At 36.3% G+C, this 114,934-nt stretch overlaps 1 protein-coding gene and 1 pseudogene across 7 annotated transcripts; both read left to right on the top strand.

The window, feature by feature from the left end:
- The first annotated feature begins 6,118 nt into the window (after positions 1 to 6,118).
- On the top strand, positions 6,119 to 67,883 carry CCDC172 (coiled-coil domain containing 172). Of its 7 annotated transcripts, none has more exons than XM_054436452.1 (9): positions 6,119 to 6,208; positions 6,662 to 6,805; positions 7,018 to 7,103; positions 28,600 to 28,716; positions 29,859 to 30,024; positions 45,273 to 45,374; positions 45,729 to 45,831; positions 66,281 to 66,368; positions 67,183 to 67,876. In XM_054436452.1, the coding sequence occupies exons 2-9, from the start codon at positions 6,727 to 6,729 to the stop codon at positions 67,216 to 67,218; spliced, it is 777 nt and encodes a 258-aa protein (XP_054292427.1). In that variant the 5' UTR covers positions 6,119 to 6,208; positions 6,662 to 6,726; the 3' UTR covers positions 67,219 to 67,876. The 7 variants fall into 7 exon arrangements, with proteins under 7 accessions (XP_054292427.1, XP_054292432.1, XP_054292430.1 ...); XM_054436454.1 differs by having other exon boundaries at positions 6,174 to 6,208; positions 28,636 to 28,716; positions 67,183 to 67,882; XM_054436453.2 differs by lacking the exon at positions 6,119 to 6,208 and adding an exon at positions 6,245 to 6,467 and having other exon boundaries at positions 67,183 to 67,883.
- Positions 67,884 to 97,423: 29,540 nt separating this feature from the next.
- Positions 97,424 to 97,643, top strand: LOC129006601 (small nuclear ribonucleoprotein G-like; annotated as a pseudogene).
- The last annotated feature ends 17,291 nt before the right edge of the window (positions 97,644 to 114,934 follow it).

The following is a 114,934-nucleotide window of genomic DNA, read 5'->3' on the forward strand; positions in this document are numbered from 1 at the left end:
GTAAGAAAACAAACTGTCTTAAAATTATCTTTTAATTATTCTTATATAATAATCTCAAACCACTTCATTGTCATGTAAACTACAACTTGATAACAACTAGATTTTAAGCCCCTTGTCTTATTCATCTTTGTAATGCCAAATTCTTACTTGCTGTACATATAGTATACACCCAATAAATATTTATTGAATAAATAAATGAATTATACACGGTAGAGAATTTTGTTTTCCAAGTTTTGTTTTATTTTTGTTTTCTGGGGCTGACAATCTACTCTCTTGGCTAGAGTACCTGAGATAGCTTTCCTGGCCCCCGTGCTGGGCTCTGGGCTCTGACAATGTAAAAATCCAAGTTCACCAGGTACACTGCAGATTTTTCTTCCAAATATTTTGATGTTTAATGATTCCTAAAGTGAATGGAATTTCTTCATGCAATGTACTTCATGACCAAAAAAAAAATTGCGTTTCTTAATCAGTGATTAAGAATTGACCATTTACCTTCATTTGTGTGTAGAAGCATAATATTGAAGATAAAATGGATGCTTTTAAGCATTTATATCTATATATATCATTTTATCATACATGTTTGTATGTATCTATGTATGTATACGTATATGTGTATGCATGCATGTGTGCTTCTCAATATCTCTATCTGTCTGTCTGTCTAGTAATATTATCATCTCTCTAATCTCCTTAATGGGGAAGGGTCCCTGCAGAGGATGAATTGCTCCAGGCCAGCCCTTTACCCTGGTTATTATACCATTTCTTCAAACTCTTATAGGAAAATTCACTATAGAAAACAGACTAAAGAGTAGTTACTTTAATTGAAGTGGTTCAAAGCCACTGGTGAACAAAAAATATCTTTCACTGGAACAGAAAAAATATAGGTGGGGGTTCTAGACCCAGCTCTGATATAAACTGCATGTACAGCACTGGGGAAATTTATCAACCTCCCTGGCCTTATGTTAACACCTATAAAAGAGAAGAATTGTGCAAGATGTTTTCTACAGTCCCTTAAATCACTAAAAATGCTTTGACCATAACAGAAATAAATCAGTCTTGCTTAAAATTTTGTTTTAAATCATAGCTATTTCCTGCAACTTATCTTTTCAAGTTGGTTATTGATTGACTTATGTCTCCCTAAGAGAAATGTTGAAGTCCTAACTTGAACAGTCCCAGTACATCCAAACATGACTGTATTTGGAAATAGGGTCATTTTCAGATATAATTAGTTAACATGAGGTCATGCTGGATTAGTGTAGGCCCTTTATCCAATATGACTGGGGTCCTTATAAAGAGAGGAGAAGAGGCCAGGCGTGGTGGCTCACGCCTGTAATCCCAGCACTTTGGAAGGCCGAGGCGGGCAGATCACGAGGTCAGGAGATTGAGACCATCCTGTCTAACACGGTGAAACCCCGTCTCTACTAAAAATGCAAAAAATTAGCCGGGCGTGGTGGTGGGCGCCTGTAGTCCCAGCTACTCAGGAGGCTGAGGCAAGAGAATGGTGTGAACCTGGGAGGCGGAGTTTGCAGTGAGCTGAGATCATGCCACTGCACTCCAGCCTGGGCAATAGAGCAAGACTCTGTCTCAAAAAAAACAAAAAAACACAAAAAAAAAGAGAGGAGAAGAGAGAGACAGAGACACACAGGGAGAATTCCAAATGACAACAGACGCTGAGATAGGAGTGACTGTCTATAAGCCAAAGAATGCTAGGGTTGACCAGCAAGCACCGGAAGCTGGGGAGAGGCAAGGAATAGATTTTCCTCAAGAGCACCCACAGGGAACCAACTGAGCTGACACCTTGATTTTAGACTTTTAGTCTCCAGAGCTGTGAGAGAATAAATTTCTGTTCTAAAACACTCAGTTGTGGTACTTTGTTATAGCAGCCTCAGGAAACAAATATAAATATTAGGAAAAAAAATAATATTTTGCATATGAATTACATTTTTAGCTTTATGTATTAAATATATGGTTGGTGGAATAAGCATTTATAACAAGACATAACCCAGTTTCAATTACTTTTCCTTAAATCACATCTTATTTTAATTCATTACAAATATACTGCATTACTAATCCAAATTCTAGCAGTCTGAAATTTCTTTAGAAAAAATATTAATTTGTTGGTAATAAGCATTTTTTTTGAAAATAAAACACAGCTACTTAAATAGTCTTATTTTCTCCTGCCTCTAGTTTTTAGAGGCAGTAAAGGGAAGTGGTTAAGGCCTTTGCCTTAAGAGACCATCAGGATTCAAGTTCTGATTCTGCTGCTTCCTAGCTACTATATGTGACCTTAGACAAGTTACTTGGCTATGTCGCCTCAGTCTCTGAAATAATAAAAGCATTAATCTCTTATGGTTGTTGGGTCAATTAAAAGAATTAATACATGTCAAAGTCTCAGATGGTTATTGTCTCATAGCAAGGGCTATAGCCTGAATGTTTGTGTCACCCCCACATCAAATTCATATGCTGAAATCCTAACTCTTAAGGTGATGGTATTCGGGGGTGAGGCTTTTGGAAAGTGATTAGGTTGTGAGGGCAGGGACCTCATGATTAGGATTGGTGTCCTTATAAAAGAGACAGCAAATTGCTAGCTAGCTCCTCCCACCATGTGAAGACACAGTAAGACCCTTTCCATGGACAAGGAAATGGGCCCTCACCAGACACTGAATTCGCTGGCACCTTGATCTTGGACTTCGTAGACCCCCAGAACTATGAGTAATACATTTCCATTGTTTTTAAGCTATCTACTTTATGGCATTTTGTTATAGAACCCTGAATGGACTTTGCCAGTGAGCTATTCAACACATGCTACATATTAGTCTCTCTTTTCTTTTTTAAATTTTTTAAATTATACTTTAAGTTCTGGGATACATGTGCAGAATGTACAGATTTGTTACACAGGTATATACGTGCCATGGTGGTTTGCTGCACCCATCGACCCGTTAGTCTCTTTCTTTTTAGTGCTTCTAACTTCCCGCCATGAATAGACTGCATAAAACAACTCTGACCCATCACTTACCCGATCACAAACATTATGTAGTCCTCCAACACATATATAAACATGTTAAACATCATCCAACTGTTGACCCCATCCAACATTCTGCTATTTTTCTCCATTATTTATATTTCTTGAAGTACCACCCTCCTTTAAAACCCAGCTCATATTTTATATCCTACTGATAGTCTTCCTAGATCACCCACATCAGACTTCTTCTCACTCCCTCTCCTATATTCCCATAGCACAAAGGTGAAGCTCTTAAACACAGCATGCCTTGGAGTTATTTGTGCATACTATGTCCCATTTGGTAGACTATCACCTCCAGGAGAGTAGGGTCTGTATCTTTTCAACTTTGTATCCCCCATAGTACCCAGCAGAGAATTTTACACTTAGTAGATCCTCAATAAATGGTTGTTAAACTTGGTTGAACCCACATAATTTTTTTTCTTTGTGGCAGGTGCCCTAAGATGAAACATAAAATAAATGAATTACTTTTCTTATTTCCATTGCAATATATATGCCCTGGGCTAGTGGGTATTTGCAAGCCTGGTTTAGGACTTAGGGAAGTCATCAATCTAGGAAAGGAGAGGAAATACATTTTAAATCACAAAAGCAATATAGCCTTATATAAGGCCTTCTAGCAAAGCAATTATCAATGGCTCAATAACCCAGGTGCTAGTGTTATTATGAACAAAAGTCTGAGGGTGAGAGAAAATGAGTGATCTTAACTTTTATATTCCATAGGTATGCAATTCAATGAAACATGTACAGATGGAAGGTTTAGATCTGAGAATCATATCTGTGTATTATAATGCAAATAATTGGCCTTCCTTCTAAAGAACATCTGTTGAAACATCTGAAAGCAGTTGTTTATACGGCTGCCAAAATGCTAAAATATATAATAATTCTCCAGTAAGGTTAGAAATATCCAGGGGAAGAAAAATACTTTTTTATGTAGCTCTGCTTTATTAAATCTTGTTGTTTTTTCTCTAATATGGCACATAGGAGATGCTCAATAATATCTGTTGAATGAATAGCAGAAACTCATTAAACAGTTGTTGAATGAATCATCTCTGTTTTTTTAGACTTATAAGGTACATTTTCAGAAAACTGTATGCCCAAGTTTTACCACATTGTATACCATTTTTATTTGGCGTAAATTTAAGTAATGCTGCTCTTGCCCTGAACATTATAAGATGTAATGAGCATGGATATCTATAAGAAAAACTATCTTAACACTACAGAAAATGTATAAATAAACCTAGATATACAATAGCAGTATTTTTAATTATCTTAATATGTCACTTTTATTATTATGGGACACTTAAACTTTGAGTTGTGAGCTCATATAAATCATATTTGCTTCAAAAAAACAAAATAAAATTTAAAATTCCTGCTAACGTGTATAGTTATGATAACTCTGAGAAGATTGTAACTTTGGATTTAAAAGCACCAAAATATTCTGGTATGTGAAGAAGATGACCGCAGAAGATGAAGAAGCCATTTCTCCCCATACCCCCTTTCTTGAATTTCCAGCAGCTCTTTCTGCCATACTCCTGTGTAAGTGAGGCAACTGCACTCCCCAAAGACTGCCCAAATTTTACTCTGCCAAGTTTCAGCACAGAAAGAGCATGTTAAATAATACATGTGAATTTGAGTGTAACTAATAAAATGGGAACGTTAAATAGCAGCATGCTTTTGAAAACCAGTCTCCTTGTGAGGACATTCCTTGTGCAAGTCCATGGGAAATAATTCTGAAGGGAGTGATATTAATTAGTAATATAATTTATCTTCTGGAAGCCCTTTCCTTTGATGGCTGCTATGGTACAGTTTATAAGCCTCCAAACAAGTGCTCAAAGAAAATGGTTCAAACCACAATTTCAGCTTTGTTTTCACCCTTGAACAGATAAGAGTAAAACTTATTTTGGTATATCTAAATTTTACACATGCCTCTCTATGGTGGAGGATTATGAGGTTATAAAAATATATTTATGAAGAGTTTTTAATGAAATGGTAAAATGTCTGGGATGTAATAAGAGGATAAAATAGCAGAATCCAAAATTAAATTCATGGCTTCTGATTCCAGATTTCTTGGTTTCAGTTCTCACCACCCTATACGAGGTACGCAACTATGGCAATATACTTAATTGTTCCGTGCCTCAGTTTCCTCAACTACGCTATGAAGGTGATCGCAAAAATCATCTCAAAAGGATATAGAGTGTTCAAAATAGTGCCTGGCAAATAATAACAAATTATTATTATTACCGATTCACAATAATTTCAAGTTTATAAAGGAAAAATGAAGAGTGAGGAGGGTTACCTTGAAGGGAATTGGTAAAATGTTAATATGTACTTCTAAATGACATGATTATGGGCAGTGCTTTTCTGCTTTGTATACTTTTCAGTATTTATTCTTTTAAAATAAACTCAAAGAATTAAGTTTTATGCATCAATGGCTTGATGGAAATTAAGGCAGAAATTTGGAATAGGTTAAAATGTATAACTGATTAGACTGCAGCATTAATGAAATATTAATTAAGCCTATTGTGATGTAACAGAATTAACATTTACCTTATTTTACTTAATTTTAAATACATTCTAACAACAAATTACTTTTTAAAGTTCAACCAATGCCAATTTTACATTCAGAAATAAAGTCAAATGTTTATTATAATGTCAATATTTCAACCTACTAAAACTAAAAATATTTTAATTTTTGATTTAAAAAATCCCACGCAGAAGTCCCAAGGGTACCTTTCATGTTTAAGCTTTAATTAGCAACCACTTTGGTCTCTGACACATATTGCGCAGATATTGAAGTGTTAATATTACTGCAGCTTGATTACAAAAGGCAATGATTAATTTTAAAGCAGACAAAAAAGATATGCCCTGATTACAAAGGAATGATTAAGGCGGAATGTCAGACATTGCACATTTATAGCAGTCTTTGCCATCGTCAAAGGATAAGACTTTGTAAAAGTTTATATTTAGAATCACTGTTACTTTGTACTTTATAATATTCAGTGTTTGCGCCTTGGATACCGGGCATCCCTACTCCAACTGGGCCTAGGACGTTTGGGGTTCACATGCCCAGGGCAAACCTGCCCACCACAGGGTGGTCCCAATGAGCCGCCGTAATTTAAGTTCTCACAGGCAAGGCGTGACGTGAAGCACTGGCTGTAGCCGTAGGGAAGGTTTTGGCCGTGGGTTTTGTTGGCATGTACCATTTTGCTGAAAGACAGAGCACCTTGAGGACGTTACCCCTAAAATGAGAGAGGACTGGGATTGAAAGTGTGACTACAGAAATGACTGCTGCCCAGACGCCCTCAAAAGCCAAGGCCTTGGCAGCCATTTTTATTTGCCGCCAAAGCGAAAAACAAACCCAGGGAGGGACGGAGGCCTGAGTCAGGGGTTCCGCCAGGGAAAAAGGCAGACCTTGAAACTGCCTTCTTAGGGCGTGAGGGAGAAAAGCCCGGTTTGTAAACTGTAACGGGAAACAAAGGCTGAGGGCAGGAAGGGGCAGCAGCGGCCAGCGTCTCTAGACCCTCAGACCCCTCAGACTCCGTCTGGCTTCGGGCCCCATCTTGCTGGGCTGGCGACAGAGAGTTGGAGACAGGTCTATCTGGGAATAGTTCTAGAAGAATCCATCTTCTTTATTCTGCTTTCCAGGATCCTCAGGGTTGGTTATAAAATATTTAAGGGCGAGAAAAGGATCGCAGGAGCCAGGCCCTGAGATGAGCTTGGAGTCCCTGTTTCAGCACATCATCTTCACCGAGCATCAGGCGGAGGAGAGTCGCCGTTTGATGCGAGAAGGTCGGGGTATTTCTGTCCTTTGCATGGGGCCTTTTGTCTTCTGGTGCTGGGTGCTTGGAGCAGAAGGAAATCCCGAAGGCAGTGGTCAGAGCCGTTAGGGGAGCTTGCATGCCATGCTGAGGGAAAGACAGCTGAAAGGTGGCTTATCAAACGCCACCAAAATGGGGACTTTAGAAAGATTGATGTGTTTAAAGATTTAATTTTTATTACAGTAAGGTCGGAAATAACCAGATGTCGTGAAAAAATTAAGAAAGCAACGGAGGAGCTGAATGAAGAGAAAATCAAGCTGGAATCTAAGGTATTGAAATGTAAAGCATACTAATTATCACTTGAAAAAGCCTGCCTTAACTTGACTTTTGGGGGATATTTCACTGTTTAACCAGTTGTCCTTCAAGTAGGAAGCACGTTACTCTGTGCTGGCTGTTTTAGTTCCATGTTGCCTGGTGATGTTTAAAGTTCTGAATCCCGTGACACCTTCAATTCCAATATGAATTTGCCCTAAATAAACTAAGGTAATGAAGAATTCATTGTCCATTTTGTGGGATGGTTAAGGTTTTGTTTTAAAAGAGCACAATGTCATTTGAAGAATCATTATTCTACTTATTTAATAAGTAGTTGCAGTATATACATTTTGAATGATAAATAATTTGTGTGCTATGTTGATATAACAATTGCATGTAAATTTCAAACAAGCCCCTGCCTTTAGTTTTAAAATTCTCTACCACCTTTTAGACATGCCTTGCGTCCGAAGTATACCTTTTCCATTAGCGTTTCTCTCTTTCCTGCAGTGTTTGTAATGTTCTGTTATTTTAAAAAGAAGCAAGAGAGTCTGATGGCTTCTTGAAGGATGGGTAGAATTTTGAAGAGGCAAATAGAAGGAAGTAGTAGGAGGAAAGCGTTCCAGACAGAAGGAGGAGGCAGATATGTGCAGTGCATATTGGGAAAGGAATCTAGTCAAAGCAGAGGGCTGATATCTGGGAATAGCAGAAAACCGTTGCAAGTTCCTGATCAGGGAGCAGTAAAAGTGGGTTTAGGTAGCCTAGTATTGTGGCACATGCTTGTAGTTCCAGTTACTCAGGAGGCTAAGGTGAGAAGACAGTTGTTCAGTTTAATGCCAGCCTGGGCAACATAGTGAGACCCTGTCTTTAAAAAAAAAAAAAGGTAGTTTCAGGAGGATCTTTCTGAGCCCTGATTGGGAAGATGGGAATAGACAATTAGGAAGCTAAGAATATTATTTAAGTGTGCCACAATGAAGGCCTCGCTATGGGTGGGGACAGAGAGTTATTCAAAAATATTTATTAAGTACCCAGTGATGAACTAAACAAGCACTGTGTAATATGAAGTCTGTTTGCTTCAAATATAACTATTTTAACTTATCACTTTGAGGAATTTTCAGTTTTCTTTGGGAATGAAACAATCAGAGAACACTTCTCCATCTGGCAAATTTCAGCTTTTCTTTCCAGGTGTTGCTCAAACATCACCAATAAAGCCTTCTTTATTTATACAATATTTATTATTTATACAATAAAGACATCTTGGTAAAATTTTAAAATTAAACAATGATACATACTTGTATTTGTGTTTGTATCCCCCACTATTTTGTGAGCAGCGTATCTGGAATTTTTTTCCTTATCCATCTTTTATTCTCACTGCCTGTTATCTAACAGTATATAGTATACAGTAGTGTGTTGAATGAATTGAGTACTAATAGTTTGATAGATAATAGGGAGAGTCTTTTAAAATAGAATTTGTAACTGTTATTCAGTGAGATCCTTCCTCCTGTTTTGCCTGTGAATAGTAGGTAAACTAGCTGCTACCAGCAATGCTGAAAGCTGGTGGTATGGGCAAAACATTAAGAATGTTATGATGCAACTTTCTTTTTCTTCAAAAGGAATTAAGACACTTTCAGGATTGATATCTAGAAGCTAATAGAAGTAATGGGCAAAATATGAGCACTTACTGTATGCAGGGGCACTGTTCTAAATGCTTCTCCGGTATTAACTCCTTTAATCCTAACAGGAATCTTGTGATGAGACCCCATCATTATCCCCTTTTTATGAGTGAGGAAACTGAGAGGTAAATGACTTATCCACGATATATAATTCAGAAACAATTAAACTACCATAATGAAAGTAACAATTGAGTAATAACAGCATATTTTATTACAGCAGATTTCTTAAGCTCATTTTAAACATTTTTCATCATGACATTCATGTATAATAATATATCTGAAGTTTTGTATCTTGTTTAGGTTAATATTTTTAAAAGGTTGCTTATACAAGTTTTTGTACAAAATGCATTTTTCCTGGATTGGTGAGGATATTAACCTGATATAATATATTTTTTAATGTTACTCTGTAATATTTTCTTTGTTAGCAAAGTTTTGTTTTGTCTGCAAATGGAAATGTAATTCGTTGATATATACACACACATTAAAAAATGTTGATTCAGTTGTTTTTGCTAGAAAGAAGACAGAAAAGGCCTACCATTCTTTAGAAACATGTGTTGAAATTACTAATTAATATGGGTTCATAAGCATGCATTGCTTTTTAACCAGCTCATATATGTGGGTAATAATACATTTGTATCTTACTAATAAAATTAACATATGAGGGTCACAGTTCATACAATACTAATTTATAATTGAAATAGTTTGATTTATATTATAGTCAAGATGGTATGTATATGTGCATAAAGATTTTAAAAGTGGAATCACAATTATAATGCAAATGACTAATGGGAAGAACTGAAGAACTAATCCTAAATTGATTTCTTGTTTCTTTTATTCTGAGTTAATTATATGTCTGCCAATAACAATGAAAATATATTTACTTGAATATTTGACTTGGCATTTATTGACCCATTTATCAAACAGTAGCAGCACAAGGAGAAACTATTAATAGAACATAATTTGAATAGAGCAGTGCTTGAGCTATCGTACAGTGATACATTCAGAAAATTTGGGGGGCATTTATTTTGGATGTTGCTTCTGGCCAATAAATTCATTTGGGAAGTACAGTATTCATTTTTTTTCTTTTATGTAAAACCCGGATAGCATGTAATTAGAACTTGAATGATAGCATTTGCCTTGCAGGGCTCAATGAGTCTTTTAAAATATATGGTTGCAAAAGTCTCAGGTTATATAGTATGAGTACTTTATGAATTGGACAGCTACTCTATGCCTGGTTAGGTTTGGTAATATGAAAACAGAAAAATGAGAACATGCCCTGGATTTGCATTCATGCTTACCAATACACCCAAAACTTCTGATAGTTAAGGAAAAGTTTTATAGTATTGATGACAGGGCAAACCAAAATTAAAGACTGACAGAACATTGATAGTTTCTTTTAAACATCTAAAAGAGGTTCTTCTGTTTTTAAAAATGGCATATAATTAAAATTTTGACATTTAATTTTTATAAACATATTACATAAAACTCAGTATAATGCCATATTCCCAAGAGGGAGTAAATGGAGGAAAATCTGAGGCTATTTTGTGAATATTTTGTTTAATTTTTCTGTTTCCAATTTTAACTTGTGTAAACACCATAACAATAATAAAAGAATATTTCATGAATTTTTAAAGGAAAATTGTATTGAAATAAAAAAGTAACTTAAGGTGGCCCCATTTACTTCTTTACCTCAATATGTATGTGTTCTTTTTTTTTAATTGGTAAAAGTTAGGAAACCTCCAGAACAGCAGGCAAAGTCATATCCTTTAGTACTGTATTACCTGATTGGAGAAAGAACAAATTCACAAATTATTATCATTTATAGTATTGAAATTGAGTTTTGTAATTGGAGTGCTTTTTTCTTTCTTTACACTTAATCAAAAAAATGTAGATCCTACCAAAATTTAATTTTATAGTTGGCAATTATTCATTCAACAGACATTCATTGAGCAACTGCTAAATCACACTATGAATATTTGGCAAATAAATTATATAATACCTTCCTTCCTGAATTACAGGATTGACATCAAGCAATTTCAACTATATAAACCTAACTGTAAACTCAAAATTTTTGATGTTCTCATTTAAAGAAAAAATTTGTTTCCATTATCTCTATGAAATTCTATAAAGAAAGCCTTATCACATTTGTCATGAGTAAGTATCCAAAACTTGGAAACAGGCAAAAAAGGTCACTGAGTGTCCTTTGAGTATTGTATTAGACATTGTCCAGTAGCTCACCTTCCTGAGGACAGTCAGGTTTATAGGGGTGTGAACGTTTGTACTGGGCTGTTTTTTTCTTGGATATGCCAATCATTCTTTGACCCCAGGGCCTTTGCACTTTCTGTTTCCTCTGCTTGAAATGCTGATTCCATTAGCTGTTACTGTGTCATACATGCTCACTTCATTTAGATCTCTCCCAGTAGAATCATGTGGGACTTCTAGTGCTAACACTAGGACAGCCCCATGCAAATCTTGATGGTTGGTTAGCCTAAGTCTCTGCTCAGTTGTCACCTTAGAGCATTATTCTTAAAGTGTGATCTCTGAGTTCAAAGGGGTCCCCAAGACACTTTCAGGGAGTTTGTAAGGTCAAGCTATTTTTATGATAATACTATACAAAGGTACCATTTGCCATTTTCTCTATGCTAATGCACACACTGACAGTGCAAAAGCAGCGGTGAGTAAAACTGTTAGCACCTTAACACAAATCAAGGCAGTGGCACCAAACTGTACTAGTAGTCATCGTATTCTTCACTGCCATGCACTCTCAGTAAGAAAACAAAAACCGCTAGTTTTACTTAATGCTTTGATTGAAGTGTCAAAAATATTAATTTTATTGAAACTGATCATTGAGTATATTCATTTTCAATATTGTGTACGATCACATGGGAAGTACACCTAAAGTACTTTTATATTCCAAAGTGCCACGATTGTCTCAAGGGAGAGCATGTGTGCAGTTGTTTGAGATGCAGTATGAGCTAGCTATTCTTTTTCTGAAATACCATTTTTACTTAGATAATTGACAGTCAAGTTGTAGTTATTTAGATTTGGGTGTTTGGCAAAATTTTCTGAAAAATAAATGAAGTAAGCCTAAAATGTCAAGGCAAACATCTGACATTGTTCTTATTATTTTGCCAATGATAATATGCAAGCTTTCAAACAAAAATTAGAATTTTGGAGGATTCCTATCTATCTTGTCACCACAAGCTTGGCAGCTTCCTGGTACTTAAAGATTTTTCTGGTGAGTTCGTTAGTGATATTAATGAATATGAATGTTACTTTTGAAGCAGTATGTTTCAAGATGTTTCAGAATGTTACTTTTGAAAGCATATTATGAAATATATCAACATTTGCATGATCTGCATAATTCAGGGAAGCAGTAAGTAATGCATAAAGTTACAAAACTGTGCATAGATAAAAGGTTGACTCAAAGAGCAATGTAGACCAATGGATTTTATTATAACATAGAATGAAAAGTTCATTGAAATGGTTTCAGATTCCACATTGCAACTAACCTTTAAGGAGCTACCACATGGTGAATTTTGATATAGTATCAAAGAAGAATATGCACAATCATTTCCAACTACATATCTGTGCACTCCGTATTCTCCAACTGAAAAACGTATTACAAAAGATTGAGTAGAAGCAGATGTGAGAGTCCAGCTATCTTCTTTTTTAATTTTTTATTTGTTTTTATTTATTTATTTTTAAGAGACAGAGTCTCACTCTGTCACCCAGATTGGAGCTCAGTGGCACAACAACAGTTCACTGCAACCTCAAACTCCTGGCCTCAAGTGATCCTTCTGCTTCAGCCTCCTGAGTAGCTGGGACTACAGGCCTCTGCCACCCTACCTGGCTAATTTAAAAAATATATTGTTTTCTAGAGACAGGGTCTTGCTATTTTGCCCAGGCTAGTTTTGAACTCCTGGGCCTCAAGTGATCCTCCCACTTCGGTCTCTCAAAGTTCTGAAATTACAGGCATGAACCACCAAACCTGGTCTCAGCTGTTTTCCATTAAGCCAGATGTTAATAAGATTTGTAAAAAATCTAAATGCAACTCCTTTTTCTAATTTGTTTTTGTTTTGGAAATTCATTTTTAGATACAAATGTATTTAAAATGCAATAGGATTATTGTTATTAAATTAATGTTTAAAAATTTTTCAGTTTTAATTTTGATACAGAAAATATTTCTAGATATAATTCTTGAAAACAATCAAACAAAAATAAATTCTCAATAACTTTTTAGACTATGAAGAGGTCAAAAGACCCAAAAATTTGAGGCCCCCTCTCTGTAGAGGCCCCTCCCCAACCTCCATATAAAATAGCATTACCATCTCTCCCTATCTCTATGCTGTGTGATATGTACCACCTCTTGGCATATTTTATATCGATCTGTTTATTATTTGTCTCCCTCCAGTGGAATGTAAGGTCCACAAAGGATAGAAACTAATCTATTTTGTTCATTGCTGTTATTCCCAGCATCTAGAACAGTGCCTGAATAATAGTAGGTATTAAACAGACATTTAGTGAATGAATAAATTAAAATTTTTCTCATAGAATTCTGTTTTCTATTTTCCTCTGCCTTGAATTCTACTTGTTTGACTTGATGCCTTTCTTACATGGTGGTAGATTTTCTTATTGAGATTTTTTATTGATTTTATTTTATTGAACTTATCTTTAGAAGAACTTATCTTTCCTGGCTGTTTGACATATTCCTTTGATAGAAAAGATGTCCCTAAGAAGCAGTTTCACCCGTGCTGCCAGGGCCTCACAGGTTTCCCCTGTTAAGGACCAGTTTTTATGTTAAATTCTGAGCTCTGGATTTCTGCACTGTATGGATAAGAGATTTTGAACCTTACACCCATCTGCAGATTAGGCTCAGGGTTCAAATTCTCAGGATATGACTCCTTTTCCACTCATGGCTCAATGGGATATAGCTCACTTATACACTGCATCTCTAGGACAACAGGTGGAGTTTTGTTATCCATCTTTCATAACTGGCATAGATATTTCTCAATTCCTGACAGTACAATGAGTCCAACCCTGGCTCTCTTTGCCTGTGATTTTTGTTCTTATGTGGGCATTTAAAGCCTAATCCCTAATGCCTGTATCCTTTCTGAAAGATGCTTCTGTGGGCTTGAATTTTAGCACACCATCCTTACCCTGAGCTGTCTCTTTGTTTCTTGCATGAAGATTTCCCTCTCCTCCTTTTGGCATAGCTATGTAAATGATAAATATTTTAACCGTAGTTGGATTTTATCTAGCATTTCTCTGTGTTTGGAGTAGAAAGTAAGTCCTTTCTACTTTTGCTTTTACTGCCATATTAACCATAATTCTGCACTATAAAATTCTTCAATGCCTCACGTTGTCATTCTTGAGTTCTTATTTTGATTTGTTTTTTGATGAGTCTGTGTAATTGTTTGTAATTTTGTAGGAGGAATTTGTGAATGATAGATCTTCTAATCTATTAATATCTGAAATTTCTGTTGTCTTCACACTTGCATGGAAACTTGTCTGTACAGAATTATTGAGTCAAACCTTTTTTTACAACATTTTGTGGATCTAGCACTATCATATTCTGAAATTTATTAATGCAGAAGTATTGAAGTCAACCTGGTTTTTAAAAATCCTTTTTTAAGGTAACCTGTTAGGTTTTGTTTTCTTCCCTGATTGCTTTTATGATTTTAAACAATCTATAATTCCAAATTTGGTACAGATATATCTATTATTTTTTTTCTGGAACAAGGGTGAGCCTTCCATTTTAACCTCAGCTATTACTTCATAGAGTTTGTTTTCAGTACACCCATTTCTTACAATTTAGAAGATCTTTATTCTATTTTCTCTGAATTGAGTCCTCAGAAGTCTGGGAAAACTTTGTATACTTTACATCCCTAATTCTATCTTTTGTAGTATTGGTTTAGTTATTTAATGCTCTCTGCAAATTTAAATCATGTGTTGTCTTCTCTTTTTTAACACTTTTATTTTCTGCCTTTTTAAACATCTCAACTTGTTTTGTTTTTGTCTTTTTCTGCTATGTCCTTCCTTGCTCTTGTTTTCTAGTGGACATGTGTTTGTTTGCATCCTCTTAAGAACAGTAAGTAATTGATTACAATTTTTTTTCATCCTGTGCTCTTCACTGTAATCTTTTAGATAATTCTCTTTATCTCTTCTGTTAACAGTATTTTTCATAGGGTTCATGTTGTTATTCTGTGAGATTTGTTCAGACCTGCAATTTGCCTATAAATACAATATATAAATTGTTTTTTGTCCTTTTCTCATTTTCTTGAATACTGGAAGAATCAACTACTTTCTTAGAGCTAAAGCTGATTGACAAGCTGATGTGAGTAACCCCCAGCCCAGTTTCTAGTGTTCTTGTAGTATAGCTTTACTTGCCTGAGATATGATTATTTCTTGCACATGTGCCAAGTTTTCTTATTTGTTGAGGAAGACGTATGTTTTAAAGAATGTGTGACATTTTATAGTTCTTCCATTAAAAGCGGTGCATGAATAAACACTACCTCAGCATCCCTTTTTTTTGTATCCTGACTAAGATGTGTGGTGATAGGTAAGGTAAGGTACTGCCACCTGAGTTGTCAAATAACACAGAAGTTATTTTACTTTAAAGTTGCTCCCCAGGAAGAGTCTTTCAGATTAAAACGTGTCATTACAAAATGTTCTTGACCGGTCAGTATTTGTGCTTTGCTCGTCTTTCCCTAATCAGATTACTGTCTCGCTGAGATGAGCAGCTTTGGAGGAATAGGAGTTTTATTTGATGAAAAGAGGAAGAATAATTTTGCAGTTTAGGGGTTATTTTGAAAAGAGTTGACTGTGGACTTTGGAACAGGAGGTGAGTTCTGAAAAAGTGAGTGGAAAGGATCAAAGGCAACTGGCGACTTACAGCTGTGCCTGTGATCTGATGCTGATAGGAAGAATTTCTCATGTAGGCTTTGTTGCATATATGGTCTCATGGATTGTTATTGCCTGAATTAATATTTCAAGATAAGTTAAAAGGCTGTATACCTCAGTTTCCTTTGTTCAGATGAGTTCCACAGTTTCAAATGTAGTCTAATTTCTTCTGGTTAAAAATTCATCCCAAGAGAGATAGAGGAAGGAAAGGGAGAGATGGGACCACCACAGTGAGCAAATGGATCAGATTATTACTCTAAAATGTTCTTTTCGTTCTGAGCTCCCGCTCCTCCTCATCTTTACTAAGATTTCTCGCTTATGTTCCTACTGGAAAAGTGGGTTTTATTTCTGGGAAATTCTGAGGCCTTCTACCATTATATTTGGCGAACATGCAGTAGATTACTTTTCAAAATTAAAATAGTTGTATTGTTTTAACTCTTTATAAAAGTAGTGTTTATTCATTGCAAATTATTCCAAAAATAGAAATTGGCAAAAAGCAGCGTGAAGATCACCTATAATTCCACCACACAGTTAACATTTTCGTAGGTTTTCTTTCAAAATTGTTTAAATGGATTTATATTTTTCTTAAATAATTTGCTTTTTTCTATTTACTGTAACCTAGACATCTGAGTAAATATATATGTAAAAAAGCAATTTTAATTGCTGTGTAGTATTCCATTAATAATTATACTATATTTTATTTAACTAATTTCCTATTGATAAGTATTTACTATTGTATTAATAAATTACTGTTTCTATCATCATTGCAGTGATAACCGTATGCATACATCTTTGTGCACTTATCCTAGCTTTTTAAGGTAAAGCCTTAGAAATCAAATTGCTGTGTCAACGGGCCTGTAATTTTTAAGGCTTTGATTATTTTTAAATTGTCCTCCAGGAAAGTTGTTCCAGTTTTATTCTCACAGTTTTACTACTCATACACTGGAAATTAATATGTATTACAAATATAAAAACGGCATCTTTTTAGTTTTAATTTGAATTTTTTAACTTAGTATTTTTAATTTATATGTATATTTACCTATTTCTATACCATCCTAGTCTTTTATGGTTGGCATCTAGCTTTTTATTATAGATATTCTTTCTTTATCATTTGTTGCAAACTTTCTTATTTGTATCTTGGCTTTTTATGACATGATTTTCTCGTAAAAGTTTAGAGTTTTGTGTTGCTCGAATTTTTAATGTTTTAGTTTGTTTCTGAATCCATTCTATGCTTGGAAAAGCCTGTCCCATTCCAAGATTTTAAACAATATCTTTTTCTAATACTTTTTTTTTCTTTTTATTATTATTATTATTATTATTATTATTATTATTATTATTATACTTTAGGCTCTATGGTACATGTGCACAATGTGCAGGTAAGTTACATATGTATACATGTGCCATGCTGGTGCGCTGCACCCACCAACTCGTCATCTAGCATTAAGTATATCTCCCAATGCTATCCCTCTCCCCTCCCCCCACCCCACAACAGTCCCCGAAGTGTGCTGTTCCCCTTCCTGTGACCATGTGTTCTCATTGTTCAATTCCCACCTATGAGTGAGAATATGCGGTGTTTGGTTTTTTTGTTCTTGGGATAGTTTACTGAGAATGATGATTTCCAATTTCATCCATGTCCCTACAAAGGACATGAACTCATCATTTTTTATGGCTGCATAGTATTCCATGGTGTATATGTGCCACATTTTCTTAATCCAGTCTATCATTGTTGGACATTTGGGTTGGTTCCAAGTCTTTGCTATTGTGAATAATGCCACAATAAACATACGTGTGCATGTGTCTTTATAGCAGCATGATTTATAGTCCTTTGGGTATATACCCAGTAATGGGATGGCTGGGTCAAATGGAATTTCTAGTTCTAGATCCCTGAGGAATCGCCACACTGACTTCCACAAGGGTTGAACTAGTTTACAGTCCCACCAACAGTGTAAAAGTGTTCCTATTTCTCCACATCCTCTCCAGCACCTGTTGTTTCCTGACTTTTTAATGATTGCCATTCTAACTGGTGTGAGATGGTATCTCATTGTGGTTTTGATTTGCATTTCTCTGATGGACAGTGATGGTGAGCATTTTTTCATGTGTTTTTTGGCTGCATAAATGTCTTCTTTTGATAAGTGTCTGTTCATGTCCTTCGCCCACTTTTTGATGGGGTTGTTTGTTTTTTTCTTGTAAATTTGTTGGAGTTCATTGTAGATTCTGGATATTAGCCCTTTGTCAGATGAGTAGGTTGCAAAAATTTTCTCCCATTTTGTAGGTTGCCTGTTCACTCTGATGGTAGTTTCCTTTGCTGTGCAGAAGCTCTTTAGTTTAATTAGATCCCATTTGTCAATTATGGCTTTTGTTGCCATTGCTTTTGGTGTTTTAGACATGAAGTCCTTGCCCATGCCTATGTCCTGAATGGTAATGCCTAGGTTTTCTTCTAGGGTTTTTATGGTTTTAGATCTAACATTTAAGTCTTTAATCCATCTTGAATTGATTTTTGTATAAGGTGTAAGGAAGGGATCCAGTTTCAGCTTTCTACATATGGCTAGCCAGTTTTCCCAGCACCATTTATTAAATAGGGAATCCTTTCCCCATTTCTTGTTTTTGTCAGGGTTGTCAAAGATCAGATAGTTGTAGATATGTGGCATTATTTCTGACGGCTCTGTTCTGTTCCATTGATCTATATCTCTGTTTTGGTACCGGTACCATGCTGTTTTGGTTACTGTAGCCTTGTAGTATAGTTTGAAGTCAGGTAGTGTGATGCCTCCAGCTTTGTTCTTTTGGCTTAGGATTGACTTGGCGATGCGGGCTCTTTTTTGGTTCCATATGAACTTTAAAGTAGTTTTTTCCAATTCTGTGAAGAAAGTCATTGGTAACTTGATGGGGATGGCATTGAATCTGTAAATTACCTTGGGAAGGATGGCCATTTTCATGATATTGATTCTTCCTACCCATGAGCATGGAATGTTCTTCCATTTGTTTGTATCCTCTTTTATTTCCTTGAGCAGTGGTTTGTAGTTCTCCTTGAAGAGGTCCTTCACATCCCTTGTAAGTTGGATTCCTAGGTATTTTATTCTCTTTGAAGCAATTGTGAATGGGAGTTCACTCATGATTTGGCTCTCTGTTTGTCTGTTATTGATGTATAAGAATGCTTGTGATTTTTGTACATTGATTTTGTATCCTGAGACTTTGCTGAAGTTGCTTATCAGCTTAAGGAGATTTTGGGCTGAGACAATGGGGTTTTCTAGATATACTATCATGTCATCTGCAAACAGGGACAATTTGACTTCCTCTTTTCCTACTTGAATACCCTTGATTTCCTTCTCCTGCCTAATTGCCCTGGCCAGAACTTCCAACACTATGTTGAATAGAAGTGGTGAGAGAGGGCATCCCTGTCTTGTACCAGTTTTTAAAGGGAATGCTTCCAGTTTTTGCCCATTCAGTATGATATTGGCTGTGGGTTTGTCATAAATAGCTCTTATTATTTTGAGATACGTCCCATCAATACCTAATTTATTGAGAGTTTTTAGCATGAAGGGTTGTTGAATTTTGCCAAAGGCCTTTTCTGCAACTATTGAGATAATCATGTGGTTTTTGTCTTTGGTTCTGTTTATATGCTGGATTACATTTATTGATTTGCGTATATTGAACCAGCCTTGCATCCCAGGGATGAAGCCCACTTGATCATGGTGGATAAGCTTTTTGATGTGCTGCTGGATTCTGTTTGCCAGTATTTTATTGAGGATTTTTGCATCAATGTTCATCAAGGATATTGGTCTAAAATTCTCTTTTTTTGTTGTGTCTCTGCCAGGCTTTGGTATCAGGATGATGCTGGCCTCATAAAATGAGTTAGGGAGGATTCCCTCTTTTTCTATTGATTGGAGTAGTTTCAGAAGGAATGGTACCAGTTCCTCCTTGTACCTCTGGTAGAATTCGGCTGTGAACCCATCTGGTCCTGGACTTTTTTTGGTTGGTAAGCTATTGATTATTGCCACAATTTCAGCTCCTGTTATTGGTCTATTCAGAGATTCAACTTCTTCCTGGTTTAGTCTTGGGAGGGTGTATGTGTTGAGGAATTTATCCATTTCTTCTAGATTTTCTAGTTTATTTGCGTAGAGGTATTTGTAGTATTCTCTGATGGTAGTTTGTATTTCTGTGGGATCGGTGGTGATATCCCCTTTATCATTTTTTATTGCATCTATTTGATTCTTCTCTCTTTTTTTCTTTATTAATCTTGCTAGCGGTCTATCAATTTTGTTGATCCTTTCAAAAAACCAGCTCCTGGATTCATTAATTTTTTGAAGGGTTTTTTGTGTCTCTATTTCCTTCAGTTCTGCTCTGATTTTAGTTATTTCTTGCCTTCTGCTAGCTTTTGAATGTGTTTGCTCTTGCTTTTCTAGTTCTTTTAATTGTGATGTTAGGGTGTCAATTTTGGATCTTTCCTGCTTTCTCTTGTGGGCATTTAGTGCTATAAATTTCCCTCTACACACTGCTTTGAATGCATCCCAGAGATTCTGGTATGTTGTGTCTTGGTTCTCGTTGGTTTCAAAGAACATCTTTATTTCTGCCTTCATTTCGTTATGTACCCAGTAGTCATTCAGGAGCAGGTTGTTCAGTTTCCACGTAGTTGAGCGGTTTTGAGTGAGATTCTTAATCCTGAGTTCTAGCTTGATTGCACTGTGATCTGAGAGATAGTTTGTTATAATTTCTGTTCTTTTACATTTATTGAGGAGAGCTTTACTTCCAAGTATATGGTCAATTTTGGAATAGGTGTGGTGTGGTGCTGAAAAAAATGTATATTCTGTTGATTTGGGGTGGAGAGTTCTGTAGATGTCTATTAGGTCTGCTTGGTGCAGAGCTGAGTTCAATTCCTGGGTATCCTTGTTGCCTTTCTGTCTCGTTGATTTGTCTAATGTTGACGGTGGGGTGTTAAAGTCTCCCATTATTAATGTGTGGGAGTCTAAGTCTCTTTGTAGGTCACTCAGGACTTGCTTTATGAATCTGGGTGCTCCTGTATTGGGTGCATATATATTTAGGATAGTTAGCTCTTCTTGTTGAATTAATCCCTTTACCATTATGTAATGGCCTTCTTTGTCTCTTTTGATCTTTGTTGGTTTAAAGTCTGTTTTATCAGAGACTAGGATTGCAACCCCTGCCTTTTTTTGTTTTCCATTTGCTTGGTAGATCTTCCTCCATCCTTTTATTCTGAGCCTATGTGTGTCTCTGCATGTGAGATGGGTTTCCTGAATACAGCACACTGATGGGTCTTGAGTCTTTATCCAATTTGCCAGTCTGTGTCTTTTAATTGGAGCATTTAGTCCATTTACATTTAAAGTTAATATTGTTATGTGTGAATCTGATCCTGTCATTATGATGTTAGCTGGTTATTTTGCTCGTTAGTTGATGCAGTCTCTTCCTAGTCTCGATGGTCTTTACATTTCGGTATGATTTTGCAGTGGCTGATACCGGTTGTTCCTTTCCATGTTTAGCACTTCCTTCAGGAGCTCTTTTAGGGAAGGCCTGGTGGTGACAAAATCTCTCAGCATTTGCTTGTCTGTAAAGTATTTTATTTCTCCTTCACTTATGAAGCTTAGTTTGGCAGGATATGAAATTCTGGGTTGAAAATTCTTTTCTTTAAGAATGTTGAATATTGGCCCCCACTCTCTTCTGGCTTGTAGGGTTTCTGCCGAGAGATCTGCTGTTAGTCTGATGGGCTTCCCTTTGATGGTAACCCGACCTTTCTCTCTGGCTGCCCTTAACATTTTTTCCTACATTTCAACTTTGGTGAATCTGACAATTATGTGTCTTGGAGTTGCTCTTCTCGAGGAGTATCTTTGTGGCGTTCTCTGTATTTCCTGAATCTGAATGTTGGCCTGCCTTGCTAGATTGGGGAAGTTCTCCTGGATAATATCCTGCAGAGTGTTTTCCAACTTGTTTCCATTCTCCCCGTCACTTTCAGGTACACCAATCAGACATAGATTTGGTCTTTTCACATAGTCCCACATTTCTTGGAGGCTTTGCTCGTTTCTTTTTATTCTTTTTTCTCTAAACTTCCCTTCTCGCTTCATTTCATTCATTTCGTCTTCCAGGGCTGATACCCTTTCTTCCATTTGATCGCATCGGCTCCTGAGGCTTCTGCATTCTTCACGTAGTTCTCGAGCCTTGGTTTTCAGCTCCATCAGCTCCTTTAAGCACTTCTCTGTATTGGTTATTCTAGTTATACATTCTTCTAAATTTTTTTCAAAGTTTTCAACTTCTTTGCCTTTGGTTTGAATATCCTCCCGTAGCTCGGAGTAATTTGATCGTCTGAAGCCTTCTTCTCTCAGCTCGTCGAAGTCATTCTCCGTCCAGCTTTGTTCCGTTGCTGGTGAGGAACTGCGTTCCTTTGGAGGAGGAGAGGTACTCTGCTTTTTAGAGTTTCCAGTTTTTCTGCTCTGCTCTGTTTTTTCCCCATCTTTGTGGTTTTATCTACTTTTGGTCTTTGATGATGGTGATGTACAGGTGGGTTTTTGGTGTGGGTGTCCTTTCTGTTAGTTTTCCTTCTAACAGACAGGACCCTCAGCTGCAGGTCTGTTGGAGTACCTGGCCGGCCGTGTGAGGTGTCAGTCTGCCCCCGCTGGGGGGTGCCTCCCAGTTAGGCTGCTCGGGGGTCAGGGGTCAGGGACCCACTTGTGGAGGCAGTCAGCCCGTTCTCAGATCTCCAGCTGCGTGCTGGGAGAACCACTGCTCTCCTCAAAGCTGTCAGACAGGGACATTTAAGTCTGCAGAGGTTACTGCTGTCTTTTTGTTTGTCTGTGCCCTGCCCCCAGAGGTGGAGCCTACAGAGGCAGGCAGGCCTCCTTGAGCTGTGGTGGGCTCCACCCAGTTCAAGCTTCCAGGCTGCTTTGTTTACCTAAGCGAGCCTGGGCAATGGCGGGCGCCTCTCCCCCAGCCTCGCTGCCGACTTGCTGTTTGATCTCAGACTGCTGTGCTAGCAATCAGCGAGACTCCGTGGGCGTAGGACCCTCTGAGCCAGGTGTGGGCTATATTCTCCTGGGGCACCGTTTCCTAAGCCCGTCGGAAAAGCACAGTATTCGGGTGGGAGTGGCCCGATTTTCCAGGTGCCGTTTGTCACCCCTGGAAGGGGAACTCCCTGACCCCTTGCGCTTCCCGAGTGAGGCAATGCCTCGCCCCTGCTTCGGCTGGCGCACGGTGCACTCACCCACTGACCTGTGCCCACTCTCTGGCACTCCCTAGTGAGATGAACACGGTACCTCAGATGGAAATGCAGAAATCACCCGTCTTCTGCGTCGCTCGCGCTGGGAGCTGTAGACCGGAGCTGTTCCTATTCGGCCATCTTGGCTCCTCCCCCTCCTCTAATACTTTTATAGTGGTTTTCTTTTTTAAAATATTTTAAAGAAAAATGACTGTTGTCACCTGATTAATGTCACATGTTCCCCATTGATTGGAAACACTGTCTTTATGATACAGTATTTTGCATGTGCATGTGTATATCTATACTTGTATCTGTTTTATATATTCTATACTATTAATCTATTTGTTTTGGCACCAGTGTATTATTGGCTTAAATATATTAGCTTCAAAATGTCTTTGGCCCTCTGGAAGGGTAATTTCTTTTTCAGAATTTTCCTGATTCTTTTCATGGTTTATATTTCTAGATAAATTTGAAAATCATTTTGCCAAATTAAAAAAGAACCAAAATCATTGGGGTTTTCATTAAGATTGCACTAATTTCATGTTGTCATTTATTACAACATGAATTGATGAATTGATGTTGATGAACTGAACATGAAGAATTGATGTCTTTATAACTCTGAGTCACACTTAAGAATATAACATCTTTTTCTGTTTATTCAGATTTTCGTTTATGTTCCTCAGTAGAAGTTTTTCATACAGGTCTCAGATATTTCTTATTTGTATATTTTGTTTGTCTTGATTTTGCTGTCATGAATGGGATATTTTCCATGCTTTTTTCTGTTTGTTGTTGGTAACTAGAATAGATTTTGGTATTTATTTTGTTACTAGCTTCTTTACTAAACCCTTTTTTTATTTCTTGACAGTTTCTCTGTATATTTTCTTGGATTCATATATAATAATGGGGCCAGGAGCAGTGGCTCACATTTGTAATCCCAGCACTTTGAGAGGCCAAGGGGGTGGATCACCTGAGGTCAGGAGTTTGAGACCAGCCTGGCCAACGTGGCGAAACCCTGTCTCTACTAAAAATACAAAAATTAGCCAGGCATGGTGTTGTGCCCCTGTAATCCCAGCTACCTGGGAGGCTGAGGCAGGAGAATTGCTTGAATCCGCGAGGTGGAGGTTGCAGTGAGCCAAGATCGTGCCACTGCACTCCAGCCTGGGCGACAAGAGTAAGACTCCATTTCAACAACAACAAAAATATATATTTGTATATGATATTTAATATGTATAAATATATTATATATGTATTATATTTTATATTATATATAATAGTATGTAGTATATATTATATATATTACATATGATACATATGTAATAATCATAAGGCCACTGTGGCTGGAATGGGGCAAGTGAGGAGGTGACTGACAGGAGAGATGGCTGGAGAGGGAGTGAGGGGGTGAAAATCATGTAAAGCCTTATAAGCCATTGTCAGGCGGTTATTTCCTTCCTTGCTAACTATATTAGGATTATTATGTCATAGTAAGTTATTCTTTAAGCATTGCCTCTGTGATTTGGGAAAGTATAAAGATAGATCTTTTTTACAAAAACCTTAATATCTGCTATCAATACAATATTCATTAATGTAACTTAGTATTTAGAATGTCTTTTATCATATAGTCATAATAATGATATATTTTTCCCAATTGTTATGGTTTTAGGAATGTGAAATTTTCTACATAACTCTTAGTTTTTTTTAAAATGTAAAGTTGCCTATTATGCTATGGGGCAGATTATTTAATCAGCAAAATGTCAGTTCCTAAAGGCTGAGATTGTTTTTAACAACAGCAACCACAACAAAGAGGACCTGTGTACTTTGCTTGCTTAGACCCTAACATTAATTTTAAATCCTCAGTCATTTTCAATTTTTAAGTTCTTCTGGCAGAAAAATACCTAAAGGCACCCAGGCAGCAAGAGTAGTGAAAAGTCACAAATCATGGCTTTGCTGAAAACTGACCTAGTTGACCAGATAAGTCAGCTCACTGAGAAAACTATAAGCTCCATTAAAAAATCAAATATCCCAAGAGGAATAAAACAAGGAAAGGAAAAACAGACTTTATTGCTGAGAGAAGCAGAATTAACCAGGGAGTTGGCACTACTATAAATTAGAATTTTCCAAAACAGCAGTATTTTCTGACAAACCTTGGCTATTTGAGTCTAGTTTTTTTTTTTTTTTTTTAAACAGAGTTCCACTCTCGTCACCCAGGCTGGAGTGCAGTGGCACAATCTTGGCTCACTGCAACCTCTGCCTCCCGGATTCAAGAAATTATTCTGCCTCAGCCTCCTGAGTAGCTGGGATTATGGGTGCCCCCACTGCACCTGGCTGATTTTTGTATTTTTAGTAGAGGGGGATTTCACCATGTTGGCCAGGCTGGTCTCAAACTCCTGACCAGGTGATCCACCCGTCTCGGCCTCCCAAAGTGCTGGGATTACAGGTGTGAGCCACTATGTCTGGCCTATCACTTTAAGGCTGTGTGCAAATATATTTTTTCATTTCTAGTAGGAGGACAGATAGAAATGAAAAAGAGAAAATTTTATCACTGCCATTAGGAACTTCACACCCTTTTCTTCATATTGTCTGTATTCTTTTGGGATCTTAGTGGGTAACTTAGGACACAGAAGCAATGGATTTTTAAGTTTTTATTTACTATAAAATAAATGGTTCAAGCTACATAGATATAAAATATTGCCTCAGTTCAAACCTGACTCGATATATTTAGAAATATTTTTATGTCATACTCTAACATTTTGTGTATTATCTTCCCAACTCTGATGTCCACCCATTACCTTTGTAACAAAAAAGAGGTGAGAAGATTTTCTGATGATTATTTATTCATCTTTTGATCCTATCAATACATTCAGGGTTATATTTGGAATATTTACTTAAATTTTACATATCAGTAGATTTAGTTTTCAAACGCAGGAACATAAAAAATAACTTAAGAAATCACTTGGGACAACAATAAGAACAAAAGGAACCATCTGAAACATTCTACGAATAGGAGACTGTGAAAAGCTATTTTATTTCTGAAGAGTTAGTAACTTAACAAAGAGGAACTGGGCACATTCAAAAGTTTTTGTTTTCTTAGTTCCACTAAAATATGAAGGCAATATATTAATAATAATAGGCTTCATCTAGCTTCTGCAACCTTGATCTATTGATGTACTTAACAATGTGAAGCAGTATATTATGGGCCTCTATTCTTGTCCTTCCTGACTTTAACTTTCCCAAACTCCTGCCGCTTTCTCCGTCATTCTACTTCTCATACTTACCAAGACTTTTGTGTTAACATTTTTTAACCATAGATCCTATGTAAATTTGAAGATTAATGTACCGTAATCTTTCTGTAGTTATTGACTCTCTGGGACTCTTTAGATCTGGATTAAAAGAGGCAAATATGGAAGTAAACGATAAAGACAGAAAGTAAGACAGAAAGGGAATGAAGAGGAGATAAACTAATAATAAAAATAAAAACAAAGAAGCAGAGAACTTAAAATGGATGATTTACATAAAATTTTAGGGAAGAGGAAAATTATGGATATGCCCTTTTTATAAATCTTTAGAACAGCTGTCTGCTTTTTAGTTTTTGGGATATAGATTTCATTTTTTAGGTAATGATGAAATATTCTGGTTAAGTGCCAATATGTCACCTAGCTCTTCTTAATATTGGTTATTCTCCCTTTTAAGAAAGAAGATGTGGGCTTAGTGGTAATTTAAGCTCTTAATCATTGATAGCTGAAAGATAGCACCTTAATTTCTGAGTCTTTAACATAAGGCTTTCCTGAATTTGAATAATAGATTTGCTTAAGTCTCATTTAGAAATTCGTTAGTTTGATAAGTAATATTTTCCTCATTTTTGAGTTTTGGGTTTGACATAGATCTTTTACAACAGGTGAGTGGTATACGTGGACTTAGAATTCATGAATTGCATTCCTGAAGGGCATAATACTTGAAATACCTTAGTAGATTAAACCCACATTTATCCAGTGCATTATTTGGTCTCTAAAGCATTTTTTGTGGACATTCCTGGGCAACGTCCACAACAGTAACTCAGAGTTAGGTATATACTGCAAACACCATTCTCAGTAAGCTCTGGTGGATCTAGGACTTGGTAATTTCCTTAAATGTTTATTGACCTTATATATTTTCAACTCACCATCACACACATCTCTTTTTAGCTCTAGAATTATCGTTTCATTACTTTGAAATAGTTCTGACATTTCCATGCTCACATCATGATTTAGGAGAAAGAAAGGCAGAAGACCTGGATTTTAGTCCTGGATTTGCCTCTAATTAGTTATATAGCCTTTGTTAAGGTGTTTAACTTCTCTGGACCTCATTTTATTATCATTTACATAATAAGTATTAAATAGTCACGAAATATTTTTTATTCTGAATAAATGTGGTAGATCTCATGATCATACTCTAGTTTCCCTTGTTATAAATTTCTATATGATTTTATAGATTTGGCCATATGTTTTCTAATTTCTGTCTTCTGAGACAGAAAAATACTAACCACCCTATTATTCCTTCCCCCAATCTTTAAAATATTATCTCAGTTCCTTTGATTATGTGAATTGTACCTCTCTAATCTTTCTCTATTGATGCCTTTCTTAAAATTGGGTTGATGAAAACGTACCAAGTACTGAAGACATGGGCAGATGGGCTACGATCTTATATAAGTGTAAGATCGTATTTTCTGGTTTTGAAAATTTCAGCTACTTTTTTAATGTCAATATTTCTAGGACGTTTTAGCCATAATATTTCAAACTGTCTCTTAAGCCAACCCTTTTGCCTCTGGACTAGACTATTTCTAAGCTCTTTACTATTCAATATCTTCTGGGACAGAGATTTCACAACCTGTCTCTCACCTTGAGGAAGTTCTTATAACTACCATAAATCTTGCTTTCTGCAATTTAAGTTGAATTTATATCCTTTTTCTTTTCTCTATGGAGATGGGAACAGCCCCAAACTGGAAACGATGCTTTCTTATGAGGGCTAATACTGAACATAGTAGAAAAATTACAGTATTTCCAGTCCAGCATCATTTTTAGCTTTCATATATTAAAGCTTCCTGACTTCGTTTCAATATTCATCTCTCAGGAGATGTTATTTTTTAAGGTCCAAATGAAATAACAGTTGCATGTCTAACATTAATGTTTATTATACCTTTTGCTACTTAGAACCAAATGAAGTATTAAAATAAAAAATGAGTTCTCAAAACCCATTTAAGGTCTTTAGCAGACTCGTTTTTTATTTGATATAACTATAACCATGGGACTGGGTTTTTGCCTCTGCTTTGTAGATTTTATCTTATTATTTTATTAGTTATATTATGTACATGATTTATTCATTCATATATTCCTTATAAACTGTGAAAATAGAAACTTATTATCGAAAAACAAACAGTCTTAAAGCAGATTTCAATGTGTGTATTCAAAAAGCGTTAGTACCTAAGCTAAGAATTCTTCTAGGTATTGAGAGGAAAAAGAAAGCACATTCTCTGCCCTTGAGGAGCCTATAGTCTTATTGGGGGAAGAGATTATAAAATTGTAACTATAAAGTACTTAAAAAATAATACAAGATAGTGTATATAAAATAAGATGTTTGATGCTAATTTTATTTTGCATGTTAAAGATTAATACAGAATATATTTTATACTAGACAAATCTGTTCTGTTACCTAAGGCACTCTAAAATGTCTAATTAATTGTTTTATTCTGATTTCTGCTTTTGTACTTTGAAGGTTCAACAGTTTTTTGAAAAATCCTTCCTCTTACAGCTTTTTAAAGCTCATGAAAATGCCTTAGAAAAACAGTACAGTGAAATTACAAACCATAGGAATATGCTTCTTCAAACTTTTGTAAGTTTCCAGCCACCTAGAAAAATCTATTTAACTAATTATGTAAAAAAGTATTCAAATATACTTAAGCATACTTTTAGAAAATTATCCATGTGCATATTAGCAGGTAGTACTGCTCAGATACAGGAAAGTATTAAGTGCTATTTAAAACCAATTGGTAGAGTAATACAGTTTGAAAGAAGTGTATGGGTAGGGATGTAATATAGCAATTATTTTCAGTTGTAATAAGCACAAAAGAAACAGTGGAACTGATTTGAATTGCTCAAGCATTGAGACCTTGGATAAAATCCTTTTGAAAGGCAGAAAGTTTCACACTTTAGGCATATTACTGGCTAAAAGGATGGATATTGTTAATCTTTTTCTGTTAACCCAGAGCCAACAGCCTGAGCAATAGTTTTGAATGACAGGGCCAATTTAGAAATATGACTTGTGATTAATTGACATTTTAAAGAAAATACATTTAAAGATATTAAAAATACATATCTGAAGTCAGAACCAACACCCTTGGTTCTGACATAGCTTAGAAAAATATGGTAATGTTTATATTCTAGCATTGTCAAAGAGTTTAGGTTTTTGCATTGTCCACAGTTTTTGGAAATTCTTATTTCTCTGTCACATTGGTACTTCATAAAATGTAAACTATTATTTAAAACTGATTTTGAAGTGAATATATAATTTTGCTTTCATCATCCACATTTTAAAAGGTTTTCTTGGCTATCCTTGTTTGTTTGTTTGTTTTCCTGTAAAGCAGTAATTCCTTTAAGTGTAAATTTTAGTTTTTCGGTTTGGCCATTTAATTACTTTACTCTCCAGTTTTATATTATAATTATAAAATGTAATATGATTCTGAATTTTAATACACAAATAAACAGATATAATGATGAGTGGTAGAATATCTACCTCAATAATTCTCCCAAAACTTTTAAGATTAAATCTTTCATCTGAAGATAGTTGTTAACTATATAATAGCTTCAGTTTTTTATTAATATTACTACGAGAAAAAAACATTTTTGCCATAATACCAGGAAGTATAACTATATACTTTCATTGTTAATAATTCCAAATGATTATATTTTAAATAATTAAGGAAAAATATTATTGCAACTAACACCTATATTTGATCTTTTATTTATGTTTTTCAGGAGGCTATAAAGAAACAAATGATAGAGGAGGAAGACAAATTTATTAAGGAAATTACAGACTTTAATAATGAGTATGAAATAACAAAGAAAAGAGAGCTTTTGATGAAAGAAAATGTCAAGATTGAAATATCTGACTTAGAAAACCAAGCAAACATTTTGAAAAGTGGTATGAATAAATATTATCACCTCATTGTCTTGCATTAATGAAAATAACTTATTTTGAATGAATGAATTTTCCAAAAATTTAACTTTTTCATGAGCAAATTGGGTTATTGCATAGTGATTCTTTTACTTTTATTGATCTAATGAAGATGTATCTTCTATTGTGAGCAGTTTCAAATGATTTAGAAGTACATGTGACATGAGCATTTGGTCATTCATTTAATAAATAAATATCTGTTATGTGATAGGCACTGTTCTAGGTCTTGAAGATATAACAATAAAAAGTGGAGGAAAAAAATATGTAAGCAGACATTTACAGCACATTGTGATGGAAGCTACAGTAGGGGTTAGGATTGGTGCCATAATCCTCTAACAATCCAGTAGAAGCTAGGAAATAAGTTTACACAGTGGAGTGGAGAGAGTTTTATTTCAGGAACACTAGTGAAGGTTTGGGTCTGTGTCCCCACGCAAATGTCATGTCAAATTGTAATCCTTAATGTTGGAGGTTGGGCCTGGTGGGAGGTGATTGGCTCATGGGGGCAGGTTTCCGCTTTGGTGCTATTCTCATGACATTGAGTGAGTTATCGTGAGATTTGGTGGTTTAAAAGTATGTAGCACCTCCTGCTTCTCTCTGTTCTTCCTGCTCTGGCCATGTAAGATGTTCCCGCTTCCCCTTTGCCTTCCACCATGATTTTAAGTTTTCTGAGGCCTCCCCAGCCATGTTCCCTCTATAGCTTCCAGAACCATGAGCTAAGTAAATCTCTCTTCTTTTTTTTTTTTTAATGAATTACCCAGTCTTGGGTAGTTCTTTATAGTAGTGCAAGAATGGACTAATGCAACTAGTATGTGGGTTATTGCAGTCTTTGATAAGATCCTGAATTAAAGCAGTTGCCAAATAGGGAAAGTCAAGGATAAATCAGTTTTCCAACTTCAGAGATTCTATTATAGCATTAGCTTAATGTCCAGTATTTCCTCATCTAAACTAGGTTCAATTGCACATGAGGCTCCTTGGATGTAGTTGCTTATGTAACTCCTTGAGTACATGTCTTCTTGATCTGAAGACCTCAGCCAAAGAAACAGTTGCCCTTCACATTCCCAATATACTATGGTGAGATAGGCATAGGATAATCACTAGTGACACTTCTGTTCAGAAAGCGGAAAAACTGGAGTCATTGTTACATAGCAATTCTGAAATTGAGCCAAGCAAGTATTGGACTTCCCTTGATTAGGACTCAGTCATCCTCCCTCCTGGGAATGATTCCCCATGACTCTTGGCACTACTCTCTGTGCTCCTATTTCCCTTCTCTGGTCATTCCTTTTTTTTTTTTTTTTTTTTTAAACATATATATATAAAAGATAGCTGGTGTTTGCAATTGTCCTTCTCTGCCTGCTTCCATTCTGTAAAAGTTGCATATCACTCCTTTTTTTTACTGCCTCTGTCCATTTCAGTCCAAGCTCACTGTGTTTATGTAAATACAGTGCTCTTAAAAACTTTGTGGGTCTCACATGAATCCTACTGAGGCTCATTTCATTAGGGAAAAGCCACCACTACAAATTTCTTTGAGATAAGCCCTTTTATACTTTGGCCTTTTGCTAAAACTACTGAGACAATATTCTTAAACTTCTTGGCCCTATATGGCCCTATAGTTTGAATGGCTCTATAGTTTGACTGAATGGTTCTCTGAGGCATCACCTTGGATTTTTCTGAGGTCATAGGAAAGGGTTTTTAATTTACATGCTAGATTTAGTCTTTATGATTTCTTAAGAATATTGGATTTTTTCTTTACCCTCAAGACATTTCTTAGTGGTGAGAATGAAGGCAAGGAGGGCATCTTGTAGTAAGGCTACCAAAGTTGTTTATTTTAATTCCAGAACAACCATTAAGGAAAGAATCCAAAAACAAATAGCTAAAAGGACAATATAGAAATTAAAAAGACAGCCTAAAATATACATTTAATCTGAAAGAAAGTGGGAAAGGGAAAGAGGGGAACAAAAACACAGAACAGACAGAAAACTAATAATAAAATGATACACTTGAATCCATTTGCAATCATGCATCACTTTAATAATGGGGATATGTTCTGAGAAATGCATTCTTAGTCAGTATCATCGTGTGAACATCATAGATTGTACTTACACAAACCTGGATGGGATAACCTATTACACACCTGGGCTATATGGTATAGCCTATTGCTCCTAGGCTGTAAGCCTGTACTCAATGTTACTGTACTGAAGACTGTAGGCAGTTGGAACACAATGGCAAGTATTTGTCTACCTAAACATATATAAATCTAGAAAAAGTACAGCAAAAATACAGTATAAATGATTTGAAAAATCTCTATAGGGCACCTTTACAGGGTATTTACCATGAATGGAGCTTGTAGAACTGGAAGTTGCTCTGGGCGAGTCAGTGAGTGAATGGTGTGTGAATGTGGAGGCCTAGAACATTACTGTACACTACTGTAAACTTTATAAACACTGTGTATTTAGGCTACACTAAGTTTGTAAAAAGAATTTTTCTTCAAAAGTAAATTAACATTAACTTCAGCTTACTGTAACTTTTTTACTTTATAAACCTTTTATTATTTTTGACTCTTCTAATAACACTTAGTTTAAAACACATATTGTATGAATATACAAAAAATTTTTTTCTTTATATCCTTATTCTACAACTTTCTTCTATCTTAGAAATTATTTTTTTACTTGAAACTAAAAAAAAAAAAAAAAAACCTAAAACACAAACATGCACATTAGGCCTACACAGAGTCAGGATCATCAATATCACTATCTTCCACCTCTACATCTTGTCCCACTGGAAGGTCTTCAGGGACATGGAGCTATCATCTTCTATGAGAACAATGCATTTGTATATGGAAATACAAATGACTTACAAAATCAAAACAATTTTAAAAAGAATAAAATTTAAGGATTTATATTCTGTGATTTCAAAATTTACTCTAATTCTATAGTAATCAAGATAATGTGTCACTGCCTTAAAAATAGGCATATAAATAGCTGGAACAGAAGAAAGTACAGAAATAGAAATGCATGTTGTCAACTGGTTTTCAACAAAGATAGAAAGGCAGTTCAGTGGGAAAAGGAAAGTATTTTCAATAAGTGGTGCTGGAAGAATTGGACATCCATTGCAAAACAATGATCCTTAACTCTTCACACCGTATTATAAATTAACTCAAAATAGGCATACACCTAGACACAAAAGCTAAAATTATGAATTTCCTAGAAGAAAACATAGGAGAAAATCTTTCCCATCTTGGAATAGGCAATGATTTCTTAGATGGGAGACAAGAATCATGAATCGTAAAAAGAAAAACAGATTTAAAATAAATTGAAAAGACACTTAAGAAAATTAGAAGACAAACAACAGTCTTGGAGAGAATATTTGCACTAAATACATCTTCCAATGTACTGTTATCCAGAACATAATGAACTCTAACAACTTAAAAAATAAGAAGGGCAAAAAGCCAATTATAAAAGGGAAAAAAGTTGAACTTCACAATAGAGTACTAATGGCCAATGAACATGTGAAAAGATACTCAATATCTTTAGTCATTTGGAAAATACAAATTAAAACGGCAGTGATATATCACTGTATATCCACTTAATTAAAGTTAAAAAGACTGACCATACCAAATGTTGCTGAGAATGTGGAGCATCTGATACTCGTATGGTAGTGATGGGAATGTAAAATGAATGGTACAATCACTTTAGAAAATTCTTTTGCAGTTTCTTAACAAGCTAAATGTACATTTACCATACAGCCCAGCCACTCCACAATGAGATACTCCAGAGGAATGAAACCTATATCCTAACGTTTTGGCAGTTTTATTCACAGTAGTCAAAAACTGAACATAAATGTCCGTTAAGAAGTGAATGGTTTCGGAGGCCGAGGTGGGCGGATCACAAGGTCAGGAGTTTGAGACCAGCCTGGCCAACATAGTGAAACCCCGTCCCTACTAAAACTACAAAAAATTAGTCGGGCATGGTGGCGGATGCCTGTAATCCCAGCTACTCAGGAGGCTGAGGCAGGAGAATGGCTTGAACCCAGGAGGCGGAGGTTGCAGTGAGCCGAAATCGCGCCATTGCACTCCAGCCTGGGTGACAGAGTGAGACTTAGTCTCAGAAAGAAAAAAAAAAAAGGAAGTGAATGGTTAAACAAAATTGACATATCTGTGCAATGGAATACTTGGCAATAAAAATGACTAATTCTACTGACGCACTACATGTACCTATTTCAAAATAATATGGTGATTAAAAGAAGCTAGACACGTGCAAACTAACCTACAGCAATAGCAAGCAAGATCAATGGTTGCCTGGGTCAAAATGGAACTGTGAAGGGTCACAAAGAATCTTTTGGGGTTGATAGAAATGTACAGTTTCTTGCCTGTGGGCATTTCATAGGTGTCAGTGACTGTCAAAAGTCATGAAACTGTATGCTCTAAATGAATATACTTTATGTAAATTATTCCTCTATAAAATTAAGAAAAAAAAAGTCCCTGATATCACAAATACTATCGGAGCCCTCTAGTTTAGTTCCCTTTTTCCAGAAATATGGATTTATTTTAAAAGATTTGTTTTCAGAGTACCTGATATTGTTGATTTTTTATTCTTTCAGAAAGTCTGTTTCTAGGTATTTCATAACATTTTCATATAAAACTTTAATCTTTTTAATAGCAGGGACTTTATTTTGATTAATGTGCTGGCCCCAACAGTATGAATGAGATAATAATAAATTGATGACTGCTTCAAAAGGAGAAGCACAAGATGATATGAGAACATGTATAAGTAGACTTAAACTGGACTAGGAAGTTAAGGAAGATTTCCTTGAACGAGTTGCCTTCAGACTGAGGTCTGAAGAATGATACTGATTAGCCAAGTGAGAGATTTGAGTATAGATGTCAATTAGATAGTTGTAATTTAAGTCAAGAGCTCAGAGATAGTTCTGGGCTAGAGCTATTAAATTTTGGGACTCACCTAGAGAGAATGTATTGAAAGAAAATGGACAGTACCCTGCAGAACCTCAGGATTTTCAAAAACTTGAGTGAAGAGTCTAAGAAAGCTTCATGAAAGATGGGCAGAACACGTTACTGAGTGGAGTTGACGTCACCTAGGGAGAGTGTATTTGAAGGCATGATCAACCCATTTTGATTGGTGCTGAGCTGTCAACTAGAATAAGGACTAAGAAGCAGCAATCAGAGGTCATTGGTGGCCTTCAGGAAAGGGAGCAGACTGAGGTAATAAGCAGGGCAAAAGCCAAATTGTAAGGAGTTGAGCAGAAGGAAGAACAGAAATGGGATATCTATTAATAAAATTCATTACATTAATAGATTACAGTTGGAAAAGCATATGATTGTTTTTAAAAAGGCGATGTAGGGGGAAGGAGGGAAAAATGGTGGAGGAGAGGTGAAAGGAGAGGAAGAAGGAGAGAGAGAGCTTCACTCTGACATCATGATTAACAGTGAAACTCTAGAAGTATTTCCATAAAGGTTAGTAATAAGGGAGGGTATCCAATATCATCACTATTATATAACAGTGTTCTAAAAGTATCTGCCAGTAAAATTAGAAACACAGTAAATATTGGAAAACAAAGAAAAAACTGTCATTAGTTGAAGCTGATACAACTTGATTTCACTGGGTTTTCTATGTTTAGTTGTATCCTCCACCATTCTTCCCTCCCTCCCACTACATCTCCTTTTTGAGACATTCATATTTCCAACTGTAATCTATTGATGTAATAAATTTTATTTATATATATCCTATCACTAACTTTACTTAGCTGTGCACTCTTAGTCTTCTAATGTATTACTGAATTTTATTTGATAACATCTTTAAGATTTTTGCATCAGTATATGTGAGATTCATCTTTGTGTGTGTATTATGTTGATTTCACAAAAAGCGTACTGATACTTTCTTCTTTCTCTGCTTGGAAAAATATACATACTATAATTATCTATTCATTCAGGGTTCAAAAGAATTAACCTATGAAACTGTTTGTGGCTACTCTTCTTGGTGGTGGTGGTGGTGGAGAAAGAAGTTGTTCAAATTTTAAGCAGATATTAGACTGTTGACTTCCCAGAGCAGTTTAGCTTCCATTTGTCTTCTTACCTGTCAGTGTTTGCTCTTCCATTCCCACTTCTAATTCGTGCCACCACATCTGTTATTTTCTGGCATTTGACTTTTCTCCTTTTTCTTCCTTCATTCTGACCTTGCCCACTGAGCTTTTAGCCCATAACTATGATTAGTCAGCCAGTTTCATTGGGTTTTGAATAATCTCCATTTTTAACTTCATAGCCATTTTTATATTTATACTATTTTCTGCTACTTAGTGTTTTTTTCCGACTGCCAGATATTATCTTTGATTTATTATTTTTTAACCACAGGATTGGAGCGTATTCTTACTCCTTGAGATTGCCAAAATGTGAACATCCATTTTTAAAAAAGATATTATTAATACTGTACTATTGTATTAAGCCTCTTAGGTTATATTCTGTTTAAATATGGCAAACCAAGCTTTTCAACCTGTTTTGCCATCCCTGCAGCATCTAGCGCCTCTCCACCTTCCAGCCTCACCCAGCAGCTTCTTTGTGCTAAAGGCATGGTGCCCTCTTTTGTGTTCCTAGATTGTACCCCACTTCCTCCTGCCTCAGGACTGTTGACTGTGTTCTATTTGGAATACTTTGTTAATCCTTTATCTAGTTTATGGGTCCCCAACCCCTGGGCCAGTACTGATCCATGGCCTGTTAGGAAGCAAGCCACAAAGCAGGAGGTGAGTGGTGGGTGAGTGAGCAAAGCTTCATCTGTATTTACAGCAACTCCCCATCACTCACATTACCACCTGAGCTCTACCTCCTATCAGATCAGCAGCAGTTATTAGATTCTCGAGCATAAACCCTCTTGTGAACTGTGCATGTGAGGGATGGAGATTGCATGCTCCTTATGAGAATCTAATGGCTGATGATTTGCCACTGTCTCCCATCACCCCCAGATGGGATGATCTAGTTGCAGGAAAACAAGCTCAGGGATCCCACTGATTCTACATTATGGTGAGTTGTGTGATTATTTCATTATAGATTACAATGTAATAAAAATAGAAATAAAGTGCACAATAAATGTAATGCAATTGAACCGTCCTGAAGCCACCCCTCTCCCTCCCCCGGTCCATGGAAAAATTGTCTTCCACAAAAACAGTCCCTGGTGCCAAAATGGTTGGGGACCAGTGATCTAGTTAACTTCATCGTTCTTCTGATCTCAGCTCAAATGTTACATCCTCAGGAAATCCTTCCGTGATACTCCACCCTCCCAATTCCATATTAGGTCAGCTCTTCTGGTTATATTCTCTCAATGCCCTCTATGCTTTTTCTTCAAAGCATTGTAATTACACACTTGTATGATTATTTGATTCCTGTCTGTTTCTTCCACTAAAGTATAAACTTTCACAGAGAGAGGAACTACATTTGCTTACAAATGTATTTCTGAAATGTGCTTAGTTTATTCACTCATTCAGTAATACTTGTGCACTTTTTGTGTATCAGGCATTGTTATAGGACCTGGTGTTACTGTAGTGACCAAGAAAAGAAGAAAAAAATCCCTGCCCTCATGGAGCCTACATTCCAGTATGAGAGAGGGAGGGAGTGGAGAAAAATAAGGGAGGGAAGAGGGATAGATAGGTAAGGGGTGGGGTTGCAGTGGGGTGTGTGGTACAGTTTTACATAGATGTCCAGGGAAAGCCTCATTGATAAGGCGAGTTTTGAATAAGACCTGAAAGAGGTAAGGGAATAAACCAAGTGAATACCTGGGGGAATATCATTTCACAGAGAAGGAATAGCTGATGCAAATCACCTGAAGGGAGATTGTGCCTAATCATTTTTTGAGAAAAAGCAGAGCGTAAGGCATTTAGAGTAAAAGGAGAGGTCATGAGATCAGAGAGGTGACAGGAATCCAGATCTTTTAAAACCTTGTGGGTCATTCTAAAGACTTACTGAAGTGAGATCAGAAGCCATTGGAGGACTTAAGCAAAAGAGCGAAGGGTCTCACATTTGAATAGGATTACTTTGACTGCTATTGAGAACACACTTAAGGGAGGTAAAAGCAGAAACAGAAACCTAGAAGACAGTGGCCGTAATCCAGAGGAGAGATGATGAGCAGTTGGATCAGGGATGCAGCATAGAAGTGGTAAGTGGTATTCAGGTTCTAAATATGTTTTGAAGGTAGCAAGCAGGATTTCAAGATGGACTTGATGTGGAATATGAGAGAAAGAAGTGTTAAGGTTGACTTTAAGGTTTTTGGCCTGAGAAACTAGAAATGTGGAATAATTGATACTCAATATATCTGTTGTGAAATGACTGAATATTTATTTTAAACATTTGGTAATTCATAGATAAAACAGGTCATCATTTTTGGCTTCAAAATAATGGTTGTCATAATGTTTTTCTCAAAATGTTCCTCTTACTCATTTCTCTGAGTTGTTGAATTCATTTTTCTTAGATGTGAGATAAGCAACATATGACACTTTTTCTTTGCTTGGCAATATCCTTTAATGATTGGCAATGTACATATGAGGAAGACAATTCACATGTTAAAAGATGTAAATTAATTTTGATTGTCTTAGTTGGTTTAATATTCATAACCATAAAAGCTAGCTGTTGATTAGAACATTGTGGGTTTTAGGCCGCGGAGGAAATTAAAAAGTGATTACCACATCAATTATACCTAAATAAAGCTGTAAATAAAAATAAGAATAAAATAATAGTGAGGCAATAAACAAGTAGGAAAAAAAGTTATCACCACAAACACAGTGTTTATTTTTTTCTGTTCTATAAGCCTCATAAGAAATTGGCATATTTGTTTTATTTTTTTTCTTTAAAGGATTAATCTTTAGACTTACCTTTTTCATTTAGCCTAAAGTGTCAGGATTAAGAAAGATATATTTCAGACATATTTAAATCCAATATTTCTCCATCATTCTTGCCTAAGTTTTACAAAGATTTTCTTGTCATAGAATGTCTGATAAATCGATTAATAATGAATAAAATATTGTATCTTTTTTAATCTGTTGAATATTGTGTTATGGTATCCTGGATTCCCTCTATTAAATATTAGTATGTAGTTATATTTATATTTCAAACTTTTGTTTATTAAGGGACCAGAAGGATAAACATGAACGTATTTTCTTTTCATTGAATTGTCCACTTTCAGTTACCTACACTAGCGGACAAAAACATTGTGAATAATCAAAAATATTTAAAGTCAATTATACGATTTATTTCAGTTTTGTTCAACATGCTTTTTTGAGCATCTGCTGTATATACTACACCAGGCACTGTTCAGAAATTGGGATTTAAAGATGAATGAGGCATAGTTCCTGTTTTCAAGGAGCTTGTGATCTAATGTGGAAGAGAGACAAGTAAAAGGATAATTTAAATATTATGTGGAGAACTTTTACTTATCGTCATGAGGAATAATTTTATGGAATTTTCCCTTCTATCACAACTAAAAGACTGGAGAAAATAATATGAAAAACTACTTTTAGATATTGAGGACAAGAGAGTACAGGACCATGATCCCTGAGAGAAGGGAAACAAATGAGGTAAGCCCTGATTGCCCAAGCCTTCTCACTGATTACAGTTTTTGGATAGTAGCACTGGGAGGAGGAACTTAAGCAATGCAAAATGGTCTGAGTTGAGGAAACAAAGATTTGAATTTAGGGAGGCCAAGTTAGCTAGAATTTTCAGGACAATGTACTTGAGAGGACAGATCCACACAGAGAAAAAGCTCCGGAAATCTGGATGGAGATCCTCTTCAGTCTTTGGATGTACTCGAACCTGTGTATACAGACAGGAAACTCCACTGGGCTGAGTAAAGAAAAACTACTGGGGAGCAATAAGGTGGACAATTCTAAGAGCTCATATGGGAATGGAAGACATTCATGTTCCATCTTGTCACAATAGAAATATTTCATTAAACAGAAGAGTTCTGCCTTAATAGAAGGATTAAATTAAATTAAATATTCTTCTAGATCTAACTTAAAAAAATTTTATAAACAAGATTTGAACATGACCCATAAGTAGCTTACCTGCCTGCTAAAACAAACATCAACATCCTTTATGGGAAGATAGCAAAACTCATTTAACAAAATAGTAAACACAATGTCCGGTATACAGTAAAAAATTACTAGACATGTAAAGAAGCAGCAAATTATAACTCAGAGCAAGGAGGAAATTTGGTCAATAGTAACATACCTAGAAATGATATAGATGATGCAATTAGAAGGAAAAATAATTAAAGCTTTTAGAAATATTCTAAATATACTCAAGGACATGAACATAATGAGGAACTAAATGGAAGATATAAAAATAACCAAAGACACAGAAGAAATATTTGACAAAATTCAACAACTTTCATGATAAAACCACTCAATAAACTAGGGATAGAAGGGACTTTCCTCAATCTGATAGAGGTCAACTATAGAAAAACCCACAGCTAATGTCATTCTTAATGATAATGGAATGAATATTTCCCCTCTAAGATCAGGAACAAGACAAGGATATTTATTTTTACAACTTCTAATCAACATTATAGTGGGGGTTTTAGGCACAGCAATTAGGAAAAAAAAAAAAGAGAAGAAGAAAAAGCATCCATATTGGAAAGGAAGAGGTAAAGCTATCTCTATTCAAAGATAACATGATCTTGTATATAGAAAACCTAAGGAATCTACAGGAAAACTATTAGAGCTAATAAACAAGGCTGGGCACAGTGGCTCATGCCTGTAATCCCAGCACTTTGGGAGGCCAAGGTGGGTGGATCACGAGGTCAGGAGATCAAGACCATCCTGGCTAACATGGTGAAACCCCGTCTCTACTCAAAATACAAAAAATTAGCCGGGTGTAGTGGTGGGTGCCTGTAGTCCCAGCTACTCAAGAGGCTGAGGCAGGAGAATGGCATGAACCCGGGAGGTGGAGCTTGCAGTGAGCCGAGATCGCGCCACTGCACTCCTGCCTGGGCGACAGAGCGAGACTCCATCTCAAAAAAAAAAAAAAAAAAAGAATAAATGTGTACATCCACCTCATACCATACACAAATATTAACTCAAAATGGATCAGACAGCTAAATGTAAGAGCTAAAAATGAAAAACTCTTATAAGAAAATACGGGTGTAACTCTTCATGAGCTTGGATTAGGGAATGGTTTATTTTAGATATGCGCAAGCAATAAAGTATAGATAAATTGGACTTCATCAAAGTTAAAAACTCTTGTTTCAAAGGATACTATCAAGGAAGTGAAAAGACGACCACAAAATGGGAGAAAATATTTGCAAATCATATATAAGGGACTTGTATCCAGAATATATTAAAAACTCTTACAACTTAATAAAAAGATAACCCAATTTAAAAATGGACAAAGGAATTAAATAGACATTTCCCAAAAAAGCTATACAAAGCCACTTCCAGTAGGGGCTTGTCTTCCAGGACAAGATATGGAGGAGAAAGACAGTGGTATTGATGATCCTGACCTTGTGTAGGCCTAGCCTAATTATATGTGTTTGAGTCTAAATAGTTTAAAAAGAAAGAAAATATTTTTATACAACTGTACGATGTATTTTTTTGAGCAACATGAAAAGTTGCTCACATTATTAGTTATCAGGGAAAGGCAAATCAAGACCACAATGAGATACCACTAGTGTGGCTATAATAAAGGTGGACAGCAATAGTGTTGGCAAGAATATGGAGAAATTGGAGAAATGTAAAATGATGCAACTGCTTTGGAAGCAGTTTGGCCATTTCTCAAAGCATTAAACCTAGAGTTACTATATGATTCAATGATTCCACTTCTAGGTATTTAAGAGAATTGCAAACATGTCCACACAAGACCTTGTACAGTCGTGCACCACATAACGGCATTTCAGTCAATGAAAGACCATGTATGATAGTGGTGCAATAAGATTATAATGAAGCTGAAAATATTCCTATTGCCTAGTGACATTGTGGCACAACATATTACATGTTTTTGTGATCGCAGTGTAAACAAACCTATTGTGCTGCCAGTCATATAAAAGTATAGCACATACAATTATGTATAGTATATAATACTTGCTAAAGATAATAAATGACTATGTTACTGGTTTATGTATTATACTTTTTATAATTGTTATTTAGAGTATATTCCTCCTACTTATTAAAAAAAGTTAACTGTAAAAAAAAGTTAACTGTAAAACAGCCTCAGGCAGGTCCTGTAAGAATTATTCTAGAAGGCATTGTTATCATAGAAGATGACAGCTCCGGGTCAGGCATGGTGGCTCACGACTGTAATCCTAGCACTTTGGGAGGCTGAGGCAGGCAGATTGCCTGAGCTCAGGAGTTTGAGACCAGCCTGGGCAACACGGTGAAACCCTGTCTCTAGTCTCTACTAAAATACAAAAAATTAGCCGGGCATGGTGGCATGCACCTGTAATCCCAGCTACTTGGGAGGCTGAGGCAGGAGTATTGCTTTAACCCAGGAGGCGGAGGTTGCAGTGAGCTGAGATCATGCCACTGCACTCCAGCCTGGACGACAGAGCGAGACTCCATCTCAAAAAATAATAGTAACAATAAATAAAAGAAGATGACAGTTCCATCCATGTTATTGCCCCTGAGGGCCTTCCAGTAGGGGCTTGTCTTCCAGGACAAGATGTTGTGGAGGTGAAAGATAGTGGTATTGATTATCCTGACCTTGTGTAGACCTAGGCTAATTGTGTGTATTTGTGTCTTCGTTTTTTACAAAAAAAGCGTAAGAAGTAAAAAATAATATATTTTACAACTGTACTGTATATTTGTTTTAAGCTAAGTGTTATTACAAGTCAAAATGTTTTTAAAAAGTTAATTTAAAAAGTTAAAGTGAAAGTTAATTTATTATCGAAAAAAGAAAAATATTTTTAAAGTAGTGTAGCCTAAGTGTAGTGTTGATAAAGTCTAGAGCAGTGTACAGTAATATCGTGGGCCTATGCGTTCACTCACTACTCACTCATCGACTCACTCAAAGCAACTTCCAGTACTACAAGCTCCGTTCATGGTAAGTATCTTACACAGGTATACCATTTTTTATCTTTTATATTGTATTTTTGCTGTATCTTTTCTAGGTTTAGATATGTTTACATACACAAATGCTTATTACTGTGTGCCTACAGTGTTCAGTACAGTAACATGCTGTATAGGTTTGTAACCTATGAGCAATAGGCTATACAGTATAGCCTATGTGTGTAGTAGGCTACCCCATCTTAGTGAGTGTGAATACACTTGATGATGTTCTCACAACAACATAATCACATAAGGACTTTTTTCTCAGAACATATCCCTGTTGTCAAACAACACATGGCTGTACATGAATGTTCATAGCATTATTCATAGTAGCAAAAAAGGGGAAACAACCCAAATGTCAATCACGTGAGGAATCCAAAAACAAAATATGGGCATATCTATACAGTGGAATTATGTTCAGGCATCAAATAAATGAAACACTGAAACATGCTACAAAATCGGTAGTCCTTTTAATCATTATGCTAAGTGATAGAAGCCAGATGCAAAAGACCACATATTGTATGATTCCATTGTTGTGAAATGTCCAGAATAGGCAAATCTGTATAGAGAGAAAGTAGATTAGTGGTTGCCTATGGCTGGCAGAGCTAGGGGAAATTGGGAGTGACTGCTAACAGGTATGGAGTTTCTTTGGTGGGGGGAGTGAAATGTTCCAAAATTATATAATGGTAATTGGATGCACATATCTGTGAAAATACTAAAGCCCAATGAATTGTATACTTTAAAAGGATGAATTATGTGGTATGTGAATTATATATCAATAAAAACTGTAAAAGGAACCAAAGGGGCTCCAAAAGTTAGGAAATACAATATCTGGGCCAGGTGCGGTGGCTCACGCCTGTAATCCCAGCACTTTGGGAGGCCGAGGCAGGCAGAACCCGAGGTCCGGAGTTCAAGACCAGCCTGGCCAACATAGTGAAACCCCGTCTCTACTAAAAATACAAAAATTAGCCAGGCATCGTGGCAAGTGCCTGTAATCCCAGCTACTTAGGAGGCTGAGGCAGGAGAATTGCTTGAACCCGGGAGACAAAGGTTGCAGTGAGCCGAGATGGCGCCACTGCACTCCAGCCTGGGCAACAGAGCAAGACTCCATCTCAGAAAAAAAGAAAAGAAAAGAATAAGAAAAGAAAGAGAAAGGGGGGAGGAGGAAGAGGAGGGGAGAGAGGGAGGGAGGGAAGAAGGAAGGAAGGAAGGAAGGAAGGAAACCTGATATGAAAAATTTCCTGGAAGAGATTGAGAGCAGATCAGAGGCCGCAGAAGAAGAGACCAGTGAATTTAGAGATAACTTAAAAAATTGAAACACAGAGGGAAACAAAAGACTTCAAAAAACTAAAAAGCTCCTCAGAGACATGTGGAACAATACAAAAGAATCTAATAAATGTGTAAGTGGAGTTCCAGAAATTATGGCAGAAGAGAAACAATAGTTGAAAATTTAGGAGATGAGTCTTAAAGGATGAATTGGGATTTGTCATGAGAATAAAGGGAGCAAGGGCATTTTAGGTAGAAGAAACAATATTAGCAATATTGTGAAAGCCTGTAGCCATATTATGAGTACTATGCAATGTCATTTTAAATGTGTTTTAATTATAAAGGATAGTTTTCTTATTTGGAACTTTATTTCACTAAGTGATATTACATATTTTGAATTCTCTTTTGGTAGGCTAACCGTCTACTAACTTATCTTTTTGTATCCAGCTGGTGATTAATAAGTTCTGGTCAGTTTCTTAAAAAGAGTTACTAGTTGGCCAGGGGAAGCTAGTTGGGTCTTAAAATTAACTGTATGCTGCTTACATTTTTACTACATGAGAAAACGTTAATAATTGCTGACATGTAAGGCAAAGCCTAAATGCTTAAAATAGATTTTTTGCATGTGTTTATTTTTCTATTTCTTTTTAGATTTTTTAGGATTGATTTTTTTCTGTTTCTGTGAAGAATACCATTGGAATTTTCATGGGGATTGCATTGACTCTATATTACTTTGGATAGTATGGATATTTTAACAATGTTAATTCTTCCAATCCATAGACATGGATATCTTTTCACTTATTTGTGTTGTCTTCACTTTCTTTCATCTATGTTTTATAGTTTTTAGTGTACAGGTCTTTTACCTCCTTGGTTAAATTTATTTCTAAGTATTTTATTTTTGATGCTTTTGTATCTGTTTCTAGAAATGAAGTCAATGGAACATGATAGCAGCCAGTTAAATGAACTTCAAAAACAAAAGAGTGAATTGATACAAGAATTATTTACTCTCCAAAGAAAACTTAAAGGTATTACCTTCATGAGTTAGCTTATTTTGCTGATAAATACAGTTATATATGCATGGTAAGGGCATATTATTCTTTTAAAATATATTAACCTGTTGTGATATAGTGCTATTATTGGTATAAAAAAGAAATATATAAAACACTAATCAGTGTGAGATCGGATATTTTTAATGTCACAAATTTTTTAAAGATCTTTTTTGTGCATGTAATTGTTATATTGAAGTAGAAAATAAAAATCATTAATATATAAATTTTATATGCAAGCACCAAAAATTAGAGTATTGTTCTTATGAGTGAATAAAGATAATCTTTATGTTTAATTTTCAAAAGATTGCAACTATTTTTTGATTTGTTTAGTTTTTGAAGATGAAGAGAATAAATCCATTTGTACTACCAAATATCTAGAGGCAGAAAAAATAAAAATCAATGAAAAGCCTCAAAATGATGCAGAATGCTTAAGGTAAGAGTTTCCTATTATATTTTGGCATAAATCAGGTAATTTTTCAAGTTAAATAGATTTCAGTATAAAGCTAAGTGCATCAATTATTAATTTAAAGTTCCAGATGAAGACATTATTTTCTTCTCTGTGTATTCTGACACCTGCCAATAAGGAAACACTTCAGGGGCTAGAAAGTGCTACACGTAAGTTCATGATGCATTGGGTTGATGACTGATAATAGTGAAATTAATTTTATCTTTTCTTGAGACTCAGTATTTTTCACATCCCAAGAGATAAGACAACTCTCCTTTCTGTTATTCCTAACTTTTGGCGGGAAATGATTGAAATTACTTTTAATCTTTCTAGATTCCAGCGGTGGGAGGAAATCAGTCTGCTATTTTACTTGACATTTGTTACTCTGGTTTTGTTCTTAAAAAGTGAAAATGTATTTTCTGTATGGATTATTTAGATGATTTTTATGCATTTGGATAATGAATGTATGATATTTGAAGTGACATAGTCATAAACACAAGGAGAAAAGACCTCAAGTTTTAAAATTTGACTCTCATTGATTAATAATTTAGTGTTACCTTTGCTGGCTTAATTTTAAAGAAGTTCCTGTACTTTCTAGGTTTCATATAAGAAAAGAAACCTCATTACTGGATCTATGAAGAAGCAAATGAAGCCTTCTTTCACATAAATCATATAGGAAATATGTCCACTAGAGCTGAAAAAATGCTTCATATTAGCAGTGTATTACCTTAGGCAATAATTTTAGTAGATTGTGAAAAAATATTTGCAATTTAATTTTATATTAAATTTTATAAGCATAAAATATCAATCCCTTGGGTGATATGTGTGATGCAGAATGAGTTTTGATAATGACAATCTGCTCATTCATTTTTTTTTTGCACTTTTAAAAATGGTGAAGCCCACTGGTATCATTAGAGTTAGTAGTGTGAGGCCTTCCAATCTGAACTCCAGTTTTGTAGGTTTATCACTCAGTCATAAAAATGTGCTCTGGGTTAAAATTAAACACACAAAGTCTGTTAGAGAATGCTTTTTCCTTCACAAATGATGACTTAGGAAATTTGGATAGAAAGAAATATCAGTGCATATATTTAGTCCATTCATTGCCTTTTAGCAGTTATTAAATTAAATGCCAATATTTATCAATTCCTACTTTTCATTCATTGATATGTGTACTTAGTTTCCCAATTAGCATGTTTCGTAAGTTTTCCCAGGTGTGAAGGGTGAAGTCAAAGTACTGAGTATAAAGATTTTAGGAAAGAGGACTATCAGTCTTACAATTAATGCAATAACAAGAAGCTAATGATGTCAAAAAACAATAAGACATTTATTCAGCTTCACCATGAAGGCCAAAATTAAGTTGACGTTATTGAATTTTGGGATAGAATAGTCTTTTTCATCTCTGTGTTCAAATGTATATGGAATTCCATAATAGTTGCATTTCTCTTAATTTCTCAGGTTTGACTTCTAATGGAGTAGATGTTATTTTTATAGCAGGATTTCTCAAACTTGGCCTTGTTGACATTTTAGACCAGATTATTCTTTGTTGTCGGGGGCTGTTCTATGCATTGTGAGATATTTAGTAGTAACTCTGTCCTCTACCCACTAGATGCAGTAGCACCCCGCATTCACCAGTTGTGGCAACCAAAAATGTCTCCAGACATTGCAAAATGTCCGCTGGGGGAGGGGGTGGCAAAGTCCCCCCAGGTTGAGAACCAGCTTTATTTTAAGGTTATTATGACTTCTACGTTCATTAACTTTAACCAGTAAGAAAGCAATTACAGAGAAAATCTTTAATATTAATTCATTTCTATGAGCTTATTGTTTCTAGTTTTAGTAATTAGACAACCTTAATACATGTTTTATTTTGTCTATATTGAAATTCTTTTATAACGACTATGGTTCATATTTTAAAGCTTAATATGCCATGTTCAGATTATTTGTTGGACTCTATCTTGATGTTATCCATTAGTGTAGAGAACCAGTGTTTCACAGTTTAGTGGCCTCTGCTTTAGGTAACCTTTGCATTCACAATGGTTTAATGGTTCACATTCAGAATGATAATAGTCTCTGTTTTAAATAATCTGTCTCTATTTATAAATATCAAGATGTTTGTTTAATTAAAAATTCTGTTTTGAAGAGTAAGCATGTAACTAACACACATTTAAGCAGCTAACTTAGAGAATATTGCTATGATTAACACTTAAGCCACAGGTTAGGTTAATTCATCAGAAACCTCCCAAAGAGGTGTGTAATTATGACTGATCTGGTTTTTTCATATAGTGTAGGGAGAACAGAAATAATAAAGATCAGAATCTTAAGAGGCAGTAAGCATAGTGGTTAAATCCTTTTGAAACCCAGCTCTCCCTCCACTTATGGTTCTTCTTTCTTTCACTCTTTGCATCTTGCACAGTCCAGGGCACATAGTATTCAATAAATATTTGTTCTGGTAATTGAGTCTACATATAATTGAATTTTCACTACAAAATGATTAAAGTTCATCTTCATATATTTTCAGTGTTATTTGCGAAGACATGATGTATTCTAACCACTGGGAAAGTGCCACTTTGGAATGGATTATTTTCATTCCTATCTTTTTCTTCAATGTGGAAAAAGCTTTACAAGTTTAATCATGCTGACCTCCCCTTAGTCCCTCATTCCCTTATCCTAATGTGGAGAGGAGTGACACAGTCTGATCGGTGAATCTGGAAAGGCAAACTGGGAAATGTGGAGCCCAGCCCCTTTCTTTTCCCTGTCTCTTTGGAACATGGCCTGCCTCAGAGAGCATGTTTTCCCACTCTGCTTCTCCATCTCTTAAGTTTTATCATTGCTGAACTCCACAAGAGAAAGCCTGTGGGGTCCACTGCTACCTTTAATGGTGTGAGTTAAGTTAGTCTAATACCGGGGTTTGATATTAGCAAACCCTTGCCTACAGATTTAAGCCACGTTCTCCAGTATCTGCTATATCAGTAATGAATGTGACATTTATGCTTGCCTTCTGCCTTTCTTGCTTTTTGATTGGGCAGATTTCAGGCAGGAAAGAAGAGTATTATATATTGGGCCTCTGTAAACCCCCAAACCTATTATTATTATTATTATTTGAGACAAAGTCTTGCTCTGTATCCCAGAGCAAGGGATTACAGGCATGCACCACCACACCTGACTAATTTTTGCATTTTTAGTAGAGACAGGGTTTCACCACGTTGGCCAGACTGATCTCGAACTCCTGACCTCAAGTGATCCACCTGCCTCGGCCTCCCAAAGTGTTAAGATTACAGGCGTGAGCCACCACAGAAACCTATTATTTTTTATTATTACCCAACACCAGGGTTACCAAAATGCACACTTCTTCATCATGATTTTTTTATTTACTCCAAATTACAACATAACAGACAATTTTAAACATTTCAGGAATTTTCTTCCACCACAAAACTTCCTTCCAGAATCATTGTACATCTTGTATTACTGATATTTGTGCTTGTTTAATGCAATAGGAAGATTGTTTTAGGAATAAATCTGCATAGGCAACAGCATGAGATTTTCATTCTGAGCACTTAAAGATGGTGTGGCTTTGTTTCAGCACCACAAGACAGGGCAGCAAGAACAAAAAGAAATGAAAAGAAAAAAAGGTAGTATGGTTTGTGAAGAGCATATTTGCAATGTAAACTGCACAGAAGTTAATATACACCTGCTACGAGAGACTCTAAATGCATTAATGTCATGTAGTAAAGCAGTGCTGTGACCTCTTCAGTGAAAAAGTCATCTAGTTAAGTTGGTCATAGAGGTCACACTGTTGGTCCTTAGACTTGTAAGAAGGCATAAACTCAATATGGCAATAACATGTTTTCAAACTCTTTCAAGGATACATAGATAAATATGTTTATTTTCACATGTATATATTTTTTATTATCAGAATAGTTGGGCCGGGCGCGGTGGCTCATGCCTGTAATCCCAGCACTTTGGGAGGCCGAGGTGGGTAGATCACGAGGTCAAGAGATCAACACCATCCTGGCTAACACGGTGAAACCCCGTCTTTACTAAAAATACAAAAAACACTAGCTGGGCGTGGTGGCAGGCGCCTGTAGTCCCAGCTACTCGGGAGGCTGAGGCAGGAGAATGGTGTGAACCTGAGAGGTGGAGCTTGCAGTGAGCCGAGATCGCTTTTCATACCCTTGCTCTGACACCCCAAGTGTGACCACTGTTAAAAGTCTGATGTGTATACTGTCAGAATTTATTTCCGTTTGTGTGTGTACACACATGTACATAGGTATGTCTGTGTGTGTTTAGCAAAAATGGGATTATGAATCACACTTACTGGTCTGCAGTTTGCTTGATTATTCATCAAAATGTAGACGTTTTCATTTTAGTTTGTACTAATCTTCATTCTTTTTAATGCTATTATATGGAGATGCCATATTTATATAACCAGTCTCTCATTAATGGGTGTACAAGATAGTTTCTCAATATTCATAATTAGACATACTTTTATAAATGTATCCTTAAATACTTGCAAGAGTCTTTCTGTAACATTATTTAGAATAAGCAGCATTTAGTAGAGTAATATGAATTGTTACCCAGGCTCCATTTATAAAATGGTCTACATTATCTTTGCTCTTTGTTTTCAACAACAGAAAAGCTCAAAGTAGACAAGAGTAACAAGATCTCAGTTCTACAGTGTCCTCAAAATATTAGTCAAATAGTTGTGTGTCTGTACCTTACCTATATTATCTCCATCTTTTTTAACATTTATAAAATATGAGACTCCCCATTTAATTCCAGGATTGTTTTTTAGCTCTATATTTTGCTGAATATTTCTGTTGACTCTGCATCTTTTCTGGTAAAACTTCATCATTTATTCACTAACAGAAGTGTCTCTACAGCATTGATTATGTAGCCTTCAAGCTAATAGAGATCCCCTGTTTTGTGAATCCTTGGCACATACTGTAGTTATTAAAGCTTCAAAGCAAATACAGAGGAAATTTTTACGGTAGACTCCATTGATTATTTTAAAAGTTATATTCTGATATAAATGTAACTTTTCCCCTAAATTGTGAAATAATTTTATTATACAAGCCATACAAAATATTACAGTGATTATTTTCTAAATTCATTGGTATATTTCATATCATACAGATTTCTTTTTTCATTTTCCTATGTTTATCTTTATAAATCAACCCCTTTTGGTGTGGGTTTGGGAAGATGACAGAAAATATGTGGTAAAAGGAGATGCCTACCCCAACCAGCCAGGATTTGGAGGAAGGGAGATGCTGGCAGGACCGTTCCCTCTTCTAGCCCTTTCTCAGCAGATTCCTCTGGTCTAGCCTTACACACCAGTGAAGGCTCTTACCTATCTGCTGGTGGCCTGGACTGAAGGAAAGCAGAATTAGAAAACTGATAATTCTACTGTCACACATTCAACTTTCATACCTACTTTCAGAAATAAATTATATATGAAATTGGATTACTGATAGTACTTTAAATAGAATAATTTTGTGCTTAAATGCCACTAAAATAATTTTATATGAATTAATATAGGGATAGAGAATACGTAAAAAGTCAGTCCATGGAAAAACCAGTGGAAAGTAGAAAGAACTACTTATTAAACCTCTACTGTGATTAAGAAAACCAAAAAGGACAACACTAATAAATTTAACATATAAGATTTAAAATTTCGGCTGGGCGCAGTGACTCATGCCTATAATCCCAGCACTTTGGGAGGCCGAAGCAGGTGGATCACCTGAGGTAAGGAGTTCGAGACCGGCCTGGCCAACATGGTGAAACCCCGTCTCTACTACAAATACAAAAATTAGCTGGGGGTGGACGCCTGTAATCCCAGCTACTCAGGAGGCTGAGGCAGGAGAATCTCTTGAACCCAGGAGGCAGAGGTTGCGATGAGCCGAGATCACACCATTGCACTCCAGCCTGGGCGACAGGAGCGAGACTCGGTCTCAAAAAAAAATAATAATAATAATAATCATAATAAAAGATTTAAAGTTTCATGTGTCAATAAAAGTCATCAAGATTAAATGGTAAACTGGAATAAAATTATAGTCATTTTGATAAACAAAGGATAACAGCTTGTTAAAAAATCAACTGATAAAAATCCATTAGAAAACATTAAATTAATGGTTCTTTATCCATGCCTTTATCAAACATGCATTAAACACCTACTTTGTACCGTACAGTATGCTAGTTGCTGGGGATACCAACATGAGTAAGACAATGTAATTGAGCTATACTGATTATCAAAGAAATGCAAATTAAAACCACTAAATATTATTTATTCTATCAATTTTTGAAAGCCCAAATGATCATAATCAAAATTGGAAAGTGTGTGCTGCAGAGATGACTTATACATGGCTGGTGGCAGTATACATGCTTAGATGTATTTGGAATGAAATTTAAGACAAACAAATTATTATAAGCATCTTAAAATGTTTATGCCATTTGACCCCATAATTCCATTTATGAGCTGTATTCTAAGGAAGACAATGCTGGGTACAGAAGAAGCTTTATGCTCACAAAGGTGTTCATAGTAATGTTATTTATAGTAAAAAAAAAAATAAGAACAACTGAAATGCCCTACTATAAGAAATGATTATGTTAATTAATGATGTAACCACTAGGATTACTACATATTTATCTTAAATAGTATTAATTGGTATGCAATTAATAGTTAACTGGGGGAAGTGTATAGAATAGCATTGAGCACACACACAAATACATACACACAAAAGCAAAACTAGGAAGCAAAATTGTATAATCACTTATATGAAAACTAGAGACTGCAATGAAATATACATAAATTTTAACAGCATTGCATTTGAGCACTAGGACTTTGGGTGAAATCTATCCTTTCTACTTTAAACAGTATGTACAGTTCTGTAGCTAGAATGAGTATGTTGTTAGTTAAGGGTTTTCTGTGTCTCTGAGAGGTAACTGAAAAAAATTTATAATGATGCAGGAAATTGTAAAAATACATGGAACATAAGTTTTTCTAAACTAATTAGCAATGTTGGCCTATCATAGTCATTATTTGATGACTCAGAGAAAAGTGACAATAACCAGTGCAAAGTGCCCTTAGTTCAGTGAGTGAGGGAAGTCCTTCTTGACTCCTGTAGGCAGTCAGTCTATGCACTGAAGCATGAGATCTACTTACCATTATATTGCTTTGGCTAGCTGCAAATGTATTAATATTCATGCCATTATCATCTGGCCTCTTTTGAAGCTAGCAACAGCAATCTTTTCTTTAAGTGCAGATCTAAATTCTACAGCTTGATTATATGCTAAATAGGGAAATACTTCCTATAATTTGCTCTGAATGCCCTCCTTAATTTCAGCAGTCTCTCATTCTTATTTTTAGGTAACTAAAAGGGTGAGTGGTCACCACCTAATTCTGATAGGCATGAGAAGTCATACAGAACCTGTAGTCCATTTGAACTGAAGAGATGGATGAGCACGTGTTGATGGAATGGTGGGAATATCTCTGCCGTTTTATTTGAAAAATAAATTTATTAAAAAGAAGGCTTATGTACATTTCAATAGCAGCATCCATAGTATATTGTAACTCTCCACTTAACTTTCCACTTACTCTTTAAAAATATTTATTACAAGGGTTTTTATACATATGTAAATATCTGATGCTTAAAATTAGTAACTTATCTTTCCTTATTAAGCGTCCCTTTAGATTTCTCATTTACTATTAAATTCCTAAAAGTTCAGACAGAACACAGTGAACTTCAATATACATATGCGCTGCATAATGACATTTCAGTCAACAGCATATCGCATATCTAAGAGTGGTCCCATAAGATTATAAGACTGCACTTTTTATTCCACCTTTTCTATGTTTAGATACACACATACTTACCATTGTGTTTCAGTTGCCTACAGTATTCAGTACAGTAACATGCGGTACAGGTTTGTAACCTATGATCATCAGCTATACCCTATAGCCTAGGTGTCTGGTGTGCTATCCAATCTAGGTTTGTGTAAGTTCACTCTGTGATGTTTATACAACGACAAAATCACCTAACTATGCATTTCTCACAATATATTCCCATTGTTAAGCGATGTATGACTGAATAGGGTATTTCACCATCCACCCTTATTATAAATATTATATTTTTATTCCCTAGTGGTCCTTAAAATAATATATGTAAACTATATGTAATTTCTAAAGTATACTAATATAATGAGCACCTGTGAACTAAATATGAGCTAAATATGAGCTAAAAATGATCATCCGTGAAATAAACTAGAATATTACCAATAACTTGCATTAGCTATGGCTTCTCTTTTATTCCATACTCCCTTCATTACCCCAGATATCGTTGATGTCCTATATTGTATTTCATTTTCTTGTGCATGTCGTTCTACAATGTGATTCATTTACTTGTGTATATATAAGTTTCTTTATAGTATTATGTAACTAACTTTAGTTTACAGCATGCATTTATCATCTATCCTATATATACATGCACAATCTATTGGTTACTTGTATTTGTTTTTGAGTTGTGTAAAAATTATATTATACTATCTGAGATTTGTATTTTATTCAATGTTTTTTTCTAAGATTTACCCACGTTGATGAGTGTAGATGTGTGACCATAGCATATTTTTTTCTCTTTTTAATGGACATTTGGTTTGTTTCAAGATTTTGGTATCACCAGCAGTGCTGCTGTGTACATGCTGGTGCACATATGCAAGAGTTGTTCCAGGATAGATGCCTGTTGGAATTGCTGAGTGTAGGGCATGCGAATGTTGAACTTCACAAGATGACGATAGACTATTTTCCAGTGTGATTAAGCCAGTTTATATTCTCATCAGCACATTATGAAATTTCCTGTTGATCTCCATCCTCTTCAATGCTTTTTAAAGACTTTTTAGTTTTTGCCAATCTTGTGGACATAAGATGGTATTTCATGGTCTCTAATGGCCTTGTCCTGACTACGTATATGGTTGAGCATCTTTTGCATCTGTTTATGACCCGTGCATTTTTTTCTGTAAAGTAACTCTGATTTTTCTGCTAGATTGTTTGAGTAATTTGTCTTTTTCCTATTAATTTCCAGAAGTTTTAAATTTTTGCTCTTTCAGTAGTTGTGAATTTTGTCTGTTAATGAATTAAAAATATCTTCTCCAAGTTTATGGGGTTTTGTTGTTTGCTTTAGGCTGTTCTAGTTGAAAAGTTCCTACTTTTGCTGTGGTTGAAATTTTTAATCATTTTTTATAGTTAGCATTTTTGTTTCTTGGTTAACAATATTCTATTTTATATTTCAAAATAGCCACAAGAGAGGATTTTGAATGTTCTCATGATAAAGTAATGATAAATGTATGAGGTGATGGATATACAAAATACTCTGATTTGACTGTTGCACATTGTATGCATGTATCAAAACATCACACTGTATCCCAAAAATAAGTGCAATTATTATGTCAATTAACAAAATTAGAGGCCAGGCGCGGTGGCTTATGCCTGTAATCCCAGCACTTTGGGAGGCTGATGCGGGCGGATCACAAGGTCAGGAGATCGAGACCATCCTGGCTAACACGGTGAAATTCCGTCTCTACTAAAAGTACAACAAAATTAGCTGGGCTTGGTGGTGGGTGTTTGTAGTCCCAGCTACTCAGGAGGCTGAGGCAGGAGAATGGTGTGAACCCAGGAGGCAGAGCTTGCAGCCTGGGTGACAGAGTGAGACTCTGTCTCAAAAAAAATAAAATAAAATAAAAAATTAGAAAATTAACAAACAGGAAATTTATCATTGGTACAGTACTATTATCTAACAGTCTATATTAATATTTCCCCTGTTATCTTAATAGTGTTCTTTATAGTTACTTTTCTTCTTTCTTTTTCACTTCCTTTCTGTCTCTTTCTTGTCTTCTTTCCCTTCCTCCTCTCTCTCTCCTTCTTATACCTAGGAACCAATTGAGGATTACAAATTATGTTTTCTTCTAAGCTCTTTTATTCAAGAACAATTCCTCTCCTTTCATTAAACTGACACTTTTTCTGAGGTGTCAAGGCTAGTTGTTTTATAGAATGTTCTTCAATTTGTACTTATTTGTTCCTTTGAGATTATATGCAAGTTAAATTTTTTTGGCAAGAATATTATGTAAGTGATATTGTGTCTTTTTCAGAGCATTATATCAGGAGGCATATAATGTCAGTTTGTTTCATTTTTGGTAATGTTAAGTGTGATCCCTTAGTTAAGACTGTGTCTGCCAGATTTCTCTGGTGAGAAAGCACTATTTTTCCATTGGTAGTACTAAGTAATAAATAGGATGACCCTTTGATACCTTGTACATATCCTTTCCCCAATAAACCTTCTCTCAACCATCTATTGTCCACTAATGATTCCTCCTTGAATCAGTTATTACAATGGTGGCTGCAAAATGGTAATTTCTAATCATGGCATTCTTTATTTATTAATTGGTAAAGTTCTTTTAAAAAGAGGTTTCCTTTTCCCCTCCTTCCCCCACCCTTTTTATTTCTCCTTTAAAAAAAATTCTCTATGTACTCATGCACCTTTTAAAGTTACATGGGTCATAATCCATTACTGTCATTATTATTTTTCATACCCCAGTTTTCCCAAATTTGGCCAGAGGCAATCCCTCTGAAATTGATTTCTGTGTGGTTTTTTAAAAACCACTTCCTTTCTGGTGCAAGAAGGTGTTCCAGGCTCTTCTTATACATACCTCCCTCAATCCTGGAACCAATTATTTTTTTCAAGAAGCCCTATCATCTTTGAGTTGGGAATAGTATTGAGAAACTCAGACCACAGTACTAGATGTGCTCATTGCTACTGGATGTCGTTGCTTCTAAGCACTTGAAGTGGACATAACTAAAATTACCATTTTTAAATGGTAAATTTACACAATCTCCTCCAACTCAAATCCAAAATGATTGGGTTTTTCTTCTCCTCCCTCCATTCTGTATGTATATTTTCTTTCTAGTTAAAACTCTGGTTCTCAATTATACCAATGTAATTATTAATATCCTAAATCCTACAAATATCACAAAATGATTCTGGAATTACTAGCCATGTACTAACAACAAGCCTGCTAAATAAAGTATAAGATTCCTCTGTAATTCTTAGTGCCTTACTACAAATCCCACTGAGGGTGAATAGACTATTGTGTTCAAAAGTAACTTTAATTCTTTTTTATTTTTTCCTATGATTATAAATTTGAAATGCAGTTAGGCTTATTCATTTCCATTTGTGTTTAACTCAAGTGTTCTTTTTGTCTAACTTTAGGGCTCTTTTTCTCAGCTTTATTGATGAATTTTATTTGATAAATAAGTAAAACATCAACATAATTCAAGAGCAAAAGTATATAAAAAGATACATCCAGAGGCATTTCATTCCATTCTCTGTCCTACTGCATTTTCACTCACTGCTGTAGGTTACTGTTTTTGCTAGTTTTTGATTCATCCTTCCTGTGTTTCTTTTTCCAAAAATAGATATTTAATTATATATTCCCATATCCCTTTCTCTTTCACAAATGTTAACACACTGTATATAGTCTTTTGTATCTTTCCATTTTTTATTTAACAATATATCCTGGAATTCATTTTGTAATAGTTAAAAGAAATTATCTTCATTTTTATAGCTATATAATACTTCATTGTAATAGATGTACTACAGTTTATGCAACCAGTCTCATATGAATAGACACTTACATTGTTTCCAATATTTTGTGATTACAAATAATGTTGCAATAAATAATCTTGTGTATATGTTGTTTTGTGTTTATACAGTATCTTACTGGATATAGAGTGGCAGTTTCAAAGGGAAAATGCAAATGTAGTTTTGTTGGATCTTGCCACATTCTCCTCCAGTGAGGTCATACCATTTTGAATTTCCTCTAGCAATGTTTGAGCACAATTTTTTTCCCATAATCTTGCCAAAAGAGTTTGTTGTCAAGTTGTTGAAGTTTTGCCAGTGTGATAGATGAGAAACAATATTCATGTGTAGTATATTTGCAACTCTTTATTATGAGTGAATTTGAGTGTTTCTTTATGCCTTTAAGGACCATTTGTAAATTGTTTTTTTAACTACCTCTCTATGACTTTTTCCTATTTTTGTATCAGGCTTTTGGTCTCTTTTTGTCCCTGATTAGAAAGTTTATTTATATATTATGGAAATTAGTCCTTTATCTGTGACATATGTGGCAAATATTTTCTTATGTTTTGTCATTTATCTTTGAACTTTACTTATGGTGGTTTTTGCTACACAACCTTTTAAACATAATTGAATTTAATACTCTTTTCTTTTATTGCATTTGTGTTTTGAGCAATAGTTTAAAAGTCTTTACCTACACCCAGTTTGTCAAATAATTTATTGATGCTTTCACTTTGACCTTGTATGGTTTCATTTTTTACATTTAAATCTTTGATCCATTTCGAGGGTATTCTTGTATATGCTGTGTAATGTAGATCCAACTTTAGCTTTGGCAATCCATATACATCCATTTACAAATGACTATCCAGTTTTCTCAACACAATTTAGTGAAAAGTCTATCTCTTTTTCCCAGTGGTTTGAGATGTCACATCTATTATCTACTAGATTTCCATTTATACTGAACTCTGTCTGTCTTCTACTATATCCCACTGTTCTATTTATATGCCAGTACTGCACTGTTTTAATTATAAACGATAAATAGTAGGATTTAGTGGTTGGTAGGGCTAGTCACTCCTCTTTTTTTTTTTCTTTCTCAGGGCTTTCCTAAAAACATTAAAGAGCCTTACTTGAATGTTTATTTTTTCCATATAAACTTTAGGATCAATTTGCCTAGCACCAAGGAAAAAATTTTTATTTTTATCAGGATCATATTCAATCTGATTTAATGTAGAAATAATTAACATTTTTATGATATCCTGTGAAAGAAAAAGTCATTTCAGTTATTACTGATGAAAGTGAAGGCTATTTTTGTATGCTAATTTTATACCTTGTCACCTTACTAAATTATTTTATTATTTGAATTGTTTTTTTATTCATCGATATTTTTGAGTTTTCAGTTATATTGTCATATTACCTGAAAATTAAAATAACTTTATTTTGTCTCTCAAACTCTTATGCCTCTAATTATTTTCTCTAGACTAATTTTAATGGCTAGTTCTTCCAACTTAATATTAAATAGTAATAAAGGTAATGGGCATCCTTACTCCTGACCTTAAGGAGATTGACTCTAGTGTTTCCCCAGCAATAAGATGCTTACTTTGGGATTGACATATGTATTTTTTTATTGGGTAAAAATAATACATATTAATTCTGATTTTATTGAAAGTTTTTTTATCAGGGATAAGTTTTAATATTTTAAACACCCTTTCAGCACCTCTGAAGATAATCATATTATTTTTCCCTTGGAAATATTAATATGGTCAATTATATTAATGAATTTCTAATATTTAACCATACATTAATTCCTGGGACAAATCCTAATAGATCTTAGTATATTATTTATTTAATGTGGTATTGGATTCTTTTTACTAATATTTTATTTATAATTTTTGCATTAGTATTCATAGACATGTGTATGTGTGTGTATATGTATTCACTATCTTGATCAGGTCTGCTATCAATGTTATGCTTGCTTCAGGAAAAGAAATTCACTGTTTTCCTTATATCTTTAGATCAATTTATATAGTTTTTGGATTATCTGGTGTCTCAAAGTATTTTTGCTTTTTGTTCATAATACAGTTTTTAAAAAACATCATCAGCAAAACAAAACAAAAACTTTCTTCAATTCAGCTATGGTTATTGGGTGAGAAATAGACAAATTTGCAGGGACTGTAACATTTAAAGACAAGAAGGAATCAAGAAATGGAAATGAAAAGCACTGGAAAGACAAAAAGAACATCATTAAATCAAAAAACACAACTGTCTCTACCCAAAAGATAAGAGAGCCATTGATTTAAACAAATTTCTTCTGCCCTACAGAAGCCATTACTTTCAACTGTGAGGCCTCAGACCTTCTCTCAGTGTTTCCCCACATGGGGAAGGACTTTCACTTTCTGAGGGTAATTTAATCTGTATTTCATCACCCTTAGGCACCCTTTCTCCTTTCTTCTCTCTACCATTGAATGGTTACTTAACTCTTTCTGCATTGGTGTAGGCTTCAGAGCTGAAGTTAGATGTTTATTTCCCTACTTACATGTAATTTCAAGTTTTGCAAAATCCTGTATATCCTTCTTAGCTTGTATACATAACTTATAGGTGGTTTTATTTGGTTTTCGTATTGAGAGGTCTTTTTTACATTGTTTTTCCTTTTGGAAACTTAAAAATTTTTAATTAAAAAATTTTGAATTAAAAAAATTTAATTGTTATTTTATAAGAACTTTGACTTCTGTCATTGCCTTTTTTAAAACTTACATACAGAAAATTTACCTTTTAGTATACAGTGAATTGGCAAAAATATTCAGTTATGTAACCATCACTGCAATCAAGATATAGAATACTTTGATGATCCCAGAATGTACCCTTCTGCTTATTTATACTCAGTGCCTGCGTTCCAGCCCCAGCCCCGATCTGTTTTCCTAGTTTTGCTTTTTCCAATATGTCGTACAAATGGAATAATATGCTATGTATCCTCTTCGGTCTGGCTTTTTAGATTTACCATAGTGCATTTGAGATTATATTTGTTCATTTATCAGTAATAATGGTAGAGAATTCTACAAAAATAATGAAATACTTTAGAGCACAGATACAGGAAGCTCAGAGAGCCCCAAGCAGCATTAAAGAAAAAAAGCAAACATCTATACACATCATATTTGAACCTCTGAAAAATAAAGATAAAGAGAAAATCAGGAAGGAAGGCAGAAAGAGAAAAGACACAAAGACATTATATACAAAGGAATGAAGATAATAATTATAGAAGACTTCTCATCAGAAATCATGCAAACCAGAAGACAAGGGAATGACATCCTAAAGAATGAAAGTAAGAGCTGCCAGCTCAGAATTGTCAGTGAAAATCCCTTTCACAAATGAAGGCAAATACAGATAATTTTAGACAAACTCAAGTTGATTGAATTTCTTGCAAACAGACTACATTACAAAAAAGGGCTGTATAAGTTTTTCAGAAAGAAGGACTATACCAGATAGAAATTTGGAGCTATGCGAAGAAATAATAAAACTCCAGAAATGGTTCAAATGGGCCAGGCATGGTGACTCACACCTATAATCCCAGTACTTTGAGAGGCTGACGTGGGCAGATAGCTTGAGTCCAGGAGTTCAAGCCCTGGAGTTTGAGACTACCCTGGACAACATAGAGAGACCCCATCTCTACTTAAAAATAAATAAATAAATGAAAGATAATGAAGATAAATATAAAATTAGAAATGAAAATGAAGATAAATATAAAGGCCCCTTTTTCACTTTTAATTGATGTAACAAATAAGTGACAAAAGCAAAAAAGTAGGAATATATTTTAGGTTTATAGCATATGTAAGAACAAAAATGTATGATGATGACCGAACAAAAAATGGTAGGGAGAAATTGGAAATAAACTGTTTTAAGTTTCTTATCCTATAAGTGTAGCAAGTGTTATTTTATTTTTATTTTTTTGAGACACAGTCTCTCTTTGTTGCCCAGACTGGAGTGCAGTGGCACGATCTTGGCTCACTGCAACCTCTGCCTCTGGGGTTCAAGCTGTTCTCGTGCCTCAGCCACCCAAGTAGCTGGGATTACAGGCGTGTGCCACCACACCTGGCTAATTTTTGTATTTTTAGTAGAGACGGGGTTTCCCCATGTTGGCCAGGTCAGTCTGGAACTCCTGGCTTCAAGTGATCTGCCCACCTTGGCTTCCCAAAGTGCTGGGATTACAGGCATGAGCCACTGCGGTCCGGCCAAGTAAAGCAGTGTTATATTATTTGAGAGTACACAGTAATAAATTGAAGATGTGATTAACCCATATGCAAGCATTACAACTTTAAAAAATGCAGTAGTCCCCCTTATTTGCAGTTTCTTTCTGGAATTCCAGTTACCCACATTCACCCATGGTTTCAAAATATTAAATGAAAAATTTCATAAATAAACAATTCTAAATTGCACACCATTCTGAGTAGCATGATGAACTCCTGTGCAGTTCTGCTCCATTCTGCCCTGGACATAAATCATCCCTTTGTCCAGTGTATCTGCACTGTATATGCTACCTGCCTGCTAGTCATTTTGTAGCCATCTGAGTTATCATATCGACTGTTGTGCTATCACAGTCTTTGTGGTAACCCATATTGCACTTAATGATGGGCCCAAATCACAGGAGTAGTGATGCTGGCAATTCATATATGCCAAAAAGAAAGTGTAAAGTGCTTCCTGTAAGTGAAAAGATGAAAGTTTTTGACTTAAGAAGGAAATGAAAAAAATTGTATGCTGAGGTTGCTAAGATCTACAGTGCAATAAGATATCTTGAGAGAGAGAGAGACCACATTCACATAACTTTTAGTACAGTATATTGTCATAATTGTTCTATTTTATTATTAGGTATTGTTGATAATATCTTTCTGTGCCTAATTTATAAATTAAACTTTATTATAGGTATATATGTATAGGAAAAATCATAGCATATAGAGAGTCCAGTACTGTCTGCAGTTTCAGGTGTCCACTGAGAGTATTGGAGCATGTAGCCCCCATGGATAGAGGGGGACTATAGTAAGTATAAGTAATAAGTCAATAGAGGAGATAAAATGTAATTATTTAAAAAGTCCAAAAGCAGGTAGAAAGAGAGGGAAAGAAAAGAGCAAAGCACAGATAGAACAAATAGAAAATTATTAGAAAAATCTTATATTTTAAATTCAGCCATATGAATAACTATATTAAATGAAAATGGTCTAAATATGCCAAGTAAAAGACAGATTATTACATTAGATAAAAGAGTAAGACACAACTGTATGGTTTCCACAAGAAACCCACTTTAAATACAAAGATGTAGATACATTAAAAAATAAAGAATGGAAAGCAATATCCTGTACTAGCGGTCTGGAAGTTCTAGTTTCTTCATATCCTTATCAACACCTGGTATTGCCTATCTTTCATTTTAGTTATTCTGGTGAATGTTTAATGGTATTTCCTTATGCTTTTCTTTGTATTTCCCTAATTCAGAATGAAATTTAATACAATTTCCTATTTTTATTAGCCATTGGACATTTTATTTTGTGAATAATCTGTAGTTCTGTGAATAACCGGGGTGTAAGCTATTGCTTCCTGTCTTTGCTTTTACTTTATAATGGCTTTCCTTGTTGGGTGCTTCACGAATTTTTGCTGCAAACTCATTGTTCTCAATCTATGAGAGGGCTGTGGGTCTAAATTTGTTAAGGTTTCCTTTAGAGAAGATTTCCTTTTTATTATTATACTTTTAGTTCTGGGGTACATGTGCAGAACGTGCAGATTTGTTACATAGGTATACACGTGCCATGGTGGTTTGCTGCACCCATCAACTTGTCATCTACATTAGGTATTTCTCCTAATGCTATCCCTCCCCTAGCCCCCCACCCCCCGACAGGCCCCGGTATGTGATGTTCCCCTCCCTGTGTCCACGTGTTCTCATTGTTCAGCTCCCACTTATGAGTGAGAACATGCGGTGTTTGGTTTTCTGTTCTTGTGTTAGTTTGCTGAGAATGATGGTTTCCAGCTTCATCCATGTCCCTGCAAAGAACATGAACTCATCCCATCTGACAAAGGGCTAATATGCAGAATCTACAAAGAACTTAAATTTACAAGAAAAAAACAAACAACCCCATCAAAAAGTGGGCCAAGGATATGAACAGACACTTCTCAAAAGAAGACATTTATGCAGCCAGCAGATATGAAAAAAAGCTCATTATCACTGGTCATTAGAGAAATGCAAATCAAAACCACAATGAGATACCATCTCACACCAGTTAGAATGGTGATCATTAAAAAGTCAGAAAACAGATGCTGGAGAGGGTGTGGAGAAATAGGAACACTTTTACACTTGTTAGTGGGAGTGTAAATTAGTTCAACCATTGTGGAAGACAGTATGGCGATTCCTCAAGGATCTAGAACTAGAAATACCATTTGACTCAGCAATCCCATTACTGGGTATGTACCCAAAGGATTATAAATCATTCTGCTATAAAGACACATGCACACATATGTTTATTGCAGCACTGTTCACAATAGCAAAGACTTGGAACCATCCAAAATGCCCATCAATGATGGGCATTTGGATAAAGAAAATGTGGCACATATACACCATGGAATACTATGCAGCCATAGAGAAGATGCATCTGCTGGCATCCAGGAAACGCCACTGATCTTACAACTCCTTCAGCTTCCCCTTGAGGGTCAGGGCTCAACAAAGGTTCAAATTGATCTACACTTCTCACTTTGTTGCTGGCCCAGGAGGTGCTTAGGTTTGGGAGAGCAATGTTGTTCCTCATATCTCCCCTCAGGGCAGCTTTAACCTCCTAGCCGCCCAATTCCAGGCTCTAGCTTTCTACCTCTTCAGCCACAGCTCCTAGCTTTTGTTTATGTTTTTCTTTTCAGAAAAAAATGTTAGTCATAGTGCCAGAAATGGAAGACTTACTTTTACTATTTTCCACATTAAATACAGGCATAAAGTAATTTTTAAAAAAATTCCTCAAAGTCTGTGCTGATTTGGCAATAAATTTCCAGAGCACATTTATAATCATCAAACTTGTATGATATTAGTACAATTGTTGGCTCTTTGTTTAAGGTTATTGTTTCTATTGCCTATCTGACCTTGCTTTAGAGGGACCAGAATATACCACCCTGAAATTATACCACATTGTCATAAGGATTATCTTGGCAATTGATACTCAATAGATACAGGAAGAATTCTCTACCCTTTTAGGCTTTATCTGCTTAAAAGTAAGGCATGAGAAGGGTGACACACTAATTCCAGGGAGAGAGGAGGTACGGTTATCATTGAAGACAGAGCCAATACCAAGATGAGTATGCATAAATAGATTTTAATAAAAATAGCCCTTATCTTCCATTACTACACCCATATATTTCCATATAGTCTAGTTCCTTAAAGTCTGATAAAAAAGAAAAACCGAAAACACAAAAAAATTCAGTATGGGGTGGGGGGAGAGGGGAGGGATAGCATTAGGAGATATACCTAATGTTAAATGACGAGTTAATGGGTGCAGCACACCAACATGGCACATGTATACATATGTAACAAACCTGCACGTTGTTCACATGTACCCTAAAACTTAAAGTATAATAAAAAATCAGTATAAACATTTAATTGGGTTGTTCTAGAATCATTTCAAAGTTAATTTCTTATAGTCATAATTCAGAGGAGACTGCTTTATGTTGGTTCAAGGCCCCTTTGATTGGTTGCTATGAATCTCCTATTTTTTGGGAAACTGGCCTATTTTCAAGATGGATTACACGGCACCTAGCTCCAGAAGCTCCATTTTGGTTTGATCATTTCAAATGACAGTCTCTCCTAAACTTTAACAACTCCAAACCCCCTTTCCTTCATCAAGAGGGTTATAAACCTGAATGTAACCTCTTCAGTTCTAAGCAACCTACTCTTTTGTGATTCCCAATGCATGTTAATAAAGTGTGTGTGCTTTTTCATGTTAAAAAATTCAAAATATTCAAAAATTTAAAGACTTAATTGGGGAAAAGAAACTTAATTGGGGAAAAGAAAGATGTTGCTTTCTCACTCCCAAATTAAGATATATTTTAATTATGCGTGTATATTATAAAGTTATAGTTTAATTTTAGATCAAGAAGAAAGCTCAAGGGTGATTTTTTTTTCTATACTTAAAAGTTTTCAGGTGAGGTTCAGAGAAGCTAAATGTTTTAACTAAGCTTATTCAGTTTGCTAGTGGCCAGGACTAAAACAGAGATGTTAAGACATAGTACTATATATTTTTTATCCACCAGCTCATGTTGCTCTTTTAGTTATGATAAAATTATTGAATGTCAGCTGGGCGTGGTGACTCACACCTGTAATTCCAGCACTTTGGGAGGTTCAGGCAGGTGGATCACTTGATGTCAGGAGTTCAAGACCACCCTAGCCAACACGGCAAAACCCCATCTCTACTAAAAATACAAAAATTAGCTGAGTGTGGTGGCAGGTGCCTGTAATCCCAGCTACTTGGGAGGCTGAGGCAGGAGAATCGCTGGAACCCAGGAAGCAGAGGTTGCAGTGAGCCGAGGTCACACCACTATACTCCAGCCTGGATGACAGAGCGAGACTCCATCTCAAAAAACAACAACAACAAAAATATTAAATGTCTACTAGTCAGTCTACCTTAATTTCTTTATGAAAAGTTTTACTGCAAAATTTTATATAGTCTTTATGGAATTATAGATAATTAAAATATGCAAATTATTTAGTCTTGAAATTCTGATTATAGAAGCTACAAACTTGTCCCTCTCTGTGCAGTAATACAATTACAGTTTATTATTAAACTAATAGGTGAAATTTTCTTTTAAAATAGACTTAAAAAAGAATTAGAACTTTATAAGGAAGATGACATGGAAAGTGTTTATGAAGCGCTACAAACAGAAATAGAATTTTTGGAGTTGGTAAGTTATCATTGATTGTTTAACTTTTGTTCAGCATTATTTTAGCTGCTGGTAAGAATGGTTTTACTGGTGTAAAAATCACTGAACTAGTGTTTGATCCCACTGCAAAAAACAAAAAAGCAATAATGAAGACAACTAGGATCCGGATATAAATCTATGAAGTGTTTTGAGTTCCTGGAGAGTTAGGTGCTACACGAAGCAAATTATATTCAAAGAGAATATGTATGATTTCAAACTAAGTTAAAAAAAAAACTTTAGATCTGACCTCGTAACATTTCCTTGACTGAAACTGTTATTAGAGGATTACTGCACTGAAGGAAATTTAACTATCATAATGCCTTAAAAGCTTTTTGTTTTTGATAGGCATAAATTATACTTTTATTATTATATTTGATCCTAAAACTTTCTTATTGCGTATTTGTATGATCTCAAAAACCTTGAATTCAATTATTGGAAACGTATTTTCAGATTGTGTAGGAGCACTTTAAATTGCTTAACTCTTACTTTGGTTATTTATAAAATGAACACAGTATTTGCCATACTCTATTTTAGTGAAAGACATGAATAGCTTTAAACTATCTTAAAATGTAGTTTTAATTTGATACATTGCATGTTGTTACATGTTTATTTTATGTAAACATTTTCTTGTTCAAAAATGTTTCAATAAGTTATGTTTGAATTTATATTTTTTATAAACAATATAATTAAGAAATGCCCAGAATTTATTGTCATATTAAATTTAGGTATATTTTATGTAATTATTTTATTAAGAATTTACTTTTCCTCATGAGTAATTACTATGTTTTCTTTTCAGACATTGGCACAGAAAGATCTTCAGGAAAGCAAATAACTTACAGAGAATTGATCAGGCATCTGAGATTTGATCAGAACATCTGAGAATCAAATCTTTGTGATGGATATATGAATGGTACCCATTACAACAGATCCTTGTGGGAAATATGGGGTTTAAAATATTCAAATTTTTAATATCTAGAAATGGTGTGTTAGCCCTTTAAGATAATTTTTGTCTTGTTACTCAAACTTTAAGAGTTCTTCTGTGGTTTGATTTTGTTTCTAAAGGAAGGAAAAGCAGAAGTAGATACCGTGCTCCCAGGCTTCTTATATGCCCCTGAACCTCAAGCTGTCCTATTCTTTCTAATCTATATGATATGGTTTGGATTGGTGTCCACGCCCAAATGTCATGTTGAATTGTGATCCCCACTGTTGGAGGTGGGTCCTGATAGGTGATTGGATCATGGGGGTGGGTTTCTCATGAATGGCTTAGCACCATTCTTCTTGGTACTGTCCTTGAGTTCTCCTGAGAGCTAGTTGTTTACTAGTGTATAGCACTTCTCCACTTTGCTCCTACTGCCACTGTATGAGATGTCTCACTCCCCCTTTGCCTTCAGTCATGATTGGAAACTTCCTGATGCCTCCCTAGAAGCAGAAGTCACTATGCTTCCTGTACAGCCTGCAGAACCATGGAACAATTAAACTTGTGTTCTTTATAAATTACCCAGTCTCAGGTATTTCTTCATAGCAATGCGAGAATGGACTGATACACTATATTTTTCATTTTTTATTGTAGTTTACCTTGGGTCCAATGAAACACACATAGGAAGAAACATTCAGTTTACTGGCCCAGTTGTGTTGGTGCCACTTCCACTAACAAAGGTGCTTGCTTTCATTTTAATTATTCTCTTATCATAAAATGTCTGTTGACAGAGTTCCTCTGAGGACCTTCATCTGTAAAAGTTTTCCTACTTTTCACTGTGTGTCCATGAAGTCTGGGGCACCTGAAGCCATTTGCTGGTTAATGCCAGTGTTGGTTATAATGAAACAAATTATCCACGAGGATATGAGTCCCCAGTGGATTATGAGGTACATAATCTCCTTAACAGCCATCAGGATTCATTTTCTCTGGTGACCTGAAACACTGCAACTGAAAACAGTGTAGTTAGGATCGGATCATACTTAGTATTGCTACCAAATTTCCAACATCACTTATCTTTCTGCTGTTACCATTTCTGACTAGACAGAAAGTCTATTGTCTAAAAGTGTATTGACTGATATAAGAATAGCTACTCCTGAAGTCATTTACATGAAAAAGATACTTGCACATGAATGTTTATAGCAGCACAATTCACAGTTGCAAAAACGTGGAACCAGCCCAAATGCCCATCAGTCAACAAGTGGATAAAGAAACTGTGGAATATATATACGATGGAATACTACTCAGCCTAAAAAGGAATGAATTAATGCCATTCACAGTGACCTGGATGAGATTGGAGAATATTATCCTAAGTGAAATAACTCAGGAATGGAAAACCAAACATTGTATGTTCTCACTCGTAAGTGGAAGCTAAGCTATGAGGATGCAAAGGCATAAGAGTGACACAATGGACTTTGGGGACTCAGGGGGAAAGGGTAGGAAGGGGGTGAGTGATAAAAGACTACAAATGGGGTGCAGTGTATACTGCTCAGGTGATGGGTGCACCAAAATCTCACAAACCACCACTAAGGAACTTACTCATGTAACCAAACACCACCTGTTCCCCCAATAACCTATGGAAATTAAAAACAAATCACAAATAAAATAAAAATAAAAGTGTATTGCAACAATTCAACAAGGCCCTAGATTGGAGCAGGTTAGGAAGAAAACTTACTGGGGGATATATTTCAAAATACTGAGGGCTAATGTTAGAACCATGCTTTCTTTTGTGGTTGTAGTTGAATTCATTTATCTATTAATGTTAAGGTAGAGTACTTAGGTTTATCTAAATCTCAAAGCAGAGCCTAAGCAAGTCTTATTTCAGAGCAAGTCTTATTTAGACCTAGCTTTTTTTGTATATATTAACACCCTTATTTTTCAGAAATTAGCAAAGTTCAAACACTCTCCTTCAGGATATATAGCAATTGTCATGTGTTTAAATAATTTGCAATTTTCAAAAGTAATTTCTAATTTTATTTTTTTAATATTTAAATTAGCAATCAATTAGTTTTGCTTAGGAAGAAAAAAATGAATGGTGGCAGAGAATTGCAATATATTTTATATGCAAATACAGAGCGGGAAATGGTTATTGGGATTTGTCATGACCTCAGCTGTCTTATTTTAGTCTATTTGTCTACCCGCATTCTAAGTCCTGTGAATCTCTTTTGTTGTATATATTTAATATGCAGAATTTACACATAAAGCTTTTTTCACTTACCAGTAATTTTTGCTCATTATTGGTTTTGTAGCTAAAATATTAATGTGAACTAGAGATCAGCCACCTATTTGAATTACTAACACAATGGCATATATGCAGAATAAACTGCTACCGATACAACTGTTCTTTCACATGTGTGTCATATAGAATATCTAGATTAAATATTCAGTAACAGAATCAGTATTCAAATGAATTGAATTTGAGAATAAAACTGAAGGTTCGGTACTTTTATTATTTTAAAATGCTTAAAATGCATAATTTAAGATTTAAACTCATTTTCATATAATCAAATAATTATTTTAGCACTGCATGATAGAGTAATAGAAAGCAGTATCCATGTGATACCAATCAAAATAACTGAACGATTAGAATCAATGTAATTAAAGGAACAAGTTATCTGAAACAAAGGAAATACAGCAATCGATAGAAATCACAGTGTGTGAAACTAAACTGCACATCAAGATAAAATATTAGCAGTAGATTAAGTCTGTTTTTAGGGTTTTTTTTTTTAAGAATTAGTCATAAAACTCATAAGTAGGAAAATTAACTGAACTTATCTGGGTAAAAATATGTCTCAGACTGAATTCAGTTACTCTAGAAGTAAGACTTTGGCTATACAGAAAGGCAATTTTTAAACGAATGTCCATTCATTAAGTAAATTCATTAAATTTTCCATATACTTAGTTATGATCAAACCGCAAACTAACCCAAAGTAACACTGATACTGCTCTGAGGCTTGTGGCTTGCCTCCATAGTTCTTTAATGTAACTCAAGTTCTTTGAGAAGCAACTTTCTAACTCTCAGTACTCCACTGAGGATAATATTAAAATGTATAGAGAGTTTGCTGCGAAATTTTCTGCTGATTAATGGAGCTATTACACTAGGGGAAGAACAGCGACAAAATCATAGGATGTGGAGCATGACCACTGGCCTAGAAATTCCTTTCTTCTTCCCTGGCCTAATTATTGAAATGGGAGGAAAAGTAAAGCAAAGCTTTAAGGTATCTACAATCAGAATGATTTCTATTCAATCGTTTTGTCAATAGTAGTGGTTTCTTTTTTAAAAGAAACAAACAAAAAATTGCCTGCCTGCCTTTTTTTTCTTGAAACTTGAAAAACCATGATGAGATTCTGAAAAGTCTAAGGTAAGGTAGAGGTCATTGTATTATAATGAATTGGAATCTAGAAATGCCTTAAAACAGAGTCAGTTGGGATTAGTAATTTTTTGTAGAATGGAAATTATGCTGTGAAAAAAATCCACTGAGTCCATTACCAGAAGGGCAAGCAGTAATTTAGCTGGGTAGCTGCAGATAGACAGACAGCATGCACTGGACAGGCCCTGTTCAAAGCTCCTGTGGAGGACAAAGTCCCTTTATAGTTTATACCAATCAATCATACATAACTGTGTCACACTATAATGAATAAATCATTTATTTGCAGCCTAGGAAACAGTAGCAGTTCAGTGACATGATTAGAAATAAATATGAGACTATTTTAATGCCGGGTGTATCAGGGTAAGGTGTTCTGTGATTCAAGTATTTATAGTATAAAATTTGAAATTTAAAAGCTGCTTAATGTACTAAAAAGTATTTTAACATTTGAAGCTGATCTACTTTAGGTGAACTTTTATGTTTCTTTTTTGACCCCTCTTCTCTCCTTTTGTCATCCGGAAAAACTTTAGTAAAGAAAATGTTTGCCTCTCAGAATCTAGTTCAGAACATTTTCTGTCAAGGGAATTTTTTTCAGGATGTGAACTAAAAATAAAAAATATTTTTCGTCATTAGCCTGAAGCAGGGATTACATCTTGGGGTTTTGTGGCTCTTTTATCTTAAGACAATAGATTTTTTTTAAATGTAAGAATGGAAAGGATGAAGTTATCTTTGAAAATATTTGAGGTTGGAATGTATAATCAGTTGCATTTGTGCTTTCTAAACATTATATTTTCAAGTTAAGTAAGTTTTTTCTTGGTTTGCTAATGGTCAAATCATCATAGCAGTAAAGAAGCTTTATTTGTTATTTTACTGACACTTGGCAAAAGACTAATATCAAGACAGTATTGACTACTACACGAGGGAAATCAAGTAATAACTTTCCCCTGCTTTAAAAGGGAGAAACAGGATTTTATCTATTTGTTGTTAATTATACGTAAGGTCACATTTATTAAACATGAGGAAAACATTTTGCAGGGCAATGCTTATTGTAGAACATATACTTTGATTGGAGGGAAAAAAAAGCCATGACTGATGGTAAAGTGGTCTCCCAGCTGCTGCTATGAAAAGTATCAAGAGCAAAGCTGTCCGAATTGAATGCTGATTTAAACTGCTTTTGATACAGAGTGAATTTGTCTTTAAAAGGCCTCTATGAAATAAACAGCACCAGAATTCAGATGTCTGGGAAAATAAAGAATAGGTGAATATGTGAAATTAATAACAATGTCTGATATAAGTAGCTATTCCAAACAAGGCCCATTGATTGAGTGGGAGAAAATGATTTTATTTTTTTCTTACAACCAGAAGAACTACACTACTTGAATAATTCTAAGTTAATTATTTTCACACTTGTAATAAATTGTCATTCTAATTAGTTGGTAAATAAAACCTTGTTAAAATAAAATCCTCTTAATCTACATTTAATAGATGCAAATACAATTACTAATGATATTTCTGGATATGGCTTTGTGATTACTGAAAGTATTTACAAATTTAAGCCACCATTAAGTGATGTGGTTGTTGAAACAGTTTTTGTAGACTTTAGACAAAGAAGCTCCTGACTGGGAATGGGTGACCTGAGAGTAGTCATAGGGTCAGCATAATGTCAGCTCTACAATCTGGAGCCAATTAACGTTAGTAAAATATCAAGATTATATTTATAGTAGTCTTTTTATTCAATAAAATCAGAGCTCTTTGTCAAGATTCTAGTTGTAGACCAATGAGATATGCCATTTTTAGAGGGGGAACTGAGGTTTTGATTGATGATCTGATTTGTGTGAGGTCACAGAGCAGAGGGCCTCTTTATTTACAGTTTAATTGCTTGGGTTTCATTTCTAACACAGCTTAAATATGTACTGCTTTTGAAAATGTGCTTACAATAAAATCTTACATAACAGATAAATATTAGAAGATAAGAGAAATTTAAGAATTATTTAAATCACCCTTTGGTACCAGAAAACATCGATTAATCAGAATCAGCAAATATGAATCTTTAATTAACTAAGAATATCTTTCTACACTCCTTGATATTAAAGGGGCAAATCAGAATAAAACAGACTCAAATCAAGTGTTATTGAAAATTCACCTTCTGGCTATCTCTTGAAAGTAACACCTATTCATCCTGCTTTATTACACTTTCTACAGATGTGTGTTGTTGTTTTTTTTTCCAGCACTACCCTGTGGTCATTGATAGTTAAAGTGATAACCTGAGGAATGGCACCTTTTTACAATATCAAATAATAAAGGTTATATTCATTCTTCAGTACTTGCTAAGGCAGGAATGTGACTAATAGAAAACATCCAGAAAGATCAACATGTAAAAGAATCTGATTAACCTGAACTTAGCGCTCTTGCTCATTTCCTTTCTCCTTGTATTCTTCTTTCTATCCATTCTTTCATCCATCTCTCCATCCATCCTGGCTCATGCCTACCTCTCAGAACTCAGGCCATGCCAGCTCTCCTCCTTGTAGATTCCTCTCCAGCCATATAGATCTTTCTGCCCCCCAAATTTGTTCTGGTCTTAGGATCATTTCATGAGCTATGTTCCCTCTGCCTAGATTGCTCCACCCCCTGACCTCTGTATGGCTGTCAGCTTCTGTCATTCAGATGTCAAGTGAAATGTCACCTCCTCAGAGAGGCCTGCCTTTAAACAATCAATGTAAAGTGGTCACGCAGTCACACTATCACATATCCTAGTTACAAATTCTCTTCATACTTATTATAATTTCTGACATCTTTCTTGTTTTTCTGTTCTACTTATCACCACTAAAACAGAAGTTCCATGAAAGCAGGGTATTCTTTATCCTGCACATCGCTTATCCCTTAGAGCCTGGAACAGTGTGTGGTATATAGGAAGTGTCCAATAAATATGTGTTGAAATATGGTTTAAATTAACTTGTTCATTTAACCTATATTTATTGCTTAAGGATTTAAGTATAAATTATTTATTCTCTAGTTAAAGAAATTGGATTCATTTATTGTTGTTTATCTTTCTTGGGTGAACTACCCTCTCTTATTTCTTACTCTTTCTGAGCCTGTTTACTTAGCTGAAAAATGGTAGTGATGTTTGGTAATTTCAGAGCCTATCTATGTTGAACAACCAATAAAAACATTGGAAATGACCAGAAGAAAGTAATGATCCCACATCCCATCACAGAAAAGTTTGTAGGTCTCTCAGTGGTCCCTTACAGCTTTCTAGTATCAAACTGTTGATTGGCAGATAATGGTTATGGATGCTAACTTTCCACCACCTGCTAGAATAGGAAGTGAAAATTGTAAGTTACTTGCAAGCTATGAATGTGCATTAGAGTACCTTAAAAGCATTATCTCTCCATGGTAATAGAAAATTTTGAAATGTGTTTGCTTCTGTGATTTATTCAGTCTTTTTGCTCTGAAATACCAAGTGTAAGCAATCCTGTTTTTAATTCAGCATCATATTTAGAAAAATATATGAGTGCCATCTGCTGGATTTCTCTGGTACGACATTGAAGAGAATGACAAATCCTTATAAAAATGTGACCCTTCCTTCCTTCCTTCCTTTCTCCCTCTCTCCCTCCTTCCCTCCCTTCCTTCTTCCTTCCTCTCTCCCTCCCTTTCTTCCTTCTTCATTTATGTAAATATAAAATTTAAATATTTGTATATAGTTTTCAATTGTTCAAATATATATACATATATAATTTTAAAATATGTATTTGATGATAATTTTCAAATTAATATCACATGCATCCTAGAGAAATATAGTCTAAAGGATCCAAAAATGAGTTTCCTCTTTTGATAATCTTAAAGGACCTTAATTGGTTTAATCAATGCCTTTCCTTTATTTTTGAATAAAAACTATAAGTAATAGACTTTCAGTTTGTTTTTAAGTGTTAGTCTTCAGTTTTCAAAGATTCATTCGTAAGTTATTGGTCCATCAAATGACGTGAAGTCACTCCACTTAGGATCTTTGATAAGTGACTTGCCAATCAGCTTTATCACAAGATATTTGTTCTCTTTAAAACTGTATTTAAAAATTTCCATCTCTTTATCATTTAACATCTGCAGAATTCATATTGTTTCATGAGTTAAGTGGCTGAATTATTTCCTAGGGCAATTACGTTGATGAAGGGAAATTGGGACTCTGTTTACTGTAAGAATTCCTAGTCGTGGAATAATTGACAGTACTTCATATGTTCAACATATTGGCAAATCCTGTTGTTTCTACTTTCAAAATAGGTGCAGAATCTGGGACTTATTCTCATCATGTCATGAACCACCGCCCTGGGGTAGGCCCTGTGATACTTCCTGTCTTCCTTTTCTGCTTTAATTTTCTTCTTAGTACTTATTACTTTCATCTTATTTATCAGTTTTGTCATATTTGCTGTCTATCTTTCAGACTAGAATGTAAGCTTCACGGGGGCAGAGATTTTAGTATCTTGTTCATTGCTTTATCCCTAGTGCCTAGAACAGTGCCTTACACATAGTATGTACTCAAAAAGTTCATTTCTTAAATGAATAGATTATCTTTGAGTGATTTTCCTCTTTCTCAAATAAAATATTTTCAACTATATTAGTAAGAACATACTCTTGGTGCTTCTATGAACTCTATAATGTCCAAATCAGTAAAATCTTTTTATATTTACACTGTTTGATTATGGCTCGCTATATTTTAAGGTGAAAAATGAGCACCTACTAAACAGGATATCATGATAATTGTGATATGGGACCAAAAGTGACTAAGACATAGTTCTTGTGCTTATGGAACTTTCCGTTATTCTTCCTGAAGACTGTTAAGGAATTGCAAAATGACGGAACAATTCAGACACAGGTACTAGATTTATTCTTCAGTGAAGTCAGAGGTGGGATTAGTTTTGTTGCATTTGGCTTCATTTTTCCAAAGGGCATCAGTTAAACTTAGCAGTGATTCTGGAGAAGTTCTGTGTGTTTTCTGACATGTGAACACTATGTACATATTAGTACATATATGTTTGTTACTAGAGAGTCCAAATTCAGAATTCCATCCTTGATCGCTCATGCGAGGTACTGTATATAAATCATCTCATATGTTCATCATTAACCTAAAAGACGGCAATATTGATGACTACTTTATAGCCAAGGAAATAGAGGTTGCAAGGCTAAGTAAACTACCAAGATAATACACTGTCAGTTTCCAAGCAGATTTGAAACTAGGATTGTCTGAACTCAATACTCTCTAACATATGCTATATTTCCCAATTCAGAATACCTAGGGACTGATTTGTCTGGGTTTAGAAATGCAATGAAAGTTCGTTTCTTTTACAGATGTAAAGAAAAGTTTGCTGGGTACCAGGGATGTTTAACCTCCATTCTTCCCAAGTGAAGGCCACTACTTACTCTTTCCTATCAGGAAGGTGTAAATAATTGGAATGGGAATATCCATTTCTTTCCTATTTTACACACGTAGTGCCAAGTGTCTCCTGCTATCACCAGGCAAATTCATCATGCTTCTGTGCCCCGCACAACTGTTTCGGAATGTGCATTATAGTATTATCCAGCGGCGGTACAATTATTAATCTCCTCTGGATTGTGAACTCTAGAGGGCAAGAATTTTCATTTATCTTTGCATTTCTAATCTATACCAAAATGCCTTGTACATAGCAGGTACCCAATAAATGTAGAAGACTTCATGAATATGATTCACTTAATGAGTTGAATAGGTTTTCTAGACCGGCCTGGAACCTAATTATTTTCAATACCCTTGGTGAGAGGAGGTATATTCTAAGATTTAAATAACCTAACTCCCATTAACTTTTGAAGACCAAGGGCCTGCCTTTATTTTTTCCTCAAATGCTTGTTCTGGTGATTTCCACTCCCTTCTTAAATTCAAATTTGCACTCAGTACAGCCATTTGCTATTTGAGATTCACAGTAGCATCTTGATAGTGTTAAAAGGGGAAATGGAAATACTAGTGTGAGAACATTTCAAAAGGAACGGAAGAAGAGTCTAGAAAGAATAGCTGATGACAGATAGCCAGAATTAAATAATTAATACACACATTTAGGTCAGTGGAAGAAGTTCTTCTTAGGAAAGGATGCTTTGGTTAACTCCATCCTGCAAGTGTAGAAAGAAGCAGACTTGACTAAAATAACACTATGGTGATGTGTGCTCAATGGTTTATATCCCTGTTTAATTCAGTTTTAATTTCTGTTTTCTAAAACCTCATTAGATTCAACTGAGAATATGAGACTATACTTATATGAAATAGTAGAAAACTGAATCAGTTTTTGTTCTAAGAAAAAAGTGTGATGACTTTATTTTTATTTGAACTTTTAGTTAAGTGAATAGGCTTAACTATTCACTTAGTTAAGTGAATAGCTTGCTTTAAAGAGTAAGATAAGACCAACAATGAATTTATGAATACATACATTTTGCTAAGGGTTTTAGTTTCCTATTGCTGTTGTGACAAGTTATCACAAACCTAGTGGCTTAGAACAGCACACATTATCTTACACTTCTGAAGGCTAGAAGTCTGAGGTGGGTCTCACTGGTCTAAAAGCAAGGTGTTCTCAGGGCTGGATTCTTTCTGGAAGCTCTAGGAGAGAATCTGTATCTTGCCTTTCCCAGCTTCTGCAGGCTACGAGCACTCTTTAATGCTCCTTCATGAATTTCCAGAGCTAAGTCTGCTCATGTTTCATCTTTCTGATTCTTTATCTTCTGCCTCCCTCTTCCACTTATAAGGACCCTTGTGATTATTGAGCCCACCTGGCTAATCCAGGACACTCTCTCCATCTCTAGGTCAGCTGATGAACAACAGTAATTCCACCTGCAACTTTAATTTCATTGCCATGCAATATAACATATTCGTAGTTTTGGAGATTAGGATGTAGACATCTATGGAAGAGGCATCATTTTGCCTACCACGTCAATGAAATATTTGTGTTCTTCAAAATAGGTTAAAATGTCTTCCTAAATTGGGCAGTACATATTGTTAGTTTTCTTAGCAAGTCCTTTTAAATTGACTGAAAAAAATCATTAGTAGTTCATGAAATTTTATTTTATGATTCTCTGGCCCATCTCCGGACCTGCAATAAAGTTAAAACATGATGTAGTTGAGTGATTTCTCCATTACCAGGAGACAAGGGGACTACAGAGACCTATCACAAAGACAAGACACTTTATGGGGTATTTTAAGTTAGTGTTGTTCTCTGCCCCCATCTTCTCCTCCTCCACCTTCTAATTGTTAAAATTTCTCTTTTTCTTTCTGAGCTTCTCTTAAACACATTTTTATGATCTTTTTCTTATTTTTTATCTCCACTCATCTTGTTTATCTGTTTTACAGAATTTCTTCCACTCTTGGGTAGCAAGTAAAGCTGTGTTTCCCTTCTTTTTAAATGTTAAAACATAATGATTACTCCCTAGCTGAGTATCCCCTTTCTGGTTAAAAATCTTTATTCGGAAGTCTCCCCAGAGAACCCAAAACCTCAGAGTGTTCTGTATAAACTAAAGCAAGAATATGCACCCTCAAAGTACCATTTGGGAAAATCATCTTATGGATTCAAATGTTAAGAATCTGTTTTTATTTTAAAAGATAGGATATCATGAAATAATACTACTTCTCCGTCTCTCTGATGGGTTTTCTGTGGTGTTGATTCCCTTGGCAGAAATCCGTCTAGTGACTTACCCTACCTCTCTATAGTAAACTTGAATGAATTTATTCTTATGCAGTATTCACAAACTATTAAATAGTCTTCTGTTTAATGAGTATTTGTTGAAGTTTTCTTCTGATAGATGCTCTATGAGTCACAAATAAGAAGAAGAGGAAGAAGAAGGAGGAGGAGGAGGAAGAAGGAAGAAGAAGTGGAAAGAAGAAGGAGGAAGAGGAAAGAGGAGAAGGAAGAAGGAGGAGGAGGGAGGAGGACAAACGATGAGGAGAAGAAACAAGGAGGAGGAAAAAGGAGAAGAGAGGAGGAGGAAGGAGGAGCAGAAGGAAGGAGAAAGGAGGAGGAAAGAGGAACAAGAAGAAGGAGAAGGAGGAGCAGAAGGAGAAGGAAGGAGAAGAGAAGGTGGAGGAGAAGGAGAAGAGAAGGAAGGAGAAGAGGAGGAGAAGGAAGAGAAAGGAGAAGGAGGAAAAGGAGGAGGAAGGAGAAGAGAAGGAGGAGGAGAAGAAGAAGAAGGGGAAGGAGGAGAAAAGGAGGAGGAGAAGGAAGAGAAAAGAGGAGGAGGAAAAGGAGGAAGGAGAAGAGAAGGAGGAGGAGAAGAAGGGGAAGGAGGAGAAGGAGGAGGAGAAGAAGAAGGAGAAGGAGAAGGAAGGAGAAGAGGAAGAGGAAAGAAGTTGTCCAAATCTGTAAAAAGCTTAAATTGTATTACGAAATCCTCTTGAGTTTTGCATTCAAAGTTAATATATTTACTTGCCGTTACTTCACCTTATTCAAAATGGTCCTATGGTGGCTTTTGAATGAGGCAGACATACAGTTCTATTCTGGCTCTGCCTTTCTTGTGTGGCCTTGGGCTGGTTACTTAACTCTTGGATTTCAGTTTTCTAACTGGTAACAAAATAAATAAAATGACACCCATTTTGTTGGGCTGTAACAGCTGTAGCATAATTCTGAAGGTATCTATATGCTCAGTGAATCCTGATCATTTTAATCATTGTTGGGAAAAGACAGTATTAATAGATAAAGTACCTTAGCATAGTATTAGTTTTTTAGTGTTGCTCTTTATATACAAAATGAACTTACTAGTTCATATACTTTGATCTCTTGCTTTGAATCACCAGAATTTCATATGCGTGGCTTATTTCCTAGACCCACGACATACTTGGCTGTGGTGGAGGTGCAATCTCCAGCTGTGAAACAGAGTTTCCTATGCAAACATAATTGTCATATTTTGCCAAGCATAAAACAACTGAACTGACCAGCCTAGAGGAACATTTGGGAATGGTTCCATTTTCTTTCAAGACAATCCTATTTGTTTTATACTCTGAGATACAATCAGAATCTGGGAACATGGTTTTTTTGAAACTAGATGCTCTTCTAAATTCTAGTTGAAGGTGGCAGAAATCTTTACCTCAATTCCTTTCCTCAAAGCCCACTACTATGATAGTAAAATTATTTCATTTTAAAGACCTAGAATGCAAAGAGAAAATGACATAGAGGAGTTGATAGCAATACAATTTTGAAAGCTGGGTAGTAGAGGGATGAGTGGGGAATGACTTAGCAAACTTGAAAAAGTGGATCCCAAACTGGCAGAGGGAAAAAGAATAAAACATTTTGATTTGCCCCTATAGAACCCTGAAAATCACAGGAAGTGGCAGTACTATAACCTCTAGAAGTAAAGATGAAGATGGGAATGAAGACCAAGGGACTAGTTGGATGTACATGTAAGAAACATTCAGGGCAGGCACGGTGGCTTACGCCTGTAATCCCAGCACTTTGGGAGGCCGAGGCAGGTGGATCACGAGGTCAGGAGTTCAAGACCAGCCGGGTCAAGATGGTGAAACCCTGTCTCTACTAAAAATACAAAAAATTAGTCGGGCGTGGTGGCACGCACCTGTAATCCCAGCTACTCCAGAGGCTGAGGCAGAGAATTGCTTAAACCTGGAGGGGCTGAGGTTGCAGTGAACCGAGATCGTGCCACTGCACTTCAGCCTGGGCGACAGAGCAAGACTCTGTCTCAAAAAAATAAAAATAAAAATAAAAGAAACATTCAGATCCTCAGGCCCTATTCCCCACTCCAGCTGGGGAACAGCCTCTTCCTAATCTTGGCAGAAGATTTTATGTTTATTTTCCATAGAATATAAAACAGAAGGTCTCTGGACAGAGAACAGCAGGTACTGCTGAGGATGGGAAGAAAATAGACAAGAAAAATTTATATTCTGAATGTTGTAATCCCAACTCTACTCAGGTCTCATTTTGGGCAATCAAATTTATATCCTCCAGGCCTCTCAAATTAATATCATCTAGGAATAGTTAGAAATGCGAATTTTAGGGCCTTACCCAAGACCTATGGAATCAGAAACTCTATGGGTAGTGCCCAGCAATCTGTGTTTTAACAAGCCCTCCAGCCATACCCTTCTCTGAAGAGGCTCACAAGTTCAAAAGAAAAGACTTAAGAAAAGGGAGTTTTCAATGAAACAGTCCAGCCAGAGTGAAGCCCAGAACTGACAAGTACCATCCATGTGGAACTTTTCACTTAATTTAGCCTCATTCTTAAATAGAAGCAGTCAACATTGACAAGGCATGCCTTTAACATGAAGAAGATCTATCCAAAAAAAAGTGGCGGAGGGGGGAAGCAACTTAGAAGAAAGGTATTTTGCAGGGAGATTAAAACTTTAGAAAAAAATCATCGATGTCCTCAGAAAGATAAGGGAAGGTACTTGCCATTATAGGCTGTTAATAAATTAAAATATGTTAGTAGAAGTTTTTTTAAAAATCCATAGAAGACTTAAAAAGAGAAAGTTGAGGGAATCTCCCACAATGTAGAGCAAAAAGACAAGAGTAAAAATGGGAGAAAAAGATAAAAGAATTAGCTCATTCTGCCCAATGTTTGAATAATACTAGTTTAGAAAGAGATAGCAGAAAAAGCAGAGAAGAGAACATTTTCAAGAATTAAAGGACAGAGGTTTTTAGATTCAGAGAAACCATTAAGAACCCAGTGGCACTAATGCATTGGCCCTCTGTCCAGGTGACATTGAGAGGTGACAGCGTGCTGGCAGTCCTCGCAACCCTCGCTCGCTCTCGGCGCCTCCTCTGCCTGGGCTCCCACTTTGGCGGCACTTGAGGAGCCCTTCAGCCCGTGGCTGCACTGTGGGAGCCCCTTTCTGGGCTGGCCAAAGCCGGAGCCGGCTCCCTCAGCTTGCAGGGAGGTGTGGAGGGAGAGGCACGGGCGGGAACCGGGGCTGCACGCCGTGCTTGCAGGCCAGCACAAGTTCTGGGTGGGTGTGGGCTCATTGGGCCCCACACTCTGAGCAGCAGGGGCAGTGAGGGACTTAGCACCTGGGCCAGCAGCTGCTGTGCTCAATTTCTCGCCGGGCCTTAGCTGCCTTCCCGCCGGGCAGGGCTCGGGACCTCCAGCCCGCCATGCCTGAGCCTCCCCCACCCTCCACCTTGGGCTCCTGTGCCTCCGGAGCCTCCTCCACGAGCGCCGCCCCCTGCTCCACAGCTCCCAGTCCCATCGACTACCCAAGGGCTGAGGAATGCGGGCCCACGGCGCGGGACTGGCAGGCAGCTCCACCTGCGGCCCGGGTGCAGGATCCACTGGGTGAAGCCAGCTGGCCTCCTGAGTCTGGTGGGAACTTGGAGAACCTTTGTGTCTAGCTAAGGGATTGTAAATACACCAATGGGCACTCTGTATCTAGCTCAAGGTTGTAAACACACCAATCAGCACCCTGTGTCTAGCTCAGGGTTTGCAAAAGCACCAATCGACACTCTGTATCTAGCTCCTCTGGTGGGGACTTGGAGAACCTTTGTGTGGACACTCTGTATCTAGCTAATCTAGTGGGGAGGTGGAGAACCTTTGTGTCTAGCTCAGGGATTGTAAATGCACCAATCAGTGCCTTGTCAAAACAGACCACGCTGCTCTCTGTAAAATGGACCAATCAGCAGGATGTGGGTGGGGCCAGATAAGAGAATAAAAGCAGGCTGCGCAGCCAGCAGTGGCAACCCACTGGGGGTCCCCTTCCACACTGTGGAAGCTTTGTTCTTTTGCTCTTTGCACTAAATCTTGCTGCTGCTCACTCTTTGGGTCCACACTGCCTTTATGAGCTGTAACACTCACCGCGGAGGTCTGCAGCTTCACTCCTGAAGCCAGCGAGACCACGAACCCACCGGGAGGAACGAACAACTCCAGACGCGCCACCTTAAGAGCTGTAACACTCACTGCGAAGGTCTGCAGCTTCACTACTGAGCCAGCGAGACCACGAACCCACCAGAAGGAAGAAACTCCCAACACATCCGAACATCAGAATGAACAAACTCCAGACACGCCGCCTTTAAGAGCTGTAACACTCACCATGAAGGTCTGCAGCTTCACTCCTGAGCCAGCGAGACCATGAACCCACCAGAAGGAAGAAACTCCCAACACATCCTAATATCAGAACAAACAAACTCCGGACACGCCGCCTTTAAGAACTGTAACACTTACTGCAAGGGTCCGCGGCTTCATTCTTGAAGTCAGTGAGACCAAGAACCCACCAATTCTGGACATAACATCATCAAACAATTTTAGAATGTGGAAGATAATGAACTGGGAAAAGTTCCCTTGTCCGCCTCGCACAGCGTGTGGTGGGGATGTGACTCGCTTCTTCAGTGCCCCACTGCTCAAACCTCTAGGGGAGCATATAGATGGGCAGGCTGTGGGGCTCTGACCCCATGGCATTGTCTAGGGGTGATTGCTTACAGCTGAAGCCCCAGTGAGCATGTGTTACAGGTTGCTCTTTGAGTTTAACCGTCCGTAGGTGACTTGTGTTAACTAGCTCAATCAGAGCCTCTACCTTGCCGCAAGGACTTTCTGTATCCCGGGTTCTTGCCTCAGTGTACCGGAAGAATCGGATCACACCGGGGCTTGGAGAATGAGTGCAAGGTTTTATTGAGTGGGAGTAGCTCTCAGCGGGTGGGGAGCCAGAGGAAGATGGTTTTCCCCTAGAGTCGGGCTGCTCAGCATTTGGACTCTCTCTGACTGCCCCAGCCAAACTCTGCATTGTTCTGCTGGTCAGTGGCCTGCCGGCGTCTGTCTATGTGCTCTTCTCCTGGTGCACTCCCCTGGACGTCCTCTCCACGTCCAGCCACTTGTGTCTTCTTCAGAGGATATGTTCCTCTTGATGTCCAGCCGGTTGAGTATGTGCCTGCTAGGGTCTGGGGGACTTTTATAGGCACAGGATGGGGGCGTGGCAGGCCAGTGGAGGTCTTGGGAAGTGCAACATTTGGGCAGAAAAACAAAATGCTTGTCCTCACTTAGGTCCCTGGGCACAGGCCCAGAAGTAGAGCCCTAGCCAGAGACCACGCCCTTCCCTTCCCCCTTCCGTATCACTTAAAGAGACCATGCCCTTCCCAGCACTTCCGTCTGTATCAATAAGACCCTATAAACTTCTGAAAGTAGGTCACCTCTAAAGGATCAGGAATCAGAATAGCTTTGGTCTTCCCAACAGCAGTACCTGGATGAGCAGTCCAACAATTGGTTTACCAATTCACAAGAGAGGTGATGAGTATCTCCTAGATATGGGGCAGATAAGTCCCAGGATCATAGCTTGGCACCAGGCCTAGAGAGCAATCAGTCCAAACAAGAGCAGCCTCAAGGGAGATGTTTTTGAGAAGGTAAAATAGCTAGAATACATGATATGTTTGAACTATTGAGAAGAATTTTAAACAATTGGGATAGTGTTTTGATATGAGTCTGTTATAAGTACAAAGCAAACTAAGGAAATGAAAAAAAATCAATAAGAATATCAACTCCAGGGAAACAAAAAGTTGTGCAAGGAAAGAAAAGTAATCCTAATATTAGGATGGCTCAGCTGCTGATATTTTTGATACCGAACCAGGTTCATCCTTCCTGTGCGCAGTAAGTCAATCACTGTGATGACAGGTTTGCAAAAGAGAAAAGATTTTAATCACGAGGCTGCCGAGTGAGGAGATGGAAGAACAAATTTCAAATCTGCCTCCCTGACAATAGGGCCTGGGGGGACTTATGGGATAAAGGAGTGGTCTAAAGCATTGGGAAAGGTGGTTAGCGGGTAGGAAAGGTGGGGTAGTCGGGGTTCTGCCAAGTGTAATCTATATGGCTCTTCATGTCTAAAACACCAAAAGCAATGGCAACAAAAGCCAAAATTGACAAATGGGATCTAATTAAAGAACTTCTGCACAGCAAAAGAAACTACCATCAGAGTGAACAGGCAACCTACAGAATGAGAGAAAATTTTTGCAATCTACTCATCTGACAAAGGGCTAATATCCAGAATCTACAATGAACTCAAACAAATTTACAAGAAAAAAACAACCACATCAAAAAGTGGGCAAAGGATATGAACAGACACTTCTCAAAAGAAGACATTCATGCAGCCAAAAGACACATGAAAAAATGCTCATCATCACTGGCCATCAGAGAAATGCAAATCAAAACCACAATGAGATACCATCTCACACCAGTTAGAATGGCGATCATTAAAAAGTCAGGAAACAACAGGTGCTGGAGAGGATGTGGAGAAATAGGAACAATTTTACACTGTTGGTGGGACTGTAAACTAGTTCAACCATTGTGGAAGTCAGTGTGGTGATTCCTCAGGGATCTAGAACTAGAAATACCATTGACCCAGCCGTCCCATTACTGGGTATATACCCAAAGGATTATAAAACATGCTGCTATAAAGATGCATGCATGCGTATGTTTATTGCGGCACTATTCACAATAGCAAAGACTTGGAACCAACCCAAATGTCCAACAATGATAGACTGGATTGAGAAAATGTGGCACATATACACCATGGAATACTATGCAGCCATAAAAAATGAAGAGTTCGTGTCCTTTATAGGGACATGGATGAAGCTGGAAACCATCATTCTCAGCAAACTATCGCAAGGACAAAAAACCAAACACCGCATGTTCTCACTCATAGGTGGGAATTGAACAATGAGAACACATGGACACATGAACGGGAACATCACACTTCGGGGACTGTTGTGGGGTGGGGGGAGGGGGAGGGATAGCATTAGGAGATATACCTAATGTAAATGACCAGTTAATGGGTGCAGCACACCAATGTGGCACATGTATACATATGTAACAAACCTGCACATTGTGCACATGTACCCTAGAACTTTAATAAAAAAAAAGAAATAAATGATGGCATGAGTAAGTCATCTTACTCATTATAAACTTGTAGAATATTATAAAACTGTTCAAAAAATGACTGGGATACTACAAATGTCAGTTTCTCATTGACTCACATAATTAAGAGTTGCTGATACTATAAATTTTTAAATAAAACATTTTAAGCAAAAACAAAAAAAAGAAAAAGTAATTAATGATACTTGTTAAAGATGATAAGGCAGACTTTGTTCATGGACTACCATGGCCGTAGGTATAGGGACCACTGCAACAAGGTCTTGTACTTAGGGAGATACTAGAATCAACTTTTACTCCAACAAAGACAGGTGGAGATTTATAATGAGGAAGCAGAGTGTGTGTGAGTGGTTGTGGTGAACGGGGGGAGTCAGTCGATGGAAAATTACTGAAAGAACTATCAGTGACAGGGGTTTCTGGCTGAACAGACTTGATAGGATTATTGCTGAAGACCGGCCAGGGGCTTAAAGATTGAGGATGGTCAGATGTCAAAGAGTGGAGATTTTCGCTAATCTAATTCAGCAGCATTTTTGCTCAGACTGGATTCATCAAGAACAGAGAGGGGGGCCCAAGGATAGGCTTAGTCAGAAAGGGCTCAGAAGCCTGACTAAAGTCTTAGTCAAAGCAGATAGTCTTTATCACTCTTTTCTGTACCCTGCCCCACAAATTCCAGCTGCTTCAGCTGCCTGAAATGTGGGTTTCTGCCTTCTCTGCTTAGGAAGCACACCTGTCTCACCTATGGCAGCCTGGGTGTCACTGCTCTGTGCAATGGGAAGAAAACTGACCCAGGATCACCCCACATGGCTTCTGTGTCTTAGGGATCACAGTCCTGCACATCCTGCCCTCAGTGCTTGAAAACAGTTGCCTCACACGTGTCCATTTCCTTGTCATTTTGAATGTGAGAGGAAGTCCAGTGCCAATTACTCTGTCGTGACAGGAAGAACGAATTGTAGAATAATGCAGGATGATTTGACTCTTTAACCTGTAACTTGACCTTAAGCACAGCTGGATCCAAACAAAGGCATCAGACCGGTCTCTCTCTCCACTCCTAGGCTGGTTCTTCTGGCTTAACCTCCAGGCACACTCTGCCCACATACTGGCAAAGATGGCTACTGGCAGCTGCAGCTTTTCTTGTGTCAGTTTAACCATCCCCCAGGGAAAGAGAGCACCTTTCTTCAATAGTTCTAGCAAATATCTGAACTAGCTTTCATTGGCCTGCCTTGGACTAGGTGCCTATGCCTGAACGATCTCTGGGATTCTGATTGGCCAGGCCAGGATCAGGGGGAAGGGGCAAGGAATGAGACCAGCTTAATGCAAACCTCGTGCACTAAGGGGAGGCATATTTTTCCAAAAGAAAATGGGAGTGCTATTACCACAAGAAGGAAGAAGGAATGTTGGGCATTACCAGCAAAAGTACTTACCATATTCCAAGCACTCTCAAGGTTTATTTCAAGGGTCATCGTCTCTGTAAAGCCTTTTTGTGTCCTACTCAACTATAGACATCATTAGTCAATCTTTTAATTCAGTTTTAAGTTTTACACATATCCATCTTAAATCACTCGTCTTTTATTATAATCAGTATTTCACCTTTTTGCTTCCTTCAGGCTCCTTGAGGACAAAGAGTATTTTATTTACATTTGAATTCATTTATTCATTCATTTAGTTAACAAATACTGTCTTGGTTCACTTAATGACAGGGATACATTCTGAGAAACTCACCATTAGGTAATTTCGTTTTTGTGCAAACATTATAGAGTGTATTTATGCAAACCTGGATGGTATAGCATCCTACATACCTAGGTTATGTGGTATAACCTATTGCTTCTAGGCTACAAACCTAGGAGCAATGTGTTTGTTACTGTACTGAAACTATAGGCAATGGTAACACAATGATAAGTATTTGTCTAAACATAGAAAAAGTACATAATATATGGAATAAAATATATATATATTTTTGAGATGGAGTCTTGCTCTGTCTCCCAGGCTGGAGTGCAGTGGTGCAATCTCAGCTCACTGCAACCTCCGCCTCCCAGGTTCAAACAATTCTCTGTCCCAGCCTCCCAAGTAGCTGGGATTACAGACGCTTGCCACCACGCCCAGCTAATGTTTTTGTATTTTTAGTAGAGCCGGAGTTTCACCATCTTGGCCAGGCTGGTGTTGAACTCCTGATCTCGTGATCCACCCACCTCGGCCTCCCAAAGTGCTGGGATTACAGGCATGAGCCACCGTGCCTGGCCTGGTAGAAAAGATTTTAAAAAGTATATCTGTATAGGGCACTTACCATGAATGGAGCTTGCAGGACTGCAAGTTGCTCTGGGTGAGTCGGTGAGTGAGTGTGAGTGAATGTGAAGGCCTAGGATATGACTGAACACTGCTATAGACTTTAGAAACACTGTACACTTAGACTACACTCAATTCATTTAAAAATATTTTTCTGTCTTCACATAATAAATTAATCAGCATACTGTAACATTTTTACTTTATAAACTTTTTTAATTTTTTAAAACTTCTTGACTCTTTTAAATAACACTTAGCTTAACTTACAAATACATTGTACAGCTGTATAAAAATATTTCTTTGTATCCTTATTCTGTAAGCTTTTTCGTATTAATTTTTTTTTAACTTTTTCCGTTAAAAACTAAGACACAAACACACACATTAGACTAGGCTTACATAGGGTCAGAATCACCAATATCACTTACTTCCACCTCTACATCTTGTCCCACTGTAAGGTCTTCAGGGGCAATAACATTCACGGAGTTGTCATCGGCTATGATACCAATGACATCTTCTGGAATATCCTCTGAAGGACCTGGCTGGGGCTGTTTTACAGTTAACTTTCATATATGTATAAGTAGAAGGAGTATACTCTAAAATAAAAATAAAAGTATAGTATAGTAGATATATAAACTGGTAACAGATGTTTGTTATCAGTATCAAGTACTACGTACTGTACCTAATTGTATGTGCTATACTTTTTTAGGACTGGCAGAGCAGTAGGTTTGTTTACACCAGCATCATCACAAACATGTGAATAATGCTTTGCGCCAAAATGTTATGATGGCCAGGACCTCACTAGGCAATAGAAATTTTTCAGCTCCGTTATGATTATATGAGACCACCATTGTCTATGTGGTTCGTCATTGACCAAAATGTCTTTATGTAGTGGATGACTGTGTTTATTGAGTGCTTATTATGTACCAGTCACTGTGCTAAGGCTAGAAAGAAGGTAGAGTTCAATACACATACACATTGTCCCTGTACTAACAAGGTTTATTTTTAGTGGGGAAGATAATTTAATAAATAAGGAATTACAAAGTGTGTGTTGAATGTTATAATACATGTTTTAAAAGGGTACTGTGGGATGGAATGATTCCTGAAGGGAGTGGTGTTTAAGCTGACACCTGAGGAATGAGTGAGTTAGCATGATGAAGGAGGACTGGAGGTAGGTGGTGGCTGTTTCCGGAAGAACAGAGGGCCTTTGTGAAACCCTTGAGGCAAGAGATGATACCAAGAGTTTTCAAGGAACTGAATCTCATGTAGTGCGGAAACGGTAAATATAGGCCAGACCTTGGAATGCATTATAAACTATGTAGGCTGTTTGGATTTTACCTTAAGGACAATGAACAAAGGGTTTTGAATAAGGGAATAACACGATCATATTTATCTTTAGATTATCCTGGGTACAGTATGGGAAGGAAATGGAAGAGGAGCAAGACTAAAGGCAGGGACACCAGAGGATACTGTAGTAGTAACAAGTGAAAATCGATAGTGGCTTGGACCAAGGTTATGTGGAGAGGATAGGGAGAAAAAGACAGATTTGGAAAAATGTAAGCCCTAAAATTAAGAGAAATTCATGATGGATTGCAAGGAAGAAAGTGGAAGGGAGAAATGAAAGAGACAGAGGAATAAAACATGACTCCTGGGTTTCTAGCTTGAACACTAGATTGCATAGCACTGGATTGCACAGCAGAACCATTTCTTGAGATTGGGTACTGTGAAGCAATGGCAGGTCAAAGGAAAGTGAGGGTGGAGAAGCAATGAGCTCTAATTTCATTATGATGAATATGAGGTATCTGCAAGATAGACAAATGGAGAAACCTAGAGGTAATTGGATATATGATCTGTCATTCAAGAGGAAGCCCTGAGTTGGAAATAAGGATTTTTTTATCCACTTGTAGACATTAATTAAAGACTTGGATATGAAATGGCCTGGAGAGAATGAAGAAGGCCTATAATGGGCTCCAGAGGAACAACCAAAAACGAAGGGTCAAGTAGAGGAGAAACAGCCAGCAAAGAACTGTGAAGATTGCCCAACGAGATAAGAAAAAACTGGTGAGTATGACCCTGAGGAATTCTGGGAATACAGCTTTTAAGAAGGAAAGACTGGACAAACTCTTTAAAATGCCATCAAGAAACGTGAGGACTAACACACGTCCATACTCCCCAGCACAGAACCTGACTGCATTCACATATTCATTTGTCAAATGAATCTTTATTAAACGTCTTTATTTCTTGTCCACGGTACATTATTTCTCATCCCGGGAGCATGAGACAATGACTACAAGGCTGACTGGCACCTGTTATACCTGAATTCCATTGGCTGAGGAGGTTTTGTTCTCAAGGATGGGTCATTATATTGTTTTCTGCTGCTTGTCATGAAAAAAGGTATAATGTTTTATTGTGAATTACTTACAACTTCATTTAGAAGGCTTAAATTTAACTGTTTTGTTTACAGAATATAGGACTAAGAAAGAAATAGCTCTCCAGGACTAGGGGGTATAGTGGGAGTGAGGGTCTCATATAAATCAGAAATCTATCAAAAAATGAAGCTGGACACCATGGCTCAGGCCTGTAATCCCAGTACTTTGGGATGTCAAGGTGGGAAGATTGCTTGAGCGCAGGAGTTCAAGAGCAGCCTAGGCAATGTGGCAAACCCCATCTCTACAAAGCAATTTAAAAATTAGCTGAGTGTGGTGGCAGGCACCTGCAGTCCCAGCTACTGAGGAGACTGAGGTGGGAGGATGGCTTGAACTTAGGAAGTTGAGGAGTCAGTGAGCCATGATTGCACCACTGCACTCCAGCCTGGGTGATGGAACAAGACCCTGTCTCAAAAAAAAAAAAGCATTTTATTTTCTTTTCCCTAAACAACCTCATAGGTACAGGCAGATGAGCATGCCCAGAGTATCAACCATCTCCTTCATCCACAGGATTAAGGATTAATAACAAAGACTTAAGGCATTGGATGCCTACTAGGGGCTGTGCACTGTCAGATATTTTACAAACATTCATCTAATTCTAATACAACAAAAGACATCCAACACCACACAAGGAAAACTGAGAAAATGTATTTGCAACAAGTGATAAATGAAAGGTTAACACTAATAATATAAAGAGAACTTTAAAAACTTAATAAAAACACGAAATAATAGAAAAAATGGACAAGGGATATCAATAATTAATAGAAAAAGGTACAAAGGCTAATATTCATATGAAGAGATGTTCAAACTCATTTATAATTTAAAAATGCAAATAAAAACAAGATACAATCTTTCCTATAAATTGGCAAAAATTAAACAGAAGGATTACGCCAGCATTGGTGACATTAGGGCAAGAAGGCACACTGTTGTGTTACAATATTTTGAGAGACTCTTTCAACATTTTAAATCCTTAACTTATAACCTAATAGGTACTACTAGGTGCCAGCATAGGTTGTATGAATGTTTGTGAACAAGAATGTACCATTATTTGTAGTTTTTTAAAAATTGGAAATGGCCTAAATATGGAACCAGGAACATATAATGCAACTATTAAAAATTAAGGGTGGGCACAGTGGCTCATGCCTATAGTCCCACTTACTTGAGAGACTGAAGTGGAAGGATTGTTTGAGCCCAGGAGTTCAAGGCTTCAGTGAGCTATGATCACACCACTGCACTCCATTGTGGGTGACAGAGTGAGACTCCCTCTCAAAAAAAAAAAAAAAAAAAAAAAAAACCTGTAATTTGAGATCCTCTGTTAAAAACAAAACAAAACATTGAGAAGTATCTATTACCAATTTTGGGAGATGTCTGTGATATATTGTTATGTGAAAAAGCAATTTAGAAAATATGTTAACATTTTAAAATTTTTAAAAACCTCTAATCTGATACAAAAAATTAGCAGGGCGTGGTGGTGGGTGCCTGGAGTCCCAGCTGCTTGGGAGGCTGAGGCAGAAGAATGGCGTGAATCCAGGAGGTGGAGCTTGCATTGAGCCGAGATCATGCCACTGCACTCCAGCCCGGGCAACAGAGCGAGACTCCCTCTCAAAAAAAAAAAAAAAAAACCTGTAATTTGAAAGTTGTATATGTGTGTATATATATTATATATAGATGGCCAGATAATGATATATCATATTAGTTTTCTATTGCTATTACGACAAATTACCACAAACTTAATAGCTTAGAGCAACACACATATATTATCTTACAGTTCTACAGGCGGAAGTAAGAAATAGTCCTCACTGGGTTAAAATCCATTTGCCGGCAGGGCTGTGCTCCTCCTGGAGGCTCCAAGGGAGAATCCACTTCCTGGCCTTTACCAGCTTCTAGAGGCTGCGTGCATGTCTTGCCTAGTGTCCCATTTCTCCATGTGCAAAGCCTGCAATGTTAGGCTGAGTCCTCATGCTCCATCTTTTTGGTTCTGCCTCTTTTGCCTCCCTCTTCTATTTTCAAGGACCCTTGCAATTACACTGAGCCTACATGGAAACCCAGGATAATCTTGTTATCTCAAGATTAACTGATTAGCAAATTGAATTCCATCTGCAACCTGAGTGCCCCTTGGTCATGTAACAACATATTGACTGGTTCTGGGGATTAGGATGTAGATACCTTTTGGTGGGGAGAGCATTGCTCTTCCTATCACACATATGCACATATCTATATTCATATAAGTATCCAAAAAAGTCTGGATGTATATATATTGAGCAGTGATTTCCTCTGAGAGGCTGTATTTGAATGTACCTTGAAAAGTTAAATACCATATATGTGTTAAGTATTAATAATTATTCAATATGGATGTAATGTAATATTGTAAATTAAACTTGTCACTTAGTGGCAGTATATCCACCGAAGAATAATATCAGAGGAATTAAAAACAAATGTGTCTGTTCTGATTTATGACACTAAAGAAAGAAATAGATAAATCTACAATCATAGTTGAAGATTTTAACATCTTCTCTCAGTGATTGACAGAACAAGGAGACAGAAATCAGTGAGGAAATAGATTATTTGATCAATGATTTTAACCAAATTCATCTGGTTAAAAATGTGTAGAACTATGCAACCAACTACATCAGAGTACACATTAATTTCAAATGCAGAGAGATTATTCACCAGAATAGAACATTTGATGGAACATAAAGCAAATTGCAATAAGTATCAAAGAATTGTAATCATACAGAGTATGTTCTCTAACCACAATGGTATTGAATTAGAATCAAATAACAACAAAATATCAAGAGAATCCCCCAAATACTTAAACAATACACTTTTAAATAACCCGTGAGTCAAAGAGGAAATCACAAGGGAAATTAGAAAATAATTTTAACTTACTGGCAATGAAAGCACAGCATATTAAAATTTGTGGGCTTCAGTAAGAGCAGTGCTTAAAGGAAAACTTAGAGCTTTAAGTGCTTGTATTAGGAAAGAAGAAGGGTACACCTATTGTGTACCCACAAATTGTTTTTTAATTTTAAAAATTAAAAAAATTATATGATAAAAATGATCTTATATGCAAAGCACTCTATGTAGTTCTTGACATGTATTTATTATTTAAATAAAACTTCCCTCTTTCGGAAAAAAAGAAAAGAAGAAAGGAATAAAATCAATTCTAAGTTACCAATTTAAGAAGCTCAAGAAAGGAGCAAATTAATCTCAAAAGCAGAAGAAAGGAAATAATAAAAATAGTGAAAATCAATGAAATAAAAAATAGACTAATAGAAAAAAATCAACAAAATCAAAAGTTTATTTTTGAAAAGATAACTAAATTGATACATCCCCAGCAAGTTTGATTTTAAAAAGAGAAAGGAAACACAATTCACCAATATCTGGAATGAAAAAAATGGACACCACTATAAATTCTACAGGTATTCGAAGGGTAGTAAGTTAATATTATGAACATTTTTACGCCCATCAGTTTGGCAACATAAAATGAACAAATTTCTTGAAGAACATAAATGACCAAAACTGATATAATAAGTAATAGAACATCTAAATAACCACATATCTATTAAGGAAATTGAATTTTTAATCAGGAACTTACCTACAAAGCAAACTACAGTTCCATATAACTTCATTACTGAATTCTACCAAATACTGAAGGAAGAAATAAAACCAATGCTACACAAACTCCTTCATAAAATAGAATAGGAGAGAGCAGGGCTCAGCTTATTTTATGAGGCTAGAATAGCCTTGATACCTAACGAAGATATCACAAGAAAAGCTAATCATAGACCAATATCCTTTATAAATATAACACAGAAATTGTCACAACCCCGCAATATACACAAAGGATAATAAATCATGACAAAGTGGGGTTTATCCCACAAATGCAAGCTTAACACTTAAAATCAAACCAAATTCACCACTTAGTAGAATAAAGCAGAAAACTCGTATTAGATGCAGAAAAATCACTTGACAATGTTCAATACTCCGTCTTGCTAAAAACCTCTCAAAACCTCTCCAAACAATCTTAGAGAATTCACGAGACAATTCTGAAGGCTGCTCTGCCTGTACCTACACTTCACTCATTTTTAACAAGTTGGTCTTTGAAAAGAACCCTGGAGTTGAAACAGGATTGTTTTCTGCCACAAATATGGAGGAATTCCACTTTGAAATACGCAGTGCAGCGTGCAGATGGGCAACAGAAAAATGTTGTGGCCAACTGAAAAATGTTTTCCCCAAGGAACTCAATACCAGAACCATTAAGAGTACTTCTCAGCCTTTGCTCTCTACTGGAATTACTTGAGGAGCTTCAGTGCTTTGGCAGCAGTTTTTGTTTTTGTTTTATTGTTTGTTTTGTTTTGTTTTCCAGCATTATTTCTCTTTCTCTGTTAAAAATACTTTAAATTGAGGTATATATAACATCCAGTACAATGTACAAATCTTAAGTGTCCATTTCAATGAATTTATTATTGTTATGAACTGTAGACAACATGAAATTTAGCATTTTAAGCCATTTTAACTATATCATTCAGTGGCATTAAATACTTTCACATTGTTGTACAACATCACCACTGCATCTCCAGAACTTCATTTTCTCAAACTGAAATTGTATACCCATTAAACAGTAACTCCTCATTCCCCACTTCCAGCCCATATCAGACACCATTCTACTGCATCTCTATAAATTTGACTATTCTAGGTACATCTAAGTGGAATTATACAATATTTGATCTTTTGTGTCTGGCTTATTTAACTTAGCAAAATGTCTCAAGGTTCATCCATGTTGTTTCATGTGTCAGAATTTTCTTTCTTTTTAAGGCTGAATAATATTCCATGGAATGTATATACCACATTTTTTAATCCATTCATCTGTCAATGGACACTTGAGTCGCCTCCCCCTTTTCACTACTGTGAATAATGCTGCTCTGAACATGAGGTGTACAGTATTTGTTTGACTCCCTGCTTCCAATTATTTTGCGTATACACCTGGAAGTGAATTACTGGATCATATAGTAATTCTATGTATAATTTTTTGAGGAACTACCATACTCTTTCCCACAGTATGGTAGTTCCTCAAAAGCAGCTGTATACCATTTTATATTCCCACCAACAATGCACAGAAGTTCCAATTTCTCCACATCCTTGCCAACATTTGTTATCTTCTGTTTTTTGTTTGTTTGTTTGTTTTTTAAATAATGGCCATGGTAATGGGTGTGATCAATAGTTTTGCAAATATCTATATTTGTGAAAGCTACCATCAGCCAAAACCAAATATAGAGCATTCCATCACTGCAAAAAGCTTCCCCGGCTGGGCACGGTGGTTCACGTCTGTAATCCTAGAACTTTGGGAGGCTGAGGCAGGTGGATCACCTGAAGTCAGGAGTTCGAGAGCAGCCTGACCAAAAAGGTGAAACCCCATCTCTACTAAAAATACAAAAATTACTTGGGTGTGGTGGTAGGTGCCTGTAGTCCCAGCTACTTGGGAGGGTGAGACCGGAGAATTGTTTGAACCCAGGAGGCAGAGGATGCAGTGAGCCAAGATCACCCCACTGCACTCCAGCCTGGGCGATGGAGCAAGACTCCGTCTCAAAAAAAAAAAAAAAAAAAAAAAAAGCTTCCCCATGTTCTTTCCCAGTCAATTATTTACTCCCCTACTTGCTCAATAATTGCTCTCTGATTTCTATCACCAAAGATTATTTTCCTGTTCTCGAACTTCATATAAATGAAACCATACATACAAGTATGAACTGTTTTTCTTTTCATTAAAAGTAATAGTTTTGAAATTTATCCATGTTGTGTGGGTACTAGTGGTTCACTCTTTTTTACTATTGAGTGGCAAGCTATTATAGAATATACTGTGATGGATTTATTCATTCTGCTGAGGACAGACACGTGTTGTTTCAAGTTTGGGGCTACTATTCATAAGGCTGCTATGAACATTCTTATAAAAGTCTTTTTGTGACCATGTTTTCATTTACCTTGGGTAAATACCTAGGAATTGAATTGTGGAGTTATTGCTGATATGTGTATGCTTATTTTATAAGAAACTGCCAAATAATTCTCCAAAGTAGTTGTACTATTTTATAATCCTCCCAATAATGCATGAAAGTTCCAGTTACTCCACATTCTTATCAACATGGTCAATCTTTTAAATTTTTCCCCACCATTCTATTGAGTATGAAATAGTATCTTATTGTGTTCTTGATTTGCATTTTCTTGATGACTTTGTCATCTTGAGGCTTTGTCTACCTTTTCCTGTACTTTCTGGCCAATGATGTCACTTCCTTTACCAAGGATTTGTTTAAGAATTTTGCCCATTTAAAAAAATCAGACTTATTTTTAAATTTATAGGACTTCTTTTTATATTCTGAATATACCTATGCCATTTATAGGAGCTATGAATATTTTCCCAGTCTGTAGCTTGTCTTTTTAGTTTCTAAATAACATCTTTTGATGAATAGAAATGTTTAATTTTAATGAAAGCCATTTTATCCATTTTTTTTAATGGTTAGTACCTTTTGTGCTCTGTTCAAAAATTCTGTCTACTCCAAAATTGTTAAGATGTTCTCTTATGTTTTCTTTCTAAAAGCTTTCAGGTTCTGGGCTTTACATTTAGATCTCAGTCCATTTTTGTGTTGCTCTAAAGAAATACCTGAGGCTGGGTAATTTATCAAAAGAAGTGGTTTATTTTGGTTCATGTTTCTGCAGGCTGTACTGGAAGCTTACAATCACAGTGGACAGTGAAGGCAGAGCTGGTATGTCACACGGTGAAAGAAGAAGTGAGAGAGAGAGGGGGGAAGTGCCAGCCTCTTTAAATAAACAGATCTCATGTGAACTCAGAGCGAGAGCTTACTCATTACCATGGAGATGGCACCAAGCCATTCATGAGGGATCTGTCTCCATGACCCCGACACGTCCCACCAGGCCCCACCTCCAACATTGGAAATCACGTTTCAACATGAGATTTGGAGGTACAAACATCCAAACTATATCAAGGTATATAATCTATCTCAAATTAATTCTTGTGTATGTAGTGAGAAAGGGGTTTATTATTTTTTCATGTGAATATTCAATTTTTTTGAGCAATTTTTTTTTTTTAGAAAGAATTTCCTGTTCTCCATTAGATTGCTTTGGTCAAAAATCGTCAGCAAAGCTCACTCTCCCAAGTTGAAACAACTTATGGACAAGAAGTTATCGAAATTAGATGGCGGCAGACATGTCAAAGGAATATTGCAGGGATTTGATCACTTTACGAATCTTGTGATAGATGAATGTGTGGAGATGGCAACTAGTGATCAACAGAACAAAATTGGAAAGATAGTAATATGGAAATAGTATCATCATGTTAGAAGCCTTGAGACGAGTATAAACAATGGCTGTTCAGCAGGGAAATCCATGCCCCCTCTCCAAGGGGCCTGTTTTATTTTTATTTAAACACTGTGTCATTTATGTTTTCATATTAAACTTTTGGTTAAATATACTTTTATAATAGTAAAACAAATCAATTAGTCATATATATTTCCTGCCTCTTTCTTCTGTCCCAGTGATTTATATGTCTGTCTTTTTTTTTTTTTAGACGGAGTCTCGCTCTTGTCGCCCAGGCTGGAGTGCAGTGGCACGATCTTGGCTCACTGCAACCTCTGTCTCCCAGGTTCAAGCAATTCTCCTGCCTCAGCCTCCTGAGCAGCTGGGATTACAGGCGCCCACCATCACGCCCGGCTAATTTTTGTACTTTTAGTAGAGACAGGGTTTCGTCATGGCTGGTCTCAAACTTCTGACCTCAGGTGATCTGCCCACCTTGGCCTCCCAAAGTGCTGGGATTACAGGCTTGAGCCACCGCGCCCGGCCTCTATATGTCTGTGTTTGTGGCAATACCTTGGATTTTGATTACTGTAGCTTTAAGTAGTAAGCCTCGAAATCAGGCAGTGCAATTCTACCAACTCTGCTTATCTTTCAAAACCGTTTTGGCTATTCTGAATCCTTTGCATTTCCATATAAATTTTAGAATCTGCATGTGTATTTCCTCACAAAAAGCCCTGATAGTATTTTAATAGGAGTTTCATTGAGTATATAGATTAAGCTAGAGAAAAATCAACATTCAATACTGGACATTCCAATCTATGAACATAATATGTATCTGCATTTATTTAGGTGTTTTGTAATTTTAGTAACATTTTGTACTTTTCATTGTAGAAGTCTTATACATCTTTTTTGTAAGATATTTTCTAAAATATTTTGTGATTTTGGTGACTTTATACTTAGTATCACTTTAAATTTAATTTTATAATTGTTCATTGCCAGTGTATACAAATACGTTTAATTTTTAATAATGCTTGTGTACCTTGTGATCTTGCTAAATTCTAGTAGAAATCTAATTCTACTAGATTTTTTTGAAGATTCCATAGGATTTTTTTTTTACATACTGACTGACGTCATCTGTAAATAGTGACAAATTTGAAACTTCTTTTCCAATTTAGATGCCATTTGTTTCTTCTTCTTGCCTAAATGGGCTGGCAAGAACTTCTAGTTCACCGTTGAACACAAGTGGTGAGAGCAAACATCCCCTGTTCCCGGGGAAAGGATTTAATGTTTCACCATTAAGTATGATGCTAACTGTAGCTTGTTTTGTAATGCCTTTTACCAAATTGAGGAAGCTCCCATCTATTTCTAGTTAGGTGAATGGCATTCTAACGATCTGTATCCTTATATATTTTATTCCACCTTCAAACATCTTCATGTACATTTTTAACAAAAGCTAAAATGAAACAAAACAAACAAGCAAACAAAAACTGCTGCCAAAGCACTCAAGCTCCCCAAGTAATTCCAGAAGTCAGCTAAAGCTGAGAAATACTCTTAATGGTTCTGGTATTATTGAGTTCCTTGGGAAAGACATTTTTGAGTTGGCCTTTTCAGAGCTGTTGCCCACCTACACATGATATTGTGTATTTCAGAGTGGAATTCCTCAATATTTGTTGCAGAAAACAAGCCTTGTCCCAATCCAGGCTTCTTTTCAAAGACCAACTCGTTAAAAATGAGTGAAGGGTAGGTACAGGCAGAGAGCAGCCTTCAGAATGTCTTGTGAATTCTCTAAGTTTGTTTGGAGCTGAAGTAGGAATGAGGCATCATCCCACTTGTCTTTACTGGACAGATTGTGATGCTTAGTATGGAACGCATGTGCCCGTGGAGTTACGAGAAAGCTGGTGTCAATGCCAGTCTTCTTCCATGTGATAATCTTTGTTGTCTGTATCATCCTTTGAGCTTGACCATCTACTGGAGGCAATTGCAAGGGCAATTCAGATAACCCGTTAGTTCACTGACTACCGAATATCAACTGAGAAAACCTGATTCTTTCACTAGGACGCAGCATCAGAAACTATTTTATCTAGCGATCTGTCAATTGCAAGCAAGTATGATTGTGCCATAAAGATCTATTTTGTTGCTGATTGCTCAGAGCCAAAGATAATTATTTTATTTTTCACACTTTTGGATTGCACTCTTGTAGGAAGGTGTGGATTACACTGCTGTATCTCTGTTTCCTGTTTTTTAAATATTTTTCCCCATAAATCTCTAGAGTTTGGTTCCCTTGACTCTCCCTTGTCTCCTCTCTTGTTAGGGGGAGGGAGGACACTGGGTTCTGTCCTGAAATCCAGGCCACTAAGGGATATATCCCTGAACTTGGACGTTCTCTTCTGGATCCCTCCTCTCCAGTAAGGCACTGGCATCTGATTCCATGTGAATAAGGCTGAGGTTCTCCTTGCCATTCCTGTCAGAAAGGTCAAGTCCTATCTATCCAGTCACCCTTTTCTTACTTCCCACCAGGCTCAACCATTCACACTAAACCTCTCACATAGCTTCACTCTGTCCATAAGTCCAAAACATGTACATCCCTCTTATAGTCCAGAAAGGAGCTTGTAATCAGTATAAATTATATAGACATAATCACAGACACAAATCTACAATTTCTTGACTCTGAGACAGACTCAAGGGCTTCCTATGGGGGTCGCATTTTTTGTAGATTACATTGTCCTTTAAGGATAAGCGTTTGCTTTCTCAGCACTGATTTCTTAATGTAAAGCAGAAGAAAGTGTTGTTTGTGTTTTTAATGTTCTGGCACGAATTCAGAACTCAGTACCTGCTTGATATTCCGGAAGGCATCTCTGTGATGGTGAATTTAAAATCACGGAACAAATTTTTTCTAGTGAGCTATAAAATAATTCAGCAGTAGTTCATATTTATTGAACAAAAACATGGTAAAAACTGAGTAGCTTGTAAGCAGTAAATGTGGGTGCTTAGGTTCTTATTTGATGGGTCACTGGTGGCCTCTCCACATGTTCCTGCAGTTTTCGGTTTGGAACCTTTTTGAATGGAGTTGGTGTAGCCCACTGGGGTTGCCCCACTAGTGTGAGGCTTCATTTGTTTATTACTTTGATTGGTTTTCAGTTTTTTTTGCCTCATAATTAGACATACACTTTTTAGATTTCAAGTAAACTGTGTAACGTCTGAATCCAGATAAAATTAGACTGGCTTCTATGTATAAACTCCTAGTGTCTCAGATTATATTTTAGAAAATTTGTTGACAACTTGTTTATTGAACTTGCATTATTACCAGTTTATTGGATCCAGATTCTTAATAGTATGAGTCACTTCTTTCCCAAGACACTTTTCTAAGCTGTCCCCCTGCCTAGGTTGCTGTTGTTCTCTACACCATTTCTAACAATATCAGCTATGGTGTTGATCATTGCAATGGACCACGTGAGGAAGTGTTCACTGTTGACTGACTCTCAAGAACTGCAGTATTCCTAGCTCAGGCATGACCATTTCTGAGGACTACTGCAATGTCTTCCTACCCTGAAGCCTATTCTTTGTCTAGACCCCTTGAGTAAGATAATTTTATAGTCAAGATCACATGAATATTCACATCCAGTCAGGAACATTATAATGTTGCTGAGTCTTCACCCTAATGGCAGGTTCGTTTAAAGTAGCAGTTCCTGAGAAAATGTACACATTTTACACTTATTTATAGATAAAACTTTAGATACCACGCAGCAAGAGCCAGATTTGGCTCATCTCCTTGTATTCTCATGCATACATTTTCTGCATTCTGCTGACTGTGGGCAACAGCTTTCTGCCAGTGTAATATGGACAAAATTAGTATGAGAATTCTCTGTGTTGTTGTGATGTGTTAGTTATTGTGTGGTTTCACTGGCTGGGGATATTACTCGGGATGAGTTCAGTCAGATTTTGTTGGTAATTTCATATCAGATTTTGCCCTGTGTCATCTAAGAAATGGAAAAAAATGAAATGCTGAAGGAGATATACAGGTCTTTAACATAAGCAACACAGCTCTTGGTTCCATTTTTGAAGGAACATGCTCTCAGCAATGTCTGATATTATGGCTGTGATAATCAGAGGTGCTACTCTCAGTGAAATAATGATGATGGAAGGTCTTACTTATTAAAATACATGAGTGGGTTCCATAAACTGCTCAGGGACCACCATTTCTTTTGCACAAAGCAAAGTCATCAAGGAAATCCTGGGGCATATACTGATCAACATCGAACTCATCAGTGTGTCCCAAAGTGCTCATTTTAAACCAAAGGATCTATGTGAGTACCAGGATGAAGGTCAGGAGTACTGAAAATGAGTTTATCTGCCCTTTCTGGCCCAGTTTTCTTTTCAATACAATCCCACTTTCGGCTCTGGAAAACAGATGGAAGATAAGTCTATGCTTCCATGTAGCTCTTCATTGGAGAGAAAACAATTCTAAACCTAACTTGTTCCAAAATATTGAATATCCATATATACAACACAGGAATTCAAAAGGAACAAAATTTCCCAACATTGATCAAAATGGTCCTTGGCATGCAAAATTTTTTTTAGTTTCTAATCTCATGGTATTTCTTTCATCCTATCCTGTAGTCAGTCATACTTACCCAACATTTGAGATCTCAATAGATGGATGAAAATTTTAGGGTGATTTTTACTATGTATTTAAAATAATTAGTAACAATGCTTCCTCTTATTTTTTCCTTAGGGGTTACACTGCAGTCCTAGCTGATGAGATGGTGTCTTTATTTCCCTTCTTAGGGTATTTCTGGCCATTTCTACAAATAGAATCTTAACCATTGGCCCTTCATCATTCATCAGTTCCTTCGACACTCTTACTGAGCTCCTCCTCCTCATTCTCATGCACTGTGCTAGGGGCTGGAGGTAACAGGGTGAGCAAAACAAGGCCCTGCCCTTGAAGAACTCACAGCGTAATAGGGGAGTTAGCCTTGTGCACAACCTTGTTTTCTACTACTTAGGAGCCAACAACTGAGAGGTGACCAGAACACATTATTTTCTTTTTAAAAAAGTGGAGGAAAATCATTTTCTTTTACAGTAATAGAGTTGAGGAAAGACCGTTCCATTTTAGGTCCACACTTGATTTTGAAGAGTCAGAAGAAGACAATTGGGGAAAGTTATTACAGTTCTGTATTTTTAAAATAATGGAATATGTTTTCATCATGTATTTCTTAAATGATGGAATCACCTTTGCTTAGCCTTTGGTATTTCATGTTTTACTTATACATTTTATAAATGGCCATAAATGCAAAAGTGGAGAGAATAACTGAATAGTATGGGCTATAAACCCAAACTTTTTATTTGTGAGAATTTGAAACATAATGTAAACATTTGAATCAATTTAAATTCTAACCACTTTCATATATAATTCTTTATTTAAAATAAAAACATATATGTGTAGATTCTTAGATTTATATAGACAGAACAGGAGTTAAGGTAGGGAAAGAGAAGCCCAAAGATTATATGATAGAATATTCCTTTTCAAGAAAAATAAAACAGAAAAATACTTGGCAACAGTAGCTAAGCAACATATTACAGAACACGTTGATTTTGAGAAAAAAAGACCTGTTCATTGTCGTATGAAAGACTTAAACATTTTAGAGTACTATTATTTAAGATTAGTGTGTTATATATTGATGATACATCACTGTTTTGTTCATTTGGCACTTATTTTACCTAAAAGTCCAAGTTTATCTTCGAAATTAATGAAAGGGGAAAAGATCCTGTTAGAATAAAAGATCATTTTAAAAGATGTTCAGAAATCAGAAATACTCCTGTTTCTCTAGAGCAGAACATACTAAAAGTGTAAATTTTCATATTTTTTAGCTTAGATTGACTAAGTCCCTTTTGTCTTCACACAATGAACATTTAGATGTCATCATTTTTCATTTTCACACATTAATTGTTTAAAATTAGTTCACTATAAGGCTACCAATTAAGAAAATATATAGTATAAACATTATCCTGGTTTTAGTTGCTTTTTTTTCCCCTAGAAATCCTTTAAGCTAGTTTATTTTTAAGATGAGAAATTCCATTACAGTGATTACTCTTCTAAAACAAATTTGGTCTATTTTGTTAAGTAGACTAATGTCTTCCACATGTTGATCATTGTACAAACTACTAAAAGCTTTATTAATCATGTGTTAAATTTGTTAAGGAATTTTAAAAGCTTAGGTATCCTACATATTCACTATTTCATGTGACACTTCAAAAAATGTGAAATTGGTTTGATAGGTACCATTTTCTCCATTTTACCTGTGAAAAAAAAATGAGCAGTTCAATGAGTGGCCTGAGACTACCCACTGGGGATGTCAATAATAGAACTGGGAGAGTTGGTCACCCAACCGGTAGAGTAGAACCCTCTGTGCTTCTGAATACAGTAGCCAACCCCTTATCTGCAAGGATATGTTCTAAAATCCCCAGTGGATGCCCGAAATCTTGGATAGTACTGAACTTTATACACACTATGATTTTTCCTATACCAGTACACCTATGATAGTTTAATCCATAAATTAGGAATAGTACTCTTGCGATGTGGGGTCATTATTAAGTACACTAAAGGTTACTTAAACACCAGTGCTGTGATACCATGACAGTGGACCTGATCATCTAGATGGCTATTACATGACTAATGGGCAGGCAGCCTAAGCCAAAAAGAAAATATATTGGTTTATGTAATGAGGAAGATCAAGGAAAATTCTGGCTTTAGAAATGTCTGGATTGTGCAGTTTGAAAGTTATTATGACCTTTTTCTCTGGTTTTTGGCTTTGCTCTCTTCCTCCAAGTTGGCACCATTTTAAGGTAATTTTTCCTGTGTGTTGGTGAAAATGACTATAAACAATTCTAGACTTCATTGTACTTTCAGGTAGTGAGTCTTAAGAGAAGAGAGTATCCCTCAAGTGTTTAAACAAAAACCCGAGGAGGATTCTGACTGGCCTGACCTAGGTCATGTGTGTATCTGGAAGTCCCAGATCTGTGGCAAGGAGGCATCCACATAACATCATCTCTGTGATGGTGGATGCAGGGTTATGCCACTGACATCTCTACCAGTAGGGAGAGCCTGTTGGGATAATAAAAATAAGAAATTCATATTATGCCATCTATAAAAATTTTTGCAAATATTTGAAGTGTTGGACAATATATAGTATTCCATTCAAAGTGATTGGCATAATTTTAGAAAAATTAAATTCTATGAAATTATGGAAAATTTTAATACAGAGAGTGCATACTGATTGCCTAATAAGGCTAATCTAACTTGCTGACCTGTTCTATCTGTCCTCTTGATCTGTAGTGTTTTCTGTTTGTTTTCTTTTGTTTTTGTTTTTTGACAAAGTTTTGCTCTTTCTGGAGCAAAACTTCCAGGCTGGAGTGCAATGGTGCCATCTCAGCTCACTGCAACCTCCGCCTCCTGGGTTCAAGTGATTTTCCTGCCTCAGCCTCCCAAGCAGCTGGGATTACAGGCACACACCACCATGCCTGGCTAATTTTGTATTTTTAGTAGAGATAGGGTTTCACCATGTTGGCCAGGTTGGTCTCCAACTTCTGACCTCAGGTGATCTGCCCGCCTTGACCTTTCAAAGTGTTGAAATTACAGGTGTGAGCCACTGTGCTCAGCCTGTTGTTTTTTAAATTTAACTATATTTTAGCTTCTTTTAAAAACAAATCAATTTTGACAATACTGAAACTACATTCCTGCATGGAAACTATCAGCCATCTCTTTTATGTGGAGCAGCAGCAGCTGTTCCCTTCGATGGTTCATTTGCTCTCTCATTAGCCACAAGCACCATCACTCCCTATTGTCTCTAATGCTGAGGCTGATTTCACTTACCCCTTGCGCTTGTTTCTCCTAGAACAGAGAATTGCTTCTGTATACTCATATCTCTACTGGATGCAGAAAAAAGAAGCTTGATTCAGGCACAGTGGAAAAGAACATCTTTCTTTGACAAAATAAAGAATATTCCTCCATGTGTAATATGCAAATAAAAGATGACTGTATTGAAAGAACCACAGTTTAAGAGGCCAGTATGAACTAAACCATAATAATATGTCTAGAATATGTAGAAAACGAGGGAATGAAGAACTTAGACGGAAAAAAGGACTGAAATTTCAGCAAGCAATTGTTTTTAACTATGAATGAAATATCTGATGCTAATATAAATTAGGTTCTATATTAAGTGAAAAAAATCCCCAGATATCAAAAGCTTTTACACATAGCAAGTTTATGAAAGAGCATCATAGAATACAGCAGAAATTGTGTGTCTTACACTGAGATAAGCATTTGTAAACTTCAGTCTTACTGGAAATACTGTTGACAAGTATATTGAAGTTACTTCTGAATACTTACAGACAAGTCATATGAAAACAATTAAATTGGTTGCAGCGTTTCTATTGCAGATGATGAAAGCACATATATAAATAATATCACCTAGTTAGCAATATGTAATCAGTGACATTGATCAGATTTTTTGTGTCAGAAGGTGAGAGGCCCTAACTGGAACTCAGCAAATGACTTACCTTTGTTGCTAGAAACGTTTTGCAAAATGCAGCATAAATTGGTCAAAACCAGTCACTGTGACTCAACTCCTACAATGAATAGTGTTAATGTGAAAACCTAAATTCGAGAAGGCTACATTATCCAAGAGACATAGAATTTAGGTCTCCTAATTATGTCATTTTCCAGGAAGTGCCTTGTGCCAAAGAATTTAAAAGGTAATATAGTATGAATGTGTGGTAACTGACAATGTGAACAGAATAAAATCCCATGGCTGAAATCCAGATACTCCAGGACTTCTTTTTATGAATTACATGTATGGTTGCCTGTTGTAGTACATGAACTTCTGTGGCTGAATGCTGTGAGATATTTCTGGACACTTTTATATCATTCAAGAGAAAATCCCTAAGCAATCCCTGACAATGAAAAGTGAATCAAAGTATTTGATTATTTTGGCTGATATTAGAACCTATAGACTTGGAATATTTCCCTGCAAAGGCATTCACAAACAGATAATGCTTTTTGATATGGTTTGGCTGTGTCCCCATCCAAATCTCATCTTGAATTGTAAGCCCCATAATCCCCACGTGTCGTGGGAGGGACCCAGTGCGAAGCAATTGGATCATGAGTGTGGTTTCCCCCATGCTGTTCTCATGATAGTGACTGAGTTCTCAGGAGATCTGATGGTTTTACAAGCATCTGGCATTTCCCCTGCTGGCACTCATTCTCTCTCCTGCTGCCCTGTGAAGAGGTGTCTTTTACCGTGATCGTAATTTTCCTGAGGCTTCCCCAGCCATTTGGAACTGTGAGTCAATTAAACCTCTTTTCTTTATAAATTATCTAGTCTCAGGTGAGAACAGACTAATAAACCTTTAGAGAAACTAATTTGGCAAGAAATAACTTGGCCTACTAGCCTATACTACAATCATTTTCCTGAAAGGAGAGTCATAGCCTGAACTACATTACCAAAACTGTAGAGATTAAAACAAAATTCCAAAAGGTTTCTCTGACTTTCAGCTTTATGAAAATACATTAACATTGCTTAAGTTTACCTTTCTAGTTTGTTATTGATACTATGAACAAAGAGGCTACAAATTGAAGTTTTTAAACTGCAAAGCAATGAATAACTAAAAACTAAATACATTGATGTTGAAATTCCAGAGCTGAACATATATCTCTAGATAATGATGATTGTACAAACAGAGCCTATACGTGTTAAATAGCATCAATGTTAGTCTACTCTGTTTTTGCCCATGAAACTAGGCCAATGAAATTATTGTTCCAAGCTGAGTAATTTGTGGTTTAGGTTTCATGGCCTGACAGTGATGTCTAATGATAGATTACAATGACAAGGAGTAACAAAGTGTGAAAGAAAACTTCAATAATGAAATACTTCTATTTTTTCAATATTGTTTTTACTTTAAAATTTCAAATATCTCCGTCATATGTTTGTTTGTGCTATGTTACATGCTTTTATCATTATTCAAAAAACATACAGTATTTTTAAAAATTTCAATAGCTTTTGAGGTACAAGTGGTTATGAGTTGTATGAATTATATAGTGGTGCATTCTGAGATTTTAGTGCACCTGTCACCTGAGTCGTGTATGTTGTACCCAATATATGGTACTTTTATCCCACACTCCCTTCCTACCCTCCCACTTCTGAGTCTCCAAAGTCCATTATATCACTCTGTATGTCTTTGCATATTCATAGCTTAGCTGCCACTTATAAATGGGAACATACAGATCATAAAGTAATTTGGTTGTTTTCTGGCACTTAACTAAACTGACATCTAATCTGCCTCACTGATTTACGTGACTGGCTGGCTTCTGTAGGCATTTGAATGAGTGACCTCTGCCTTGACCTAAGCCTCTATATGGTGCTCTGTCATCCTTTGATGAAAGGCTATATTAAAGAGAATAATCTATATGATTTTTATAAATAGAGAGTCCAAAGAGTAAGAATTTGTCAGAGTGTCTCCAGCACTGTCTAGAGGAAAAATGTACCCAGACCAAGGGCCTCAAGGATATTGTTACTGTGGAGAGAGATGCATTGTCTTTTCCTAGACTGATAACAGTGACCATAAATATCATTTAACTAGCTGTCCTTGATCAGATGAGACACTCACCAAGCAACAGGAACATTCCTGATGTGGGCTTAGGAGAGACCATAATTACCAGGCACCAGAGTATCTTGTCTCTTCAGAAGTGAATTTTTTCCTTATACATTGTTACATTTTCTTTCTGCCTTACGTAGCAGCTTCTTGTCAGTTTGGGTAACTAAATAAGTCACTAGAGCCTTATCACTCTTGGGCATCCTGACAAAGTATCTTGACCTCTAAACAATGGACCAGATCTTTCTACTTGTTTATATTTATATTTATAACTCAGTGTTCTAAAAACAGTTAGACCATACCCACTACTGTTCAACTGAAATAATGTATGAGTATTTGGGAATAATAGTGAGAGGCTCCCTTACTACAATAATTTAGAAATAAAATTACTATTACTTTTACTTTGAAAGTAAAAAATATATATTTTTTATGTGAATAAAATAAGTTAACTTAAGCAACGGTGAATACATTTGGAGAAATTTTGAGACTCTTCAAAGTGCTCATCAAAGTTGCTAGTAGGTAATTCAAGGAAAAGATAGTTTCTACTGATGCATTTTTTTTCTTTATTTGAATCTAATCCAGTGGTATTCCATCTTGAAAAATTTACCCAGTAGGCTAGCTGAATATTTAACAGACATCTACATGAGAGTAGATTAGGCCAAGCCTAGAGTGCTCATGCTTTCAACCTCGGCCTGTGGCTGCTAGCGCTTTGCTAGGTAAGGCAAAGACAAGGTGGTTAATGGCCCTGATAGGCTTTTCCACAATAAATTAATTAATGTGGGTTTACATTCTTCTCAGAGGCAAATAGGCATTCTCTGGCATGCACCCATTAATATAAGTTATGAGACAAAGTATTTTAATTATATATCGTGCCACATAAGGCTTTATAACTTGTACCAACTCCGTCAATATTGAAGTCAATAAAAGTTGAGTGACTGTGAAATAAGATTCTGAACAATTAATCTTAAGGCTAAAATAGTATGAAAAGTGAAAAGAAATTATAGATGTATGTAAGTGTATTATATTAGTCCAATAATTAAAATTTCCTTTAAAAAAGTCCATCAAGACTATATTGAAAAAAAGTTTGTGTCTGCCCTTTAGAAATAATTTTAAATATACTCTGTTGGCTTTTTCTAACTCATTGAATCCTCAGACATGTTTTAAGCAAACTAATTAAGAGTGTTTGTTCTAAGAACTACGGTTGGGAAATGATAGTATATAATAGAGATACATTTCTGCAAGAGAAAACAAACATTAAACTGAGATGTCAATGAGCAAGAAAATCAGACAGTCCTTTTTAAAAATCCTTACTGTAGTGATAGTCTTAATAAAACCACAAAGCATTTGTTGGAAAGAATTGAATCTTGAAGGTCATGTAGTTTAACTTTCTACCCGATGAATAAATCTCTCTTACGTCATCCCAAATAGTCATACAGCCTCTCCTTGAACATTGCCTATGACATTGGATTTATTACCTTTCTACTTGGTTCATAAATTTTACCTTCTATCTGGCTTTAGAGTTCTTTATTTATTAATGTATGCCATACAACTTCTACTAGACTGTAGTCTCCCTGAGGGAGGAATCTATATTTAAATCCCTAAAGCCCTGTTTACAACCAGTGATATCCCTATGAAAATATTACTGAAATAATAAGTTCTAGTTTGGGAACTAGGGTGGGACTTCCTCCTTTAAGGTGAAGCTTACAATCTTTGGCTCCTTGTTATTGCTTTCATTATCCCTTTCACAATGTGGGAAAGAGCTGATCTGTTTCTGTCATTTCAAAATAACTGGTATTCATGACACGGCAAGGTCTCAGATTTTACTGGACATAACTCATCCCTTTACTCATCAAGACACACTGATTCTTTAGTTAATTTAGTTGCAGTTCAAGTCAGTCTCTATTCCTAAAATTGCCTAAGGATATCCTACTCCAAGAGAGGAGCTTCTTTCTGGGTGGTTCCAAGAGTTGCCACCTGACTATGATGAACACTAAGACAGCACAGGTCACAGGAAATAATCCCACTTTCAGGTAGTTTCATGGTTATGGCATCAGCCTCATTGTGAGGTAGGAAGCCAAAATGGCCAATTTCTTTTTCTCAGAAAAGCTGACTTGAATATCTATGAAAGATATCCTTAAAATTTAAAGCACAGACTGTTTCACAACCACAAAGGACTATATACCACCAATTTTGACTTCCTCACTTTGTAGACAAGGGAGTCAAAACTCAGAGTGTTTGTCCTAAGCCAGGCATGGTGGCATGTGCCTGTAGTCTCAGCTACTCAGGAGGCTGAGGCGGGAGGACCTGTGAACAATATCTGTGATGCCTCATTGGGAAGAGAGAAGCCTCGGACAGTAATGATGTTTCAGGCAAAAGAGGAAGTTCTGAGTGTGGATGTTGACAGTGAGTCTGACAGGAGGGAATGAATGAGGGAGACACCATTGAAGGAGGATCAACAGGGCCTGGCTCCACTCATAGAACAAGGGTGGCAGGGACCTCAAGGGTATCAGAAATGATGTGAATGTTTCCAGCTCATGACTCAAATAATAGCAGTTCTAATGACAGGAACAGGGAAGGCATGAAGAAGAGCTCTTTGGAGTTCAGGGGTTCAGGTCCAGACTGGGCAACATAGTGAGACTCTGTCTGTTAAAGATAAATTTTAAAAAATAGTGTATTGCCCTAGATCATGGGAGTACTGGAAGTATCAGAAGTGGAGACCAAAACTCCTTATTTCTCTTTATCTCTATCTCCAAAGAGCTCTTTTCTTATGCCACTCTCCTTAGATGTCAAATTGGATTGTGTTTTCTAGGTCATGTCCTGTCATGTAAAATTTAAATATTAAAATCTGCCAGAGGGAAATAAGTGCTTTTAAAGGTATTTTATGATTTATCATGTAAAGAACTTAAGGATATGTATTAAATAAACCTGAAATAACAAGTCATTCTATTTCAGCCCTCTCTTGTGAAAAGAGAAAACCTAGTTGTCTTCAAATTATCCTGTATTAGTCCATTCCCACACTGCTATAAAGAACTACCTAAGACTGGGTAATTAATGAAGAAACTAGGTTTAATTGACTCACAGTTCCACAGGCTGTACAGGAAGCATGGCTGGGGAGGCCTCAGGAAACTTAAAATCATGTCGGGAGGACAAAGTGGAAACAAGCACATACATCTTCACATGCAACAAGAGAGAGAAAGCAAAGGCAGAAGTGCTACACAATTTAGACAGCTAGATCTCGTGAGAACTCACTCACTATCAGAGTGAGCAAGGAGGAAATCGGCCCCATGATCCAATCACCTCCCACCAGGTCCCTCCTCCAACACTGAGGATCATGATTCAACATGAGATTTGAAAGGGGACACACAGCTAAAGCATATCATACCCTCAAATCTTCTTTTCTTCAGAAAATTTAAATTCTTTAAAATTGAAGTAGCCATTTTGGAAATACAGAAGCATAAATAGATAATATTGAACTAGGTGATTAGAAAATCCAATATTTGGCCTGGTTAAAGGTAAATATTTGTCAGTTCCAACACTGAATACTTGGCATTATTTGTTGTGGGAATATTTATTTATTATATTGGGATATAATAACTTTTAATATATATAATATACTGAATACATAATATATAATTAATATAATATATTAATATTATATATTATAATATTAATATTATGTATTATAATATTAATATGTTATAGTTGAATATTGTATATTATAATGCAATGTATATTATATATTTATTATATGTCAATATTTTAATATATCAGAGAGAACAATACATATAATCTTTGGAGTTCAGAAAAAGTGAAATAGGCCTGAAGTTCATTTCTTAAAAGGTGTCTAGATATACTAGAAACATGAAGAATGAAATGAATAAACTCGTAAGATGACTTCTTCCTTTGCCATGAATCGCTGAGGGTTGTAATTATAGAAATTTGGACTCACAGACAAGTACTTTTATATTTTGAAATATTTCACCAAATAAATATTAGTTTATTTATTAATATTTATTTGTTTCTTTCTTTTTCTCTCTCCCACTCATTTATTTGTTACAGTATTTATTCAAAAAGTACAAAATGTCCACGTGACAGGCCCCTTACCTGGTACTAAGTAATATAAACATTACTATGAAGCATTGATTTCCTTAATCTCCAGGAGGCAATCCTCCTTGGAACAGTCCATCATGTGACTAATTATCATGCAACAGCGTCAGAGTAAGACATGTCTAAAGTGCGGGTGAGCCAAGAGTAATTGATAATTTCCAATTTAGGGGTTGAGGATGATTTTACAGACTAGGTAATAAATGAACGCAAGCTTACCTGGTAGGGGATAGGGAGGGAAAGGTGTTGCAGAAATAGCACAAGTTAAGGCATGGAGTATGTATAGGCACAACTAGTTTGTTCGCAGTGCTCTAAGTCCGAGGTCCTCAACCCTCAGGCCACGGACCGGTAACTGGTCCGTAGACTGTTAGGAACCGGGCTGCATAGCAGGAGGTGAGCAGCAGATGAGCAAGCGAAGCTTCATCTGTATTTATAGCTGCTCCCCATCGCTTGCATTACTGCCCAAGTTCTGCCTACTGTCAGATCACTGGCCACATTAGGTTCTCATAGGAGCACAAACCTTATTGTGAACTGCCCATGTGAGGGATCTAGGTTGCGTGTCCTACGAGAATCTAATGCCAGATGACCTGTCACTGTTTCCCATCATCCCTACATGGGACCCTTGTTGCAAGAAAACAAGCTCAGGGCTCCCACTGTTTCTAAATTAATGCGAGTTGTAGAATTATCTCATTATATATTACAATGTAATAATAATAGAAATAAAGTACGCAATAAATGTAATGTCCTTGAATCATCCCAAAGCCATCCTCCCACCCCATCCCGTGGAAAAACTGTCTTCCATAAAACTGATCCCTGGTGCCAAAATGGTTGGGGACTGCTGTTCAACTCGAAGGGTGCTTAAAGTGGGGAAGGGGTAAAAGAAGCACGTGGGGGCAGTTTGCTAAAGGCCATGCAGGAATGCTAAGGAGTTTAGATTTTATCTCCTAGAAAAATGATCAGATCTGTGTTTTAGAAAAAACCTGTACCAACAAGCATACAAATGTATACTCTTGGCTTTCAAGCTTAAATTTGGTAAAGGGGATAAAAAATAAGTCATATAATGTTTAAGTTATAAAAGATTAAAAATAAACAAAATGCAGTGAGTGTTCAGAAACTAGAGAAATCTTATCTGACTGAGGATGATCAGAAAAAATATTTATGAAAGAGATTGTTCACATTTGAACTGGGGCTTGAATTTATGAGGGGAGTGTAGATATATAGAAAAAGGTGAGGAAGGACCATCAAAGTAGAAGAAACAGCACTCCCAACACTCAGCAGGTGGACAGGAGCAACATGGGTGAAGGGCATGGATTTTACAGCTCAGATGGTAGACCAAGGAGAAGACAAGCAAGTCCTCGATCTAAGTTAAGTAATTTGAGTTTTATTCAATAGGGACATTCGAGGAGAGTGTGAGCAGAGATGTGATTCCAGATGGTTTACTTGGGAACAATGTCTGTGATGCCTCATTGAGAAGAGAGAAGCCTGGGCCAGCAACGATGTTTCAGGCATAAGAGGAAGATCTGAGTGTGGATGTTGACAGTGAGTCTGACAGGAGGGAATGAATGAGGGAGACACCATTGAAGGAGGGTCAACAGGGCCTGGCTTGACTCATGGAATGAGGGAGGCAGGGACTTTAAGGGTGTCAAAGATGATGTGAATGTTTCCAGCTTGTGACTCAAATAATAGCAGTTCTAATAACAGGAACAGGGAAGGCATGAAGAAGAGCTCTTTGGAGAGAAAAGCGTTTCTTAAGATTTGGATATGATGACTTTATGCTTCAGATAAAGTATCTGAAAGGCCCAGAAGATATTGGCAATGCTGGGCTGGGAGCTTTGGAAAGAGAATGGATTTTGTGATGAACTTTTAAAAGCTATTGTTAACTCCTGTATGGGATATTTTTCAGGCAGAACTACAATGATTGCAGCAAGCATTTATGGATTCACTAGTATCTGATACTCATTAAATACAATTGTTAAAGTATGGGTCTTCATCTCTCAGAATGATAATCTCTCTAGCTAAGAATTTCCTTGGATGATACGAGATCAATGAAATCTAATGCTATTTTTTTCTTTCAACAAATATTGACCAAGTGCCTGCGACAATAGACCTATTGCTATGTGCTGGGGGCCCAGAGATGAACAAAACCCAGCTTGTCTCAGAACAGTTCGATCTGGGGGAGGAGAGTAAAATGTAAATACCTAACGATTCTATAATATCCTAAGTGTTATAAGAGACTCATTATACGTTGCTGTAAAAACACAGACAGGGGCATGGTTTTTAAAAATATCCTATATTATCATTGTAGGTCTTTGTACTTTTTAATTTAAAAATGCTTATTAAGTACCTACTAAGTCCCAGACATTGTGCTTGTCACTTGGGATGCAGATATAAATAACATGTAGTCTTCTGAGCGCTCCTACTGATGAATGTATTAAATGTTATTCATACTTATCTTACAGTTATGGCTGAAAACATTGATTCTTGAGGTGTTGCTTGGAAAAAAAAAACAACCAGTTGTAACTAGTGAAGCTTTTAGAGGGTGATTTTTCCATGGTGTGGGCACTCACAGTGTGACTGGCACACTGCTTGGTGCTGTTGAATAGTTAA

The sequence above is a fragment of the Pongo pygmaeus genome, chromosome 8, assembly GCF_028885625.2.
Source record: "Pongo pygmaeus isolate AG05252 chromosome 8, NHGRI_mPonPyg2-v2.0_pri, whole genome shotgun sequence".
NCBI classification, from domain to species: Eukaryota; Metazoa; Chordata; class Mammalia; order Primates; family Hominidae; genus Pongo; species Pongo pygmaeus.

Bases quoted from the DNA above. Each gene is read 5' to 3' on its own strand.
- CCDC172 (XM_054436452.1), top strand. From the start codon at position 6,727: ATGAGCTTGGAGTCCCTGTTTCAGCACATCATCTTCACCGAGCATCAG. The intron at 6,806-7,017 runs GTCGGGGTATTT...TTTTTATTACAG, and splicing joins TCGCCGTTTGATGCGAGAAG to TAAGGTCGGAAATAACCAGA. The intron at 30,025-45,272 runs GTATGAATAAAT...ATCTGTTTCTAG, and splicing joins AGCAAACATTTTGAAAAGTG to AAATGAAGTCAATGGAACAT.